This window comes from Molothrus aeneus, chromosome 3 (genome assembly GCF_037042795.1).
Source record: "Molothrus aeneus isolate 106 chromosome 3, BPBGC_Maene_1.0, whole genome shotgun sequence".
In the NCBI taxonomy this organism is placed as follows: domain Eukaryota; kingdom Metazoa; phylum Chordata; class Aves; order Passeriformes; family Icteridae; genus Molothrus; species Molothrus aeneus.
Window position 1 is genome coordinate 109,105,290 of NC_089648.1, and position 144,179 is coordinate 109,249,468.

Genomic DNA, 144,179 nt, shown 5'->3' on the forward strand with positions numbered 1-144,179 from the left:
TTCAGCCACGAGTTAGAGGTCTGATAGAGGGATCACTGCTTAAATCCCATCTCTTGCAGGAGGGGAAAACCCAAACTATACTGAAATAATGGTTCTTCTGGCCTTCAAATTTATGAGAGTGTAATAAAAAAACAGTAGTTTTAGCTAGCCAGGCAAACACAGTGTAAAGCTGTTAATATACTCATGATGAAAATATAAATTTATTCATTTGAATCTCGGTCTGAAGGAAAAGACAATGAACTAAGGACAAAGTGAGCACTGGCTGAGCATTAAAAATATGGCCCTGTAGTCCCTTTCTTCCTGGAATCTATCTCAGGATTTCTTAGAATTCTTTTTTGTATATCACTTTTGAATATTTTGAAATTCTAATTTTTTTATGTGATCAATCTCCTGTCAGTGAAGGATTGTTCCTACCCCACCTCTAAACTTCATTATGGACATTCCTGTGCAGAGTTGCTCTGTTCAGCCTCTCAGAGCCCAAGCACTGAGCAGGGCTCAAAGGCTTTCAGCTGCATCAGTGCTGGAATCCTGGCATTGCCAGAGAACAGGGAATGATAATAAATTGGGGTGAATTTTTGTATTCATTTTCCCATGATGAGCACCAGCCCTGATCCAAGGCAGATGGGGGCCAGGAGAGCAGACTGCTTCAGGCCATGGAATGGCCAGAACCACGACTGTCTCATTGCCAGGGCCCTGGCAAGACAGGACCTCTGCTGGGAACCAGGTCCTCACTGCATTTTGGGGACTGCCCCTGCTTGCCTTTGCTCAGTTTGCATCTGAGGACTTTTCCCATGTTCTGTCCCAGCTCCACATTTCCCTCCAGCTTTGGCCTGATCTCAGCTCTTGTCTTTTCTGCCTAAATTTATGAGAAGGCTTCACTGCTGATGGCATCCACAGAGGAATCAATACCTAGGTCATCTTACCACGGTGGGACAAATTTCTCCCACAAATCCAAACCCAGAGACATATTAAATGTTAATATGAAGCTTGACATACACACACAAAACCAAAATGAAATAGGTAATAAAAATACTAACTAAGCAATCAGAAGGACCTTCAGTGACTTGAAATGAGAAAAGAAATGGTATTAATTGAGCAATTTGCTTTATTTCTCTATTTTTCTTCCACATTTATAAACCTTTCCTGGTAGAATTGCTGTCTGTGTGAGCCAAAGAGGGCAGGAAAGAGCAAATAATGACAATCCTATATTTATGTGGTGCCCCTTTTGTTCACACTTTATTTTGTTAGACCTCTTCATTAAGAGGACAGGTGAATATGTAAAGAATATAATATTGGAGGAAAAAATAGTAAGAACACATTAAGAACATCAGAAGTAAGGACTCAAAACATGTATCTCTGAGATCAGTTTAGTCTGTTGTGGAGTATCCACAAAATAGTTAAGGTGGAGTGATGGGAATCTGTGTTTGTAGGTGTAGACTGGATTTGCTCGAAACAGCTGAGCAGTGTTGAAGTTCTTAGTCATTATTGTCAAACAGAGTGACTTTGTACCTTCATTTCATGATGGATAAACAGGAATGGGTTTTCTACTTCCTTGTAAGAAATTTTAAATTTCATTGGTTTATGGGTGCCCTCAGATTCTATCCACCTGGTTCAAAGGAAAGAATGAAGGAGACATAACATTGGTGTTCCCAAAAAAACTTCAGAGAGATTGAGAGATTTTCACACTGCACTGAGAACGGTGAGAAACTACAAACCAATATGAAATTGTTAAGTCAAATTGATTTCAGCCCCCAAATCCCTTTGAAAATCTCCACTGGCTCCCAATTCTGTGGGCTAGAATGCAATTTCAAACATATTTTCAACAATAATTAGCCTATCAAATTCAGTAATTTCATTTTTAATCATTTCAGTCATCCTTGTGTAATATTCTACAAATGACTGGAGAATCTATCTTCTCTACTTCTTTTTCTTTTTATCTCCTTCAGTCTCCCCTGTCCCCATTGACATTCATTCATGTCACATGGGATTCAACATTTAAACACTTCAAGCATCTGAGAAGGTCTATTTCTAAAAGCTAACAAAAGACCTCTGAAAGTCAGCAGAGGGTAACTGGAGCAGAGAAGGCCAACCCCACCACAATTCCAGTGAAAAAAAAACATCTCCAGTATTTGACCGCTCTTATCTTTTTGCATCTTGGGTGCTTTCAAGAGAGAAGCTTCTGTGTTTGATGCATTCCCAAAGTGTGGGTCTCACAACTCACTCTTTTTACCAAAGATGTGAGCTGGTGCTTGCTCAAATAAGACAAAATCATAAAATAATAGATTGACCTGATTTGGAAGGGACCCACAAGGATCAAGTCCAAATCCTGGCCCTGCACAGAACAACTCTGAGCATCCCACCATGTGCCTGAAATATTCCAGAAATTGTTCTAGAAATCTGTCAGGCTTTGTGCTGTGACCACTTCCTGGGGAGCTTGTTCCAGTCCCCAACCACCCTCTGGCTGAGGAATCTTTTTCCTAATATTCAACCTAAATGTCCCCTGATACAACTTCACGCCACTCCCCTGGGTCCTGCCACTGGGATCCAGAGGGGAGATCAGTGCCTGCCCCTCCTCTCCCCCTTGTGAGGAAGCTGTAGATCGTGAAAAAAAGGGAAGTTTTACAACACTCAAGCAGAAATACACTGAGGAACCCAAAGCAAACAGCAATAAGAGCTCCAGATCCCACTGAAATGATGGAGACTGAATCCTAACAAACTGTACAAACTACTTAGAGGTGGAGGCAATATCCTCTGTGCTGTTGTCATCCCCTTTCCCAGTTATCAGCAGCAGAACCGACGCTGTCTGCTGAATAACACATTTGTTTATACAGTAGATTGAGAATGTTTGTGTGCACAGCAAACTCCTTGGGGGTATGAACAATGTGTTTCTGAAGAGTTCCAGTGCCATTAGAATAATCAAGACTTGTAGTATGATAAACAGAGCCACAAACACAAAGCACTACACAGGCTCTCGAGCGCGGTGCTGCGTTCGGTGTCGAGTCCCCAGGACGATCTGTTCAAACAGCTTTTCCTGTGGTGCAGACACAGGTTGCTACACATGTTACAGAAGAACAGAGGGCGAGACATGGTCATGGTGCATTTTGGATGAGCCCTCATCAGCAGCGTGCTGGCATGCAGCAGAAATCTCCTTTTCATTTCAAAAGGCCCAAATCCTTTCATTTATGCAAACCGTGTGAAATCTATCAAAGTGGAAAGATGTCCATGTGGTTTATCAAGGAGGCCAGACCAAAGCCAAATTCTTATTTTTGTATTTTTATATTTTTCTCATATTCTGTATCAAGGATACTCTCCCCTCTCATCTAAATTACATCAGAGAGTCATAGAATATTCTAAGTTGGAAGAGACCCACAAGGATCATCAAAATCCAGCTCCTGGCCCTGCGCAGGACATCCCAACAATCCTACCACGTGCCTGAGAGCTTTGTCCAAACATTTCTTAATCTCTGTGAGGCTGTGACCACTCCTCTGGGGAGCCTGTTCAGTGCCCAAGCACTCTCTGGGTGAAGAAAATCTCCCTAATACCCACCCTCAGCCTCTCCTGACACAGCTCTATTGTGTCTATAGCACTTTAAACGTTTAATGTGGACCAGCATTTGGCCTGGAAATTACAGCATCACAAATGTTGTTTCTGTGGTCTTGTGACAGCTTTAATTTTGTGACACTCCTTTTGAGCACAAAGGGTGACAGCAAAGAAGGATGTGCACATCTCTGGTAGTGCTCAAATCCAGGCTGGACAGGGCTTGGAGAACCCTGGGATAGTGGGAGATGTCCTTGCTCATAGCAGAGTTTGGAACAAGATGAGCTTTAAGGGTCCTTCTGACTCAAACATTCTGTGAGCCTGTGATTCTGTGAAATAAGGTATAGCTCCAGGGGTGGCTAAATCTGATTTAATCCTGGTTTCCCTGTCTCATGGAAAGTAGAAAATGTATAGAAATACAAATGAAAAAATAAACTACTTTAAAGAGTGCATAGAATCTGAAGTTGGCTCATGAGTAAAAAGTGAGAAAAAATGGGACAAGGAAAGTTATATTGATGAGGAGTTAACAAAGTTCTGGTAAGAGAACAGAGACATAGAGAATCCATGCTTTGGTGATGACCACAAAGATAAGTGTTCACCAATTTGAGTCCTATTCCTTTAATAACACAAGGCAAATATTGCCTCCTACTTCACAAGTTATATCAAATGAAATTAATTGTTCCCATACTGTCATGAAGTAGTTGTTATGAGAACAATGAACTGAAGAAGTTCATTATGACATTGTCATTTCCATATTTTGAATATTTCAAATAGTAAGACCCCAAGTATGCAGCATAACCAAAATTTTCCTTTTACACATGCATTTCTTTGGTGCCAATAACTTGGCGAGCTGATTCATGCAGCCATAATGAGCTGGTCATGAAAGAAGAAAGGAAGATAAGGAGACATAAACTTAGTAAACACCTGCCTAAGGCTTTTGACTTCTTGACTTCAGTCTCCTTCTCACAGCACTGTGATGAGTGACAGAAGTCCTCTGAAGCCTGTTAATTTAGTTTTATTCCTTCTGTCCTGTTTTTCCACTTCACTTAATGCAGGTTCTTGCTCTGAAGGTTAAAGATCTCTCTTTAACTATATTGCATCTGTTCACTTGCAGAAACACCATGATCTCAGAATTCATGTGCAGCTAATGGAGATTTCTCAGTCTCCTGCTCCAGTCTCTCACTCTTTTCCTTTGCTCCTCTCCCATCCTTCCCATTGTCCATCCAGAAAACAAACAAAAGGCAGTGGTTAAAGAAATTTTATCAGGAAAGAATTCAGGTGAATGGGATAGTTGTTCTGCTGTCTTCAGGAAATGTATCTCTAAAAAAAAAAAATGAAAACTTCATCTAATCCACAATTCTTTCTCCAACACCTTCCATGAGTTAACATCTGGATAAAAGACACAAAATCCAGAGTAATTGTTCAGTTTGGTTTGGGATATTTTTTGTTTGGTTGGTTTTTTTTTTTGTTTGTTTGTTTGTTTGGTTTTGTTTTGTTTTGTTTTTGGTTGGTGGTGGTGGTGGTTTTACCTCCAAACCTATATTGCTCAAATTGCCTTTGATTTCTCTTCCACTTTTCTAATACTCAGCATACCTCATATCTACTGTCCTTCCTTGACATCATTTAGAATCATAGAATGATTTGGGTTGAAAAGGACTTTAAAGATAATTTATTCTTTATACTCCTTAGATCTGTAGCATATAACCTTTGTTATCCAAGCTCTTGCCATTAGTTCAGTTTCCTGAGCTTTCCCATTTCACATTTCAGGAAAGTGCTTCTGCCTTCTCTGTGGCTGAAATATTGTATGTTGTCTCTCCCAGACTTTTCATAATGTGTGTCTGCAAGAGTGGAGGCCAAAAATAAGAACAGGCAAAAAATAATCTTGCAAATTTGAAATGTTGTCCCACTGATCTCCTTCTTCCCCTGCTTCTACTTGGGCTTGTGTCAGCTTTGAGCCCACAACAGCTGGATGTGGAAACTGAGCAGAAAGCAGCCAGCTCCTGTCCCAGCTTTAACTACAGCTGGATGCCAATATAACTCTTTAGGATGCTCTGGCTGTCGTTAAACTGAATTAAACAAGTCCAGGTTACATTTCTGACTCAGTTGTAGGCACTGCTAAACTGCTAACACACTCCCTGCTGTGATTTTGACTTCTACTAATTCAGATGAATGAAATTGTTTCCTGCTCTTCAAATCTGCAGGCACATGCAACCAACAGTAACCACCTAATTTGACTTTCCCAAATATGTAGCCTGTGGGATTTCACCCAGAGGAATGCATCTTGTCAGAAGATGTTTCATTTGAATCTTTGCACTGCCTGAATGACACTGTTGTTCAAAATAATGGATAAAATAAGAGTTAATGTGAAGGCATGAGAGGTTTGGGATTTTTTCTGTATTACATATATCAGCAAGTTTTGTTCTGGACAAAATATATCGTCCTGTGTCTTAGATTCCACTTCTCTTAGAAAGATAGAAAATTCATCTGGTCTAAAGTACTCATATCCTTCCCATATTCCTGCTATTTATGTACAGAGTAGGAAACACATGTGAGCAAACTCCTGTAAGAAATAAACAACAAAAGAGAGAAAGAGTTTCAGTGTGGAGAATGGGGAAAAGGGGGAAAGTTTGACTCCCTGATGTTCACTTTGGTCAGTGGTAAAATGGCTGCACATTTCAATTAGACAGCTGCTGCACCAGTTCCTGTGCACAAAAGCTGTGGAGCCAAAGAAGTTTGTGCTGACCTAAATTCCCCCTGTGCTGTCACCAGCTCCCTGAATTATTGACACAAGATGGTTCTTTATGCTTTCCCTAACTTCTGCCTTTCCATCCCTCCACTACTGGTAGCATGACATTTGCTGCACAGATGTTTCTCCCAAGCCATTGCAAGGTTATTTTTCAAGTGACTTCTTCCAACAGATGTTCCCCAGTCCCCAGGTGTGTGTGTGCTGTCCCCTCCACTGAGCTGAAACTCAGCAATGCCCCTGACATATTGTGGTGCCTCTGCCCCTTGGAGCTGCCGGGTCCATGGCAAGGCACAGCACCGACAGCTCTGCTGCTGCCAGGCTGCTTGGTGACACTTCCCCTCAGCAACAGGCCTCCCTGCTCCCCTCCTGGCTGCTTACAAACCCACTACCTGGGCTGCACAAAGCAGCTTTCTGTGCTGCCTGAAACGAACTTGGATAATTGCTGCCAAGCGTGTGCCCAAAAAGAAGAATTAATTTCACCCATTATTCAGGCAGCCAGGTTCTATTTCCCTGTAGAACCAGAGAGGAAAGCCAGATGCAATAGCTAAAGGACATTTATAAACAATGTTTTGAATACAAGACCTTCTTCTTCCTGGTACCTGGGGAGTCGGGGTGATATAACCAGGTACTGTAGGAAAGCTGGATAAACCACTGAGCTCTTTCCCTCAGAGCCCATAATCCAAGCGCACCTTAGCAGATGACTAAATACAGGTATTTGTCCCTGTCTTCCTCTGCAATCCCTGTTTTCCTGTACAGTTCAGATGCTTTCCTAATGTTCATCTCTTGGCATTAATTTAACTTTTTTTTTTTTGAACATCGCAGGGGTGCACACTGGCTTGCAATGACAGCCCTGTTTGGTTCAGCTAATATCTGGGCTAGCTTTAGCCTCAGGCTATAGAACAACTCCTTGTGAGCCTTCTGTGAGATAAAATGATAAGTAGAATCTTTAATTGTTATTATTTTTAAATGGATACTATATCTTGAACTTGAAGAAACAGAAGTCTGTATTTAATTAGAGAGAGAAGAAAACCTGAAAGGAAATTACTTCCCTCCACCCCTTTCCATCATTTCTCCCATCTGAAATCAGTCTCTCATTCAGGTGGCCATGGGCAGAAAAAAGATGAGGCCAAATCCTAGGGAAAACCTCTCTGTAGATAGACAATCTTTGTTTGGGGGCCATATTAGGAACATATAGGAACAGGACTATAGTTAGTGCATGTTAATGGGTTTTTTTCAAGCTCTCTGTCTCAGATCAGATCGGCCCCTACACTTCATTTCTTCCCATCATGATGAAGGCACAGACCTCTCCTCATCCTTGGATCAACAAAATTCAGTGTTTTTGTTCCTCACTGCTGAGCCACAGCAGAGGAGAAAGGAACTTGTGTGTTAACTGCCAGGCAAGCCTGCAGAAGTGAGACCAAGACAAATCTCCTGCCAGACATTTTGGCTACATCTCTGCTCGTCAGCTAAGGAAGTGTCAGGATCAGCTCTCCATCCCTGAGGCCAGCTGGCACAATCCAGACATTTCCTTAGTATTAAACAACCTCCCCTCCAAAATAAAATAGCCAATTCCAACCTGCCTACCAGGGACAGTGCCTGGTGCATGCTGGCTCCTGAGCTGTGCCTGGGAATTGTCTGGGACAGCACAGGCTACCATGGATTGGTGACACGCCATGGACCATCTGGCTAGTCCCAAAATCTGTCAGATTCCAGAGTTTACCTCTGTGCCACGGTGTTTGTTTGTTTATTGGCACTAAGCCCATGCAGATATGCACAAATCCATGGCTGGACCTGATGATCTTAAGGATTTTTTTCCAGCCTTAAGGATTTTATGATTCCAAATACAGGCACACGAACACACATGTGTACATTCATCAGGAGGAAGCATGTGACATTTCCTAAGCAATTCCAGCCACAGACTCTCCCCCTTCCCACCAGCTTGTGGAAGTCACACTGCTTGAACATGGGTGAGCAGTTGCTTTTTACAGGCAAGATTTACATTGTTGACTACTTGATTTATCTTTTGATTTTTTTTTTTTTTTTTGTAATTCATAATATTGATGCCCACTCTTTTAAAAATCTGTTCTACATCTTTATGAATCCTTATATTTCCAGCTTTCCAGTACTTGAAGGAAACCTGCAGGAAGGATGGAGAGACTCTATTTACAAGATCCTGGTGTGACAGGACAAGGAGAATGTCTTCAAAAAGACAGAGCAGGCTTAAGTTGGATATTAGAAAGAAATTCTCTGTGATGGTGGTGAGGACCTGGCATGGGCTGCCCATGGAAGCTGTGGCTGCCCCATCCCTGGAAGTGTCCAAGGCCAGGTTGGATGAGACTTGGAGCAACCTGGGACAGTGGAAAGTGTTCCTGCCCATGGCAGGAACATTAGCCCCGGTTCCTCCAAGCCCAGGTTCCATCCAGCCTGGCCTTGAAGACTTCCAGGATGGCATCACTCTGGACTTGGATTAATTTAACATTTCCTGTATGTAGGGCCTGACTGGAAGAACTGAGCAGCCACAAAGATGCTGTGGGAAGTTGTGTTCACTGCATCAACCAGTGGCTTTATAAAGAATTATACTTCCTTTGGACATCCTCCATCAGTGTAAATAAAATCACATATATTTTTATGGCTACATAAGCACAGCTCTAGGTTCTGGCTAAACTCTAAACTGCCTTGCTCTTTAAAAGGCTTTGAAATCACAAAGTTTAACATTGCTTCAAGTGCTCAAGACCAAGAAGTGTCTGTCCTCCAACTCCGTACATACAAACAGAGAGACAAAGAGTAATTTTAAGACATTCAAGCTCTCACATACAAATGCATCCAAATATACATCAGTTTTAAAACATTTTTGAAGTGTCTTTATAAATGTAAATATATATCACAAGTATTTAAACACCAGGACTGAAATATTTCCTTAAGCAAACTGCCTCCAACTAAAGGGATGCTTAAGAGAATGATGGGAAAATAGGCAGCATTTGAAATGGAGGGTTTGAGTCCCTTGGTTTGTCACATTTGACTGGAAACAACATTAAAACACAGCCAGATGAAAAGATTCAGGTGTTCCAAGAAACTCTTGTGCTCACAGGAAAAGTAGGAGAAGAGAAGGGGATAGAAAAGATAGCTATTAGAAGCAAAATATGTTATCATTATTATTTTACCATTACTATTAATAATAAATGCTGCTACTTCCCACTGCTAATTTATAGCAATCATATACAAGTACAGAATTAAATCAGCACAGTTCTATTTTTAAGTCATTACACAAATATGTCTTTGGTGTCTTCACACTTCCCCTCCCCCAGGTGTTTTGGAAATAAATAGATAAATATTTCCCTATATTCTTAGATTTTTAAGGCCAGAAGGGACTGTTACAATCATCTTTCCTAAAGACATTATAATTTTATTCTTATTCCTAGCTCATAAATTTTCTGAGTTATACTGTACCTTTCAATCTGCAAATTGTTCTGATTTAAGCACTTCAAGCAATACACAGTCCACTCTATTCCTGGGTGAATTGATTTGATAGCTAGTTATGATCATTGATATGCATTTTGTTGTTGTTTACAGTCTGAAATTACCTAGACTCCACTCCAGGGATTTTGGGTAGCTTTTTCTGCTAAATCACAGAGCCCTCAGCCCTCTATAAATAAGTCCTGTCCATCTGCAAAATTTTTGGCCTTTTTTTCTACTTCCTAAAATCACATTAATTTTGTCACTGTGTTTAATCAGGCTTTTAATTTCACAGCTCTCTTTACAGCACTCCTTGAGCAATAAAGGAGTCAGCTTTGTCCAGAGAGATTGTGGAGTCCCTATCTCTGGAAATGTTTAAGGCCAGGTTGCACAGGGCTTGGAGCAACCTGGGATAGTAGAAGGTGTCCCTGCCCAGGGCAGGGGGTTGGAACTGGTGGTCTTTAAGGTCCCATCCAACCCAAATCATTCTGTGATTCAGTGTTCCAAAATACCTATAAATCCATGAAAACTCATCGGGCTGCCCATGGAAGTAGTGGAGCAGCCATCCCTGGAATTGTTTCAAAAGACTCCATGCATGTGGCATTTTCTGAATCTTTGTTCATCATACACAGATCACAGAAAGAAAATTCCTGAATAGTTTAAATAAAATTATTTTTGAATGCTTTTATAATGTGAGAAAGTCCCTTAATCATCAGTTCTTTCTCATGCTTCCCTTAAAGCATTGGGAAAAAAAGGGGCATATAGTAAACTTGAACTCAAAATGTAAATTTTTCATGGGGAAAATGTCTAGTTCTGTGGTTTTTTGAGACTGACTGAGAAGAATTTAGCTTTGGAAGGATCATTCACACCACATGAAGTAAAAACCATATATAAGGTTTTGCAGAATGACAACTGTGGATACAAATTTCTACATATCCATAAATTACAGATATGGGTATGAGTCGTGTGTGAAAACAGAAGGTATTCATTGCTGCAGAAGGCATTAATCCTTTCTAACTTTAGCAATTAAAATTTTAGGAATTTCACTTGAGTCAATCTTTTGGAGATGAGCTGAACACCCTCACAAGGTTGTTTGCCTACCCTAAAATAAATTTCTGAAAGGGATAAGGTAAAAAAGTCTCTGGAGAAACATTTCTTTTACCTTTTCAATAGCAGGATCCTAATTAGAGAGTCTAATTTAGCCTGAATGGCTGAACTAACAGAAATTATTCTCATATCTAGCTCTGCACATTCAGAGTTGACTCAAATCTTTGTATTTAACCTCACATCTGGCAGCAGAACAGGCTGAAGTCACCCACTCTATGGTATCAGTAGTATTAATAATAATTAGTATTATTGTGCATTACATAACAGCAACAATATTAATAGCTAAATATTAGGGATAGCATCGCTTGAAAAAAATCAGCTTAATACCAGAAAAACTACAAGAATTATTTTAAAGAAGGGAAACCCAGTTGAAAAGCAACTCAGTGCAGCTGAACAAAGAACACTTACAAGATTGAGGCTGGCCCCAGTGCAAATTATATGATAGCATCTTCTGATTACTGTGTGTCTGACACAGTTTTAGCCTAGGATACAATCTGTCATGCTGGATTGCCACTGTGTGTTCTACACCAGGGAAAAATATATATCAGTAAAATTTACCATCTGTGTCATTATGTGACTACATCAATTTCAATCTGAACATATTTTTTAGTTTTAATTCGCAGATATATATAATTTTTGTCACTAAAGCTGTTATTCGTATTAGCTTTCATTGTATAAATCATACAAATTCTTTAGTGGTCTTCAGACATCAGAAAAAAAATCTGAAACCTGTATTATTTGTAAACCTGGGGTCAGGGAGTGCAATAATTTAACCTTTATGACTTCTTTTGGTTTTAAAGTCCATCCTTACAATTAAAACTGACACCAAGAGGTCAAGGATCAGGGCACTTATGGTGAGTTAAAGCTTAGCTAATCACTCCCTCCTACTCTCCCTCTCATTATGTCACATTTTCTGATGGGTTTCCACGCCAGAAACACCATTTGATTAACCTTCCCCATGCTCTAACACCTACCTGAGAAGAGACAGGGGCTGCTGCACTACCAGGAATGTGGAAAAGTCAGTGGAGGTTTAATCTGATTAATCTCTGTGCTCTGCATGTGCACAGGTACCTCTGGTGACAGCTCAGCCAACACTAATGTGCAACAAAGGGATCTGGTATTCAGCAGGGTCCCACACCTTAGCTGGGGGGGATGCACCTGGGCAAGCAAGAGTTACAGGCAGCTGATAACAGCCCTGCTCTGATATTGTCACAAATTGCTGGCTCTGGAGAGAGCTTTTGGATGAAACTCATGCTGCATTAGGGTGGTTCAAAGGGACGGCTTTCAGCTACAAGCTCCTGCCAGGCATGAGCTCTGCACAGCACCTTGTCTCCACTCCTGGGAAAAGCAGAGTCCTGCTGGGAGGTGGTCTGGAGGTGTTAGCACAGTTTCTGTGGGAGGAAGATGTGGTGCAGGTCAGGAGTGATGTCCAACATGCCAGCATCATTCAGGGAAAAGCCCCTGCCCTGCTGGTTCCCAGGGAGGAACACAGATGTGGACACACTGGATGGAGAAGGCAATGCCACCCTGGAGTCCAGCTGGCCCTTTGTCCCACACCCTCAGGCTGCAGGAAGAGGCTAGAACATGTAAATAGGGCAGACCAGTCTCCTATAGACAGGAGCCAGGGGTGGGAAACCCTTGCCACAAGAGATGCCATGTCCCATGGGGTGACAAGGAATGCATTTTACCCTGATATGGACCTCTTAAGCCCAGACAATTTTCTCCTTAAAGCCAACCCTTAATGAAGATACATCTGAGCTGGTCTTCTTGGCCTTTGTGAAATCCCATGACAGCAATCCTACACAGCACAGGTTTTCTGAAGTCCTCTTCTTTCCTGAGGGCTAAGGACTCAACTCCACATTAAGTCTGCCACTTCCCTGACTTCACTGGTCTGCCTCTGATCTGTCTAAATGGATTGACTGGAAGTGCTGGCTCCATCTAAACACAGCATCCAGTTTTATTCCAGTCCATTGCAGACTTACCTGAAGAGCTCGGTAAAAGCATAGCAGACTAATTCAAATACCCAATTTCATTGTCCCAGATGTTTTACAGGTTTCAGCTTCCCAGATTCTGCTGAAGTTCATATTCCTGAGAGCTGAAAAGATTCCCTACATGGTTGTCTTCTACTGGCACCCATGAAGAGTTAAAATGAAGCCTACTTACCAAATCCAGAGAGTGTGAGATTCATTCATCTCACTTTTATAAATGGAAAAAATACATATATAAAGTAATTATGGTCTTTATATGTTGTCAACACCTGTCTGAATGGCATTGGACACCTGCTGACAGCCATAGGATGGGACAATGGAGACTTCATACTTCTGGACCAGGAACTGAAGGCCAGAAGAGGTATCACTTCTGGAGTCACCCATCTTCCTCCCTGGTTTATAGTCTAAGATTAATTACTTGGAGCAGTTGCCTAACTTTCCTTCTCTTTCCTTATATTTTACATATGAATCAGCTTTGAAATCAGCTCCTACAACCCAGAAGAAATTCCCTTTGGTCACTGTAGTGAAGGTAAAATGTTCTATTTGAGCTCCCTTTTCCATCCATTCTGAGGATCAGTGATCCAGGTAGCAGCTGTAAAAGGAGTTAAAAAATGATTTCTATTGGGGCACAGCTGTCTCTTTATGCTATTGCATAAGTACTTTCTAAAAGATGAAAGATGGAAAAAACAGGCACTGAAATCAGATACCTTTTCGCTTTCTGGATCTCAGTCCATGTTCCTCTCTGAGACTCAATTAAACTTATTGGGTGCTTTAATGACAAGTTAAATGCAAGTTCACCAGTGCCAGGACAGATTTTCTGCCTCTTACCCACATAATTTCTTAGGTTTTTTTAAACTCCAAAAGAAGATGATCACATACACATACCCAGTGAAAGAAAAGTTCCTTTATTGTGTTAATCCCCAAATGGAATCGTTTAGAAGAAGGCCAGTTGCATGTGCCAAAACCAGAAAAGGCACCAAACCCCCATTTTAACAGGAATAACCAAGATAATTTCCTCATGTTCACAAATTAGCACTGTTTTTACTTCCCAGGGTATATGTAGCTGTATATTCATTATCATATTATGATCCATTCATGTCTCCACAGCATAGCTGCATTGGGTAATTCCCAACCCCATCTGAGCAGCCTTTCCCATTGTTATGGTGCTACTTAAGAGCAGGCTGTCATGTTCTGCAAGACATTCCAAATCCTCCAGCCTAGAAAAGACATCAAGCTTCTTTCAGCTCTGTGCCCCTTCTTCTTTCTTAGCTTTAGTGAACCTCTCATGGTTTCTGGTCTCATGTCCTTTGGGACTTTCTTAATCTTTTCTCTAGCAGTTCTCCAGTTCCTGCCTCAGAGCCTTTTGTAATAACTTCCTACCTGAGAAGGAGTTTTGCTGTTGCTGTTGAACAAAAAATCCAACACACTAAAACATAAATGTGTGCTAGCAGCTTAATGTAAGCCATAGAATATCAATAATAAATTCATAAGATAATTTAGATTGGAAGTAACTTCTGGATACTGCATGGTGCAATCAATCCTCAACACAAGCCCAACTATGAGGCTGGTTTGGGTCACGCCCAGTTCTTGTGCCTGAGTTCTTTGCCCAGACTAACTCTGATGGATATCCACTCTGGGTTAGAAATGAAGGCATGTGAGGGATTTGCTCCATGACTGGAATTTATTGAAGAAGTTACAGATTTAGTGACACAGATCAACATTGAGACAGAAGGCAGCTCTTGCTGAGCAAAGAATTGCAACCGTTTTGAGGCTGCACATTAGTCTTACATATGAATTTGATTATATGTAAACTTCAAGACTGTTTTACTGTACAGTGAATTGAGACTGGAAAAAAAGTGGTGATGGTGGTGGGTAGAAGGTGCTGGCAGTGGGGTTCAGTACTTGTGAGACAACACATTTCAGCACCTGCACTCCCAGGCTTGGATCTCCAATAACCCAAGGGTTTTGATCTTCAGACCATGACAGGAGGTGTCTATTTTCACTCCTCTCCTGAAAAAAAGTGACTTGAAAGCATTGGTTTTATAGGGTTAAATGGGGCTTGTATTTTGCTGGCTTATTTTTTTGATTAACCTTTTAACCTGTACATTAATTGCAAGAGGTGAAAGGGAGGGAGATTTCACAAAACATGGGTTTGGACAGAAGCCCTGAACCAAACTAGAGTAGTAGTAACAACTCGGGAGTTTACAGACATCCAGAAATTATGGGCACATTGCACTTTTGGAAAATATATTAGGTGAGGGATAGCTTTATCCCTCAGGTGAGTGTTCAGCTTCTTTAGTGACCCATAACTCAGGAGTGTGGCAGGCATTAGCTCTTTACAAAACTTCTTTATCCTTCATGGCTGAGACAGAAGCCGTAACATGCCAAGTATCTTACTTATTCAGCAGTGATTTGAGTAATTTTATTTTAAACACTGACTTGATGTGGTCAGTATAATGGATGAAGGGAGGAAAAAAAAGGAAAAGTAGGCAGTTGAAGTGTATCTAATTTTTTATTAAATATATCACTCTTGCAATCTGAGTTGTACTGTAAGGGAAAATTACACACCATAAAACAGTACAGAGAATGGATCTGATGCATAATACAGGAGCCTGCCTGCAGAAGAAGCCATGTCACATAAAACTGTAAATATATCCATACAAATTCAGACACATTGGGAAAACAGAGGGATTTTTGCACCGTGTGTCTCGAATCAAGAAAAGGGAAATGCATTGGTATGTCTGTTTTACCTGCCCTCATCTCTGTTTGCCAATATCAGAGGCCATCGCCTTGTCTTTATTATCACAGTCACTGAAACATTAGAACAGAAATGAAGTGGCTTCTGTTGATACACAGGAACACCTGAAACTGCTCCTATTCCCAGAAAACAAGTTGGTTGGTTTTTAGCATCTAAGGCTCTTTTCCTGACCTTTCTTTCTTTTAGGCCAAGATGCCAGAAAAACAACAGTGCTTCAAAGAAACCCAGTAATAGTTTAAGTTCTGAGGGAAGGTAAGTAATTTTTTAGTTAGCACATCAAACAGTCTTAGGAAGATCTCTCTCTATGAAATATATAATAATGGATTATACATGTTATAATATATTTATGATATAATAATTCTCAGGGTTTTCTGAATTGGGTCTTTGAAGGGAAGCTTTGAATCAAAGCTTCTTAGAAAAACCTTAATATTATCAGTGAATAATGAAACTCTCATACTTTTATTTTTGGGATGGTGCACATACGTAAAGAAAATCTATAAACAGAAAATATATTACCATAATTATTTTTTTTCTACTTAGAAGACTCTTCAATTCAAAATATTATATAAATATTAACAAATTTAAAATTAATATAATTTGTCAGAAGTGAAATTGTAGTGTCTTTATTTAATTAAAACACTCTGTTTGTTCAACTCAATGTAAAAAACACATTTCCATTTTATTTTCTTGATATATTATTTTCCTCAGACATTTTCCTTTATACATATATCATCAAACTCCAAAAATCCACTGCTTGGCCAGCCCTAGTTTTGCAGCCAGCCCATTTTTCTGACTTTAAATTTTACATAGTTCTCCCGTTTTTCAATACTTTTCACTTATTGAATTATTTTAATTATTGAATTTTTGAATTCTGGTCAATTATTGAATTTAATTCTGAACACTTGAAGATCCTGTGACTGACATTACAGGATTGGGAAATATATTTGGTGTTTTAGGTACTTCAGTGGTCCTTATGCATGGGTGCATCGTAGTTTATCTATCAAATTAAGGCACAAAAGCTTGGCATCAGTAATTAGGATGAGGGTTTCAGCAATTACCAAGAAAAAAATCCTTTTTTTTCTTGTAAAACTTTTTAAAAGCATTTTTACCTCTAAATGTACTCTCAAGAGTTGTCTGTTTTGAGACAGAAAACAAACCGAAGCAAAGCAAAAACAACAAAACAAGCTTGTTTTGACAGTGGAAAACAACATTTTTTTGTTATTATTCAATGAGATGAATATTTTCCATAAACATTCTCGCTCTGAACAAAGAGACAATTTCCATTCAAAGCTGTTTAAAGGGAAATGTTCAGAGCAGTCTAAGCAGCCTTAGGTGACTGCCTTTCACTGATGGGTGAAGCAAATGCTTAAGAGATGTCACTTTCAGAAAGCTTTATAGGATCCTTGGGAATGGCAGTCACTTGCTAAATATTAGGGTCTAGTGTTTAATATTATTTTATCTTTGTTTTCTTCCTCTCCTTTTTATGAGTCAGAGCTGTAAAGAAGGAATGTGCACATAGATGTGAAATCTGCTGGATTGAGATCATGCTGGGACTGTGCAGAAATGGAATATCTCAATTTATCTTTTAAGAGATAAACACGAGCTGGATAGATCAGTTATGACACTGTCATATCAACAACATTCAAGGGGCAGCAGAAGATAGGGGATCTTTAATTTTAAGTGATTAATTTTAATGGCATGCAGGCTCACATTAATCTTCCTTGCACTGCCTGTCTTCCCTGGCCTTAATCCCACAAGCACTAAAGTTCATCTCTAGTTTACTCACAGAGGCAGGAGAGCTGGGGCTGGCTGCAGAGAGCACAGACCTCTGCTCAGGAAAGTTTAGCACCTGAAGAAAAGTCAATCAGTCTTATAATTTTCAAGAAAATAAATTTTTATTTTTTATTTTTTTTCCCCCCCTAACAAACTAAGGATCAAGAATTCCTGATTTGTGTGATCCACCCAGCAGTAATTTTCTATCCTGGCAGAACAAAATTTTCTGGGATATAGATTTTTCAGAATAATTCCCTGGTCATAATGTCAGTGTCTCATGGGTTCTACAATGGTATCACTAATTATAGAGGTAATTTTCTTGCAGTGAAATTAACTGTATAAAATTGTTAAAGAACAAGCCACAACAAGCCATATATAAAGTGTAAATACAGTGAAAGAGGCATGACATCAGACATTCTTCTCACCAGTATCTAGGTGGATGCATTTTGCTAAGCCCTATTAAAAGTCTAGTTTTCAAAACCTGAACTGAGAGAGTAAATGCACATTTTTTGCTCCTGCACTCTTCTTTAGCACCAGTTTCTGGAACTGGCTTGTTTTACCAATGAACTATTTTCTCTGTCAGCTTATATTAAGTCAAATTAGTTCTCATTTCAATAACTGACAAAGATCATCTTTGACAACATCAGTGACCTCACATGTCCTGACAAGGGCACATAGTCAAAGTCTTTAGAAAAGGAAGGAAAGTTTTATAAATTGTGTGCCAGAGGAATGTTAGTATTAGGAGAACACTTAGGTTCCTTGGATATGTGAAACCCTAAATGAGAGCTTTGTGTTTTTAGCTGTACTTCATATGTGGTTTGAAGATTAATAGATATATAGCTGAGTAGACAGACTGAAGAAACAGGAAGGCAGACAAAGATGAGATAAACAGGAAAATAATTAATAAATTCATTAACTGGTGTTGCAAATGTCCTGCATGTCAACAATTTTAACTAGTTTAAAATTTTTTTTCACCATTACTAACACAGAATTCAGGTGAAGTATTTTAATCAGAAAATCTGTTTGTCAGTTTAGGCAGTTCCAAAGTCAATCCCATCATATGATGGGATGAAACAGTCTGAAAGTTGTAAATGTATAGAGGTACTTTTCTCACTTGGAGAATTTATTATTATATAATAGAAATCCTTTAGGTTGAGCATCTCAGTTGCTTTATTGAAGCAAAATTATGGGGCTATTTTTGCAAGATGAAACCCACTCTGGTGCACATGCCCTTCTGGAGAGTTCCAAAGAAGTTTGTGCCACGTCTGTGGTACAAAAGCCTTTGTACAGGACCCATTCATGAGGGGTAAATGTCATTTCCAATAGAGTAAGTTGCTCCAGGAGGCAGAGGAATGCCTATCATTTCTGTTTCTCCTGACTAGACCTGACATTCATCTGGTGGTGTCAGGGATGGTTTAAGGATTGCTAAATGCATCTTCCGTCCTCCCATCATTCAAACAAACAGAATGCCTGATAATCCCTTAACCAAGAAGCTGCTTCATAGCAAATGTGATAAAGTCCTCAAAATAGGAGGATTTTAAGACAAAGGCTTTTCTTATCTCTCCATATAAATCCACATACTTGTCTTCTCTTTGGAAAGAATGTATATCTCCAAAATTTTTAACTGTCAACACCCAATTATTTATAGGTTTTGTGCTTCTCATATCCCATCTCATTGTTTCAGGATATTTGAAGGGATTGCTCCTTCCACTGCTAAGATATGGTAATCTCAGCCTGGAAGAATTGTGTTCCATAGAAGACCTAACACATTAACATTAACAGATTTGTCTAAAAAAAGATTATATTCCATCTAACAGAAGTTTCAGGACCTGGTATGCATCCATAAATGTTAAGAGTTATCTTCTCTTAGTTTTCTTTGCAATCTAGAAATGGAACAATTAAAGATTCCAAATATAACCCAAAAACATTTTACACACAGATTAAGGGTTAATTATTTTCAAATGAGAATTAAAAATATGGGTCTACTTGCACAAATGTATGGAAACTTTACAGAAGTGTTTTATTTTGCAGTGCATAATACAGAATGCAATGAAAATCCAGCATGGCTTCATGCTGGAGAACAGAGATTCACCTACTTGTGCTTAAGATCAGGTTTGCATGGGTTGAGGTAGTAGTGCCTTTCTAATTTAATCATGTCACTGATTCCTGACACCCCAGACTTCTAATCTTGTGTGTCTGATTTCTAGTTCACATATAATTGTCATATATCCAAGAATGCAGCTTGACAATTCCCTGCTCATGGAGCCTTGATCTTTAATGAGCTTGGATCTTAATACTAAGACATTAATATTCCAGAACTAATTGCAGAAATATTGTATATTCTGCTCAGTATTTAGCATAACTCCTACTGATGGAGATCTGATTGCTCACCACCTTTGAACAAGCATCCAAGACAAGTCTACAAACTTCCTTATCTCTGAGAGTGTTCAGGGCCAGGTTGCACAGGGCTTGGAGCAACCTGGGATAGTGGAAGGTGTCCCTGCCCATGGCAGGGGCTTGGAATAGGCTGATTTCAAGGTCCTTTCCAACCCAAACCATTTTTGTGATTCCATAGTTTACCACCTTACACACTTACCATTGAATATTGCAAGAAAAGTTCTGTAAAAAACCTCAGGGAAGAGTTCGCAATACACAAAGTTTCACATTCTTTTCAACTGGTGCCTTCAATTTGCTGTAAGTTTACCTAGTTTTTGTTATTTATTATTTATTTTCCCAAAGTGCATGTGGCACCCAGAAAAATGTTGACATGTAAATGATTAATTAGGCTAAATCACTTATCAGATTTTGATACATTTGGAGATTCATTTCCTTTCCCCAATTAACCCCTTAACCACCATTTCATTAAGTAAACAGGAGGGCTGTGTAAACCAGTGAATATTTATTAACAGAGTTGTGCCAATTAGTAAGGAATATATTTTTCCAAGGCAAGGGCTAAACAGCCCTCCAGTCTTCTTTTGTATATCCATGTTTCCATTTCATTTGGATGGTGGAAGTAGCAGGTGTTGAAGGCTAAGTGCTGTATCCAGTTTAAGGCTGTTCAAGTCTGCTGATTAAGTGATCATTTCAGATGAAATTTCTCCAAGGAAGGCAGGATTCCTTCATTTTGGTCAGTCTATAAACAGTATTTTTGGTAGTAATATCCTGGCTGAACTTTGTTCCATGGCACATCAACAACATCTATTTATCCCAAATGGGCACATTTTGAAATGATGATCTTCACAATAAAGGCATTTACACAAAATATTGCATAAAAGGGCTCAGTGCCTCTGACAAAGATCAAATAAAACTTGGTTGGTTGATCTGTCCATGCCTATAGGGTATTAGTGATTATAATATTGTGCTTTAATGGACTATGGACCCAATTTACATAACATTTACATGTCATCTACATACTCTTTATGGAATAAAAACCCAGTAGTTCAGATAGAAAAAATATCTAAGATGTACAGATGCACTCTTCAAGCTGATTTTTGTTGCTCTTCAGCTTGAAGCTGAGAGTTTTGACTTTACCTGTTCCCTCTGGAACCCAAAAGCAGAGCAGAAGGATCACTGCAGCCCCACTCCCAATACTCTCAGTGGGACAACGCCCATTAAGAGCCCATCAAACCCAACCAGCATCTCATTTGCAAAGAAATGACTGAATAAAGGTGTGAATGGATTAAAATGTTTCCTTTTTTGAGAAATTTCTACTTTTCTGTGTTTCCTACCTGGAGAATCTTTGGCATGGTTGAATATAGAGATTTTTAAGTGTCTTCACAATGGTCCTGTACTTCTGCTTTGCAGTTTGGGGAAAAGGAATGGGGATGACAGAATTGTGGCTCAACCACAATGCAGACTTTCTGTGTGGCACTGACAATCACAGAGACCATTTAGGCTTTTCTGTTCAAGAAAGAAATATCAAGAAACCCTTTATTAAATTCCTGGCAAGTCTTGCTTCATTTACAGCTTTGCAAGGAGTGACCAGATGTCCTAAAATGCTGAGATGCTGAGTAATGTCCCAGTGCTGCTGCTGTGGCCCTGGAGGCCTGAAACATGGGAGGAATCCACAGCAGTCACACAGAAGCTCCCCAAGGCTACTGAGTCTCCTCTGAGCTAAAAATAAAATGGGCACCTCAGGGCAATGTTTTATGTTTTAATCAACCTGTCTATCTATAATAGCTCTGATAATAACCAGAAAGGGGAAATGTCACGGCCAAAGCGATACCACGCTAACCAGGACAATTAAGTGGACCTTAATCCTGGGCCCAGGATGAAGGTCCACTTATTTATAAGCACAAAACCGAAATAATTTTAGAATTCAGACAGGAACTGAGAAATCTGGATCCTAGGCCTTCCTGATCTGTGTTTGGGACCAGTACATTTTAGGAAATACGTGAAGCATTGCAGTCCTCCTATTGGAAAAGGAACGAGAAGAAAGAAGAAAGAAGAAAGAAGAAAGAAGAAAGAAGAAAGAGGAAAGAATAAGGAAGAAAGAAGAAAGAAAAAGTTAAAAATAAAAAAAAGAATTTAGGACCAGTGGTGAGGACCTTCTAGTCATGGACAGGAAACAAAGGAAAAAAGGCAAAAGCAGATTTTTTCTTCTGATATTCCCATGACAAATTAAACAAAGGAAGTTTAGCCAACACCTTGGATTTGAACTCAAAGCCAACACTGCCTGAGATCCTTGGCCAGACAGACTCTTCATAGCATTAGTTGGCACTGTCCCCAAAATTTTGGTTTGTGTTCTTGGCTTTGCCATTTCTCACAAACAAACCTGGCAGAATCTGCTGACTCAAGGTCACTAAAAGAGACTGCTTCAATTCTTCTAAAACATCTAACCAAGGCCAGATTAGGGGATATGTGGAGAAACCTGTTCTACTGAAAGGTGTCCCTGCCCATGGCAGGGGGTTGGAACCGGATGAATTTTAAGGTTCCTTCCAACCCAAACCATTCAGTGATTCTGTAATAGGGTTGGTGTTGTACAGAAGGACCTACAGATCTGTGCACGAACAAGGCATGCAAATCTTTGCATGAACACAAATCCTTCCAAATGAAGCCTGCGGCAAGGGGCTGCATTATCTGCATTGTGTTATACAGTTTATCCACAGGGATAATGGCCAAAACAAAAATATCTGGTCAAATAAATAATAAGTCTGAAAGTCAGTGCATTAGAATTGTGACACTGAGTATTAAACTGTCAGTGGAAGCCCCAAATGGGCTGGGAGGTGCCATGCGGTAGAAGCTGTTTGAGCACAGCTAAAAGACAGTTCTAACAGGGAAGACGGATAATCTTGGATACAAAGATGACCTGAGACAGGGCATGGTCTAAGAGACCAAACATCTGTAATTCAGGATGTTTTGATAACCACTGAAAAAGAAGAGTGCAAGAAACTGAGCAGATGACTGTAAAAGTATGAAAACAAGGCAAAATAAGAGTTTCTTTGTTGAAGAGTGAGTTGAAAAACAAGTTTTCTGAAGAAAAGAACTGTGGAAATAATAGGTAGAAAAACAGGTGGAAAAGGAAAAAAAAAATAAGTGGAACAATTCTGTCATACAAAAAGAGATTAAGAGACAGTGGTGAAAATCCTAAGAAGAAATGGTGTGCAGCTGGTTGTGAGAGAACAGAAAAAGGGAAGTTTTTTGGACAGAAGGAGGAACAGAAGAGACAGATTGTGGTTCACAGAGTTCATGGTAGCTCCACAAAGCCATGTGTGGCCCTGGACTTTTGTTGGGGAAAATTACAAGACCTATCAAGTGGGTAGAGAGAACAAAAGACTGGGTCTTCTGCCAGGAAAAAGCACACCAGGGGTGAAATATAAACTGTGCAAGAACATACATTTATTTGTTTCCCTGTACTTCCTGGGCCCTTGATGGGGAAAAAGAGACATGTGGATTAATCAATGTGTCCTTTCTTGACTAGAGACATGTATGAGGTTGTAGGGAGGTACAGTTTTACCTCTTATCCCAGGCAACTCATGATAGCACAAGTGGAAATGGTCTAAATATGTGCCAGCAGAGGTCCAGATTGGATATCAGAAAAAATTTCCTCACTGGAAGAGTGGTCAAGCTTTTTGCCCAGGGAGGCATCACCATCTCTGGGAATGTCCAAAAAATGAGTAGAGTGATATGGTTTAGTGGGCACAGAGATAAATGGTCTTAAGGTTGAAACTGATGATCTTGAAGGCTGTTTCCCACCTTAGTGATTCTGTGTTCTCTGAAGAAAACACCTGATGTCTAACATGGGCTAATAAGTGTGCTCAGAGACCTGATCAGTGCTCATGGCTCTGATGATGCTTCCTCTGGTGACAAATGTTCGAGTTCTGTCCCATTTTTAACACTGATACTCTACTATTGCTATTACTGTCCACTGGGTGTATTTTGACAACCCAACACAAGTGCTGACTTTGAAAATCTGATTAACATATTCATTTCAATCATTTGCACACCAATAAACCTTTGTACTTTTTCAGAAGGAGAACATAAATTGTCCCCTGTATTGCAAGCAGCATATCTACAACAACGTTCACCAGCACAACCACCATACTTGTTCTGCTTTACAAACCAGACCCTTGATATAGATTTCAAAGAGCTTTCATGTAAAATCCTTCTTGACCTTGTTGCATTGTCAACAGAAAACAACCTTTATGTACAGTCTCTGGTGGCTTTCTTTTTGTTTCATATTTTTTTAAAACATCAATATGTAATGATACAAAAGGATTTCTGATAATATAATTTTTTGACTAGCAGCAAAATAGCAGCCACTTCGCACCACTGCATATTATTATTACGTGTGACGGTGGTCACAGGGGTTTGCAGGTGAAGAGAGAGACGAGAATGTTGACTCCATGATCAGAAGGCTTGATTTATTATTTTATGATATATATATATTACATTATAACTACACTAAAAGGAAAAGGAAGGAAAAGGTTCCTTCAAAAGGCTGCTAAGCTAAGAACAGAATAGAAAAGAATGATAACAAAGGCAGCTCTCTCAGACTCTGTCCAAGATAGCTCGGTCCTTGATTGGCCATTAATTATACACATCCAAGAAGGGCCAATCACAGGTGGACCTGCTGCATTCCACAGCAGCAGATAAGAATTGTTTATATTTGTTGCTGAAACTTCTCAGCTTCAGCAGGAAAATCCTAAAAAAAAAGATTTGCACAAAAAGATGTCTGCGACAATTATGTATTTATTATCTTGTCATATTTTTCTATATTTTTCCCTCTTTATGGAAAACGTTGTTTCTAATATCCTTTTAACTGGAAAACATTCTCAAGCCCTTTTTGCATTTGCTTGGCCTCCACTTATTTTTTCTGTTAGCAGGCAAAGAAGAGAGGAATAAAAAGGCTTCTAGTTGTTCCTAGAAAGAAAGTATGTGTGTTTTTTAGTCAGAGCAGGAATGGAAAAAAGTGTGCTCTTGGGCTCCAATCCATTCTACTGTGAGTTAAGGACATCATTTCACTCACTTTAGTTTGGATTAAGGCTGTGTGTTTGTATTTCTGTGATGACTGCAGCAGCACCGACCCATTCAGGTTGGGGTCTTTCAAGTGGAATGAAATGCATGATTCAAATCCCTTGCTCCACCAGAGCTATGTGTGTGGGTCTGTTGTGCACAGCAGCAACATGAAGAGTCTTTGAGCTGAGCTGAGCTGAGCTCAGTGGAATTGTGATAGTGTGGGTCTCTGCCCAGGTGATTTATCCCACCATGTATGATGCACATTTTCTCTATCTTGTGCTACCATTGCAGTTACTTTCTGTCTTCTCTTCCTTCAAATCAGGACAGATTCTTGCCATTCGAGCATTTACCTTCCCCAAGCACTTCAGTGGTGCAAGTTTGGTAATGACCCCGCTGTATTTGAAGCTATCTGCTCCCTTTGCCAAAAAAAGATACAAAGAAATCAGAAAAGGATGTTTAATCAGAAAAAGGATGTTTACGTGCATCAAATTCCTCATATAAGAATTGTTATTTATAACAGAACAGCTGTGTTAGGTGAGATTGAAGGTCCAGCCAACCCATAATTTCATAGAATCACTGAGGTTGGAAAAGACCTCCAATATCATCAAATACAACCTTTGTCCAAACTCCATCATGTTCACTAAACCATATAACAAAGTGCCAATTTTGAACACATCCAAGGATGGTGACTCTGCTACTTTCCTGAAGACCCCGTTCCAAAGTTCAGATAAGCCCTTTGTTCTTAAAAGGAGAAATTCTGGTGCAGTTCACGTCCCAAGGGAAGAACTCTCCTGGGAAATTTGTACCCTTGGTTTGAGCTGCTGTCCTTCTCCAGATGTTGCTGCGCCCAGAAGTGAAAAAAAATAGAGGCAGAATCAATACTTTCAGCATATTTCTCTCATAACTTGGGTGTTTTCCCTTTGCTTCTTAACTGTCTTCTTTCCAATCAAGTAGCTTAACTCATAGAGTGACTTGTTACCTTTTTCTTGGTGTGGACAGTTTGTTTCCTATAGTGCAGAGCAGGACTAAACTCAGTTTTCAAGCCTGCCTATACCAGTGGCTTCTATGTTTCCTTGAAAAAGTGGAGGAAAATGGTTCAGATTCCTTCAGGAATTGACAGACAGACCAGGAATTGAACCTACACCTTGGTATATCAGTTCCAAGGATTAAATTCTTCTGGTCACCCATTGAGCAGAAGAACTAGACCCACGAATGCAGCCCTTGCAAGGATGTGGAGAGTGAACAGTGATTTTGACTAAAAATGCACAATTTTGATCAAAAAGCTATGATTTGGCTTAGTCCAGAATGTCAGTGCAACTGTTTTTATTCCTTTCCTTTTTTTTATTTTTCCTTTACCCACAAAGGGAACAAACAATGCCCAGACCAAGATCCACCATTATAAGCATCTGCTGGAGGTCTGCAGCCTTTTCTTTTGTGCTTTAAATGCTATTAAACATTTCCTTTTATGTGTTCCACATCTTCTAAAGCAACTCACTCTTAAAACAATAAAATTTGGAGGGGAGGGGACAACTGACCCCAAAGAACGAACCATTCTGTGTAGAAAGGGCCACAGTCCTGTTAATTCAAATGACATTTTGACAGTAGCATGCTGTCAGCCCAATGGTTTGACCTATACAACAACCTCTAATTATTACTAATTAAAGAATTAATTATTCATGGCAGCACGCGCTATTAGCATAGCAGAGATGTGTTGGAATATGAGTTATGCGCGGTTTATGAATCTTCAGAAAATAGATTCTTTAATAAATTAATAAAGGGGCTCTGGGGTTTCATTAAAAGGTGGCTGGAGGGGTTGCAAGCCAGTTTCCAAGGAGACCACAGGTGGTTTGCTTGGATTTTTTTTTTAGTTAAACTTGTTTGGACCAGATGATTTCCCTTCCCCCCTCCCCCTCTCCCTCTGTCCTCACTGCTCTTTCCTCAGGCAGCGAGGAGAACATTTTAATGAAACCCCTGTTGTCCTCATATCGCTTTGATCCCCGTGTGGTCTCCAACCTCCATGTTGCCCAGTTGGAGGATAGTGCAGTTGTTTAGGTTTTTTTTCCTTTTTTTACCTATTCTGTTTTTTTTTTTTTCTTTTTTTGATTGAAAGCTCCAACCAGCTCCACCATGAATAAACAACAGAAGTTATAAAAGCACACGGGTAAAGGAGAATAGAACAAACAAAGGAGAAAATAAAGGAAATTGCATAAATTCAAATGAAACCATCAGGATGGGAGCAGAGTTAATTACCTTGTTTTCTATCTGAAGAGCAGACTTGGTGATTGTTCTTGTTACTATTTTTATATCCATGTTTGTTTCTAACATGGTATTTCTTATTCTTTGGGCTGGTTTATAGATGTTATTGTTACTATAAAAACAGGAGACAGAACATTTTTCTCTTATTTTAATTCTTTTTGTTTTCATTCTGTCATGACCAATGTTTCCCAACATTTATTTCACTCTAATAACGCAGAGGATGATATTACTACCTCCCGCTACTGCTAACTAAACAATGATATAAATAGCAATAACAATGCTTCCAAGCTTTTTCTCCAACTTCCAGATCACATTAAAATTCCATCCTTGATTAAGAAAAGCCTCAACAAAATAGCAGCTACATTAAAAGGACAAAATTAAATGATTCTGCCTCATTTTATGAAAGCTTGTCTTCCATCCATTGAAGGGCATAACCACCAAATGGAGTAGTCCTTGTTGCTACACAGATCCCATCACAATTACCAGTACTGCTGTCAGGGGCCAGGCAAGTCCATCAGCTTGATGGCTCAGGGCTTCACGAAGATGATCATGAGGGACCATTCATTTCCTCTGCTGCTGCTCCCCAAAACGTTTGGAAAAGGACATTCTATTGGAAGTGATCCATCCCATCTAGCTAAGACATTGCTGTTAGGAAAAGAGGAGTTACCTCCACAAGCTATAGGAAAAATTTGGTGTTGCATGCACAACTTTTCAATAAGGTGCAAGATGAGTCTCACACCTTGTACTTACAAGTTCTTGCATGAGGCCCATCACTTCTCATTCAGTTGAAACACAGCTTCAGAGAGACACTGCTATTTCTTAGTTTCAGATAGCACTTGAAGATTAATTTATTCGTACTCTTGGCAAATTGTTCCACAATCTGTTGTAGAGGTTATGTGTTCTTGTATTAATTCCTGCTGTATTTAGGAAGCAATTCTCACTCTGTGAGGGTGGTGTGGCCCTGGTACAGGCTTCTCAGAGAAGCTGTGGCTGCCCCTGGATCCCTGGAAGTGTCCAAGGTTGGAACAGCCTGGTCTGGTGGAATGTATCATGGTTTAGGAATGATATTCTCTGATTTAGTGTTCCCACTTAAATCACTCCAAGCCATGTGTTGCTTACTCACTTCCCTCTCCCCTTACACTGGAGAGGGCTGGAGAGAATTGGAGACACAGAAGGTGAAGAGAGTGGGTTGAGGTGAGAACAATTTACTGGGAACAGCAGTGAGGTAAGCAAATGAACAGCAACAACCACAATATGTGATGACAGAGGGTACAAGAAAGGAAATGTTACTGCTCAACCCTGAGGAACCCCCAAAACCAGAAAATACCCGACCTCTCCCACACTACCCCAGCCTGGAAGGAAACCTGGGTCCCATTCCCAGAAAATGATGAGAGGAGGTATATAATCACCTCCAAGTCCTGGCTATCACCTTCTCCTTCCTGCCTACTGCAAAAATTAACCCTTTCCTGGCCAGAACCAGGATAAAGGTGTCCCTGCCCAAGGCAGAGGGCTGGAACTAAATGGTCTTTAAGGTGCCTTCCTACCCAAACCATTCCATGATTCTGTGATTTTTAGGGGCAATGACCACTTATTACTGCATCTGCATGCACTGTATAAGCAATAAAGTTTCAATCTCAGGGGAAGCTGTGGCTGCTCTGAAAAATGAGCTATATTTTTCTCTTGTCTTTTTGGCCCTTTTCACTTACTTTATTGCAGCACTCAGAGACTCTAATAAGGAACTGAGGTTCCACTTTGCTATGTGTGGTATGCACATATAAATGGGATCACATTACAACCTTGCAGCAGTTGGATAAATTTGATCTCTTTGTGTCTGTTTGGCAAACTGACAGTCAAAACCCATTCCTGTTGAAGACAGATCTTTCAAACAGTGTGGATGATCCCAAGCAATTAACCTAATAGGTCATAAAATACCAATTCCAAGACCCTAGAATTCCGAATAAAACATTGTGTTTGGAACAGACCAGTTTTTTTAATACCAAGTTCCCACAGAAATGTATCATGTGTCATGCTACATATTTTGGAATAACTCAAGTCTAGCAAAGAGTTCTGTGGTCAAATTTGCCAGTCAAAATGTATTCAGGTTATGTGATCAATATCCCAGTAATAATACCAATACCAATTATACCAATTGCTCAGCAATAGTACCAGTAACCAAAGTCAGCTGGGATATCCCAGTTTACTCAAATAAAAGCAAAATTGTGCATCTGGTGCCCACTTCCCAGATAAGCATATGAAGCTTTAGAGAAAGGAAGTGCATCTTATTTTGCCCTGAGAAAAAAAATGAAAAACTTTTGGTTTAAAATGAAAACACATGCTGAAATTTCCATGTTAAAATATGCAGGATAATTCTTGTTTTCCTATATGGATTAAGTCCCTGTCCTGAACAAGATATCTGTCTGGGATTCTTTATAATAATTTTGCTCTTGGCAAGTTTAGAAATAAGATCAGGACATAATTCAGAATTGAGTTCCTAATCCAAATTGGGATTTAAAATATAAAAAGGAAAAGTCTCAGTTTAACCTAGACATGGGTGATGCTGCTACACTGATCACCTAAAGTTTTAATGAAGTCTAAAGCAAATTGACTAAGAAGATCCTCAGAAAACCTAGCCAATTTTATTTAAATACCTTAAAAATAATTTATATGCTTAACTTCAGGCATAAAGGTTTGAAAACCTAATTGGCTCAGCCAATACTACACAGAAAATTAGCATTACACTTTTCTGTCTATTGCAGTTAACAGGATCCAGCACAGACTGAGATATTTTTCCAAAGTCTGGTATAGGTTGTAATTGTTGGCTTGGTCTCTGCCAAGGTTTTGGACAAATCTGCCTGGCAGTCATCAAAAAAATGACCAGGAACAGGCTGACACACAAAAACCCGGGATGCTGCATGCTCAAAAGAGATCCCTGCAACACCTTTACCTTGAGTAAAAAGAAAGACAAAGACATAATTGAAACAAAAATATTTGACTGGACAGGATGGTTTGAAGATATCCCTTGCTCATTTTTCTTAGAACAATTCTAGTTTTTTTACATTACTCAGATATTTAAATTTTTCATAATTTTGCAAATGTTTTTCATAGTAAATCATCTACAGGAAATATTTCCTTTAGAAAAGGACTGAGAAAAAAAGAGTTTAATGATATAAAACAACACACACACAATTCTGCATTTCTCATTTAATATGCACACCACAAATCTGTAGACAGGGGACACAGACATAAGAATATGTGCAGGCATGCTCAGATTTGATAATTTAAGGAACAATATTAACATTTTCATTTACTTTTTATATTTTGTTTTGGTCCTTCACATGACCAAAAAAGTATTTTCAGTTTCCTCTGAGCCACTTAGTAATATTTATTTCCTTCACTCTGTTCCTCACCTGTCTTTGAAATACATTTACCACCTGCCAGTGGAACACTTTCAACACCAGTGACTGAAAAATGTCTCTGGGTTTTTCAGGACAATATTTGGAAATTTCACAGTGATCCATACTCCTTCAATATATTTTCCTCTTTCCTCCAGATTTATGTGCTGGGATTATTTATTTATGGTTTCATCAGATATTTTCAATCAGACTTCTTTAACGGAGGAAGGAATTTCACTTGCTTCCTCATGCCTCTTGTGCTTTGCTTATCAGTTTGTGCTTACAGATTTATATACTAGAAGCCTTTTTTCTGTATATTATGAACAATTTTTTCCTTAAAATAGTTCTTTTTATTTGTCCTTTTTTACCCTGTTTATATATATTTTTTAATGTTATTGCAGCCTAACAAAAACACTATTTTTATTTCCTGGAGAATTTCAATATTCTTAATTTTGTGTTCACTAGCCTCAAAATATATGAATTTTTAATAGAATTTTTCTCTGTCCAGCTCATCTGCCCAAAAGCAAAGGTCTGGAGTGATCTACAAGCCCAGCTGTGGGGCAAATAGGGATCAGATATGGCTCAGCTTTAACTGAAAAACAATTGTCCAAACAGTTCTATCAGGGCTATTATGGTGCTGCTCATTTAACAATGATCTGGACTGGAACATGAAATCAGGAGAAATAAATGGATACCAAAACACTGAAGTTAATTACTAACACAAATGGATGTTTACTAATATATATTGTAGAAGCAGTTTTCACTCTAGGAAAATATTATCAGACCCTATGGGCATCCATTCCCTACTTTTTTTTTTTTTTCTTTAATGAGCTCAGGAAAGATTAAAGCCCTAATTAAACACATATTTTATTTCTGTATTTAGGGTTTTGTTTTGTTTTTTAAACTACATCCTTTTAATGTAAAACCGACATTCTGGCATTGCTCATATGCCCAGAAGAATTAGATAATCAACAGCAGTTTATAATAAGAGTGAGCCAGAACAGAGCATGAAGTTCAATAAAAAGGGGATATTTTTCTTCACAAGGTTTGGAGTGATCAGATTTTCTTCTGGGTTTGGAGTTTTATTCTGCAAGTCAGGTTGAGAATTGCAAATGTATTACACTTAGAAACCATTTATTTTAACTGAAGTGAAAGTTGGGAGCCAATTGGTGACAGACACAATTTTAAAAGTATATATTAAAGAAATCAAAATTTAATTAAAATGAAATTAAATCTGAGCAGGATAGCGACTCCACATATAGACAACTACATCCAATGTAATCACTGAGCTGTGATTCAGCTCTCCTAAGTCCAGACATGTGTGATGTTTGTTCCCATGTGAGCATTTTGGATCCCAGTTTTGGTCTAAGAGTGCGTTAACTCAGTCAATAGGATGGGAAGAATGTCACAAGGAATCCTGAAGGATGACTCCACATCCACACAGCTGAACTGCCCTCCAAAATCTGCCTCAGTGCCACTGACAAAAGTGGGGCAGTGTGGAAACACCTGTGAGTGATTAAAAATGTGATGCTTGAAACCAACATCCTCAAAGTAGAGCTGATGCTTTAAAGAAGTTAAAAGGAGATGAGGTAAATGGCTGAGATTTAAAAATCCATTTTTGTGGCCGATAGAGTTAGCTGAAGTTGATCCTACTCTTCCTGTCCCAGACACCACCATATCCTATTGGCATGTGGGTGGAATAGGCAATGTTAGAAATTCCTAACATACCAGTAAAATGATGGGTAAATGTTTTTGGACTATGGATAAGGAGTAGAAAAGCTGCCTGTAGATAAGCAACAGGAAAGTCTAAGAACTTCTTAAATGAAATAATTATTCTGTTACTCAAACCATGCTGTTCAGTTTGGTGATGGATGAGGAAAGAGAGGACTTCAAGGAGACCTCCCAGTATATCAAGAGAATATTCAATACAGCTATAAAAGGAGTTTTTCCTAGGGCAAGCTCTTCCAGGACAAGGGGGAATGGCCTTAAGCTGAAGGAGGGTAGATTTAGATGGGATATTAGGAAGAAATTATTTCCTGTGAGGGTGGTAAGGCTCTGGCACAGGCTGCCCAGAGAAGCTGTGGCTGCCCCTGGATCCCTGGAAGTGTCCAAGACGAGGCTGGATGGGGCTTGGAGCAACCTGGGCTAGGGGGAGGTGTCCCTGCCCATAGCAAGAAGTTGAAATGAGATGAGCTATAAGGTCCCTTCCAACCCAAATGATTCCATGATTCTCAGATTTGGTGGGGTGAGATTCTGGAGACGCCTGACCTTACCAAAAACCTGTGGACCATGCTCATGGTAATACTGCCCAACAGCAGCAGTGGATGAAAAATGAAGAACAGCATGGACTCTTCTGAATGTGAGAGCCTACGTAAGATCTGGCATAATAATGTGCCTGGAGGTGAATTACTGCTGTTTATTATGCACATTATTCCTGGTGTTGTGTCAAGAAGTGCTCCTTTTTGCTCCTTGTTATATGTAAGAGCCACAAAGTAACCAAAATATCGCCAAAGAAAAATTTCTCCATTATCTTATTTCACATTGTGTAAGCTTTTTTTCCTTTCAAAAAACCCAACAAACTCTTTCTATAAATGAATGCAAAGCACAGTAAATATTTGAAAGAATGTCAATGCATGGAAATTATCTGCCTTACAATTCACATGTCGTAGCTGGAAGAAAATTCTCAGAATTTCTGTAAGGAATTTTCAGATAGGTGGTAAGGTCATACCTTTTCACAACCACAACTTTTTATAGAAAGAATTCATAATTTATCCATTTGCACAAACATGCAGGAGAGATCCTTGATTTTATCAAATAATTTTTCAGTGCATTCCCACTTACTAGTGTGCTACCCAGGCAATGTCATAGGCAAGACATGAAAAGTACTTTTATTAAAGTCAAACACTTTATTGGAGGATCCAAATATTAAAAGTAATCAGCAATATTTTTCCTGGCTCTGCAAATGGCTCAAACTAATGTTAGTGGAAACATCTCTGTCACTGAACCACCAGACCAGATATATCACTCAGATGTATCACTGTCCAGGTACTAAACTTTTATGTAAAGCACTAAAACCACAGGGGATGCAGATCAAGAGATATAAATTATGAATAATTTTATCACCCTGTACAGATAATTAAATATAAATAGCTCTGATGACTCCAGTGCTGTACATAGATGGCTCATACCAGATGGGCATCCAGAGTCTTCTTACACCTGAGAAAAACAATCTGAGTCAGCTCTCGCTAACTTGACTGTGAGACCTCAGGTCTAATCCAGCAGGTTTAAATCTAGATTAGCTCTGTGTAAAATGGGATCCAAATTAGCTGTGCCTGAGGGATTAACTTCATGTTCCAGTTGAGTTTGATTTGCCCACAATGCCTCTGTTTCTTAAAATGTTAATGGAAATGGAAAGAACAGATTCTTGCTGCAACCACTAATGAAAACCACTGTGGAGAGAAGTGCCAAGGCTGAGGGATAAAGCTTCTGGGATGTACCATGGAAGTTATTATTAATCTACTTAATATTTGTGATTTATTCCTATTGCTACAGGTTCTGTGATGTTTCAGTTTTCCTTTGTGCTGCATTTCCTTAGCATGAACATCCTTCTCCAGAACAGAAGTTATTTAAATCACATGGATTTCACTTAGTGTCCTACATAGGTGCAACACTGAATGGAAACTCACCTGGAAGCTGACATTTTAGCTATCACTGCACTGAGGATAATATTCATAACTGAGGATTATCTGCCCATACATTTGTTTTTCTATCCATATGATGTTTTTTTCCTAACCAGGGAAATTTTCCTCAACAACAGCATGTACTGCTCAGTGATGGTCAAAAGTCCAAAAGATCTTGACTGACTGTAAGATAAATAAATTTTAAGTCAAGTTCTTAATATTTTTCCCTTTAAATAGAACGTGCAGTAGATTAGCCATCAGCTTTCTATAAGATCCTGCAGGGGAGGTGCAGAGAGCTTAAGCTGAACATTTAAACCACCTAAAAGAGAGAGCTGAACAGAGGTGGGGGTTGGTCTCTTCTCCCAGGCTGTCAGAATGATGTATGACATCAAATACTTAGATTGGTTTTGGAATTTAAGTTATGGTTACACATAGTAATCGTTATAAGGATGTTATTTTATCTATCTCTGTGTTCTTGATAGAACTAAGTTTTGTGTTATTTCTTTTACCTTCTTTTTCATGATCAACATTCATTCAATCAAGTGCTCTTCTAATAAAGGGAAGGGGTTGATAAGTGATGAGGTATTTTATAACTAGAGTTGCTTGAATTCTCTAATTCATGCAAAACTTCCCATTTCCATTGAGGGAGTTGTATTAGATCCTCAAACTTGACCTTTCTCTGCTTTACATTTTGCCTTCCTTCTGTTACTCTCACACTAATCCTGGTGGCTGATCCCCTCTTTTGTCACACTGTCATAGGTTTATGGAATCATCAGACATGCCCAAAACTCTCTTCTCTCCCACCTCCCAATAATCTTAAACATTGATAGGATTTCACACAAGCTTTTCCAATAGATGTCTTCAAATGGTGCTGAATTTCAGACATGCTGTGAAGGCTTTTTCCTGCCTTTCAGGGTGGAACACACTCAATCCGTCCTATTTTTTACGATGTGCTGTTGTCCCTTTCAGACCCTGCTGGAGGATCTCAATGCATGGCACAGCTCCTCTGAATGAGCCTGTTGTCTGAGGGGGAGAGACAATGGGCCTTATTTAATGAGATTAGTTACAATAGGAAAAACAGCTAAAAGGAAAAAAAAAAAAAGAAAAAAAAAAGAAGCAGCAGTTATAGCAATTGGAGTGACTGTTAAACCATTCTTTTATGCAAGCTTGGCACCAGCCATACCTTTTCCTGGAAATTTGCCAACATCCTTCACAGTTTAGACTCAGTCGTTGATTTTTTTTGTTACAATTTCCGCTCGACTTTACAGTTGCATGGCCCATGGTGTAATTCATTTCCGCTGTGAAAATGCTCCAGTATATTAACACTTCTGCCTGCTTGTAACTTGATCAAAGCCCACGTATCTGCTTTAATTTACCCTTAACGGTGGCTTTTTTCCTTTTTTTTTTAGGTAACGTAGATTTATTTCAAGCTGTGTCACCACTGAGAATGGGAACCTTGTTTTCAGCAGAGAACCAACAGCAGATCCACTTAGGGAATATGTTCAGATACGGAGGAACAACTGTAAATGCAGCTGTCCCATGAAAATATCTTGGTGTTCTTGTCAAGGACATGGACACCTTTCAGGAGGTGATTTCTGTACTGCTACCTCTAAGCAGCTGTCTGTGTCACTGGATGGGGAAAGCAATATTTATATATAACTTGATAATTGACATTGGCAGTGGTTACAACTAATTTATTTCCTTTTCCTCAGTTTTCTTGGAAAAAACAGGCTGCAGCCTTTAGGGCACTGTGAGAAGCCCAGTAGTCAAGTGCCTCTTCTTCGAAACAGGACATGGATAGACTCAGAACTACAGGGAAAAATTAGTGGGATCACTTGGATGGTGAGAGACACAAATTTCAGCTAATAAAAAAATTAGGCAAATAAAGAATCTTCCCAGAATACGAAAATTCTGAAATTTAGCAGTTCCAAGTTGAAGGCTGCCAGCATACAACTACTCCTTAAGAAAATTTTTTTGAAGATCTGATAGCATAGAATCACAGTTTCAGAGAAAGACTTGGGTTGGAAGATATATTATCAGTGTATTCTCTCCTTCCACCCCCTCTGCCATGGGCAGGGCCATCTTCCACTAGACCGCATTGCTCCAAGATCCATTCAATCTGGCCTTGAGCACTTACAGGGATCCATTCAATCTGGCCTTGAGCACTTACAGGGTACCCAGAGAAGCCACAGCTTCTTTGGGTACCCTGTGCCAGGGCCTCAACACCCTCAGAGCCAGCAATTCCTTCCCAATATCCCATCTATCCCAGCCCTCTGGCAGTGGAAAGCCATTCCCTTGTCCTGTCCCTCCATCCCTTGTCCCAAGCCCCTGTCCAGCTCTCCTGGAGCCCTTTTAGGCACTGGAAAGGTCACTAAGGTGTCCCTTTGGCCTTCTCCTTTCCAGGCTGGACACCCCCAGCTCTCAGCCTGTCTCCAGGACAGAGGGGCTCCAGCACTCAGAGCATCTTTATGTTCTCCTCTGCACTGGCTCCAACAGCATGTTGTAGTTTGGTTTCCAAAAAAAAAACCAAAAACAAACAACCTGAATTATTTCTCAGACCAGGTGATCACCTAAAGTTTAAAACCTAAAACGACAACAAAGTCAAACTTGTATTTCTACATCACATAATTTTTTTAATGGACTCGGCAGTTTCTTTTTCCTTCCTCTGATCTGCACTCTGGCAGCAAAAATCTACCCACAGGAATCAGCCCCAGCTCCCATTGACAGAGGTATCCAGCAGCAAGAGTTGGCTGCAGCTCTCTACCACCACATCAAAAGCCCCCTGCTGAACTGCTCATAAGGTTTTCCCTTGTCTCCATGTACTTTACAGTCTTCCAGTCCCAGGCTGCCCAGCCCTGAGACCAAGGAGCTGGGAAAAGCAGACAAGGATCTACAGTCTTGCAGGAGACGTGAGGGGCTGAATCATGCTGAGTTCAGACTAAACCACTAGATAATTGCACTGTCTTATTACTGAGCAGTATCCAAAAACTTACAGTTTGGCCAAATCTATGAAGGTTTCACATGAACAACATCCCTGATCTTGTTTTAAGTGATTCCTCAAGCAGGACTAATAATATCTTCATGATTCTTTCTTCTTGTTCTTTTGAATAGTAAGGTCTTGTAGTATAAACATTTCAAAAGATTAAAAAAAAAATCAGACTCACTACCCTTCAAGAGGAAAAAGGCTAAAACAAAAATAAAAAGCAAGCACTTGGATGTAAACTCTGGACAAATAATTTTCTAGCCAAATAGCTCAACTTTGGCACAATTACAAATAAATAATTATAGATTTTTATATTAGGATGCAATCTAATATGATTCCCATCTGCACCTATCCTAAAAAATGAAAAATAAGTCTCTGATTCTTATTTACTCACATTAAACACTACATCATTTTCAAGGATTGGTTGGAGAAGACAGCCAGAATTAGGGCTTAATTCTCATAGGTGGTGAATCTGCCCCTGAATAGACAGATTATCTCAAGGTACATCCTTGGGTTGATTAAGGTGGGTTATTGACTGTGGTTTATTAGAGTCACAGAATCATAGAGTGCTTTAGGTTGGAAGGCACCTCAAAGCTCATTTTGTTCCACCTCCCTGCCATGGGCAGGGACACCTTCCACTATCCCAGGTTGCTCCAAGCCCTGTCCAACCTGGCCTTGGACACCTCCAGGGATGGGGCAGCCACAGCTGATCTGGGCAACTTGTGCCAGGTCCTCACAACCCTCTGAGTAAAGAATTTCCTCCTAAAATCCTGTATAAACCCACCCTCAGTCTGTAGCCATTCCCCTCTGGCCCATTACTCCATGCCCCTGAAAACAGACAGTCTTCACCTTTCCTGTCAGCTCCTTCAGGTACTGGAAGGGCACAGTCAGGTCACCCTGAAGCCTTCTCTTCTCCCAGCCAAAGAATCCCAATTCTCTCAGCCTTTCCTCATAGCAGAGGAGATCCATCCTTCTGATAATCTTAGTGGTCGTGTCAGGTCTGTGTCCTTCTGTGCTGGGACCCCAGGGCTGGAGGCAGCTCTGCAGGTGGGGTCTCACCTGCTCAGGGCAGAGGGGAAGAATTCCCCTCTCCCCTGCTGCGCACGGTGGGGATCAGCCCAGGGCATGTTTGTTTCTGGGTCCCAGAGCACACAGATGGAACATGGCCAGCTCTCACCCACCAGCACCTCCAAACATCCCAAATACCCCAAGTCTTCCTTGGCAGTCCAGCTCTTGATCTGTTCATTCCCCAGCCTGCAGAGGACTTACCCTGATATTGCCTGGTGCATTTATAAAGTTGCATCTTGGGGAATTAGTAGGTGACACCCACAAACTGCTCATATGAATGACAACTGTATGGCTGCAAAGAAGGAGGGACACTGGGAGAAAATAAAAATCCGTATTTCTGTGCAGTCACCACGTAAATATGAATTGGAGCGTTAATATGATGGTACCATAAGGACATTAATTCAGCATAGTAAACTTGTTCCATTGCATTGTTATTTTTATTTTATATCCCCCTTTACTGTTTTATTGCATTTTTTTTTGTTGGCAGCATTAGAAAGCACCCACAGAGGGGCAGTTTGCATTACAGGCCGCGCCACTCTGGTCCTTGATGCAAATAAAGGACATGAACACACAAAGAGGAAAGTTTAATCAGCGCATCATCATGAGAAATGTGCATTTCTCAGCCTGCCCCTGAAATCTCACTCAGCTCCAGGGGTAGCAATTTTGGTTAGCTCCAGGGAAACAGGGAGACAGTTATTTTTCCCACTGCTATTCAGCATCTGCCCGCGGTCAGGCAAAAGGGAAGAGTTTGAATTTACGCTTCCGGTTCGTTTGAACAGAAATAATGAAACTGTCAACGAGTTATGAAAAAGGGGGAAATCTGTGCAGGGCTATTTGTGCTCATCAAACCTCATCTCTTTATTCAATCAGTGAAAGAAGAACTGATGGGAAAAGAAGGTGGTTAGAAACACTTGGAGAGAATATGAAGATATAGGAAGTATTTGAGGGTGGGGAGGCCCTGGCACAGGGTGTCCAGAGAAGCTGTGGCTGCCTCTGGGACCCTGGAAGTGTCCAAGGCCAGGCTGGATGGGGCTTGGAGCAACCTGGGAGAGGGGAAGATGTCCCTGCCCATGGCAGGGTATGAAATGAGATCACCTTTAAGGTCCCTTCCAACTCAAACCATCCTATCATCCTGGCCTCAGATATTTCCAGGGATGGGGCAGCCACAAATTTTCTGGGCCTCACCACCCTCAGAGGAAAGAATTTATTCCTCATCTATAATCCAACCCTGTGGTCTGTGGGTTTGAAGCCATTCTCCCATGTCTTGTCGCTTCATGACCTTGTTCAAAGTCCCTCTCCAGTTCTCTTGGAGCCCCTTTAGGCACTGGAAGGGGTTCTAAGTTCTCCCTGAAAACTTCTCCAGGCTGAATATCCCCAACTCTTTTTTTTCAATCAGATATGACTAAAACACTCAGTGTTTGTTTTGTTTTTTTTTTTCCCAGAACTAAACCCTCACATTTAAATTCCAAAGCCCTACTCCTCAGCTTTACCTATACAGTTAACTGCTTAAATTAATTCCTTAGGAAAGTATCATGTTTTCTGGGTTTCTTGAAAAAAAGCACATTTTCAAATTTATGTTTTTTAGAGACTGCAAAATAAAATAAAACAAGATATTGAAAAAAAAAAAAACAAAAACCCAACAAAACCCTACCCTCAACCCAAATGAAACCAAAATCTTCACATTGTGAAATTAGATAGTGTGAGTCACTGCACTTTTGTCCAGTACATCTGTCTCAGTTCTAAAGAGCTAAAGTACTGAGTTTTCCATTTTCATGAAGAATGAAAACCATTTTGCAGCTAAGGCAGGACAGTGGCTGTCATGTCAGCTGCCAGTGCTGTAAGCCTGTGCCTGAAAACCCATTATGGAAATCAGTCCCAATAAATTATTTGCTTTGACTTTTCCCATCTCATACAAAGTAACTGTTCATTGTCCAACTAATAAAAGAGAGAGAGATTTAGAAAGCCCTTAATAACCAGTAATTAGCTTTCTATTTCCTGTTATAAAAATTGAATGCAGGAAAGAACTGAGTCATTCCTACCATTTTCAAGGAAGGAATTGTCATTTCTCTTATAGATCCTCCCACAAAGTTGTAATTAATTTTAGCATCCAGATTCTAAATGATGGCCAGGATTGTCATCATCATGGAAGCCAAGAGGATGTAGGAAATGGGAGGAGGAAATAGAAATGCTTCTTGGTTTTGCTTGAGACTATGAATTCTACAGACCAAAAAGCCAGTGAACCAAACAACTTAAAAAACTCTAAAAAAAAACAACAACAACAAAAAAAAACTCAAAAAAAAAGAAAAAAAAGCAGGGGGGAATAGAAAAAAGAAAAATTAAGGAAAAGAAGAAAAATCTTAGAAAAGGTGGAAGCAAGATAGTTCCTCCAAGAGGCAGCTATCCACCCTCAACTTTGGCAGGCAAGGAAATCATTAATAGCAACAACAAGGGAGCATTCATTGTTCTACAGCCATGTAGCTTAGTAGCTCTGTGCTGCATGGAGAGAGAGACTGATGCTGAAAAAAACCACCACAAAACACTTCTAATATTTCCTTCCTCCATAGTAGAAACCATCTGAAATTAATGAGTCTTATTAATGTAAATTGCACCACGCTGTCAGACATAAATATCCCAATACCAAAGGGGCCCATTACCGTTAACATCAGAAATGATCAACAAATAAAACTGTTAATGCCACAATATTTACTGGACAAATTGACTACACTCCAAGATAGGCTTATGATCGTGTCTTGCTGTTCGATTTCATTTCCCTGCAAGATGCACTAATGCATGTTGTTATGTGCAGCTGTGGCCGCTTTCCATAAAAAATATCTGTTTTCTATTGAGAGGTGTAGAGCTTGACTTAATCACTGCTATTTTCTCCCCCTCGTGAAAATGGAACGTTTTGGTCTCTTCAAAACTGATAGGGGAAAATCGGGGATTTTTATTAGAAAGGATAGGAACAAGATTGAAGTTCGGTTCTCAAGAGGAAAAAAAAAAAAAAGAAGCAAAACAAAACCACCAGACTAATGACTTAAGTCAATCACAAACAGATGTTCTCCTAGAGAGCTAATAAATTTTTTTTCCTGATTTTTTTCCATCAGAAATGCAAAACACAGCAGCCTTTGAGTAAAATATCAGTTTTTTCTGCTGACATTTTCTCAAATTTGAATTTTTAAAAGACACCAGATTTTTATCAAGAAAGGTCCAGTCTCTCACCAGTAAAAAATAAAACCAGAATGATTTTTTCAAATATAACATGAATATGAAAAAACTCACATAAATATATTTAAAATTCTATGAAAAAAAAATAAAGACATCAATTTTAGACTTTTTTAGGGTTTGCATAACTTTTCCTCTGGTTTCCAAACAACTGAATTTCAACTTTTAAGATATCCTTCAAAAGTTCAAGATGTAGTTCTACCTAATCAGAATGTCACTGTAGAGTGAGTCTGATTGGAAAAAAAATCAGAAAAAAATTTCTATATTTCTCTAGGAGAACCAGCCCTGATCTACCCTAAATTTGGCTTTAAACACCTAATTCCCATTAACTTTCCTAGGGTTTTGGTAGTTCTAGCCTCCTTTTACGAACCTCAGGTCTGTGAATGTGATTAGTTCCTTAATTTTATCATTAAAACACCAGGCTTACATTCCAAGCAACTCGTCTGGTCTCCCTTAATGGTTGATAGAGGAGGATGTGCACATCCAGAAGGAAATTTGTCCCATCTGGAGAGACACATCTAAGAGATGTGGGACAATTTTTTTTCTGAAGAAGTCTGTCTCTCCTTCCACTGTAGCAGCTGTGGAGTTAATGCCACATGCCTAAATTTTAGATTCAATGAAATCAATCTTTAATAAAATGTAAATAATGAAACATTAGTATGGACCCTAAATTTTTGGCATTCTAACTATTAAAAAAAATAATAAATCCAGCCAAAACAACCCTAAGATCCATACCTGTAGAGCAGCCTAGCAGAATGTCTGCATTCTGCTGGTCTTTAAGTCAATAAGTAATTTTTATCCACCATAAATTCAAGAACCTCAGTTTTCCATAGAAGGTATCTGAATATAGAGTAAACAGATAACACAGAGCTACACTGGATTTTCTACAGCTTCATATGTTGCATATTTCAACAGAGCCAGGGATAATTCTGGGAGTCAGAGCACCTGGCAGAGCAGTGTTTATATCCACACACACAGTCACCACCACCCTCAAATCCAAATTGCTGATGGGCAATGCTCCAGTGCTGTTGCCCAAACCATTTGTCTGGGTTTTTCTATAAAAATACAGCTAAACACAATCCAGTGGCTGTGCTAAGGATTTAATGGGAGGAGATACACTGTGCCACTGACCTGCTGCTGCAGGTTTGCTAATTCAAACACAGCCTCAGAGTCTAAAAAGCTGCATCAAACGACTCATCTGTAGCAGCACAATCAAGGAAGCCTTGACACAGTTATTAACACAGTGATCCACAGCCAGGGGTGAAAGGATTGTTTGACAGAGCCTTGCTGGTGGAACAGAGTGTTCCCAAGCATCATCCTACCCATGTTTGATTGCACGCTACAAATATTGCCTTTCCCAGCCTATGGGCCTTACTGCAATTCATACTAATAACAATCATTGTATTTTTTTCTTCTCTTTTATCCACCTCATTTTAAACAACTTAGTCTCTCCACTTGTGTGCCTGCTGCATGGTGTAATTACTGAAGGTCACAGCAAAAGCCTGGAGCAGAAGGAAGAGATAACTCAACTGGTGGGGCCCCCAATTGACATCAGTTGACCTAATTTTCTTGAAGTCAATGAAGCTGGCAACAGTTGAGGGTTTAGCTCATTTTTCCTAATTGTTTCTGCTTTAATCACAACTGCCTCCTTCCTTAAGGACCATCACAGCTGGAAGCTCAGAAAAAAAAAATAACAATAACCTCATCAAACAATGATTGTAATAAAGCAGTTGGTACCTGTTCTGCTGGCTTATAGGAAAGGTTTATGCATACAATGAGTTGACTCGAGCTGGTGGGCCTGAGTAGTAGCCAGGTGTGAAATGCTATGTGCTGTCCTGGACTTAGCCAGTGTAGGAATACAGCACCTTTCTCCAGATCATACTGCCAGACAAACTTGACAGCCTGGAAGAATATCAGTGCATGGGGCAGATAATTTAGGAATGGAAGTTCATGAAAATATGGTTATTGAGGCAAAAAATGTAAGCTCTTTCATAAAGCAGCTAGCAAAAAATCATGAATCACAAGTCAATTCAGACTTTAGAAACCACAGAAGATAGGACAGTTTAGGTGGACGGGATCTTAAAATTAATTTCATTCCATCCTCTGCTGTGGGCAGGGACACCTTCCACTAGACCAGTTTGCTCCAAGCCCTGTCCAGCCTGGCCTTGGACACTTCCAAGGATGGGAATAAATAACAAACACAGGTTGTACCTGTGGCTTATTAATTATTTTAAAACGTACATTCCTGGAAGATGGGAATATATATGCAAAGAATAAACAGAATTTAACCTTTTTCATGTTTTGCTGTCTTCACCTGAGGATCAATTGCAGATCATTCACAATATGAGAGTGCTGTCAATGAACATTCAGCTCCAACATATCTCAATGTAATCATTCTCAGTAAACCCCCTTTTACACTCAGATCACTGTCTATGCTTTCTGGCTGACTTTCATATCTTCTGTTGAACAAGATCTCTCTTGGTTTTGTGGGGTTATTTTTTGCTTTATATTCTTTTCTTTTTTTTTTTTTCCTCCAGAAATACTGATATTCTCCCCATCTTTATTTTTGTTAGATCCTCTTTCCTAGTAAGATCTTAGATATGGAATGTGATGTATATGAACATAAATTTAAATGCATGTATGCATAGTTATATACATATATATGCTGTGCTTAATCCTTTGCAATTAAGCTTGGTGATAATTGTTTTTGTGCATTAGTCATAATCACTTTTTAAGCAGCAAAGCCTATTATTGCTGTAGTGTGCATTTCAGATGCCCTGCAGATTTGAGTCATTTTGGGTAATGCAGCTGTGTGTGGTAAAAAGATTTTACAATGCCTATAAAATTTTGCCTCATGACATGTTCAGCAAGTGAATCTGTGGCATTGTGAAAGAGTTTCAGTGCTTTTATTAAATACTGGGTACCATCACATTATGAATTGTTTAAACAAGACCCATCCTAAGAGTTAGAAAGTGTGGAGTTTGGGGTGAGTGTTCATGAGGAGCAAATGGTTTCTGTTGGGTGAGTTCACTTTGCCTTTTTTCTGGGTTTTGGATGTGTCAAGTTGGCTCATCTTTCCTTAATTGCTGCTGAGTACAAAATCCCCCTCCTTAGAGGCAAACACTCTTGTTCCTGTTGCTGAAATACCTTCTGGTTAAAACAGCAAATGAAAATCATGGTCCACACACACTTAATGTCTCTAAGGAAAAGAAGAAGTTCAATTACCTGAGTGCATTGTTTGGGACAATTTCCTCCATGCCTCTGAAATGCCATGATGCAAAGCACCAAGCTGTGAGTGTGCAGCACCTCCCTGGAACAGTTTGGGTTGGAAGGGACCTCAAAGACCAATGAGTTCTGACCTTCCTTCCATGGCCAGGGACTCCTCCCACCAGATCAGATTCCTCCAAGCCCTGTCCAACGTGGCCTTGAACACTTCCAGAGATGGGGCAGCCACAACTTCTCTGGACAGCTTGTGCCAGGGCCTCACCACCCTCACAAGGAAAATTTTCTTCCTAATATCTCATCTAAATATTTCTTCTTACATTTGGACGTCAAATTATCCTTGCCCTATCAAAGTAACGTTTCTTCTGTTCTCTCCCTATTTGCAACTCGCAGTCAAGACAGGAGTATGAGAAAAAGGCAAAATTTTCCTAGCCAGAGTTTCAAATAATTTAGAAGTTATTGAAATGGGGTGATTGTGTGGTTCTTATTAAGCCCCCCAACCCTTGGTGGAGACAAGAGGTGGCTGACACAAACACACTGCGATCATTATCAGGTCTCACAAGGACTGTGCCTTTAGAGATCATTCAACATCATGTCCTAAATAAACCCACAGACACAATTATTGAAAATAAATGGATTGCAATCACTTAATTAGTTTCAGTTGAGCTGGGATAGAGACACTTTCTACAGTGAACTTTCACCTTCACCAACCATTTCCACTTTCTTCTTCAGATCACATTCCCTTTGAATATCCTTCTCCACCCCTCATCCCCGAGCAGAAGGATTCTCTTTTCTGAAAAAACACTCTCTTCCATTTTATCCCTGCAAGCATTTGGGAGGGCATAGATCACAGTATCAGAAAACTCTTAATTTTGGTCTTTCCTTAGTTAATCATGCCTTGCTGACTACTGCAAAAGAGTGAAAACTGATCCAACATGTCCTCGTCCTCCCAAATTAGGACCAAATTTCCCTAAAAGAAGCAACCAATTTTCAAAAGAGACACATCTTGAAATAAGTTTCCTTTAAATATTTGATTAAAAGTAGGCAAGTTTCCTTTGGAAAACTCCATTTTTATTTTTCCATTTGCCTTGGCTATTCTCAGTCATTTTCTCCTCCATGGCGTACCTGAAAAGTGTAGAGGAATCTCCCTGAACAGTCTACCTTCATCTGCAGTATTCTGCATGGCAATTTAATATTTCCAAGAAGAAAGAAGAAATCTTGCAAAAAAATCATCAGGGTTTGGCTTTTTTTTTTTTTTATAAAAAATAATTTTTAATTTTCCTGCCTGATTTCATAAATATTTGCTCAGCTTGAGGTCCTTTCCTCTCATCCTGTCCCTGTTCCCTGGGAGCAGAGCCCGACCCCCCTGGCTGTCCCCTCCTGTCAGGGAGCTGTGCAGAGCCACAAGGGCCCCCCTGAGCCCCCTTTTCTCCAGGCTGAGCCCCTTTCCCAGCTCCCTCAGCCATTCCTGGTGCTCCAGCCCCTTCCCCAGCTCTGTTCCCTTCCCAAGATGTTCCCAGGCCCTGAATTGGACACAGGACTCAAGGTGTGGCCTCACCAGTGCCAGCACAGAAGGACAATCCATGCCCTGCACCTGCTGGCCACACTGTTTTTTCCACATGCAGACAATGCAGCTCACAAGTGCATTAAAATCAAGGCACCAGACTTTTCCATCCTTGCCAATGACAAGAATAGACTCTTGAATAATTTCAAATAATTTTTCATAACATTCACAGGTAAAAAGAGGGTTAAAAATACTTCCCCCCCCCCTTCTGATAGTTCAAGCTTTGCTTAATCTACACTTTCCAGTGAAACAGATCACATTAAAAAGTTTCCATTCACCAGCCATTTTTACTTTATCCTATTGTAGATCCCCTGGAGTTTTATGAAATATGACATCCACTGACTACAAGCTCTGCTTTTTCCTGCTCTCAACATATCATTTGCCTTTTCTGGCTCTGTGCTGGTACAGATGCTGCCATCTCTGAAATCCAAACAGGATTAATTGCAGAACTAACATCCAGATCTCATGGACCCATCCATTCTTCATCCCATGCCTCTTTTCTGCTGCCCCTGAAGGTGGTGACACAAACTGAGGACAATTCCCATTCCTGACCCCGATCCTGGGACACCAGGACAAGTTTTAAGGCTCCACCAGCCAGCAGTGCTGCTCAGCAAAGTTTGCAGACCACTGCTTTGCCAGGGAATTAAAAGAAAAAAACACCATGTGCACTGCTGTCAACACCTTGGCAATATCAGCCTTCCCTCAATTACTTTTGCTTACAAATTAGTCCTAATTTTGTTCTTTAAAGCTAGTTAAGAACAAGTGCTGGTAGGATTGATGGGGAACTAACTGCATGATTAAGTAATTACATTTTTAAAGCTTGCCTTACACTACTACTAATGATTTGTCACACGGTTGCAGAAACTCAAGATAATGAATGGGAAATGTTTACAGGTAGTCTGTTTCTTCCAAGTCTTTTATCATATTGTGGCTGCTGCCTTATCTGTTTATGATTCCCAAAGAAAGAAAATCTATCACATAATCTCAACATTTCTGAACAACTTGTTAGACCTTTGATCACATGTACTATTTATTATGTGATTTGTTCCATAATCAGAATTAATTGGTGTTAGAAAAGACTAAATTGGTTTTGGATAAAATCATTTTCTGTCAGAAAATGGGGGGTTTCACTAAATTCTAACATACGGTTGATGCACAGTAATTCAACAAAATCTAGCACATTGAGAATAATTTGACACTGTTTCAATAGTTTCAAATTTAATAATTTTGTCTGTTTTGCTTCAATATGTCATTCACCTGAAAAAAAAAAGACATTTCAGGCTGTGTATATATAGAATTTTAATAAGGTTGTATTAATTTTCCAAAAGAAAATGCTTCAGCAATTCCATCTTCCAAGACATTTCTGAATTTTTGGCTTTTTTTCCTCCTCAACTGGAGCAAATGAAAATAAAGACAGTGCTTATAAACAAGTATTTCAGGCTTTGATCAGCTGTAACCATGATCTGATTTGATAGCCAGCTGAATTAATTTGATGAAATGTTGACTATTATTTACAATGTAGGGGCATTTGAAGGCTTCAAATGCAATTTTTCCACATCTGAACGAGGCATGGCACAATTCCTGATGGGCTGGTCCAGAGCCCTGAGATGTCAGTGAAAATACTCCTACAGATTTCTGTAGACTTGGAATTTGACTCAGAAAGAAAAGGGATCTCTCCATGGATCAAGCAGCTGAGATCCAGGGAAAAAAGGTGAAGGAAAAGAAAGGGACTCACCCAAGGTCAGACAAAAATATTCTGATTACCCCCATCCATAGAATCCCAGAATGGTTTGGATTGGAAGGGACCTTAAAGCTCATCTCATTCCACCTTCTGCCATAAGCAGGGACACCTTCCACTAGACCAGGTTGCTCCAAGACCCATCCAACCTTCCCCTGAAAGTTGTTTGGATTTTGGGGATTTTTGTCTGGTTGGTTGGTTGGTTGCTTTTTAAACCACACCAAATCACTAAGACAACAACAGAATAAGAAATTTACCATTTGGGGCTCTCTCCAGTCTATATTTTACTCATCATCTGTAATTTGTCCAGGGCAATGTCTTCTTGCTCAGAGAAAAATAAGAATATGGGTTTGAATCTATTTTGGGGCACTTTGGTCACAGAGGAAGGAAGGATTTTAGAATCCACTTTTCTCTCAGGCTTGGAGGAATGTTTTTGGTGTGTTCTACCTGGAACCATGGGAGAGGTGAGAGCCTTTTTATTTTCAAGGGCTGCCCTCAAACCTCGCTGCCTTCATGCCAATTCTGACATCCAACCTGGCACAGGCAGAGGCAGCAGGGAGGTCGTGACTCATCTCCTGTCTCTTGAACTTCGGGGTCTTTAGAGTTTGTCCAACATCAGCACTCCCAGTCAGGCTGAGTAATCCATGAAAAGATGAGAAGGTTCATGTTTTTATTGTAATCTCAACATGTTTAAACCATTTCTACTCTATAGTGAGGCTATTTCCATGAGACACAGACTAGAGATGCCTGCTCTAGATGAGATTTTATTGCACTTAGAAAAGTACAAGGAAGAGATTGTTCCTGGCCCAGAGAGTTGAAGAGCTATCCAAAATCATGGCAGGAGGAGGGACAAAGCATTTTTAAAGCAGTAAGTCTGCAAAACAACAATGTGACTCAAACTTCAGATATCTCAGGGAATGGTTTTAATTTTTTTTACTGAGAAAATACTAAAAATATTCACTTCTTGCTGTGAAAAGGTAACTGATTTCATCCTTGTAGAAGTAGCAGTAATTAGCTGATAGCAGTGGTTGCAGCAGTTCTTTGTTGGTGTTGCCAGTAGACTAAATAAAGTATCAGTCTTAAAATAGCTTATGTAAACCTACCATTCTAGCCAGAAGAAGGAATGTCAAAAAAAAAAATCCAACAAAAAAATTATGCTAACAATATTGTGAGAAGACATAAAAACTACTTTGGATGTTGAGCTGAAATGGATGTGCACGTGGATTTTTTGCCTTTTTTTTTTTTTCCCTTGTATGTTTTAAAATTTTTTTCTCTTCCTAGCAGTTACTCTTCCAAACACAAAGGACAACTAAACTGACATCAAGTAAAGTTAGTATGCTCCTGTCATTTCTCTGGACATCATCTGTGACAGTTGTGCTCGCGGTGATTCAGTCCCTCACACGTCACTGTTTTCATGTCAGCTCTCCGTTTCACGTCGCAGAAATCCCTTCTGTCAGCTCCCATTCAGTTTGATAGGTCATGCTTACACCTGCAAGCTGGGGCAGTGCCTCCCTGACAGGATCTGTCACAGCACAGCAGTCACCACGCTCAGCCAAACAGCAACTTCGCTCAGCGGCAAGTTTGTTATGATGACTTTTAGGATTTGAGGTTTTTATTTTTTTTTTCTTTTTAATTCTTTATCTTTTTCCCCTTTTCCTTCTCCCTCATCTCTACCAGTGACACACACTGGGAACTACAGGAGAAATGACAACTTTCATCAGTGGGAGAAAGCAGAGACTTTCCTGGCAAATTCAGGCCAAGGGGATGGTTTGCTTTTCCCGCCTTCTCTGCACCAAGCCCATTACAGGATGTCACAACAGCTAAAATATTCCTTGGATGTGCAAACCTCACAAATCATTTAAATACATCTCCCTGTATTCCTAAGCTGTGCAGCTCGAGGAACCATTAAAATTAGAGATGGCAAAAACCTCTGAGGTCAGTGCTCTGTCCACTGCTGACAACTCAGGATTGCTCTCTCTGTGCACCCATGGGAATGTCCTCCAGTCCTCTGTCCACTCACATTTAACTGCATGTAGGATGCCACTGGATTTTCAATCACTCCTATAGATCTCACTCTTGGAAAATCTCCATCATTATTCAATTCCCATTTTCTGTTTTATCCTGCAACAGGTCTTGGTAGGTTCTTGGACCAGTGGAAGCTGCACAAATTAGAGGAGGAGGAAGAGGTATGAGATCCAGGACTTGGCCTTTTCACTTTTTCCTATACAGAGTAATCTTATTAAAACAAAAAATGTGTCTCTTGGTACATCACACACTGTGATTAGCACATAGGTAATAATTGCTGCCCCTTTATGGGGTTATATCCTGTTTATTTTACCAGAAATAAATATACATTTCAGCTTCTAGCTGTCAAAACACAACCCTCAGCATGATCATAGAGGTCTCAATAAACTCAGTTGGTTGGACATTTCTTGTACAAATTATGATCTTAGTTTGTGGGGTGGAAGAGTTCCTGCCTTTTGTGCCCAATGTACTGACAGGTATCTCCAGAAAACTGAATTCCTAGAAACAATGGTGGAACTTTATTCCCACCATACTAGAAAAAATCGCTCTGTATAAAGGGATCACATGATATCATGAAGACAATACGACTGTGATATCACAAATTTCATGTATAGCATGAAGGCAACCATAGAATATGTGAGTATTCAAGATTTCAGAGGGATTCAACATAATTCTCCCCATTATGTCTTCAGAATTTTATAGATAATTTGACTGTACAGGCAAAGTACATTATTATATTTGAAAGGGGATATTACTTCTTATCTACCACAAACATCCAAAGTATGTTTGGATGAATACATGAATACAAGAATACATGGTATGAAATCACACCCACCATAACTTTGCACTGAATTTTGGAAGAGGATATCCAGGAAAATTGTGGAGTCACTTTTCCTGGAAGTGCTCAAAAGATGTGTAAATGTGGAGCTGAGGGACATGGTTTCATGGTGGACCTGGCAATGCTGGGTTAATGGTTGGACTCGATGGCCTTAGAGGTCTTTTCCAACCTTAATGATTTTGTGATTCCATGATTTTAGTTACATTACTTGCTGTCTGTGCTCTCAGGTGAGATAAGGTACAAAAAAAGGAAATACATCCAGGACTGCTTTCTTTGTACAGCTAGCATTAATATTCAACAAATGCTCAACTTAAATGAAATAACAGTGTTTAAATACCACAAATAAATTTGAGCTGTGAGATGGGTTTTCCTGTAGAAAAGCAGAATTTTTTCTTTTGTTTTCTTCCAGGACAAATTCAGGTGATCTAAAATTGGGCAAAAGAGATGTTGAGATTAAAAAGGAGATGGAAACAGGTTGAAGATTTGGAGCTGCAGCTGAACAGTGAGAAACATGGGGATTGTCTCCAGAAGATGTTTAAAGACTGTGGTGTTTCTGAGGTAGAGGTTGTGCTTTAAGGCTCAGTAGCCAATTAAAAGTGGGAAATACTTGATTTCACAAAATAAAGGGACTATCAAGACAGTAGGCTATATGAGGCAGAGAAAACTGGTTTTGTACTGAGGACAGTTTCTGGATAACTTGAGGTGAACTTTCATTTCCAGTGCTGTAAATAGCTCTTCCATTAGGTTTGAGCAAATCACCAGAAATATGGTCACATCACACGGAGTAGAACATCCAGATGAATACTGAGAAGATACCAGAATAGTCTGTTTCTAGTACCAGTGACTGTGTGGACTTGGTACTTAAAATAACAGGATTTAGATGTTGTATGCATTGGAATTATTTACATTTTTTTTTCAATTTGTCATGGAGCCACATGCTGTTGTGTGACTGCTGCATTTCTAGAGCCAAGGTTAAGAAACCTGCACAACCATCACTGCTTCAGAGCAATGTGAATTTCTCCTCATTCCATACAGACCTGTAGCACAGCACCCTGATCCAGCCAAGCACACCTAAAAATAAAAGGATTTAGATTCTCTATGCATCAGACCATTTTGTTTTGTTTTGGTTTGGTTTGGTTTGGTTTGGTTTGTTTTTTTTTGTTTTTGTCATGGGCGGGTGTCTGTTCCTGCCCTGGCAGAGGTCACCCATGGGTCACAGTCCTCACCTCACAGAGCTGCACCTCCTCTTTCACAGGGCATCTTCCTCCAGATGTGTTTCCAGTAATGTCACCTTCACACGTCTCCTTCATTTCTCTCCATATTTCTCCAAGAACCTTCCCTCATCTATCTCTAGCCATCTCCCCACGCCTCTTTTGAGGCTATGAGCATCCAGATCTAGTTGAAGATATCCCTGCTTATTCCAGGGGGTTTGGGCTAGATGACCTTTAACAGCCCTTTTCCACAAAAAAAAAGCATTCTATGATTCTATGATCTTATAATTATATGTATTAATTTTGTTCCTTCTTTCTGTTAATTTTTGGATTGTGAATTTTTAGGGGCAAAGATTTTCCAATGTAGAGATAACCGAGAGAGTTGGTGTGAAGTCTGAAAACTCCTTTGCCCTGCCTGCCTATTAACAGTCAAACCTTGTCATTGCATCCTCCTGCCCCAATTGCAAAGGCTTCAGGCTCAAATCCCTGTTTTCTACAAATGTGTGTGTTTGGAATTCTTCTTCCAGTGGCTTCTTGTGAACTGGTCTCTTGTGAACACTCTTCAGCCTCCCACAGCATCCTCAGCACAAAAATTAGCAATGCAAACCTGAATGAAAATATCTTTCCAATTTTATTCAACAATCTAAAAGACAAAACTTAGGCAAAAAAAAAAAAAACCAAAAAAACAAAACCCCAAAAAACAGGGGAAATCAAATGTGGAAGATAAGGTAATATTAAAAACTTGTGCTGAGTTTAATGTCTGTTAACTAGTCATGATGAAGATGTAGCTTCTCTGTACATCTCAACATTTTTGGCAGACTGAAGCCACATTTCATAGGGAAATCCCAGTACTGAAGTGCTATAAAAATACAGACACACAGAGCAGAGAAACACCTCAAGAAGTGATACGCAATGAGGGGAAAATAGCATTTTCCTTTCACTGGGAATGTTAGCTTCCAGAAAAGAAATAATTCTCTTGGCCTTTACCAAGTGATTTTTCAATTTCAGTGTATAATTTCTTTATTTACCATTACACTGATTATCCATACTTAGACTAATGATCAAATAGCTCTCAAGTCCAAGATATTTGGCTAAGGCAGCCCTCAGGATTTTTCTTTTCCTTTTCAGTTCTTTTTTTTCCCCCTTTTATTCCAAATTTTTAGGGTGATTATAGGGTGTGTAAGATCGTTAAAGGATTGGCAGCAAGCACAAAACTCAAATCTTTTATCCAGAGGCTAGAGGAAATGCAAGTTGCCAACATGCAATTCCTTCATTGTCCCACCAGTGTCCTGAATTAATGGAGGAACCATGCTCTCACTCCACTGAGGGGAGAATTCAGGCTTCTCTGATTCCCAGAGATTCAGTTTAGGATGAGAGTAATTAATCATATATTTAGCTCAAAATATTTGATTAATATTTATCAACCTTAATGCTAGAAAAGGAAAAACGCTGCAGTAAGAAGTAGCTCTGGTATGTTTTTTTATTATTCCTTATATCCAGGATTAACTTGAAAGAAAGTTACTACATAATCATCTGAGAAGCTGCTGAACTTTAAATCAGAAGACAAATTGGAATCCTACTTTCTGATACAGGGTATGTTGGGACAGAACCACCCAGAAATTTAGGTTTCTTATTCCTTTCCTCTTAAGACCATGTTCAAATTCACAGTTTGTGAGAAAAAGGAGCCAGAATTACAGATATTAAATTTACTAACAGAGTTTAAATAATTACAGTTTGAGCAGCTGAAAAGCAAGTTTCCTGGAGCAACCATGGGAGTGGATCCCACCACCCCTGTCTGGAGACCAGAGAGTGATTTAGTCTCTGTATCTGCTGGCTACTAGCTGATATATCCAGATTATTAATAGGTTTTATTTTTACCACTTTTACAAGGTTACAGATCATTTTTGATTGCATTTTTTTTACTTTATTTAAATCAAATAAATAAGGAAAAAGCCAAAATTTAACTGAATGAGGAGCACGCACACACAGCTTTGGTGTAACAGCAGAATTATTGCTCTCTCCTCACAACATTTTGAGGTCTTCCTTCTCTCATTAATACAACCAGAAATTACTCTGAAAGTCTGAGAAAAATCACACCTTAAACTGGGGAAATCTTGGATTTGAGTTTTCATTCTTCTGTGGATTTTACCTGCTGTTTATAATCTTGGAATTATTCCCCCCACTTTAGCACTCCAGCCACCTGGACTTATCCTTAACTGCTCTCCTGAAGCACTTTAAGTCATATTCCCAAAAAGAGAAGCCTGGATGTGTCTGTAAGCAGACCAATTGCTTCTTGCAATATGTAGAGTTTTGTATTTGTGACTGAAGAATCTGAAATTTAAAACTCCTAAAAAATTTGGGACAGAAAGGTAATCAGTATCTTTAATGTCAAGGGGAAAATCTTTGTTCTGTTGCCCACAGGATGAGCCAGGCTGTCTCACCTGAAATAATCTATATTTGAGAGCTGACTGTGGCCCAGTTCTGCACTTTTCCCTGGCAAAGGTCCATGCAGGTGTCACAGGAAATCCCACCTGCAAAGAGAGCACAGGACATACCTGATATCCAGCCAGAGAAACCAGGCACAAGTTACCAAAGGCACTTTTGTCCACTTATCTTTTTTAAAAAAAGTGCAACTTCCTTCTCTTTCATCTTTGAGTTTTCCTGGTTTGATCAATTAAGAATCTTTCAACTCACTATTTTTTTTTTCCCTCCTCATTGTACACTGGTTTTCCAGGATCATGAGAGAAGGGTCACACTGTGGGTAGTTCTGATTTATCCATTTTCTTTTTATAACACCTTTTATGTCTTCCCCATTTTCAGGTTGAGTAGGTGCTGAAGGAGAAGTTTGGACAAAAAACAAAGTGAAAAATTATCTAAAAATTTTTTCTTTTGGTGAACAGGTAAAGACAGAATTTGAACTTCTCTAAAGAAATCTAAAGACCATATTAAACTCAGTGTCAAGAATTACCAGCAACAGCCAGTTCTGTAATCTGTAGCCATAAAGAAATTTAAACCGATGGACTAAATTTTAAGTCTCTGTTTTTTGAGGATTTCAGGCTACACATCTTTTATGAATTTCATCTGAACTTTCATTAACTGCAGTACAAGGCACCAAATGGAGAAACATTTAAATTGTAGAATCACAGGATTATTCATGTTGGAAAAGATCTGAAAACACCAACTCTGATCATCAACCCGGCACCACCATATTCAATTTTCTAAAACCACTAAACAATTTTCCCAAATGTTTTTGAACACTTCCATGGATGGTGACTCCACCACTTCCCTGGCCAACATTGTTTCTGCTGAAGCTCCCTCTGGAGAGGAAAAGGGTTTTGCAAGGAAATGGGGAAAAAAGCAAAAAAAGTGGGGGTTTTGGTTGTTGTTTTTAATGAAAACCAAATATTCCAGAGTCATCCCTACACTCCAGGCCCTCCTGCATCACCCATCTCAGCAGAGATGTTGGTCTTTTTTGTCTAAATGACTAAGGATGGCTCATGTGCCGTGTGTCGCCTGCAAACAGCCCTTCCTCCAACCCAACCCTGAGCAATTTGTCTCAGATGTCTATTCAAACACAGAAAAAATCAGCTCCTCAGATCTCAGCTGATGCCCTAAACTGTTGAGGAATTGGTGTCTCCTGCTCTGGCTCACACCAGCGTTGTTTTCCTTCTGTTGTTGGATGCATGTAGGGTTTTTAAAGCATCCCATGTACTTTCTGGGACACCGTTCCAACACCAGCGGTTTTCCTGGCAGCCCCCAAGCCCTGTGCCTTCCTCCCCTGACCAACTTGGCCCCGCTGGCTTTTGGTGCCATGGTGTCAACTGGTGCATGGATGTGGAGGGAGGCAGGTGGTGCCAGTGCTGACACAGGGGAGCACCTTCCTGGAAGGCTCCTGCTGCTTCAAATCCCAGCAGTGCCTGAAACCCACCCCCTCCAGCAAGGGTCTGATTCCACTTGTGAGCAGGAACCATGCCATTCTAACAGATGGGCTCCGGTGCAAACAGCCAAGACAACATGTATATTCATAAAAAAAAGACCCTGAAAAAATTAAAAAAAAAAAAAAGGGTACTGAGGGCATGAATGCCAGCCAAAAACATCAACATCTCTCCATGTCTTCTCTTGAGCGTACAAATCCATGGTTAAGGGGATGTGTGGGCGCTGAGCTGAATTCATTAAAAAAAATTAAAGCAAAATGCCTGGCCACGTAGAAAGAGATTTCAGAGCATTAGGAAATGGGCACTGTGCCCTGAGAGAGAGGAAAACGGAAAGAGAAAAGCAATATTCAGGAATAAGCTGAGCCAGAACAACACATGGGGTCTGTCTGGTAGTTCCCAGAGCCTGAGACTTGTCTGGGTGCTCAGTTCATGAATTTGGTTTGGGCACAGGGAGGAGGGGGAAGTACAGCCCTGTCTCTTGGGCTTTATTTTTTTTCCCATTCAATCTATTTCTCCTTTAGTTGGCCAAAATTAAAGCAAGGAAAAAAACAAAACACTCAAACTCAAGAATTTTAGGCTGATCTAACATTTAGGGCTCACACCGTTCTGTCCTTCAGGTGGATTTTGGTCAGGAAACTGTGAGGTCACAAGTGAGAAGATCAAGGAGAACAGATGAGATTGAATGGAGAACATTTTAAAAAGGGATTGTGGACACAGGTGAGGAACCCACCTTACCTGGAAGACCAGCTGGGAAGCTTTTCCTGACACCAAATTACCACAACAGGCTAGCATAAGCCAGGTCTAAGTATGAGAAAGCCAGGAAGGTGCTGAGCCTACCATCATGGAAAATATTTTATTTAGGGTACACACATTGAAAACCAGCTTCATTAAGGCTGCTGAGATGAAAAGAGGATCTGATCAAGTGGAAGCATGAATTTCTCTTGCACATCCCATCCTTGCTGGCAACAGAAGCAGCAAACCAACCTACTTGTCTCCTTTCCTTACCAGCAACACACAGAATATCAAACTTTGGAAAAGACCTCTAACACCACAGAGAGGAGACATTAAACTCAGCTTTACTCAGCCCTTTATCCCCACAACAGGGTCAAACCTCTCAGAAGGGTGGTACACCCCTCATAACCAGCAGAGAGAGATTTAATGTCTGTTTTGGAGCTTGGAACTGCACCCAGATTTTCTACTTCCTTGAAGATTTTGCTGTTCCTGAAACAATAGGATGGTGTGGGATAGGTCTGTGCTTTTGAAACTTTTCCAGCTCATACAAAACAGTTAAAGAAAGGCCTGCAAGCCAGCTCTCTCACTGGACTGTGCTAATGTAAGAGCTAGGGCTTCATATTCCTTAAGTTAATTCATATTTCATTGCCTTATGAAAAGCTGAATTAATTCAGCTTTACCATGAAATGTGAGTGAAGTCTTCATTTAGAGGCATCATGGGCCTACTCAGAAAGTAGTAGGACCTGAACCTTTTCCTATATCACTGTGTGGTTTTCAAAGGAAACAAGGAGTCAGCAAGGAAGTTAGAGGAACATGAGGTAATGTTCTGGGCTCAGGAGAGTGCTAAAGACAGAAATATTTGCTAAGATCTCAAATTCATATAGACTGAAATAAAAGAGCATTAGAACCAACATTCTCCTGGAAATGCTCCTGAAACACACCAAGATCTCTAAAAATCTCAGCCTGAACAACTTGCATGGCCCAGGGAAGAGGTGGAATGAGATGTTCTTTAAGATCCTTAAAACCCAAACTGTTCCCTGATTCTGTGATGTTATTCCAAAGCAATCCAGGAATTTTGGCAACATTTCCAAAACCTGGTGTCAGAGAGTAAGTACCTGTGCACCCAGAGCTGATCAGTCAGGAGATACTTTGATGCAGGGAACAGTAGCAGATGAGGCAGATGATGGAAAAAAAGGTAGAAAAGGGACTGGAAAATGTAGGGAAAAAATGTAGGAAAGTGAGAAGTAAAGGCTTCAGGGAGGAAAGCATCCATGACCTAGAGGGAGCTTTAGAGAGAGATGGAGAGGGACTTTCCACAAGGGTATGGAGTGACAGGACAGGGGGAATGGCCTTAACCTGTAGGAGACTACATTTAGATTAAATCTTAAGAAGAAATTGTTCCCTGTGAGGGTGGAGAGGCCCTGGCACAGGGTGTCCAGAGAAGCTGTGGCTGCCCCTGGATACCTGGAAGTGTCCAAGACCAGGCTGGACAGGGCTTAGAGCAAGCTGGGATAGTGGAAGGTGTCCCTGTCTGTAGCAGGGGTTTGGAAGCAGATGATTTTTAAGGTTCCTTCCAACACAAAATATTCTGTGACTCTTGGTAGTGGGCTTTTCTCAGTGCTCTGCATAGGTTCTGAGCTTCCGAAGCTCCTCTCTGTTCAGCAAAAATCTGTTGACTTCTCCAAGTCTTTGATCTTTAACCTGTGTGCAGATACACCAGTGTTCTTAGTTCTTTTCTTCCAATGAGCTCAAAATCCACTATTGTTCATGGTGCCAGAAGTTAATGCTCCCTCCCTGCTGTGCAGCAGTTATTATTATTATTATTATTACTATTATTACTATTATTATTATTATTATCATCATCATCATCATCATCATTATTCCCACTGTTACCTCGCTTCTCCTAACAAATAACAATAATAACAAAAATAATGATAATAAGAAAAAAAAATCAAAATACGGATTCTGCCCTTTCTAATTACAAATCACCACCTGTGGTAAAATTATTGAAAAACAGATGAGCATTTCATTGCAGCAATAGCCTTAAAACAAGCAGCAGTTCCAACTGCCAGTGTGATGTATAGACACGGCGCAGGGCAGATGAGGGATTAATTAGGTCTGTCCCTGCACATTGCCAGGGGAGCACTTCTGTAGAGGTGATTGAAAACTAGAAAGAGTGGCATTAGTCTTCATTGTTGGTTAAAGGCAACAAAAATAAAGATGCAATTGAGTTGACAAAGCTTCCAGGTATGTGGCTGAGTCATTTGGAGGTGTCAAAATGATCAAACCATAATTAATTAGCTAAAGTGCTATATTTAATTCCTCAAATTTAATGAAGATTTCTGCAGCCAAAAACAACCAGCAGCACCATTTGTTTGTGAAGGGAAGGAGGGGAGTGCACAAAGTGGATGACGCCAAAATTTAATGGTGCCTTTATAATCAAGCCCATGTTCTTAATCTTACTGTCATTTTCTGTACAGACATAGAAACACTGTGCTGTTGTATGCATTCATATTAGAACTGCAATTAGGAAACCAGAAGTGACAGAGAAACCAAATATTTATTATTTCCAAGCAACAAAACAGAAAACAAACAAAAAATTAATTTTTTGGGTTTTTTTTTTTTAGTATTGGCCTCCAGGATTGACACTGTAAAGACACACAAGACCTCAGTGGCAGGTAGTCTAAGTCTGTATCTCAGGAATTTAATGCAGCTTGCTCCAAAGGAAAGAAACTTGAGTTTTATGAGTAAAGAGAACTGCAAGAGCAAAATGTGAGTTTTGCTCCCCGTTCTGCCACAGCTGTGGACAGCCAAAACCTTGGATTTAGGCTGAGGGAAGATCTGCCTGAAACACTCAGGCAGCTCTCTCTGAGTATACACCTGCTCTGGACTGAAGAAGGTTTCTTTCTCTTTAGCTTTATCACTTGCCACTACAACCTCTAATACAAACTGCTCCTATCAGGTACTTAGACCTACAGAGACACCCCAAGATATTCTATATCATAGTTCCCATGAAAACAGTCACGAGGAGCTCTGGAACAGACATTCCGCTATCCCATGCTCATTCAAACACACATACACAGAGGCTGATGCCTCTATGTGCTGCTCAAACTGAAAGTCCCCTTTCCAGGGTACTCATTGCAGGATTTATGTAGGAATGGCTGTTCTCTGGTGACAAGAGGGCCAGAACACCTGGTCTTATCGAGACAGATTGAGAAGGTTGAGGGTCTTGAGTCTGGAGTAGAGATGCTTCAGAGAGACCTTAGAGCCTCTTCCATCACCTAAACGGGTTCCAAGAGAGCTGGAGAGGGGCTTGGGACAAGGGTTTGGAATGACAGGACTCCTCTGTGGCTGGGATAAACTGTGTGGCACAATCTGCACATTACTGTGGTGTTCAACAACACATTCTTGCTGCTGGCATCCCCAACCTGGTAGAGACCAGAAGGGTGGAAAGATTCCTTCTCCCACAAAGGAATTGCAGGATTAGCTGACAGCCAAGGCCTTAGCAGGAAGGCCAGTTAATGTATTGTTTCATCTACAACATAAAATGTAAGCAATGTTTCCCTCTTACCCAGCAGCTGTTACCTCTACCATAAGCTGTTAAAAATCCCTCATTATTCCATGCAGCCAGGCCAGGCCCATTTCCTGTGCAGTTGTCATCTCCTTAATATATTATGACATTACAGACTTTATTAGTATATTTGCAGTGCCTTTTTATTTTTTATTAGCTAATGGGCTGTTTGCTTACACCATATTTGCTTAGTCTTTCAGAGCTCAGCCAATAAAATGGCCAAACGTGATCCCATCTGGAAGCCATTAAAGATCAATAGAGATGGAATTTGAAGAAGAAAGAATGGTGGAGGCAAAAAAAAAAAAAAAGAAAAAAGAAAAATCTACTATCAAAACAATTGTGAATAAAAACCTGTCAGCTTCTGTTCTCAAATCCGGATGTGCTAAAGCTCATCACAATCTCAACGTGACAAAAAGCACCATGGTCTTGTTAACATCAGGAACAACTAATCTAGTTTAAAGGAATCATAAATATGATTAAAGCTCATGGTTTCCTTGATTCTTTGGGAAAATGAAAACCTTTCTAGCACACGGTGCTTTCTTCTGAAGAGCTGGGCTCTTTGTGGGGAAACAGCTCTGAGGAGAAGCTGCTTCTGGGACAGAAATCCAAGTTATGGTGACACATCTCTCTGCCACTTTGATGGTAAAATCAAAACACCTGCAGGTGTCAACATGACAAGATTGTGCCCAAAACGAGGAAATGTCATTGTGAAATGCACATTATGGCAGCCAGATATGTAAAGTGGTATCTGACTCCAAAGAATATTAACTCTATATCTTCAGTACTTAAATATTTTGGCAAATACACAGGTCTAAGAAGGTTTTGAAGAGCTCCTGCAGTAGATGAAGTGCTTGGCTCCAATGAGGCAGTCACCCAGAGAAAGGAAGAGAGGATCTGAGGTTTTGCAGGAGCAAAGGGGATTGTGAACACCATTCTTCCACGGGCTCATCCCTGACCAGAGCAAAAATCAGCCCTGAGCGTGGCACCCAGTGAGGGAGATGTGCTCAGGGCTGGCATTTGCCTGTGGCATGGGCACTGAGTGTTTCAGCCATTCAAGAAGGATATGTTTGTTCTGGCCATGTCTCAATCTCTGGTGCCTGGGGACTTGGAACAGTGAAATCAGAGGTGCCACCCTCACCTGGGCTGTGCGTGCTCCCCTCTGCCTCCAGACGCCTCCAGCAGATCCATGTCTGCTTTAATCACTTTGCAGCCACAGAGAGGAGCAGACATTTCCCGGGCTTGACCCACCTGATCTGCTTTAGAAACGTGCCTGGGGATGAGGCAAACTGCATCCCAGAAGGACCTTTTCCCCTCCTGCCTCTCTGGAGGCATTTGGGATGATTCAGTCAGATGCAAATCCCTGTTCTGGTGACAGGAGCCACCCAGCCAGCACCCGTGTGGGCAATGGCTGCAGCTATGCCAGAAACTAAACACTGCCAGATCCTGAGCTAATGGCCACCACCTACCTCTGATCACATGATTTATTTCCCCTAATCTCTAAACAAGAGTGGCTGCTTCCAGAATATCTGCTAAAATGTTCTTCAGCCAGAGAGCAGGTGCCTAAATCTGTCCCTAGCTTGGAGATCTTTGAGTCTGTGTGGGAGAAAAGAAATCTGCCCAGAGTTTAGGACTCACCCTGCTGCAGAAATGTTTGTTCCAGGGAGTTTTCTCTCAGTGAGGACTGCAGAGAGGCTTGGAGTGATTCATTTCAGCCTTGAGAAGAGGAAGGTCTGGGAGAACCTTTTCTGTGTATACAGCTGCATAATATGGGAGAATAAATTATAAAAATCATGGAATTTCAGAATGGTTTGGGTTGGAAGGGATCTCAAAGAAGAAACCTGAAATTTTATACTTAAAATTGGTATTTAAAGGAAAGAGAGATCTAAATAACCACTCTGGACAACTCTTCAAGTTTTTAGCTAGTTGAAGAAAACCCTTCTTTGCACTGGGTACAGATGCTGTCTTAGGGTTAAGACATTTTGAAGTGAATTGGACACAGAGAGTGTAGAGTGCATTTAAAATCTTTATATTAATAAAATTCAAAGTTTGGAGTTGATCTTCTTCTTTGTCTTCTCCCACGCTAATAGTTCTATGATTCTATTCTATGATTTGCCCAGGAAGACACAGGATTCAAAGGGTCATGACAAGGCAGGATTGTATTTAAAAATGCGAAAAAGTGCAGGAGATTAATGTGTCAGTGCTGAGGTACAAAAGCATTGGCCACTTCAGTCAGGAAAAGCAGATAACCATTAGATTTCACAGGAAATTCTTTGGTAGCTGAGGTCACCAAACTGTCCAGATAAAAGGAAGCATCTGGGAACATTTGGGATTTGGCAGCACCAGGAGAAGCAACATGCAGTTTAAAAATACTGCCCCTCAATGGGAGAAAACATATTTCTATTAAGGGACCAGAATTGCTCTACGCCTGTTGGAATTTTTGCTTGTGCACAGGAATTTAGCTCCAGGTTCATGTCTGTCACTAAAATTGACAACTGCCTATGGCTCTCTACAATTGAAACGTAGATCTTAAATTTCACATCATTATCCAAATAAAATATATCTGCCAAGGGGGACTGGTATTACACAGTTAGAGAACTGTGATACCAGTTGTCTGATTAACATATTGAGAGGAATATAAGAATTTCTCACCTATTTTCCAGAGGGAGACTAACTAGGGAGCTTGTGGTAAAGAGACTAATTGAACATCCTCCCTCTGCTCACTACAGAGATGCCCAGAAATATGTGTGCTCTGTGTAAGCAGGTTTTCCCTCTGCATATTACATTTGCTTTTTAGGACAGTAAGGAACAAAATTATTAATTTTTTTTTTACCTCTTTTACTAAAAAAAGAGTTAGCCAAATTTTCATGTTGAAAAGTATAGACTTTCCACAGAAAGGTTTCTCATGACTGCATAAAAGAGCAAAGAGATTAAACAGAGAAGTTGCTTTCCGAATGAAGAAGTTCTTTTTCAGGAGATATCAATAAAGCAGAGATCAGAGAAAACCTGTCCAAGATTCATTCGGACAATGATTTATTAATAGCTGAGACGGATGTGAATTTACACATTACAGGCAGAGTCCGGTTCAGAGCTGGATCCACATTTTGTGTGTGACTGAGGTCAGGATTTTGGATCAGTTCATCAAAGCAGCTGACCAGGGAGGGGATGCTTCAGAACCAAACCTGCCTCTGAAGTCCTTCCAGGGCTTGTGTCTAATATGCTCGTGACATATCAGAGAGAGCCACTTTCATCTCTTCTCTTTTGCCAGGACTTAAGAAATAGAAAACTGGGTCTGAGGACTCTGAAACAGAGGAGAGTGTTGCTGTGAGTCAGCTGAGCCACAGTAGGAGATTCTGTGCACATTCTTAGCCCATGACATATTTGAACTAATGAGAATCATGTTACCTTCTAGAGAAATAAGTTAAAGCTGGCACAAATTACCTGCAGAAATGCCACAGATGAAAAATATGCTCACAGACCATTGACACACATAGGCTGATGTATCATCCCTTGTATCTCACCCTGGAGCCAAATGATCCATTCCAGGTTTATTCCACCTTGGACACTAAATTGAATTTGACCCATACCAGGCCTGTGCAGGTATAGCTCTTCTACTTTAAGCCTTCTAAAAAGTACAGGCTGCCACAAAAAGACTGCAGCCAGTAGGTCAAAAAAAGGGATTGTTTCCCACTCTTCCTCACTCTTTGGCTCTCGTGAATAGTCTGAATAATCTGTGTCCAGTCATCTGAATAGTCTGCCCAATTCTGTGCTTCTTTGTGGAAGAGAGAGATTGAAAACTGGAGAAAGTCCAAGAACTACTGCTAACACAGTTACAGAACTGGAACATGCAGAGATGTTTGAAAAAATGTGGAGGGAAATGGGTTTATCTTGAGAACAGAAAACTAAATGGGATTCTGGTTGTTGCTTTCGACTACCCAACGTGGAGCTTTTTGGAAATTATTGGGGTTTTGGTTTTTTTTTTTTCCCTTGGAGGTGTTAGGATTCTCCTCCTTGCTGTTTTTGAAGATAGGAGTGACATTTGCTTTCTAATAGCCCTCAGGAACCTTCCAGAGCTGCTGCCACCTTTCAAAGAAAACTCAAATTGTCCTTGCAACGACCTTGTCCAGATACCTCAGCACTCACAGGTGCATCCCATCAGCTCCTATGGACATGCATCTGTTCGGTCTGTTTAAATGTTCCCAAACCTGATCCTCCTCCACTGAAGGTGAGTCTTCCTTGCTTTGGAATTTCCCCTGCTCTTGGGGCCCTGAGATTCATGAAAGGCAGTCTGATTAGTAAAAACAGATGGAGAAGGCATAGAGTACTTAATCTTTTTTAGTGTCCTTTGTCACCAACCCCAACCTCATTCAAAAGCAAACCAAAATTCCCTGTGGGATTCCTTTTGCCCCATATGTGCTTGCAGAAGTTTTTCCTGCTGCACTTCACCTGTGAAATTCGTCTCCAGGTGGATTTTTGCTTTACTACCCTTGTCCCTGCACTTGGACATTGTCACTTGTCTTGGATCACCCCACCCTGCTTCTAGCTCTTGCATGTTTCCTTCTGAGGTTTTCTGAGCCTTCATTTTGAGGTTTTTTGGGAGCTCCTTGTTCATCCATGCAGACCTTCTGCCACCTTAGAGGTGGAATATTTTCAGTTGGAAGGGACCTGTAATGATCATCTAGTTCACCTGGGAATCAGGGATGATCAAAAGCTCAAACCTGTTGTTAAGGGCATTGTCCAAATGCCACTTAAACCCTGACTCACTGGGATATCAGCAACTTCTGGAAGCCTCTTCCATGTTTGATCACCCTCTAGGTAAAGAAATGCTTCCAAATGCCCAGTCTAGAACTACCCTGGTGCAACTTTCAACCATTCCCAGGTGTCCTACCTCTGGATAGCTGTGAGAAGACCTCACACAAAAGAAAATATAGCTGGATGAGAATGTCCAAAATTGTTCTGAGTCAGGCAGACTCAGTAATCCTTGGGCAAGAAACACAGGAATAAAGTGGACAGTCAATGAATAAGTCTTGCTTTGGTGTACTCATTGCTCAGACTGATCTCAGTCCACCACAGCTCATTTACAGTCTGTATCAGAGAGGGATGCTCTAAATTGGATGCGGCTCAGAGAAAAGTCTAACAGTGTGATAATTAAGAGCCTCATTTTGTCTAACAGTCTGCAAAGAAGATTGCAGGAAGGTTTTAATTTAAAATCTGTGCCTTTTAAATAAAATATAAGGTTTTAAGTAAACCTTTATTGTAACAGAGAAATACACTAGAGAAGTCTGGTGGGAAGATGCTGAAGTTAGACAAGGGAAAAATAAGAAGAGGGCTCCAATGCTTATAATGGCCAAGACATGACAAAAACATCAAAAGGGTGCCATGAATGCCTCCATTTTTGGTGTTTTCATATAAAGAAAGACTGGCTCACCAAGGGATATGATTTAGCCAGAAATGGATAATTAGCTCAAAACAGATGTTAATAGGTAAAACTTTATCACCTGTTTTACACAGAAAATTAGATTCAACAATCAAATGTGGGTGCTTTTTTTCCCCTGGCTATAAAAATATGTGATTGCTTCCAGAGTCAGAACATTGCTCATATAAGGGGATTTCATGTAGTTTGCAGAGGAAAAACATTGGAAAATAAGTAGGCACATGAAAACCTGCCATTAGAGAAGCCCCAATAATGAGCTACTCGTGTCCTGCAGGAAGCTGTAGTTTCCCTGGGAAAAGGAATATCTCAATATATATCAAACAGAGCCTATCACCATGTTTTCTGAGACCTTGCAAATGAATACTGTTCCTGATTTCTAGTGGTGCCATAAGCCCTAGAAAGGCCCTTTTGCTCTTCTGACTTGGTTGCCTTGCCCAGAGAGGCACACCATCAAAACTCACAAGAGGATGTGAACATTGTGCAGTTTTGTGAGAAAAAAAAAAAAAGTGTCTAATAGTGAGATCCATTCTGCACAGTAATGCTAGAAAATGCTGCTTTGTGGTTTCTGTTGGTCATTTGGGTCTCATTTTTTAAATTCCTTATTAGAATAAGAAAAGAAGCACTGGGAAAGGAAAAGAAAAAGGCAAAGAGAAAATGTCCGGTTATGCTGAGCCCCTTTTCATGATAATTCAGTCTCTCAGAAAGAGTGATTTCCCATCAGAGGCACAGCAAATCCTGAGTCACTACAAGATCTTGATTCACTGCCATTGATCTTCTGCACCAGAAGGACACAACTGTGGTTGGACACTCACAGTGTCAAAATGCTTAACAGATTATTCTGATGTATGTAATCTCTTCAACAGCTTCTTCGTCTTTCAACGCTTCATTCTGTAGGGAAGAATCAGGAGTTTTTCCCCATCTGTTGTGCAAGTGAAATGATTTCAACCTGCAAATTATTTCAGACTTGGTGGAAGAACAGAGACTGTGATCTGCTGTTAATGTGCCAGTATTTGACATTTCCTCCTTGTCCCATGATACTTTATAGTGTATTACTATATTTTTATTATTATTTTTTAAATGATGGAATGTCATCTTGATTATGTTTGCAAACAGAAATAAAGTTATACAAGTTTATGCATCAAAACATTCATAGTGTTTAGCACGTAACAAACAATTTTAGCAGTTGGAGTTGGAACTAGGTGATCTTAAAGGTCCCTTCCAACCCAAACCAATCTGTGATTCTATGATACAAGTGTCCATATCTTATAAACAAAGAAGAGACATCCTCAAAAATGTGAATTCTGTGCCACAAAATGCCCAGGGCAAGAGCAGGCCAAAACCAAAATATAAAGTTTGAGCCAAATTTTATCTATTTTACAATATCTCTAATGGAGGGCTGAATCTTCCACGTATGAGTGAAACACCAGAGATTCTCACTGTACATAAAGGATTAACATAGACTGCAACTCTACCTCGTGGGAAAATAAAAAACTAAAATTTATTTGTTTGGGTTTTATTTTTCAATATCTTGCAACTTTGTGTGATAGAATCTTGAGCATGTGCAGGAATGCAGCAGAATGCTAATAATAAATTAAATAATGTATCTAAAATATGTATCTCCTGACAAATGAAAGAAAATTAAAATATTCTGATCTGAAGCTAAAATGGAAACTCAAAACCACCAGAATCAGTCAGAATTTATCAGTACAGAAAAAAAAAAGAAGCTCCTAGATGCTGCTATTATGGCTCATTCCAGGAAAATAGGCAGCAACTCACTGTCCTTTCTGAGGACCCATTCATTATTATTTACAGATTCAATGGCATTAGGGCATGTACAGGTGAAAATTATCCATACTCTGAAGTCCTACCCTTTTTAGCCTTGGTGATTATTTCTCTGAGAGGTTTTCAGCCTGGTCTTGGAAAGATCAGTGAGGCTGGACAAAAACTCCTCAGGAATTACATGAGCAGTTGCAGCACTCATTCTACAAATGATTCACAGGAAGAAATCTATTTTGCAAATACTGAATGTCTTCTCTTTATTCTTTGGGGTTTTTCTGGGTTTTTTGGGGTTTTTTTTGGTTTTTATTGGTTTTGAGAAATCAGAAGCAGTATGTGAATGACACTTTGCCCTGTTTCCCTTCTGCAAGCCAGTATTCTGGAAGTTGGCTCCCATTTAAATGCCAGGGGAAAAGCATCCTACAACTCAGGACAGTGCACTATATTGCCTTGTACTTTAAAAAAGAAAATTAATTGGTTGTTAGGAGCCAAACTGTTTATCCCAGCTAGAGGATACTTTCTCTTAGAATTTTTTCCTCTAAGCCAGGTCCTCAGCTGGTATAAATCTGAGAAGTCTGTTCAAATTAATAAAGTTACACAGATTTACATGATTCAACTGCTTGATTTCAGCTAAATTGCTCCTGTCAGAAGGCAATTTTTGGTCTGAGGTTATAAATCCTTGACCCACACTGAGACAAGTGGAGAAGAATCAAAAGCAATGATTCTTCTCTTTCTTTTTTTTCACTTCATGTGCAAGGAAGGAAAAGAAAAAACAATAAAATGAGATCCACAATTAAATGTATATAGTTCACAAGGAGGTTTACAAAAAGAGATGGATAGAAAGAGAAACAGAGCACATATTGAAACCGTGTGCCCTATTTGCTGAATGTAGCCTTTGTGAATCCTGATGGATCAGAAAAGAACTGGAAGCTGCAGTGCTCTGTTTATCCAAAAATAAAATATTGCATAGGTCAAGCAAGCACAATGCAATTCCTCCTCCCTTTCACTGGATCTCAGCCTTGACCTAAAAAGCCAACTCTCTAATGTGCTGAAAGCCTTTCAAGTTTCCACTGTAGGAAGGGACTGACAGCTTTCCTGAGCTATGCCAGGAATAAGATAGATGTACAAAAATTAATCAAGATCCAATTTAGCAAGAGCTTGAGCGCACGTGTAACTCCCTTTTCCCTCCAAACTAGGCACTCACTTATACAAATTACTAAATTAGTGTGAATTGGAAAAAAAATAAATCCCAAACTGAGAGAAATCTTGCGGGAGAAGATTCCCAGTTACATTATGCAGAAATATACCCAAAATTAATTTGAATCAGTTTTATCCTCTCCTGTATTTTTAAAACATCTATAAAAATTGGTAAAAATACTCCTCCAGCAGTGGGGGGAAAAATTAAAATGAAGTTTAAAGCCTCTGACAATCATCAGGGTCCTCACTTTTATCAAAAATGATGTATGTGTATATGTATATTTAGTCAAAGATCAGCCAATGCTGGAGCCAAACTGGGCCATTTTTAACTCATAACAAATTTTGAAGTTATTTATAACCTTCTGATGGCAAGAAAAAAGTCACAATTCTCAGGAAACTTTGCTGAGACCATCTCACTCTCTTCTCTTAGATATGTTTACAGTTATCTTGCCAGAACACATGGTTATTCATTCATTCTTGTCTGATCAAACTCAGTTTCAATCTGACCTTCAGAATGACAGGCTGATACATCCCTTTCACTGGAGACTGTGAAATCCCTGATCTCTCAGAAAACTGGCAAGCAGAGAGGATTCACCTACCAACAGGGGAATCTCAAAAGTTTCAGAACTTCCTTCAGGTAAATCTCAAAAAAAAAAACCTGAATAATCTAAAAATTAGGTACAAACACAGCAATGAGTTCAGTAGTGCCAACACATCTATCACTATATCGACTAACTGTACGAAGAGGGAGACAGCTGAACCCCATCCCAAATATCCAAGTGGTTCTCTTGGATTTGAAAATTGATCCATTGTGTTTCCAGTGAGCTGGAATCACCATCCCTGTAGGGATTTAAAGGATTGGTACTTGTGGCACTTGAGGACATGGTTTAGTGGTGGCCTTGGCAGAGCTGGCTAAACACTTGGGCTAAGTGTAAAACTTTTTTCTAACCTGAACATTTTTTCTAACCTCACAATTCTGTATAACCCCATAAAAGGCCCTGAGTCTATAACCCCATAAAAGGCCCTGAGGTCCTTCCTGGTTTGTTGCACTTGTGTATCTGTTTTTCTGATTTTGACAGCAAATGAGCTTGAAATACATAAAGTACATAAAAAATAACAAAGACTTATTTGTTGAATCTGTCTTGAAATGTATTTTATTTAGGTATATTGGAAAAAAAGGTACTGTTGAAGTATTTTCTATAATTCCTTTGTTTTTCTTTAAAAAGACCATACATTTGTTTCAGTTCTTTTTCCACTAAGCAAATCTTGGATATCCTCACACAGACTGAAAAAAACCCAAAATCCTAAGACTAAAATTTTAACTTAGGAAAAAAAGGCTTATAATGTCTTGATATTTTTAATTTATTTTTCATGCAATTTCCCTTTTTCTCTTTGGTAATACAGGTACAGTATAGAACACATTCTACAGCTCTGGGATGCATTTTTACCTTCTTCACCTGCTGGTGTTTTGCAACAGAACATTGCAGTGTAGAATCAGAGAGTCAAAGAATGGTTTAGATTGGGAGGGACCTTCTGCCATGTGCAGGATTATCTTACACTAGAGCAGTGCCTGAATTCCTCATATTGATGTTCTGGGGAAGGATTTAGGAGTGGTGTTCCCACCTGTAGTGGTCCTCTCTCCTTTTCTCCTCTCCATTCCTCACCTGGCATTTTCTCTCTAACAGGATGTGGTGACAGCAGTATTGGTAAGTAAAGACCTGCAGAATGTGAGCCCTTTGAAAAACTGAGGAATAGCAGTTACAAAATCCAGTGCTGGTTTGTTTTTTTTTTTTTTTATGGGAAAATGTTCACATTATTTTGATTTTTCCTGTGATTCTACTAAAGTCAAGGTCATCTGTTTACAACAGAGAAAAAACAGGCAACAAAAATAGAGAAATAGTGTTAAGAGCAAATCCTTGCCAGGCATAACTCCTTGTGCAGTCACTGAAATCATACCTGGGTCCATCTTGTTAAATGCTGATCCCTAAATCCAGAGACCCTCACTGAGACACAAAGCTCCTCCACTGGAAAGCAAACAGGGACAGAAAATTAATGCAGGATGATGGTATCAGAGGGGCCACGAGTTTCCCAAGACTGATGCTGCTTTTTCTATAAAAATTTGGAAAACTTGCTCAGTGATTTTAATGAGTGAAAGACTTTGAGGGTATTGGTGTTGGGAGTGGGGAACGCTGGGCTCAGGATGCAAAGACAACATTTCCAAAGCCTCTGTTGAGCAGTGAAGCCCCAAAGAGGCCCCTGGTGTGGCCTTGGACACACCAGGGATCAAACATCTTCCTGAGGCATGGCTGGACCTTATGGTCTTTAGAGGTCTTTTCCAATATTAGTGATTCTGTGATTCTGAAGGACACATTTCTGTAATAATTACAAAATCAAAAACAAAGACAAAATTAGGGAAACTTTAAAATAAAAGAACATAAACTCAGTTTATTTTCTCTCCAGAACATCCCAGTGATAAATTTTCTATTTCTTTGGTCAGGATCTTTTAAAAACCATTAACAAATCCAGTGGCCAAATCACATATTTAAATGCTCAAATTAATTACCCTAAAATATCAGATTAACATCTCTATGGGTGCCTGATCTTCATCAGATAAGATTTTTCCTCCTTGAGCTCCTGAATATGGAACTTGCACCCTGCAGCCATGGAGAGCAGCCTAGAGACAGCTCTGCAGCGGGGGAAAATGCACCATCCTTTGTTCCACAAACACTTAAAATGGGAATAATGCACCTTTTGTTTTATCTTTTTCATTTTTGTAACGGACCTAGACAGAAATTCTGAAGCGAAAAGGTAAAGCAAACAAAACTCTGTACAGGAATATAAAGGATGTGTAAGTGGGGGGAAAAAAGGGTTAAAACTTCATAGGGACGAAATGATAAATTCTAAAATCTCTCTAAAATCTTCAATCACCCCAGAAATCAAAACTCAGGGGTGTGCATCCGTGCACAAAGGCTGGAAACTCTTTGGATCCGCTGCTGCTCCTGATCACAGGAGTTTCTCTCCTCTGACCGCGCAGGATGGGGCCCTTTCATTATCTTCCAGCCAGCCGATAATTAGCAAGTTTCGTAACAATCCTGTCAGATGAGCAGCCTGGGGAAAGGGAAAGGAATCTATTATGTGGCCAGAGCCTTCTGTCTGCCCGATCTTTTAAGCAGATTGGAGCGGCGCGGCCGCGGCGCTCCAGCGCCCCAGGTGAAGGCGGCGCGGGGCTCCTGGGGGTTATCGAACCTGCCAGGGCTCGGGGCACAGCAAAGCCTTCCGCAGGGAAAGGTCCTCCCAAGTATCTCCAGGATTATCCCCCCTGCACCCGCACATCATCTGGCTTTAAAACTTCAGCCCCTCTGGCGAAGCGCAGGCTCCGAGCGCCGCTCCATCCCCTCCTTATCCTTCAGTCCCGGCTTTTCCCCGCTCGCCCCCTCCCCGCTCCTCCCCATCCCTCCTTATCCTTCAGTCCCGGCTTTTCCCCGCTCGCCCCCTCCCCATCCCTCCTTATCCTTCGGTCCCGGTTTTTCCCCGCTCCCGAGCAGCCACGGGCTGCGGCCGGCACCGCTGCCAAGCACCGGGCTGGATTAGCTGGGAGCCAATAGCTGGGGGTCAGGATTAAGAGGCCAGCATGCATTTTAATACAAGCTGCCTATAATTAATGGCATTATTAATAGCTTGACTGAAAAATTCATTAAAAAATCCATTAAAAATAAATACCCTTTTACAAAAGGCATCGCCTTGGGTAAGAAAAACAGAAAAAAAGATAAAGGAAAATTGATTGGTGGTTTTCAGTTTGCAGAAAGACAGACCATAGTTCAACCTGATTAAAATTGAACATTTTAGATTAAGCACCCTTGCCAAAATATTCTCTGTAGTTACCCAATATGAAAATATTATGAGATGTCACATTTTACATTTTTTATATGTGAAGGTTTCAGCATGAGGCACATCTACCACGTGCACACGCACTCAGATGTGCCCGTGCACATGTCCCTGTGCTCATACTTAGAGGTAACTTCTTTCCTGAGATATTTTTTCTCCCTCAGGAGCATCAGGACTCCTCCTGCAACAGAGGGTAACTGTAAGAGATAAACTCTGAGACTCCCCTGCAGAGAGAGTTTTCAAATGCTGCAGAGTTCCCTGCCAGCACATATCTTCACCTCTCCCTTTCCAGACCTAATTGTTGCATCTAAGGAAAAGGAAAAAAAAAAAAAAGGAAAGAAAAAAAAGTGTGTTCTGTTGTTGCAGGTGTGTGTTTCTCTTCAGATTTCACTTCCCAATGCTCATCATTTTAAGTATGCAGAATAGGGAATTAAAAAAGCAGCTAAAACTGATTGTCATATATGCTAAGGCCTCTTAATGCCTCTCTAGTAGTGCAAAAGGCCAATAAGAGTGAAAAAAATTATATTTAATGCAATTTTTTACTCCTTTTTACATTGCCTGAGTGGTGTAGAGTAGACTCATGCTTGGGACTTTGAACTTTTGTGTCCAAATCTTTGTTCTCCAGAATGAATCTCACAAAGATATGGGTGAGACTACAAAATAACAGCAATCCTGCACTGCTTTTCTTAACTCCAGCACTAAAACTGGAAAGCCTGTCAAGTCAGACACTGGTTTATAACCCATAGTTGAAGACCATGCTTGGACACCAACATGGCCCATTTCTAAAGCACCAGTTTCTATCTTATAACCTGCAGGTTATGTCACAGAGCTACTGAATGGTTTGGGTTGGAAGGGACCTTAAAGCTCATCCCTGCCATGGCCAGGGACACCTTCCACTATCTCCGGTTTTTCCAAGCCCCATCCAACCTGGCCTTGGACACTTCCAGGGATGGGGCATTTACTGTGTTTAAGAAGAAGGAAAATGTTTGAAGGATTATACGAGATTTAGTGTCTAAACAGTGATTGACAGCCACTAAAAGCAGATGCAGGAATGAAAAGGGAGCTCTGACAGAACAATCTCCTAATCCCCAAGAATCACAGCTTTGTTTAAAGCAGCCAAATCATCAACATAGAGCAGGATCCCCTTTCCCTCCCCCTAAACAGGAGCTGGTTAAGGATGTAAAACCCAATCATTGCTTCATCTGCCAACTTGGTTGCTGCTTCCAGCATCCAAGCTCTGCAGCTGGCACAACCTCTGCCAGCCCATAACACAAAAAGTTCACTTTCCATCACTGTTACGCCGCAGACGCGGAGGGTGACTCATGTGAGAGCGTCTCGCTTGCTGTTAGCCTCCATTGGAAATCCAGAGTGGAGTATCAGTGAACTCCCTCACACTTCAGCCCAGGAAAGCAGAAATCTCTCTCCTTGGCTCTGTGCTCCCTCTTGGCTCCTCCCGCTGCCAGCTGTTAGGTTTAATGGCCATCAAACTGTTTGTGCCTCCGAATTAAAAATCTCCTGGAGGCGATGTCAGATCCCGCCTTTCCTCCTGAGGAACGCAGCCATCCCCTGCTCCCATGGCCCTTGTGCTGTCTAATGAATATGGGAAAGTTCTTTTTGAGGCTGCAGCAGTGGGGTTTTCCTGCCCTTAACTACGTGTGACAAGCGGGAAAAATTTCACTCCACGACTAGACTTTCCTAAAAGATATTCTAACAGATAAATGCTGTAAGATCTCATAACTGGGCTGGTGTTTATTGGTTCTTTGATCAATGCTGTTATTTCACAATGTTACAGAAGAGCATGGAGTGGGGGCTGCCAAAAATGTGCCTCCCTTCAATTATATTAACAATTAATTTAATTAATTTTTAATATTAGGTGTTGATACATTGGTGAAGCCTCTCAGAACTGGGTGTTCAGGAACTATGGATACTATGGACACCATGAACTCACCCCTAAGATGAAATAGTCACAAATTGGACTACATCCCAAGTTTTTGTATCTGCATAATTTACAGATTTATAATCACAAGACTATTTCAAAAATTATTTATTAAAAAAATCTACTGAAATCTAAAAAATTCATAGGAAGAAATCTATTTGAATTTTTTTTTTAAGCTAAAAAATATCCATAATTTTAAAACCCATCAACATTAAAGTTTTCATTTTCATTTTTCACTTCATACCTTCTAGTGAAGTAAAATAGTTTCTCTGTTAGTTTTTTTTAACCTAAATATTGGAAAATTATGTATAATTTAGAATTTTCATCCTTGTTTTAAGCACAAAAATCTTCACCTACTCATCATCATATTCTATCATATTTTGTTTCCTTTAACATCCTGGTCTCGGGTCATTTGGAATGTGAATTTAACCTGAGGACAAAATTTTCCTCTGCAATAAATCATGCCAAAAACTTGTTCATTCCCCGTAAAAGGTGACCAAGTTGATTTTGGTTTGATAACACAATCCAAGCAAATTATTTCTGCTTTCAGTGAGGTGCAACCACCTCTAGTGGCAGAAATCAGTCACCTGCTAAAAGGCTGTGGCAAAGCCACACAGTTTTAGGGGGAAAAAAAGAAATTATGGAAAAAGGGTATTAGGAAGGAAATCTTCCCTGTGAGGGTGGAGAGGGTCTGCACAGGCTGCCAGAGAAGTGTGGCTGCTCCTGGATTCCTGGAAATGTCCAAGACCAGGCTGGGCAGGGCTTGGAGCAACCTGGGATAGTGGAAGGGAGTTGTGGTTGGAATGAGATGATTTTTAAGGTCCTTCCCAGCACAAATCATTCTGTGATTCTATAAGAGAGATAATTTAAAGCTAGTTCTCTATACTGATATCAGTGAAAATTTGGTAGTTTTTCTTCTATCATAAAAAGAGGTACTGGGCATTTTCTAAACTGAAAGGTTGCAGAGGTGAACATCTGCCTCAAAACCACCCATCAAAAATCATCAACTCCTGGTCCATTACCAGCATATGGAGAAGAGTGTTTCCACTGAGACCTGATTATGCTGATCTGAGCTCCTCTGTCATCCCAGCACCTCTGTGCTTCCAGGATCCAGTCACATTTAGACTGGTATTTAGCTCAGGTATCTCTGAATGATGTTTCAGATCTTGGTTTCCCCCATAACTCTTTCATTCATCCTGGTTTCCTTATTTTATCAAACATTAGTGTTTGATAAACACTTCCTTATTTATCAAACATTAGGAGTGATATTCATTTGACTGAAGGTAGGTCATTGCAATTTAAATTTCAGTGCCAAGATCCACAGCAAATCCTCTCCCCAATCAAAATTGGAAAAAAAAAATACTCCAAGATTGTGTATTTAGTACATAGCTAAAATTTGAAGATAAATTACCTTTTGAAAGTGGCTGTTCCTATAGATTAAATATAGTAAGATTTCCGATGGATTAGCTCTGATCAGCTATATGAAATGTCACATCTCAAAGTGGAATGAAATTAATTGAACTTCATCTAAAAGAAATTTAAAAATCTGTACTATAAAAATTAATCTTCAGTGTGATTTATGGCAGACTGCATGGTGAAAATATATTACATATACTACCTTGATAGAAATTTTATAAACTATAACAAATTACTTAAAGAAATTAAATGTCATTAAGATTTACCTTGTGTTTTCTTTGAATTTAGGGCTGTGTGATTTGATATTAGGAGGGTAACACAGGTGCCTAAATCCAGGCCAGTAATTCTGGTAGTGGTCCAGTAGAGCATCTGCAACATCCACACAGGAACAAAAGCTTTGATGAGAGAGACCTGAGCCTAAAAACCAGGTGCAACACCTTGGCACAAAGGTGTTGATGCATCTAAATATCCTATTTCAGTTAGAAGTTGAATTAAAAAACCCTTATTTTAACTCTCTGAAAGGAGTGAGATGCAGATGATGAGAATGAGTGGGCAGAACTCCAGGTGAGGGTAACAGTGGTATCAGCCTATCCCAGGCTGTGGGTGTCTTAAAGATGATCATCTCACAGAAGGTACTGCTAAAATTAACCTTTTTGGCAATGAGAGGCTTCACCTACACAACCTGATGTGAAGCATTTGCTTGGTTGCTGTTAGAGCCCGAGGGCACAGTGAAATAAGGAGTGTGTACCCATGAAAAGCGTTAGGTACCGGAAGAGATTAGCACTGATAATATGGAAAAGAAATAAAACGCAAGATTTAAGAAGGGATTTGAAGAGTTTTCAGGAGGCCTCATGCGTCCTGGTTAGTATTTACTGCAGCACTCTGATCATGAGGGTCAGGAAACTCTTCTCAGGTCTGTGTCCATAATCAGGTCTTGAAATTGTGGCTCGAAATAAAATGGAGAAATGTAATCGCCTTTGTTTATCACAAATAAATGATTTGATAAGGATCTGTGAGATCATACCCAGGGAAATGGGCCACATTTCATTTGCACAAGGAAGAAAAGCAAAATAAAAATTATACCTGTGGAGATTCTTACCTACAAAGACTGTACAAGGTGGGGTTTAGCAAAATGAAGCCAATGGGTGGAGCACCTGCCTGGCTGAATTTTGGCTTTTTTCACACCTTTACATTTCTTTGGCAGCTTATTCCTGGTTAGCCCCTCTCCAAAATAGTTCCCTCCAAAAAAGGTGATGCTCATTTCCCTCTCTGATGCTCCAGAGGGGAAGCACAAGTGGCAGAAGGAATGGGGAAAAGGGACCTGGGTGTCAGGAGAAGGTGTCAAGCTGTGGGGGCTCACCTGCTCTTTGCAGCCCTAGAGCAGCCCTTGACTCTTTGACAAAATATCTTCATCCCATGATGATACAGACAGCACAGCCCAGAAAAAGGGACGTTGCTTGGTCTTTATACACCAAAAATCACTGAAAGAAATTCTCCAACCTGTATATAAGACAGGCTGGTGAAGGACCTGCCATAAGCCTTGTCTCATCTGACTAACATTTCATAAAATCCATTATTCCATCTCTTGTTCTCTCTGATCAACATCCACTGCACATGAACTAAATTGAGGAGTTCTAGCCTGAGTATTAGGAAAAATTTCTTCCCTGGAAGGGTGGTCAGGCATGGCAACAGGCTGCCCAGGAGAGTGGTGGAGTCACCATCTGTGGAAATGTTCAAAAATGTTGATGTGTTTAGGAACATGGATTAGTGGTTGACCTGACAGGTGCTGTGGTGATGGTTGGACACAAAGATTTTAGAGGTCTTTTCCAGCTGCCACGATTCTGTGATCCTGAAAATCACCACAAAAAAAGCACCAGAATAGACTCCAGCCTGGCTGCTCTTTGAGTGATTTTTCTCAGGACTGGGTATTATCCCCTAAATAAATTCTTTCATTTTTTAAAGAAGAAACTAATCTTGTCCCTGACAGCAAAATTTCCTTTTAATAATTTCTTCTTGCTAGTTAATGTTTGAAAACTAAAAATACCTTTCCTTTCCTTTCCTTTCCTTTCCTTTCCTTTCCTTTCCTTTCCTTTCCTTTCCTTTCCTTTCCTTTCCTTTCCTTTCCTTTCCTTTCCTTTCCTTTCCTTTCCTTTCCTTTCCTTTCCTTTCCTTTCCTTTCCTTTCCTTTCCTTTCCTTTCCTTTCCTTTCCTTTTTCTTTTTCTTTCTCCAAGTGCACATCAACTCCTTCTTCTGGAGGACTCCAAACCTGGAGATTTAATCAGTAGGGTGGGGACTCTTACGTTACCCACTGGCTAAATAAGCCACTTTCAGTTTGTGCACACAGATTTGATACCTTTCCAGCATCAGATAGCATCTCAAAAAGATTTCTTTTATCTTTATCCTTGTTCAAACAAGATGTCTGGGTGGTAATATTTCCGTTCTCTCTCAGGCCACAGAGTCCTAACAATAACACACTTCACATGGGTTAATCAAACTGAGATAATAGTGTCATAACTGAGCCAAAATTCTGGAAATCTCATATAGCAGCAAGAGAAACACCAATTCATTGAAGCTTTCCTGTGCCAATGCAATGAACACAACTGGAATTTTACTATTGAGAGTATCTAAACAACAATGCAGAGACTACAGGCAGGTTTTTCTTTCAGAGAAGTGGTTCTCAATTATTCTTAAGATAATGAGCTTTATTTTCTCCAAGTGAGCTGCTATTCCCATTTACTAACAACATGGATAACTTGATTAACCTAAACTTTTAAATTCTGAAAGTTTAAAACTCTCTTGAATTTGGAACTATTGACCATTATGGCTCCCCATTTAAATGCTATTTCACCCCTTCAGCTTCACTTGCTATCCCAGTGCATCCCAAGAAAGTTTCCTTCAGTTCCTAATTACTCACTGTTCAAGCCTTGACAATTACACTCAGAATATTTGCATACTGTTATTATGCTTCTGTTAACCATCTATGAGCAAAGCTTTATTTATTCTACCCTTGTACTGTTCCTAATATTACCACAATTCCCAGCTTTGATCTCCTTGTTCTTGGAATAATTCTTGCGTCTTGTCAGCACCTTTTTATTTTGATGATGTTGACAATAAAATATTTTTCTAGGTGAATTTGCTAGAGGTCTTCCCTTCCTGAACTGGGATATAACATGCTCCTCTATGCAAAATTTAGGATTGTAGCAAAGACTCTTATCATACTCAGGTTTCCAGCCCAGTACCTCTCAGGATTGCCTAACAGAGATCATCTGCACTGGGCAATTTAAGTGAGACAAGGTTGCTCAGGGCTAGGACTAAATCCCTGACTCCTGAGCCCCTCATCACCCAGCTGGTGGTCCTACCTGCATAGGTAGGGGCTCTGTGACTTATGAAAAAGTGAAGTTTTTTTCCTTTCAATAGTTAGAGGGAGCTCACAAAAAATATGAAGAGGAACTTCTGACAAGAGCATGGCATGGTAGGAGGAGATGTAGTGGCTTTAAACTAAAAAAAAAAAAAAAAAAAAAAAAGAAAAAAAAAGAAAAAAAAAAGGAGATTTATTTGAGGTATTTTTTTTTTCCTTGGGAGTGTGGTTAGGTCCTGGCACAGGTTGCCCAGAGAAGCTGTGGCTTCCTCATCCTTGGAAGTGTCCAAGGCCAGGTTGAATGGAGTTTGGAGCAAACTGGGATCATGGAAGATGTCTCTGCCCATGGCAGAAGGTTGGAACTAGACAAGCTTTCAAATCCCTTCCAACAAAACAGGTCCATGATTCAATGATTACAAAAAAGGAATGCAAAGAGAAAGAAGGGCAAGGCTCCTTAAGGAGGAAACAATTAATTTATGCTGGTGGTGGCTGGAAATGCCCTTTGTGTTAAGATTTTAACTAAAAATTAAGATATGAAAGTCATATCAATGCCTTATTCTTCTACTCCACAATATTGGTCACCTTTTCTCTTTACAGTCAGGTTTGGATAGTTGAGGAAACCCATATGGCTGCAGTACATTCATGGCACGTCTAATTAAAACAATAGAAATTGTACTAAAAGCAAATTATTTCCACAAGTAACAACATTTTTATTTTTTGATGCATATTTTTCTCAGCTGTCTGCCCAAGCACTTTGTAGTCTGCTCTGTTCAGGCCTCCATCAGCAGCTGAGAGACATTAGTGTAGCTGCATGTGTGCTACTCTGTATGCAAAAGATATCTATGAGTATTAACTAAATTTGCAAGAGGAATTAGGATCAGTAATAAATGCTTTAGCAAAGAGGCTTTTGGGAATAAAAAATATATCTTCAGGCAAAATTCTCATAAACTAGACATCATCTTTGATTTACAGTTTATAGTATTTTCTTGCCTGCGTCCAATATTCCCAGCTTCAGTGCTCCTGTTCTGTTTGGTGTGATTGACTGTGTAGGGTGGGAGGGCAGCTCTGGAGGATGAAAAGTTAAGTCAATGCAGTCATGAACCTAGGGAAATAAAGAACATAATCTTCAGTTTGTACTAACCCAGCCAGGCTGAAACCCACTGGATTCCCTCACTGGTCCTATTACACAAATATTCTGCCAATGATAACCAATTCAGCGGCAGAACACAGCTTTTGGTTGAAAGAGCAAAATATGTCCATGTGTGCAGGGAGGAGGCAAAGATGAATGTTTCTGGGATGCTTCCTTGCCATTCCACACAAAACCAGCTGTCAGTCTCAGGCTCCCTGGGAGCTTCACCTCAGCAGCAATTTTGAGAGCTGGCCTGAAGTTGTTGTCCACCTCTGCTTCTGTAGATTCCTAGTGCATCAGGCCAGAAGGGGCCATTAGAATTCTCTTGCCTGATCTCCTGTGCAATAAGTGGATTATTGTGATCTCCTCTGTCCTTAAAGTCTTTAGTCATTGTGGCATACCTTAGATTTTGAAGAATTATCCCTAAGAGGATTTTTTCCTCTTTCTCTTTTTTTTTTCCCTTTTAATTTTAAATGACCCTATTAATGGAGCTTCCACCAGTGACAGGTTGTTTAAAAGTCACTTTAGGACTATTTTTTCCCTTTCTGGTAGTCAGCTTCTACGTTCCTTTAATTAATTTAATTGCATTGCTCATGGCAATGTCCACACCCTAAATAATTCTTCACCTTCTTTGGCATTTAAACCTTTCAAATGACTGTAGGCAATTTTTCTATATATTTTTAGTCATTTCCTAGCCAAGCTACACAGGTATTAGTTTTTCAGATCTGTCCTCATAAGACAGCCCTCCCCAACCTCTCCAGTGATGTCTCAGCCTTGTTCTTCACTACCACACAGGCAGAGCTCTGAGTTCTCTTCCTGAGTTAACCCATCCAGCCCAAACAAGGTGTGGGCAAAGTTCCCAACTTGACAAGTCCATCAAAGCTGCCACTGACTTCACTCACTGTTGGAGCAGGACTCAAAATTTGTGTGGTTCTTTTTGGTGAGTGATACAAGGAAATGAGTTAGAAGCTTTGTAATGTTATCTCTGAAAACATTTTCTTTTCTATGTCCTGACACAACCTTGTGGCTAGTTTTCAGATCACTTTTATTTCAAGTTATTTTGCCCTTTTTTTTGCCTGAGTCTCACTTGCCGCACAATCTTTTTGCATTAATTGGTAGGGTTTTGGTTTTGTTTTTTTTTTTTCATTCAGAGTGTTTTACCTTGGGTTTTTCAGGTTGAACTTTATTTCACATATCTTGCCAGTGTACTCCCTGTGTGCCCCTCTGTATTATTCCTCTTTCCCCTAAGGTGACCTCTCCATCCCTGGTATGTTCTCACTAAGATGAAGTTTTATTGTGCCCCTCAGTTTCTAACTGAGTGTCCTCATTTCACAGAGGTATCAACTCATTATATTTTGCAAATGCAATTATAACAAGCTATTTACAATAACTTTCCTTCAAAGCAATAATGACAACTTTCAACTTTTATTTTGCTGTGTGGTATAAGCAAAGAGGATCTCACTAAGACAGCTGTACCATTCTCCACATTATTCAAAGGAATTCTAGTTTTCTTTAACTTCTTGCTGAGGGTTTTCATTACATTTTTGGACCGTACAATAGACTTATTAGTCAAGCCAGTGCAAATTATTGTGCTGAATTAGATTTTGAGTCTAATACTTGGCAATTACCTATTCTACAGTAATGCATAAAATATTGTTGGGGTCATATCAGTATCTATCTGTACCTTACTATCCATTCACAGTATATGCACTAATTTATTATATATATTTTAATATGTTCAAATAAAATATATTATTTACATCTTAGGAAATATAAATATGTGTGTGCAATGTGTTTTGGTACATACATACCTTAGTAAGACACTAAGCATGCCTGTAAAACACTCAGTATCCAAGAGAAAGTGTCTGAAAAGCTTCAGTTTAGTCACTCAATGTGAAAAGAAGAGTAAAATTCAAATGGCAAAATCAAAACCAGTGAGAAGATGCATGATTAGATCATGGAGTTTACCTCCAAGAGAACTTTTCAACATAAAACCTCAGCTAACTTAGAAAAGTGCAGATAGTTACTGAATAAGATGCTGAGTATTAAAATGTAAAATATTGATTGTGAATAGAGTAGAAAATTCCGTCAGTTGGGGCTTAAGTACTATTTCTGTGAAAATGAGGATACAGGAGGGACTTGTGATTGCCATGGCCATCTTGTCATGGGGGATCCAATTTAACTGCCTGAGAGTGCATAGACACTGTCATCCTCAATTCCCTGGAGCATCCAAGGCATTCTTATGGGCCTGACAGATAGATACAGGATCAATACAAACCTTATGATTCTTCAGAGTGGCACAGCCCTGCAACTGTAAGATGGTATTTGATGTACAAGAATATGCACCCAGGTGTAACCTCAGCTTCTGCACCATCCCAAGGGGAGATGGCACTGGATGGCCCCAGATGGCTGCTCAGGGAAGCTGTGGCTGCCCTGGATGTGTTCAAGGCCAGGTTGGGCAGGGTTTGGAGCAAGCTGGGATGATGGAAGTGTCCCTGCCCATGGCAGGGGTTTGGAATGAGATCATCTTTAAGGTTCTTTCCACCCCAAGCCCTTCTGTGATTCTAAGATATCCCCTCTCTGTTCCTTTAACTTAGTTTCATGAGACAGATTTCCTTAGGAAACAAAACTTCTCTACCAACGTGTGTTATAATTCAAACTTTATGTGGGTGCCCACCTGTCAGTCTGCATTTCCTAACTATACCTGTAAAGAAATCTATAAAATCCATCTTGACAGTGGCTGCTCACTGCTTTTTTTTTGGTGATATGGAGGAGCTGTTGCACAAGATTAGCCAATTCATCCAAAATCAGGAAGGAAGCCTGAGCTAGAGCATGAAAGAGCTTACAGGTCAAAACTGATTTTCTCCTCCTGTGTGGACAGAGAGAAATTAAGTTAGAGGAAAAAAACCCCAAAAAAACAACAAACTATTGCAAGGCAGTAAAATTAAGCTGAAATCAAACTTTAACCCTTGATGCTTTTGAGTACAGATCACTGCCAAGGACTATTTGCCAGGGCTGCGTTTCTCTGTTTTAATGAACTTAGGGTGAGATTTAAGAGTATTGCAGGATGAAAAGCAGTCCAACACCCCAATATATTTATGAAAGCAAATAAAGCTTCCAAAAAAAATTTGGTGATGCCTGTATTTTGGCACACTCCAGGCAATTGTCCAGTGCTGAGACCAGCTGTCATGGGAAATCCTGCACCAAACTCTTTAATCTTCTGAACCTCTGAAACCATGGATGACCATAACAAGAATTCTCACGGGAAGGATCCATGACCAGTTCCACCTCCTGAGCCGGGCCCAAGCATTTTGGGGGATAGTTCTAGATGGCCAGAGACACTCTAAAGACTAAACATTAGACAAAACTGAGTTCTAGTGCCTGACAACGTTACCAAGTGTTAAATTCACCTGTGTAGCTTCTGGGTCAGCTCAGATACTTGCTTGGTTATTGAAAAACAATCTTATTGCTAACATAAATTTTAATTATGTATTTTCTAAATGGAATTATAATGATTAAAAATTCTCATTTTTTAACAAATAAGAAATAAATAAATAGAAAGAGAGAAATAGAGAGAAAATAATGTTGAAATTGAAGTGTCAAAACGTGCTATTTTAACATTACTGGATTAAAATATTTATTTCCCTGTTCTATGCAATTTTTCATGTTAAAGTAATATTTATTTTATATAAAATGCAAATTTTGGATTTAAAAACTCCATCATACACACACAAACCCAAACACAAAAAATAGAACTACATAACAAAACCAAATACCCAGACGTTACTTAAAGTGGTTGGGAAATCAAGTAAAAATATGTAAAATAGGATTTTCAGAAGAACCTACATGATTTGGGAGCAGAAGTCTCATGTAAAGACAATTGGTTTTGTCTATCAAAGCATCATGCCTAAAATTATTCAACAGACCAGTGACATATCAGGAGGACCTTTGATATGAGTGCATATTTAGTTTCATAATTTCTTTATCATTTGTCTGACCTACTGTGTCCTAATGTTCCTCTCCACCAGCTTGGTCCTTATTCAGGGAAATTCCAGTTTATTTAATGTCTCTACATAACTTAGTTGCTATCCACTGCAAACACATCACAGGCCACAGACTCCACACACCTGACCTGGCATTTACTGCAGCCCACAGATCCTTAGTGCAATCCATAAAGGACATTTGGCATTGCTCTGCCTTGCCAAATCCACCTCAGGGTTAAGCTTCATATGTTCTCTTTTGCATCAGTTCCTTTAAAGATGGTGCTTTCTTTAATGAGCTGTCAGAGCTGAGCATTTCTCTGCAGTTAAATGGTACCAAGCTTCCCCTGGATTTATTCATGCTCATAATTTGGGAGCACAGCACTGTACCCAGCTTCAAGATGGGAGTCAGTGGCAGGTGAGGTGCATGGAGAGCTGGGAGTGTCAGAGCCATCAGGTCATCCTGAATGTGGCCATTTAAAAAAAAATCCTCCACAGAAAAGTGAGGATTTGTCACACCAGGCTGAACTGATGACCCCTCAAGCATCCCTGGCAACATTCAGTTCCTGATTTTTAGGTAAAAAGAAAGGAAAAATACAAAGGTGTCTCACACGTTAAGTTCCCAATTTAAGTCAATTGGGAATTGAGTTCCCAATTTAAGTCAATGTTTCTTTCATCCTTATCCCAGGATGGGGGGGGAAAAGAGAATTTTTCTTTTATTCTTCTATTGTTATTTTCATTGTCTCACCGAGGGTGAGACACAATTTTCATAGAATTATCATAGAACCACAGGTAGGTTTGGGGTGGAAGGGACCTTAATGCTCATCCAATTCCAACCCCCTGCCATGGGCAGGGACACCTTCCACTATCCCAGGTTGCTCCAAGCCCTGTTCAACCTGGCCTTGGGCACTTCCAAGGATGAGACACCCAAAAAACAAGCTTTTAATTGTCCATTGGAACGTTTTCTTTTCAAAAAGAAAAGGTACATTAAAAAAAAAAAAGAACCCCTGACAGTTGTTTTTCAATATGCAATAAAATTTTATAAAATATTCTGATAATACCTTCCATGAGGATTTAAATAGGATTGCTCCGACAAGTCAGCATTTTAAGGAGAAGGTGGCTTTTGATATCAAGGTTTGTTTATATTTCAGGAAAAAGCGAACCAGCTCTAATCATACTTTATCTGCTTCTCCTTTTTAAGCTGCTGTCTTTTGGGTAGAGAGATCATTTTTACAAAGAGTTTTTACAGCAGACCCACTAGGCATTATTAGAATCAAACTGATGATATTCCTCCTTAGGGCTAAAGAAATGGAGATAAGAGAAATAAATACAATATTCAAGGTAATTTTTAATAAAACTGAAAAAGAAAAATGTCTGCGCTTTCTTCAAATTTAGATGATTCTCTTGATCCTGAAAATAAATGCAACAATTTGCCAACCAAACTAATTTTCCAAAGCAGTCAGGGTAGAACCAGTAATTTTATAATAGGATGAGTTTGCAGGTTTAACCACAAAGAAATAGCCATTTCCTTTTCCTGCAGAAGTTGATATGAAAAGAGGGTAGATAGCATGAATAATTATGATGGCTTGAAGAATATGTTTTGAAGCTGCTTCAGAGTGAAGATTAGCTTTTTTGAGTAGATGGACATTTTCACAGTAAGTGTTCAGGGAAGGGGCTTGAATGATGCAAAGCATTTTTATTTTATTTTATTTTTATTTTATTATATTTTGTAATAGATTTTTTTTTCTTTTTGCCCAACAGGGCACTACATACATATACAAGTATGCCCATGTATCTATCAAACTCAAAACCAGTAATAATTCAGTCTGCTCAATTGCTTTAATCCAAGGACATAGTGAAGTTCCTGATCTGTCTGGTTATTATCCAAGATGCAGGACAAATCTTCAGAAGGCTAAATAAATCCATAAGTCTTTGACCCCTCTGAAACTTACTGAGAAAAAATAGAAATTCTAATGGTTCCAGGAATAGCTATGGATTAGTGTGTTGAACTGTTTCATTTTAACAGATCTAAATTATTTCTTCTTTTCAGTATTTACTTTTAATATAAATGTCTTTAAAAGTCAAAACTGAAAATTTCTATTGACCAAAAAAAACCCTTTAAAAAATTTAGTGAAGTCCAAGTGTGCTGTTTTTGTACTTCTTGACATCCCTACTGTCCTCTCATTTTTCTTTAATATTAAACTAGCTAATTTTTTTTCCTGAGAAAACCTGTGGATTCAACAAACAGCCAACCCCTTCCAAAGATTTTGTTGAAAACTTTCAACCTCTTTCTGTTTATTCACTGCCCTGCTACACTAATGGCTTGCTGCCCTGTTATCCTGATCCTGACACAGGGGCAGTTTTTCCCAGAATAGACACAAAGCCCATGGGAACCTGCACATGTTTGAGCTCCTGCAGCCTTTTAATCTGCAAGTGGCACCATTAACCCCAATAAAAGCATTCACAGGCATGTGCCACAGTGCCCACTGCTCCTGCCCTTTGTTCCCAGTGCTCATCCTGCGAACTGAAAAGGAAAACTTGGCTAATAACCTGACTTAAATGGGAGCCAGCATCAAATGTGACCCCTTTCTCCCTCAAGTTTGGGATGTACGTGTCAGGTGAGGGGCCTGAGCTCACAGCTTCATTTCTAAATGAGCTGTGAGAGGGAGAGCTGCCTCCCAAGGGCACTGAACCTGCTCCCTTCTGTCCCTGTGTCCTCCACAGCTGTAGAGAACAACTTGGATCATGGAACCATGGAATGGTTTGGGTTTGAAGGGGCCCTAAAGATCATCCAGTTCCAACCCCCTGCCATGGATGGGGACACCTTCCACTATTCCAGGTTGTTCCCATCCAGCCTGGCCTTGGACACTTCCAGGGATGGGACAGCCGCAGCTTCTCTGGGCAACCTTGGCCAGGGCCTCTCCACCCTCACAGTGAAAAAATTCTTCTTAACATCTAGGAATATTTGATATATTTAACTTCTGTCTAGCTAATGCTGGAAGGATTAATACCACATTAATACCACATTTTTTTATTCTGGTTTGAATCTGAACTCAGGCTTGGAGTTCTTCCAGTGACACCCACAGGCTTTGCCTTGCATCTATCTACCCCAGCCACCATTAAAACAAAAGATCAACACTTAAACCCTTTCTTTATTTCCCACTGTCACTTTAGATGCAGCTTTCCCCTTCCAAGAAGAGGAAATGCCAAAAGTGTCACAGTAAATGCAATTACCAGCGTCTGCTTAATGTTCGGGGCTCGAGCCCTTTTGTTTGTTTGTTTTCCTCTTTCAGCTCTCACATTTACTTCTCCAGAGAAAGCCTGACATATTTAAAAAACCATGAGTGAGACGATCCCACAGAAAGAGCTGCTGCCCCAATAAAGCAGAAGTTAAGTGACACCAAAGTCCCCTTGTCTGGCAGGCACATGCACACCCAGAGTCCCATCTGCCGGGTCCCGATAACTCATTTGCAGGGGGCACGACGAATGGCTGGGCTCGGAGCAGGCGGAATCAGCTGCAGCACACGTGCCTCTTGCTCTCTAATTCTTTATTGTTATTCCCTGAACTCTGGTGGCCCCAAGCAGCAGGAGACAGGGACACATGTAACAGCTCTCACCCTCTGGCCCAGATACCAACCCCCTTTTCTTTCTTTTTTTTTTTTTTTTTTTTTGTGTGTGTGTTAGGCTACAAACACTTCCCAGGACTCTCATTCACCGTGGCAGAGCTGTTCCGAGAATTCGGCTGACACTCACATGGAGCTCGTTTTCTGTTCCTTTCAGCAATGCCACTGCTCAGGAGGGGGAAACACTCACACCCAGGCTTTCAGTGAATAAACCTTTAGCAAAACTCCACCAGGAAAAAAAGAAAAAAAAAAAAAAGGGAAAAGTCCAGCAAATCCATCATTGTATCAGCATTGTATCAGAGCAGCAGCAATCGGGAGCCAAGCAGGAATTTTTTCCCAAGTAACAAGGATGTACTGCCCACACTTGGCTTATCTGGGCAGTGATTTACATACATAACTCTCCGTGAAGAAGAGGTATCCGCTCTCTTTGACCTCAGTAAATCAAAAGCAGACAGGTCACAACTTTAACTTATTTCTTCGGATACCAATCCACCGACACACAGAACTGTATGAAGCACATGCATAATACATAACCCAGCTCTGGTGCCGGCCATCTGACTTCTTTTAACCCCCCTGGTTTTTGTATTTTAATGGTGCTGAATTTAGACCTGTCATTTCAGGTTCTTTTTGTGTCTGTTGAATGTATTTGGCCAGAGTTTGTTCTCTGCCTTTCCAATGAGGTCAGTAAGTAACTCAGTGTTTACACAGATGTTTCACAGAATAGAATCCATTGTTAATATGTAAATTGCATACGAGTGCCTGCCACTGAGTGTATATATTTATAGCTGGATAGTTGCAGGTAAATAGAGATATATGGATCTGCATATATAGAGAGAGATATATAGGTATAGATATAGATATATAATATGCATATAAAGACACAGAAATTCCCAGAATTATGTATAAGATTTGAATTACTATATAGGTACTACATATAAGATATTAGGAATTACATAGGTATATACCGACCCTATAGATATACAGAGATATATATACACATATATACATATATTGGAAGACATCCTTATCACATGTGGCTACTATTATTTACTGTCTATCATCATATGGTGATAAGATATTGCTTCTGTTCAAATAGGTGTAAATATCTTTCAGCAGCTCCAGGCTTCTGATTTAGCAGGGAAGAGAGATGGCTCTGGTGTCAGCATTAGGAGTCTGCTTTCTTGTCTGCCTGAAGACAGGTGCAGCCCTGCACCAAGCAAATTTCATTGCTTCTTCAAATTATTTTTAAATAATAAGAACTATTGTGGTTATTATTGTTATTGTTATTATTATTATTATCATCATCATCAGAACAGGCTTTCTGAAACAAGAGTGCCTTGAAAATGAAGGAGTAGTGATGAGACTGACTATATCATGTCTTGACTTTGCAATTTGATGGTTTTGAAAAGCCTGAAAGAAAAAAAAAAGCTTTTTCTTAACACAAATTTTTCAGGCTTTGCCCCTTTACAGAATGATAGAAAGTCCTGAACTGGAAGGAACCCACAAGGATGACTGAGTTCCACTCCTGGCCCTGCACAGGACAACCCCAACAATACCATGTGGCTGAAAGAGTTGTGCAAATACTCCTGGAGTTCTGGCAGCTTTGAGGCTGTGACTATTCCCTGGGGAGCCTGTTCAGTTTTGGGATGACCCTGGAATCTCCAGTCTCAAATTGCAGATATTTCAGAGAAATTGTATTCAAAGTATGAGCGAGGTAGAGTCACCACACATCCCTGTGAAATGTAATTACCCCTAAACTTAGTGGAATAAGAGGTTAAAATTAAACACATTGTCCTCATATTTTTGCACAGGAATGTTAATCATAGAATCAAAGAATGGTTTGGGTTGGAAGGGACCCTGAAGATCATCTAGCTCCAACCCACTGCCATGGGCAGGGATGCTTCTGAATAGAGATACATCAGGGCTGTGTCTGTGCTTGTAGGTAAGTGTGGATCTCATTTTACCTTTCATGTCCTCCTACAAACTGCTTTTACAGCTTTCCCCTTCACTCTGCTTCACTCCTCTTCCTCAAAAGACCCCACATCTTGTCTATAAAGCCCCTGGCCCTTTCAATCCCACAGGGACCTGCATCAAGAAAGTCCTTGAAGGTACATCCCACCCCATATTCCCAAGAGAAGTTCACCGCCAGCAAACCAGTCACCAATTAAATCTTCAGCCAATATCTCAGCTGGGTTTTTATAAAGATGTGTTAAAGTGTTTCCTCCTACAAACATCACAGAAAAGCTCTGTTCTTTCTACCCTGCTAACTCAGAAGTGCAGAGGGAAGGAAAGTTTTGACACTGGGGATGACATTTTCAGCACAGAGGCCTTTGCTCCAGCCCTTGCTCCCAGCATTGTTTCTCTGTTATATGAAATAACCATTTAATGCAAAATAAAGAATCCTTTGAACAGGGGCAGGAGCCCACACCCACCTCATGTGATAAACCCATGAGTCACATTGCTTCTTGCTCTTGCTCTGGCCATCCCAGGGAACAATTCACCCTTCCCTGCACAGAAGCAGTTTGAAATTCCCAGCTTTCATCACTGCCACGAAGCTGTAGCAAGCCCAGTGCGGGTGGATGATGCTGAATTGATCTCAGAGCTCAAACTGCTGCTTGCCTGGGTGCAGTGCACGTGGCCTCCTGACCTAATTCTGCTTGTGATTTGCAGGCAGGATGTGCTTCTCGCTCCTCGCCCAGACCCTGCCTGCCTGGAGGAAGACTGATTTCCCTAAGCTGAATCTAACCAGGATAAAAAAAACTGCGTGGGAGAGACAAATGTAACCTCTCCCAGGAAAGGATGGATCTTCTGGCATCTCTGGATGTTGTTTATTATACAGGCCATGGAATTAAGCATCCTCAAAGCCAGAAATTAAAGCTTGTTCAGGTGAAAATAGTAAATGAGGGTTTAAAGGCAAGGGGGGAGTATCTTTAATATTTAAAGACCAGACACAAGGTAGAGTAAATGAGAAAACTGTTTGCAGGGAGGGGGAACAAGCAGATGGGAAATAGCCTGTATCAATACACTACCAATGGGAGTAAGGGCAATCATGATTATTTAAGCTTTTCAAGGGCAAAATAAATAACCCAATCAATTTTTTGTTAATGAAAAATTGGTAAAATGTGACTGCTACTTACACAGAGCTAAGAAGGGAGTATAACCCCACATATTTGACATGACCACAAGAGTTCCCACCATTTCTTCATCCTTAGTTAAATTTCAGTTTTGATTTTTGTCTCAAGGGATAATAGAGGAGAATGAAAAGGATGTAAACAGAGCTAACAAATACTACTAAAAAAAAAAATCTGGTGTATAAATAAGGGAGGTAAATCAGACACATATATTTCTTTTATCTTTGAAGAGTCAAAATGAGACTTTCTAATGGGTTTTAAATGCAAAACTGTTTCATTAACAAAAGAAGGCATTTTACATGTAATTAATCCATCACATTTGGTATCACTTTCCACTACTGTAGCAAAATATCTCTGCATATGTAGGGCTAATTTATGGATGACCTATCCCTGGAAGTGTCCAGGACCAGGATGGATGGGTCTTGGAGCAACCTGGACGGATGAAAGGTGTTCCTGCCCATGGAATGAGATGAGCTTCAAGGTCCCTTCCAATCCAACTCATTCTGTAATTCTGTGTTTCAATTATAAACTTCACTCCCATAAACACTGCTTATGTCAAACTGCACTTGAAGCAATTCCAATAATTCATAATCAGTTTCATTCACCAGTCATTAGATTATTTGAATGATTTCTTACTATTTTCCTGGATTTCATAATTCTTTTTTGTCTCTTTTTTTCCTTTTTTTTCCCCCATGAACCCAAAGTATTAAAGTTACACACATCTTCTTTGGCTTCAGCTTGCATGTTTTATTTAAAGAAATGTCACTTATGTGTTGTTCAGGATGAAATAATGCTGTGTGATGGTGTTCAAACCAGACCTTCTGTGGCATCTCCTTCATTAAAGGCCTTTACAAACAGGTTAGAGGATGAGCTCTGAGAAACAACACAGGTAGAGCTGATCCTGCCCTGGGGCTGGGCCATGGAAGAGGTGACCACTTGAGGTCCCTTCCAGCCTTAGGAGTCTATGTTTCATTATTCTGATCCAGCAAATTGCTGTGCCCCATTAAAATGACATAACACACATTGCTGGAGGTCCCAAGAGAGCTCATTAGAGTGAGGTGAGATTTCGGTTTAACCCTCTTTTTATTTCAGTGTAGAAACCAACCAAAAAATAACATGCAACCAACAATTCAGAACCGCAGACATAAACTAATATCCCATACCTGTTGTAGGAGATCCATCTTAAAATCATCCACTTTGCAATCTTCTTCTGGAACGTTTTACACTGATTCCAGTTAGAATCTGGTCACTGGAGTAGGTGATGCTGTGTGAGTTTCTAATTGAGATAAGGGTTTTCCTTCTATATTCCTTATTTCTGTGAGATCCAATTCTGAAAACCTCTATGTGTTCATAGCCTGAACTACCTGCTAAACTTCAAGTGGGCCAAGCCAGATTATCAGACTCTGAGTATTTACTATTCCTAGAGTGTCTCTAACGAAGTATTTGGAGGGGTGATCTTTGAGAATCCACTGAGAAGTGGGGAGAGATGGGGTTGCCATGGGGGTAGAAGATTAAGTGGAGGGACTTTATGAGTCCACCAGAAATGGTGCAGACTGGGGAAGCTGCCATTAGTGAAGTTCTACTATAATTGCACCCTTAGAAGGCAAAAATTGAGAGGTTTTATTATATTCACTGAGTGGTTTTAGTACTGGCCAGAGGTAGAAATGAGCCTTTACTGTAAGAGCTGACTGAATTTAGTTTGGAGTTTAGAGATGATCATATTTTATTAACTTTATTTTTTTTTTTCCTAGACACTGATAAAAACTATAGAGAGCAGATCTCAGCACTCCTTTGTACAGCTAGTAATGAGATAAAGGCACACAGATTAAGGAATTCTCAAAAATAGAGAAAACAATCCAGACTGCCTGGACATGCACTGAGGCTCATTGCTGCAGGCACTCACTGCTAAAAGGTTATAGGGGACAAAATCTGAATTGATCATTCCTGAATTTGTCAGTTTGCAGCCAAATTCAAAGGGAAAGAGCAGTGACTCTGTGATTGGGAAAGTTAAACTGTTCATTAATACTTTGGGTGGGTTATGAAAAATTCAGGCATTGGAACAGGCTGCCCAGAGTAGAGTCACCATCTCTGAAAGTGTTCAAAAAAGTGTGGATGTGGCATTTGGGGACATGGGTTAGAGGTCACTTCGGCAGTGCTGGGTGAGTGGTTGAATTGATAATTTTAGAGACCTTTTCCAACCTTAAAAATTCCATGATTCTAAATATTCAAAAGCTTCTGCCTAATTCAAACCACCACACATATGCATACATACATGTAATATTTGTTTTATTTCTCAATTATTTGTTGTTTTATTTCTCAAATCAAGCTCAGTTCAACTCACTGTTACTAGGTGTAGATGATGCTAAATGGAATAACTTTCCTGTCCATGATCCTAAACTTCTAACCAGCAGCCTCAGGCATGGCTAACCAGTAAGGAGATAGCTATTTCCCTTCTCCTTCTTTTATAAACTTAAACAAATAAAAGTCTGAATTACAGAATCCAGAGTGGCTTTCCCCTCACCTCCAGACTTCAATTTTCCTTTCCCTCCCATATTTTATTTTTTCCCATTGCTCTTTAATTTAAATGTGGTATTATAGGTGGACTTGCATTTCTTCTATTGGTGGTATCCTGCACCTTTGGGAATCAAGGACTCCTTGTGGAAGAACTGTGGAGGTAAATCAGGATTTCGCTTCCTTCTAGTAGGTTTACTTTCACTGTACAAGGACTGCAAGTCCACCAGATATTCCAGGAGCCCATCAGAAGGTGCCAAAAATTCAATCCTAGAGCTCTTCTGGCCATGACCCTTTGACATCACAGGATCATTCTTGGGTAGGAAGCTTCAGCACACCCTGGCTTCCCACCCCTTCCTGGGATTTCTGTTCTCTGTTCTGTAAAATCAGTCACCTCTTTGTTCAGCAACAGATGGGACCCTATACCCAGTTTCAATCCCTGTAGCAGATTAGATGACACATGGAGATTAAAAGTGAAAAATTATTCAGGCTGAAGTGGCTAAAACTTGACATTTCCAGCTAAATTCCCAAATGACTCAGAAGAACCAAGATCTCCTAGGCAAGATGGAGATCTCAGACCCAAGAACCAAAAATCATTATTCTTTCTGGGACAGAGGAAAGACTCAGCTCATTTTCATTGTGCTTTCATTGCTTGTCCCACTGCCTGAGATACGGCTACAAACCCAGATCACAGCTGCCAGAGCCCTCTGAGAAGCTTTGACTTCATCCTTTGATTAAAATATTAAAAAAATATTAAAATGTTTCTTCCCTTGTGAACAATGTACCTGGTACTTAGTGGGAAGGGAAGGGAAGGGAAGGGAAGGGAAGGGAAGGGAAGGGAAGGGAAGGGAAGGGAAGGGAAGGGAAGGGAAGGGAAGGGAAGGGAAGGGAAGGGAAGGGAAGGGAAGGGAAGGGAAGGGAAGGGAAGGGAAGGGAAGGGAAGGGAAGGGAAGGGAAGGGAAGGGAAGGGTGATATGTTGGGAAAAACTTGGATAAAAGGTATTTGATAGATTATGAATATCTCCATCACAAATATCTCCTATTATCTTCTACCAATTTTAATACACTGAAGAGGACAACTGTAACTGACAAGCAATCCCAAGTGATCCCAGAAGACTTGAAATCTTCAGATATATTAATAATCCTGCATGAAGCTCATTTCTTTCAGCATTGACTGCAAGAACAGGCCCCAAATTAAGGAAATTGTAAAGACAAAATGAGAAATGGAGAAGTTGAAGAACTTAAGCCAGAACAGAAGGATATTACATTTAGGTAATATCTGAAATGAAATAAGGTATTTGAGAAGAAAGAGAGGTTCTATCACAGGTAGAGAAACTAAGGGAAGGAAAAAGTCAAAGTGAGTATAGGGAGAAACTAGACAGGGAAAAACCAGAAAGCTTTTCTCTGTTTCTAAATCCACTTTATTTTATTTGGCAGAAGGACTTCTGTTTTCCATTGGTGTAAAGGTATGCAATGAAAGCTGGGAGATTCATTCCACCTCATTACAAGCACAATTAGGCACCTCTCTCATATTACCTCATATTTTATATAGTCATGGGCCATTCTTGGCAGAGTTTATGCCATTCAGACCATGCAATTAGAAATATGTCATTTAAATAATGGAGAGTCAAACTTACCTTCTAAGTATCTCCCATCATTTTGGAATAAGAATTCATGAGAATTCTAATTTCTCTTTGTAATATTATCCAGAACCTATTTTTGTTTTCTTATCAAAGCTATTTAAAACCATGAACTTCCTTGTATGATAATTTACTTCATAACACTTCTATTTCTCCTTTAAGGTTTTTATTATTAATGAGAATGCATTTTTTATAGCACAGAATGCTGATACCTTTACTTATAAAGACAGTAGGAAAGTGTCATTTGATCATCTAATGACCTCTGGTGGATGAATCTAATTGACTCACAAACACATAATGTTTCACACTGGCTTTAACTTGTATTGATTGCATTACTGCAGGGCTGTGCAGCTTCTCCAGGCTGCAGAAATATCCAGCCTTTAAAAATAATCCCATCCCAACCCAGGAAGAAATGTTACAAGTCTCAAGTGTGTCATGAGCTAAAACCATAAAAAAAAAATCTAATATTACTCATTGGGTCTAACTTCGTCCAATTTTCTTCTTGTGATCATGTGAGGAATGGCCCTAACTGAAAAATCAGGTTGAGATTAGATATGAGGAAGAAAATCTTCCCTGTGAGGGTGGGGAGGCCTTGGCACAGATTTCCCAGAGGAGCTGTGGCTGCCCCATTCCTGGAAGAATCCAAGGCCAGGCTGGACAGAGTTTGAAGCAACCAGGGATGGTGGGAGGTGTCCATGCCCATGGCAGTGGGTTGGAACTGGATGGGCTTAAACTCCCTTCAAACCCAAGCCGTTCCATGATTTTATGATCTTAAAGGCTCCTTCTTTTGCGCATTTTACAGCAGACTTTGCAGATGCTCCTCTTTTCCTCCCATGCACACCTCTGGCTGTATTTTTACACCACACACTATATATCTGATGGCAAATACATCCATTGATGTGTACTAGTTGCACTATGGGACAATAAGGAAATATGGGGGAGATATCCTTGCAAAATTACACTATGGAATGTACAAGTACCTATCACGACTGAGCAGGAGACAAAGTAATGAAAAGGAACATACAGGAAGTAGAAATTCTTTCCAGTTACACTTTGTTTGCTAAACATTTGAGGAGGCTCTAGAAGCTTTTTGATCTCAGGTATTGTTAAGTATTCCTTAAATTCAGAGATATTAAAAACAAAGCAGAAAAAAGAAAAAAACTGTGGACCTACTTTGCATTTATAGCAAGATTCCCTTATTTCATTCAGTCTGTCTGAGACTTCCTTTAAAGGGCTATAAAAATATATCACCTACTTTAATGTGGGTTTATTTTTCGCTGCTAAAACATATGAAGTGAGACTACACCCAGCTCCTCCGCTAGTTCTGTTTTATTAATCTTTCCTCCCTTCTATGTTTCCACCAAGTAGGTGGTGTTACCTGAACATGAGTTGTGCTCACAGAGGGAGTTGTGAGAGTGCAAATCCTTGGTTTGTTTGCTGCTGGTGGTGTGCCCTAGAGGGGTGACAGCACAGATGGACCTGAGCAGCTTCTAGTACCTTCTAGAGAGGTCCTTCACATACTGCAGAGACCTTTTTGTCAATAATTCCATATCCAAACCCCCTGCAGATTAACCTGAAGGGTGCCCGTTCTCCCAGCTCCACCATTAAAGGTCTTGGATGCAATTTCCACCTCTCTTGAACCCCCAGAGTAAAGCCTGAGATGTCAGACTGAGCAGTAAATTTACTCTCCCTGTGCTGCACTCTCCCCTTGTAGCCTGTGTTTGCTGTAGCCATTCTACAAAATGAGATTCATCCCAGCTCTTTCTGTCTCCAAACAGAGGGACATCCTGCATGGAGCAAATCCTTCCCTCATCTAAATGACTTCTCTCCCCCTCGCCTCTGTTCCTTGTTTTTATTCCCGCACGCAACCCTGGCACCAGCAAAAGACTCTCTTGGACAGAAAACAAAATCCTTTAACAATTCCACCAATGCAGAAGCCTCACTGGGGAGGAAATGGGAAACCTCTTCCCCTTCACTCTTGCTACCAGCAGCTGAATCAATGGAGGTCATTATATTCCTTGCCCAAGATGTCAAGGGGTCAGGAAAGAGCAGCTTTGTTGAGGAGTTGCTCCAGCCTGATATTATGGATTTGAACAATGAAAACAGAGCTGGATTGTGAGAACCCATGTGAGATTATTTAAGGCAAGATAAAGTCATTTTGATCATTGCTATTGCAAGTGGGCTTTGGATCAAGAAGGGCACCCCTTTAGTCAGAGCTCTGGAGGGGATTAGTGCTGAGCAGGGCAGGAGGAGGGAGCAGGACATGCTAAGACAGAGCTGCCACAGCTCTGGGTGATGAAAATTCACCTCCAGGGCTGGACATGGATTACCAGGTGATCCCATCTGGTTTCTCCAAACAGTGTTCTCACATAAAAGTTTGACATTAATGGGACTGAGTGACTTAAAATGGAGTTTTTAAAAACCCCAGGAAACTTCTGGGGAAGTTGTCCTGGGGAAACAGTGACCCCTTCAGCCAGGGCAGTCACTCTGAGGACATTAGGAGAGGAAGCTGTGGTTCCTCTTGTTCCTTTAACTCCTTGCCTTGGACTCCAAGGCTGAAGCATCAGCTACTCCTGCAGCACAGGACCTGCTGCTCACAGAGAGTCACCTCTGTCCTGGCACCACTCCTGGACAAATAAACCACTTGGACTGAGTTGTCAAGGATTGGGTTGTCAATATTGATTCAGTTTTTCTCTCTCTCCTTCCTTCCTTCCTTCCTTCCTTCCTTCCTTCCTTCCTTCCTTCCTTCCTTCCTTCCTTCCTTCCTTCCTTCCTTCCTTCCTTCCTTCCTTCCTTCCTTCCTTCCTTCCTTCCTTCCTTCCTTCCTTCCTTCCTTCCTTCCTTCCTTCCTTCCTTCCTTCCTTCCTTCCTTCCTTCCTTCCTTCCTTCCTTCCTTCCTTCCTTCCTTCCTTCCTTCCTTCCTTCCTTCCTTCCTTCCTTCCTTCCTTCCTCCCTCCCTCCCTCCCTTCCTTCCTCCCTCCATCCCTCCCTCCATCCCTTGTTTATCATCTTCTTTTAATTCTATCTTTGGTTAAAGTTCAAACCAACTGAAATTCCAAGCCAGAAAAAAAAAGATTTCTTATGAAACTGATATATTTTTCCACCCTCTTTCTTTTTAGAAACCTCAGAGTTGGACATGTAGTACATTTTTGGGTCTCAAAAATTGCAGCTAGAAAGGTAAGCATGTTGGAAACAATCTTCCCAAGACTAGCTCCAGTTTGAGTCATAGGCATTTTACAATAATAATAATAAAAATGAAAAACATTTCCTCAATAATTACAGGCTTCCTCCCATTTGGATTACTTTAACTTGCCTCCAAAGTTGGTGGAAGTTACATGATCTTATGAGAATACATTTGGGCATACCAGTGCTTGAATTTTTCTCTTCATCTGGAAAACAGGTGAATTTGCTCTCATAAGTCTCTTCTGTGGAGGATGCAGAGGAAGGCATGCCTGGATTCATCTTCTATTTCTCTCAGTACCAAACAACAGCAAAACTTGTTGGTGCCTCTTTCTTATCTCTTCATTTACCATCCTTTGAGTTTTTAGGTTTCCCTTTAATGTGTCCCACTAAAATCTGGGGTTGATGACACCCAAACCCAGGACAGCAGGATGGCTGCACCGTCCTCCTTGGACACAGAGCAGCAGCTTGTCCCAAGCAGATTTTGGGAGTGTGACCACAACCTGTGGCAGATGCCAGGCAAAGCGTGGACTGGCACTCTTGCTTTCAGTTCCTGCCATTTAGCTGAAAAATGGGAATTTATTTAGCCATGGCAGATCAGATTCTGTGTCAAATCCCTGTCTCAAGATCAGCCTGAATTGTTTTACGAGAGCAGAGGCATTTTCTACATTGCTTAGAGAAAGTTGTTCTGTTTTTATTAAAGTGTTAAACTCAGGGGGAAAGCAACAAATTATGATAATCTTTGTTTGATGGTTGCTGGTATCTTTCCATTATTCAGTTTTCTAAAAGGGGGCTTGTACAGTGGTTACAAGTACTTAAAATTCTTGGGGAGCTCTGGACAGATTTGTTTTTTTCTCCAAGATATTCAAGCACCCAAGCCCAGAAGTTAGGCACTGAGGTACTTCTGAAAATCTCATTAGAACTCTGATTTGTATCTTTAGGCATCTCATTGCCTTTAAAAATGTTGTCCCTGGTGCCAGTGAGAATTGGACCTTTGCATATCAGGCTCTGGTGCACAAAATGTGCAAAAGTTAAAGGGATTTTTACTGAAGGAATAAAACCCATAAATGTTGAAAGATATCAGCTGTCAACTTAATCTCAAATCTCTAAAATACCCCAAACACAGTCACTGGTTTTCTGTTTCTTTGTTTCACTTTCCAAAATTCCTATAATTATATGCAAGTACCTCTTAGGGTGGGAATTGGTTCTCCTAGACAAATAATCTGATTTTTTTTTTTTATTTAACTGTACAAAATATGCAATTGAAAAAAAAGTGAACAGTTGGAGTGTGGAGAAAAATGAGGCTACATCTGTAGGATTTTGTTCTTCTTTTAGTATCAAATCACCAAACCCATTACATTATTTATCCTACAGGCTTGTGCTGCAAACATTGAATACAATTCATACCCTAGGAAAAGAAATGTGTGCTTTTTAATTGTCCCTGATTTGAGCAACAATTAATTTCATTAGTCTCTCATTTTATTTTATTTTTTTAACTTAATATGGGAAATCAAACCAGTTTATTTTAAAGCACAGCTATGAGCCACTGATTTTTTAAAATCCTAAAAACTGTGAATTGCACTATACATATGCCTATGCATATGCATATACCTACCCACACATAAACCAAAAATGTATAATTTATATCAAAAACGTGCATGTGCACACACAAACAGGAAAATATTTTCTTTTTTCTCCCTGTAGAATCCAAACCTCAAAAACTAGGAGTTTGTATGAATCAAGGGCTTCCAAAAAATAAATCCCGGTGAAGTCATTCTTCTGTCATGTGTTTAAAATATCTGGGGTTTGTCATAGGCTATATTTCAAACTACTGAGTCGTAAAATTAATCTTTTTCTTACAGTGATTTTTATTTGTTTTGGTCCTTTATTTCACCTACTGATAAACTCTGAGCACACTGTAGGTGAAAGGATAAATTTCAGTGCACACTTGTGGGGTGTAGAGGGGAGACCCTTAAGCAGATCACACTTTTCATTCACATTAACTCCAAGTTTTCTACAGGGGAAAAAACACTGCTTTGTACAATGGTATTATGCCATGTGGCATATTCTGAACCCTTAAATCCGTATTTAGGAACAAACAGTCAAGCTAGGAAAAAAACTCTTTAATTTTTTGATAGGTCTGTGTGTGTTATTGGTATGTAAAGCTGCTGGGCTGTTACATTGTGGTTACATCTCCTTCATGTTACATACAAGTTACATTCAATCTGCATGTATTTTGGAAAAAGTGCATGTATTCCCAGGCAGGGACAGTGAAATCAACATCACTGGTGGTGACTGGGATTGATGACAACCAAATTATTTAGTTGATCTCAGCCACTTCAAGGTTTGATCCTGCACAAAGCACCTTGGTCCTTCCTGTCAGCAGTGCTTAAGTGCTGTATCAAAATCTGATTACTTCAGCTTTTCCCTTGGTGTTGGACCACTTCAGAATTTCCCTTCCTAGCCAAAGATTCTCCTCCTTTGAGATCCCCTGTAGCCAAAATATTAAATAGCAGCAGTGCCTGTCAGAGCCAAACAATTCCTGCTGGGTTTGCAGCAAGTCAGAAAAAAAACAGGTGGAGTATTTTGGATGTTTTAGCCTGATTCCATCTCACTCAGATAATCCAACCCTCTCAGGATGTTTATTTTGTCCTCTCACAAAAGTGCATTTGTCCAGGATTTTAGGTGACATAAAAACTCTTGGAAGGGTAAAAATAGGTTGTGCAGAGATGTCAGCTTTGTCCTTTGTCCTTTCAAAGGGTTAAATCCTAGAAAAAAAAAAAAAATAGGGGAAAAAAAAAAAAGAGAGGGAGAGGAAGAGAAAAAAAAATAAAAGGTTAGTGTTTTCTGTCCATTAAAGAGAGTATTCTGCTCTGAAACCGAATTGGTCATGCATTCTTCCCGCGTTTCCTGGCAGGGAGGAGAGTGACTGCAGCACCTGCCCGCGCTCCGCGCTCCGGCCCTCCCGCCCGCTGGATCTGTCACTTATTACCCCACTGGCCTGCAGGACCAAAGCAGCTTTGAGACGCCGATTTCCCTTAGTTAGCTCCATATGAGATTCCTCCTGGAGCATAGCTGGAAGTTGTTGGTCTTTTTTTAATTTTTTTTTTTTAATTTTTTTTTCCTAGGACGAAACTGCTCGTGCTGAGCAGAGGGTTTGGATACCAGACAATTTGGATAGGGGTGAATGGACAATGCTCTGTTTCATTTTTTTCCCCCCTCACATCTCCAGCAAATACCATCAACATTTGTAAAAAGAAATTTTTTTGCTTTTGCTGGAGAGCAACTTTCACACTTAAAAAAAATTTCTCCTCACTAATTTCTGTCTAATGTTTTGGATTATTCTGTTTTTCATGTTTCTTCCTCTTATTTACCTCCAGTCTTTATGCCTTAGCTCAGTCTTTGCATCTGCACTGAGAAATGTTGACCCAATTGATCCAATTTCTCATGCTGGAAAAGAAAATTCCACTAAAACTGATATATCTCTGATTTGCTCCCAAATTTAGGGTGGAAGACCAAATGGTTAATGCCAAAAATTTCTGAAAAAAATTCCACTTTTCACCAACTAAATGACAAGAATTTAAAAAAAAAAACAAACAAATTATTTTCTACAAAATAGATGTACAAAGATCTTCCACCTCTAAATGAAAGTGCTTATTTTCCTGTGCATTTCCTTACTGAAACTTTGTGACCTGAGAAAGATTTTTTAAAAGAGCAGGTCCTAAAGGAATTTCTAAAAAGGGATCTTTTATTTATAGTCCCTGAAGATTGCTTTGCTTTATTTTGGTGTGATGCAGAATAACTTTCTTGGGACCAAAGAATTTCCCCAGTGAATGGTCCAGGGCCTGAACTCTCCCAGAGCCCAAGAGCAGAAAGATGAAAAGTTTTGGTTGGCAGTAGGGTCCCATTTTTCCCATGTCACGACTCACTTTAGGAGAGTTTTCGGGGAAGCAGGTGGTGAGATCTGCAGCTGACGTGGATTAGGTGATGTGGCTGCAGTCGATCACAAAACTACACTGGCCTGAATATTTTTCACTTCCTACTCCTGCTTAAGTCACTCTCATCCTTCCTCCACCCTGGACTATGCTCATGGCAATAGGAGGAGACAAATCTATCTCTTGGCAGAGACAGGTGAGGTTATGAATTTTAAGAACCACTTGTGGAAAAGAAAAATACATGTCATTCCCTCTGAAGGATGACAACTCCATTGATCCACAGGCATATGAAACTAAAAGGAAAGGATAGTCTTTATGTTAGCATCGATGGCTCATTTTTATTTTTCTTTTTCTTAAAAAAAAGATAAATAAAGGACATTTTTAAGTGTAGAAAATATGACTAATTCCCTTAAGTATATCAGAAATTAAGCTTGCTTTTTCTTCATGGCTGAAAGTAGTAGTTATGGAAAGTGCTGTAAAGTAAGACTATCTCGAGGGAAATAAATTTGTATTTCTAGAAAAAGAGATATGAAAAGACATATTTATCCCATTCTTATGATGTGTGTGACTCATCAGGGCTAAAAAAATTCTTTGGACACTGTTGGCTGAAAAGGGCTGGCGGAATATTGTGTGGTGTTGGTGGGGTGTCCTCACTAGGAGAGGACTGAAGGTTTTCAACTGCTTGTTTGCCAGGAGAAATGGAGGAGCAGAAAGCTGGCTGCAGGTGGATCCCATTATCCCTGGAATAACACATGTCAACAAGCAGCAATTCTGGGAATTTTAAAATATCCACTCAGTCTCTAGCTGCATTTCTCCATCCTGCCCTGAATTTGTGTCCTGTGCTTTTATCTCCTGGACAGTGTAAGAAACTAAGCAGAGAGATTTTCTCTATATCTGGTTGCCACATCCTCTTTCATCACAATATTCCCAAGACTTTTTCAGGCTCATATTGAGTGAAACAAAATAAAAAAGTTAAAACATGAATTTAAATTTTCCTCTTAACAGATGAGTCAAGAAGAACACATAATTGCATTGTCCTCTGGAATATCCATCTTCAGGGATGACCTATTGCCTTTTATCTGTATTTTCTTGGCTGTTTTTTTCCTAATGAGCGAGTGAGTGCACACACCCCACCAACCCCACCAATGCTATTGAATTTTTCTGTGCTTGAGGGGCACGTTCTCTGATGAGATCCAGTTGTGTCCATTTTGGTGCTGCCAAGCCCTTGGCAATCTGTTTAGATTAATGAAAGGTGCTCCTTGTAACCAAATCCCCTTTCCTGGGGGTAACCCATTCTCCACCTCCAGAACCATCCCCAGGAACACGCCAGGCTGAAGGATAGACGGTTCTTAAATAACTTCATCCTTGCTGCTCAGATTGATATCTATGAACAGATGTTAATTATAAGGAAAGCAATAGTTGAAATGCAGATGGTATAGAAAATGTCTGTGCACGTTCAATCTGTGTTGCTTTTTATAACACCAAACACTGTTCCCATTGAAATGCTGGGTCTGTAGGAAAACATTGCAAGGTTTTAAACAGAACACCCCTACCCCCTTGTGGCATAATGGCATTTCTGGAATGGAAACAAACCTGCATGAAAATTGCTTCCCCTGGTCCTCTAAAGCACCTTAATCAGGTGAGGGAGCAACTCTGGAGAGCTGCTCCCTTCCCTGTTTGCACTGAGCTCTGCAGATCTCAGCCCAACTATTAATTCAGTGTCCTACAGTGGGAACTGAAACCTTTGCTAAACAAATCAAAATAGACCAAAGTTAAAGGCTGGTATTTTTTTGGCTTATGTTTCCTCATTTATTTTCCTTTCTGTTGGGCTTTAAATGCCAGTCCTGGCTGCTGAACCAGCTCAGCTTTTGCCCACTGTTTTGCAGGGTGTTGTGGTGCATCATGTTTCCAGGGCATGGCATGTGGCGGAAGGTTGGTTCAGGATGAATTCAGATGGCTGATATTTTCCCACACAGCAAGGTCACAGTGAGCAGTAAAAGTCATCCCAAACAGATTTCAGCACAGATGCCCAAACTGGCCAGATTAGGCCACTCCTTCCCTATGCAATGGCAGAGTCACTTTATCTGCCTGGAAATTAACCATCCCTATTATTCTATAATGGTTACATTACTAGGATAAACATTGTGGAGTAGAGATTCTATTGAACATGAATATGTATCTCAAAGTCTGATCAGAAATTTTCTTTCTCTTGGCTATAGATATTGAATGAAGAAACTCATGGAGGGAATGCTTTTTGTAATTTAAAACCAGTTAGAGACATTTTTATTTTGTCCACAACAAAGAGTTGAGCATGTTCATTGTCAAGGCAGAGCTTTCAACAGTGAAAACTAATTTATGACACCTTCATGCTTTGTTTCTGAGTTTAAAGAGGTCAATTTTGACTTTCTGAGCAGTGTAAAACCATATTTCTTCAGCTACAAGGGAACCCATGAATGGGTCCTTTGAACTTTTGGACAAGATCACCCAAAACCTTCTAACTGAACATTCAAATGCTTTTGTACAACATTTCCTTAACAAAGATTTTGTGGTATTTGTTTATAATGATTTTTCTTTTCTTATTTTCTAAAATTTTATTTAAGCATCGCATTATGCATGTGGTACTAATGAGGATCCAGGAGTAATCTCAGACGGCAATCAGACATTGGTCTTTACAGACTTTGAGTTTGGTGTCTTCCAAAAGCTTCCTGTCCAAAGCATCATGAGAGCTCAGACCTATGTTATACAAGAATCAGTTATTTGGCTTTTCCACTTGCAAATAAAAGATTTAGGGCATCATTTTTATATGGGCTACACTAAAGGCTCAGAAACCAGAAGGCAAATAAAATGGACCTGGAACCTACTCCAGTATTAAGGATTGTGAAATCTGCTCCTCATTTAGGATTTAAAATGACCTCATGCTTTTTGAGGCCTGACTCCTCAGAATGCTTGAACTTTCAGATATTGCACTTTACTTGCCTTCCTGAAGGCCTTCTTTCAAGAAAGATGAGCTTTTGTTTTGTATTAGGGTATTTTTTCCCTTTCTTTATAAATTACCCAAAGAACATCCCATTCTTCTTTCTAAAAAACTTTCTGAGAATTGAATTAGAGAAAAACTGAAATTTTTTTGCTTATGTTGGCACTGGTGTTTAGACAGGTAAATGTTTTCTTTTTTTCTTCCCCATGTGCATCCAAAAACTGATCACAGATAGTGATCTGGTGATTAAGCGTATTTGTGGTTTAGTTCAGAAGGGAATTACTGAAAAACAAGCAAACTGTGTATTTAACTTAGGGTCACACCTCCAAGCTGTTTTGCCCACATTGTCTTACAGGCTCTGTGCTGGTTTATGGCACAGCTCATTGCCCTCCAAAGCTGGAATCACCCTGACATCTGCTGTACCTGTGGAAGGACTTACTGGGTGGCTTCAGGTACACAAGTCCCTACAAAAAAAATCCCTTTAAAGAGTACACATTAACCCACAAGCCCTGTTTGTTAAGATGCCTGGCCTTGCCCCTCTGACCCCTGAGATTTTTCAGCTTGTCACTCTTCTCAAAACATGTTTCACTCCATTCAGGGACTCCCTCTGTCTGGTGTCCACTGCTCAGCATCTGAGCTACCAAAAGAGGTGCCACAGCCGCGTGCTTGGAGCTGAGATGGACAACCTTATTTCCTAATAAAACAAGTGAATGGTTAAAAGGATCAACCTAGAGTCATGTTTTGCTATTCTTTAAATCCTTATGAAGCAGCAGCATGACAGACAAACCAACTCTTTATTTTCAGAAAGAGAAAAGGGTTAATTTCATGCAGTAATTTATTTGGGTCTGGTTAACATGTTCCTGTTTCAAGCATTGCTCTGCAGTATTACACAGCTGCTCCAGAGGTGACTGAATTGCACTGATGGATGACTTGATATTTTAACATATTGGGTTAAATAGCTTCCCATTTCTTTTAGCATGAAATATGAGAAGGTAAAGTGGCAGATTTTTCTCTGCTGCTTTATTCAGTAAACTGGTTCAGCAGCAAGGATGTAGGTAAATCAAATATTTCTAACATTGTTTGAGAACATGTCTCCCATTGATTTCAAAAACATCTCTAGGGATAGTTTCTTAAATTAAACTTAACAATAGCATGCATCAGTTAAGATCTATTAGATCCAGGAGATGATAACACTTATTAAAATGATGAGTTTCATGCTTGCACTGTTTATAAAGTTTAAACATAATTTTTCCAATTAACCTGCCCTCCTTCTTAGCAGCACTGAAGCATTTAATAATGAAGATAATGAATGAGAAGTTCCTTTGAAGTAGTCACAGGAATGTTCCTATTAGTTATTCTGACATGTAAATAGCACCTCCTGTTCTTCTTCACTCTCTGTGTGACCCTAGCTGGGGCTCCTGGAGTGGTGAAAAAGCCATGAGAAGAGACACAAAAAGATTTCAGACAGTGCTCCTGCCTCTTTGTTTGCTGGGAAGGCTCTACCAAGCAACAGAACAAGAGGAAATTGCCTCAAATTGCACCAGAAGATGTTTCAATTGAATATTAAGAACTTTTTTTTTTTCACCAAAAGGATGGTCAGGCATTGGAAAGCACTGCCTAGGGCAGTGGTGGAGTCACTGTCCCTGGAGGGATTTAAAAGCCACGAGGACATGGTTTAGTGGTGGCCATGGCAGGTTTGAGAGAACAGTTGGATTGGATGATCTTAGGGGTTTTTCCAATCTAAATAACTCTATGATGACAGGGTGTGGAGGCAGGGACAGGGAAGTGGGACATGGTGAGGGTCTGACGCAGGTGTGGAGAAACCAGCAAGATATGGAAAGGGAATAGTTCATGAAAGACAAGGAAGAAGAAACTATAGAGATAGCAGCAATGAAGTTTCCTTTGGGAAAGATGGAATTCCTCATTCTGGCTGACCTCAGTTTCTTCTCTCTCCTTCTCTAAAAGGCCCAGGTTAGGCAACAGCTGGATAACACACACAGAGAAGGCAGATTTTACTATGGTTCAGTGTATCACAGCTACCTCTTTGCAGAATCAAAGCTGTATCTTCAAGCAAAGCAATATCAAAAAAGTTTCTCATCTAATTCAGACATGGTGCTAAGGATGGCAATGAACACAGATTAATTTCAAGGGGAACCAAGACTGCAGGGCCTAAAATCAAGTCCTTCTTCAGCTGGACTAGATCATCATTGTAGATCACTTCTTCTCTCTTTTCTCTTCTCTTCTCTTCTCTTCTCTTCTCTTCTCTTCTCTTCTCTTCTCTTCTCTTCTCTTCTCTTCTCTTCTCTTCTCTTCTCTTCTCTTCTTCTCTTCTCTTCTCTTTTCTCTGTGATTACACTATTAAAACTATTGTGTTTTTTTCTTTACAAATAAATACATAGGTACTTTCCTTTTTAAAATATATATCAGTAAAGGGAAAAATAGGCAGGATGGATGTGTCCAGAGAAGGCAAAGAAGGAGGGGCTGAGCAAAGCAGAAGAAAGTGAAGGAGCAGCAATAGAACCACATTGAAAATAAGAAGAAAATTGAGGGTTTAGGAAGGTTGGGTTGTCCAGCAAGATATTTAACATGTTTTAAGAAGGACAAGGCTTTGTTATTTGCCTGCACTCAGAAATGTGCCTCACACAGATAATTCATATACACTCAAGTTAAAAGATTGCAGATTGGAAGAGATGGGAAAAAAAGGCCATCGTAGCTAACAAGAAGAAGGAAACTGACACATGGAAAGAGGCAAGAAGGGCAGGACTGCATTAGTTTTGCAGAAAGGGCTTTGAATGAGTAACATCACAGAAGAGAGAAGAGAATAAGAAGGCCTAATGGGAGAAAAGCTGCTTAAACAAATAGACAAAGCTGGCAAGGGAACAACTGCTTACAAGCAAGCAAACAATCACTTTAGGCTGAAAATTAGGTTCCCAACCACCAAGGAAATGGAGGTCTGGAACAACATTTTAGTAAGACCACTAGGACACAGCTAAAATCTGGCTGAAGATGTGACCTGATAAAGATATGAAGGCACCATATGATCTGCTCGCCCGTGTTACAGAGCAAGCAAGATTCTGATCCCAGCAACCCATTCCAGCTCTGTGTTCCTTTTATTTACACTTCTTCTGTCCTGACAGACAAAACAGCAGCTTGTGAATACATATAATTTTACCAAAAGGAACCGAATTCATCAGTCAAAGGAACTAAATGCATGAGTCAAAACTGCCCTGAGGTGGTTTTAACTTGAGCAACTAACTTTTGAAGGGCCCAGCTCTTCTCTTGTGGTTGTGGAATTCTTGCTGACATCCTTAGGAGGCCCATGTGTGGACAGATTGCTGAATATGAAGTGGAAATTGGCAGAATGGATCAGAGAGGAGAATATAGCCCTCAGCGAATTGCTTTGCATCTTGCTGACCTTGGCAAATGTACAGGTATTTTTCCCAAGTAAGATAAGATGTTTTTTAACCATCTTCTCCAGCAAATAAGGCACAAAGATGGGAAGATGTCTTCAGAGACTTCCTAACTCCTCATTGTTTGCACATATTTGTAGAACATTTTCATTTAAGACAAAACAGAGAGCAAAATAAAAATAGATTCTTGACTCTGGGTGGCTTTGGGTAAGACATTCTGTGATTTAAATACTAGAAAGGATAAGCAGGGCCAGTTCTCTGCTAGCCCTGCTGGTCATCAGTTGGGAAGAAGTGGTGGTGAATGCTATAGTAGCTTCTTTGGGCTACGTTTAATAAGCTTTTGGAGGTCTATAACACACTCAAGATAGCTCAGCTACCCTTGGAGGTATAAAAATTAGAAGGATGGCTTCTGTTGCAGTGTCAGAAACAAAAAAGTTTAATAAAAGGCAAAATAACAAACAGAGAAAAACCGAGCCAGGTGCTAGAAGTTCTTGTTTTTAGTAAAACACCTTACAAAAGCGATTAGTTTCTTTGTTCACTTCTTTTTCTAGTAAATTGCCTAAGCAGGACTTTTTGGCTTCTGTCCAATTGGCTATCCTTAAGTTTGAAGTCCCCTAAGCCTTTGAGGTGATTTTTCACCTTAATTGAGGAGAGAAACTGCTGACCTTCTTTCCTTTCTGAGAGGACGAAAGATAATTTTGTCACTCCGTCAACAAGAGGCACACTCCTATAGGTGAACATGGCCAGAGATGAAAGTTGGGACAGCAGTGATTCAGTAAGGCTGCAGGATCTGGAGGAAGGCTGGAGAAGGTGGTCCCAGAGGCAGAACAGTGGATTTCTGGACAACAAACTATGTCAGTAAAAAGTGCTGTACAGACTCTCCTGCAAGGTAGAGAAGAGGGAGCTGCTGTGGGGAGCTGCCATATTTTAAAGAAAATTCACCAAAGAGCTCTGGAATAAATGTTCTATGTGTGCAGGAAGAGTAAGAAATTCACCAGGACTGCTTGGCTAATCAAGGAATTTTTTGATGAGCTAAAATGCTAGAAGGGAGCACACACAAAGCAAAAATAAGGAAGAGAAACAAAGGAGGAGCATCAAAGCTTTTTTTTTTGTGCTCTTAGGGATGAAAGGAAAAGACCAAAGCCCAGCTGGCACTAAGACAGAGAAGAAAAGCAGCAGAGAGGAGGGAATCCACGGGTGTGCCAGTGGCAGAGGGAAGTTCAGGGGAAATGCAAGTCCACTGCTGGATGCAGGAGAAAATCTGATTTATTATCAGCAGAGAGGAAAAGGCTGAAGTGCAAAAGGCCTTCTCAGGATCAGTTTTCAGAAGCCCAGACAGTTCCAGACCTTTGGGTGTTTTGACACAGCTTGGCAGGGAGAGGTGCAGTCTGGAGTGAGGAAGGAGCAGACAAGGCACTACTCAGGGGGGCTCAATTAAATCCATGTGATGAGGTAGAATACACCTGAAGATACTAAAAGTGTCAGCTGATGTGGCTGGGTGAGGTCTCTGTCTATCATTTATGAACAATTATGGCTACTAATTGGAGGTGCTGGTGACTGGAAAAGACTGACTGGAAAAGATTTTTCCAATCATCAAGAAAGACACTAAGGAGGAACCAAAGAGCTGTGAGCCAGTCAGGGCAGTCTGCAGGTGAATATGAGCTCTTCTCCCTGGTGTCCAGTGATGGGAGGCCTGGGAATTATTCATTGCTGCACCAGGGGAGGTTTAGACTGGACACTGGCAAACACATCTTTTCCAAGAGAGAGGTCAAACTCTGGAACAGGCCTCCTGAAGAGGTGGTTGATGCCCCAAGCCTGTCAACATTTGGACAAGGGTATTAACAACATGTTTTAATTTCTGGTCAGCCCTGATACTGTCAGGATGGATGAGCTGAATTATTATTGCAAATTCCTTCCAAGTTTAATATTCTACCTATTCTATTCTACTCTATTCTAGTCTCTTTTATTCATCTGCTGAAGTAACTTCTGGGACATCAAGTCCAGTTTGGGGGTCCCGTTCCAATTCTACACAGAGAAATTAAATAATAATGGCTTTAGAGAAAATTATGAACAAGGAGACTTTGCAGAGGCAGCTCATATTTAGAATGATAAAAAGGAGTCTAAGAGCAATCTAAAACCAGCCTATACTGACTTGACAAGTAGCTACAAACAAAAAAGACTAAAACATTCCTCCATCATCTATAGATACAACAGTCAAGAAAATGGATTGCAGATTGGAAGGTTCAGACTGGATGTCAGGAAAAGGTTTTCATTCTGAGGTATTTCAGCACTGGAAATCGGGCTGGTAGACCTCACAGAAGTTCCACCCTCAGAAGATTTTAAGACTTGTTGGACAAAACTCTGGCTGGACATGGTCTAGTGGTTGTGATAGCTGGTCCAGGTGGACCTCCAGACAAACCTTCTACCTTCTTCTCTGTGATTCTGGGAATCCTCTGTCCCACAGTTTCCATGTCTCTAAGATGGTAATAAAGGCTTTGACCTCATTTAGAAAACAGCTAAATAGATACTGAAAAAACAAGTGGAAGACCTTAATATTAAACTCAACAACTACATGTATCAATATAGCTAAATTCAATGCCACCTTTCAATTCAATATATACTTAATTTTTTTTCAAATATAAACCATATTTTCAATGAGAATGTTTCAGGATGACTCAGACTTTGAGGATGCAGAACGTGGTATTTTGGCAATTTCAACAATTTCAATCCCAGGAAATTTTAAATAGGAATTTTTTCCCAAAATTTCAAAACGAGAGCACTGTAAAGAGGTCAATCCTAGGTTTCCTTTCCAGTCAGTAAGGAAAGAGATTCTACCAGAGTGTGATTCATCTGACCTATTTTCGGCACCTACTCTAAGCTGAGATTAATCACTTCTAGTGCCAATTGCTTTGCAATGACTCTAAAAGGAGTCAAGGGTGACCAGCTCCTGTGGTGAAGCCTGCAGTCAAATGCACATATCTTGCCCAAATAGAAGCATTCTAACTCAATAATAATATGTATTTTCAGTTAGCATTCAGCAAAATAGTGCTGAGTTTTATGGGATATAATTCCTGATGTTTGCATTGAAATATTTTGAATTCTGGACATTGTGATGTTCCAAAAGTGTTAAAGCATGAAACCACCAAGATTTGGAAATGTCTAAGGTAATCACCACTCACACTGAATGCTACCAACTGAAGGAAAACAGGAATTTAGGACAGCCATTTTCAACTTAGATGAGCAAAGAATTGGTTTCCAGAGGTCTCTTCCAATGTAGAGTATCCATTATTTTGCGATTCTGTGATTAACCTCTCTGAATTTGGTCTACTTTGTTTGGTTTTGCTTTTACTAGTCATTTAAGCCTCCACAGTATTTCAATGCAATGACTCCTTCTATGTGATTAGGTTTCATGCAAAGCAAACAAAAACCTGAAAAAAGAAGTGAAACATTCTCTTTCTTTTAAATCTTCTCTCTGATTAATTAATTGGACATTTTCTCTCTCTGCTCACTACCACACTCTGTCAAAAATGAGGAGGGTTACACCAAATATATCAGTATTGCTGGCACTGACTGTTACCAGGAGAGTTAATTTGGAATAGTTTTTTTAACCAAAAAATAAAATATGTTTTTTAAATTTTTTGTTGCATTGTATTCACAAAAAAAAAGATGAAATCTCAAGAAACACAAGAACAATAATAACAATAAAGTAAGAAAAAATAATTCCCCAAAACTGATTTGAATGATTTGAATCAACCAGAAATAGTTTATTTAAATTTCATATTTTTTACAGGATACACCATGGTTTTAATGGATATTTCCAAATGAAACGTGGAACTTTGCTTTAAAGGCTTTAGAAACAGGAGGAGCTGGCAATAAGAAACAGAATCAACATTTTTTGGAAATGAAAACTTTGTCAAAAGAAAAATATTCTTGTAGTAAGGAATTTGCACTGTATAATGAGGGGAAAAAAAAAGTGTCCAAAAATTGACAGTCAGCAGTAGTTGTCAGGTATAAAAAAATCCAGCACATCATTAATAACTTGCTCCCTTCCAAAACCTTTTTCCATTTTAGATTAGTTCTGTTATGCAGAAAATATGTTATAAAATATCTTTAAAAATATATATATATAATAATTTTCTTTTGCAATCAGAAGTGGAGGAAACAAATCCCTAATGAATCTCTGATTACACCGAGCAGCATCTTCAGGAGCAGCAGAGAGCGGCTGAGCAGGGAGCTGTGCCGCAGCCAGCTACCGAGAAACCAAATTAACGCTAATTATACTGGGGCTTGCTGCGGAGCGAGCAGTGTGACTTCACCCGGGGAAGGAGGCAGTGCTTTCACTAGGTGGCACAGTTCTGACACATTTACACATCATTACCCAGCGCTAATGTCACCTCGCAGGGCGCGGGGCCGCGGGAGCCAGGGGCTCTCCGAGCATCACTCAGCGATGTGTGATCTGTGAGTGGAAACTGCTTCCCGGCTCCCGACGGGCACCAGATCCAAGCTGAGCTCTGTCAGCCGGCCTTGAAATTAACAGCAAGGAGTTGAGTGTTTGGTAGAAAAGGGGCTTAAATCTCAGCGCAGCTGGGAGATGGAGGGGGGAAAGGGAAAAGCGCTCGCTGGCTTCGCGCGTCCGCAATCGTCATTGTAAAATCGTGGGATGGTTTGGGTTTGGAAGGGAGCTTAAAGATCATCTCGTTCCAACCCTCTGCCATAGGCAGGGACATCTTCTACTAGAGCAGGTTGCTCCAAGCTGCATCCACCCTGATTTGGACACTTGTAATGGTCAGCTTGGGTGAGGTGGCTGTTAGAATCAAAGAGTTGTTTAGGTTGGAAAAGATCTTTAAGGTCAGTGAGGGAAACCATCCCCCAACACTGCCAAGGCTGTCACTAACCCATGTCCTCATGTGCCACATCTACACAGCTTTTAAATCCCTCCAGCAATATTGACTCCACCACTGACCTGGCAGCCTCATCCAGTGCTTGACAATACTTCCAGTGGAGGAATTATTCCTAATGTTCAATCATTCGTGGCACAACTTGAGGCAATTTTCTCCTGTTCTGATGCTTGCTTCTTGGGAGAAGATTGCCATGATACCCATGCTTGACAGGAGAAACGTCAGAGGGTAAAGCAGGGACATAAAAAGTAGTTTTGGACTAGTCAGGAAGTAAAAGTTTGGAACAGAACCCTAGAATATCATAGAATATGAATATCATAGAACCATAGAATATCATAGAATATCATAGAACCATAGAATCATATCACAGAATCACAGAATCCCTGCAGCTGTCGGATCATGAAAACTTAGAAACATCAGTTTCTTTAGGGAGCAATAACCAGGCAAAGGATGCACCTGTTCCATCCACCTCTGATTCTCAAACTCATTTGTCAAAGTTAACTTTTACATCTCAATCATCTCATTAAAACTAGTCAGATGTGAGCTCCTGCTACCAACTGCATTTGGCCTGATCTGTCAATCTGCTGGTCAGTCTTTATGTAAAGGGATGGTATTTTAACATTTTATCAAAGGCTGATGAATGATTAATAGCAGGAATAAGTGTGCTTTGGATGTAAGGCTTCTGAATTATAAATGGTTATAAGTGCAGTAATAGAGGATATTAGAGAGGGTGGTGTGCCCAATATTTACCCACTGGGCATAGCAAAAATGGGCTAATCATTATTAAAGATGACCTATTAATCTGCAATGACTCTTAACAAAAGATTTTTACCTTCAACATAAAAGTATTTCCATGTAAATTTGTAGAATTTCTAGAAACCTCTTACAAAACAAAGTTCTGACAGTTGTGGACAGCAATTTTTATTTCCAGCAGCAAGAAAACCATTGTAGAGCTTTGGCTTTCAGTCAAGACTGCCAGCAACAACAGAAATGTTTATTTTTTTTCAAGCTGTGTTATATTAAATAACTTTTCAGGAGATGACCAGTAGGTTTTAAGGGGCTGGTGTCTCCAAGCTGCAAACTTACATTTAAAGTTCCTCACTAACTAATGCTTTGCCCAGGGCTGTTATCCAATTAACAGGAATTTATGGGGAAGTTTTTCTATGCAATGACTCTACTTGAGGCCATTACATGGTATCCTACAACCTCTAGACCTAAGGGTATGAATGGATAAAACTTTAGGTTTTGATTCCAAATGTATATCACCACAAGTGGCCAGTTCAGGGTTTTGTATTCCCCATACATGCAGCAGAGATGGTCAGATGCCTCCAAAAGGCAATCCAGAAGGAACATGTGCTGGTGCCAGAGAAGTTAACAGCAGGTTAAGTTGTGTTCTGCTCTAAAGGCCAGTTCAAGAATGTGTGTTAGAAATCACCAATCTTTGTACTCAATGTAGAAACATTAATGAGCAAAACTTGGGTTGGGATTTTGGTAAGGAGAACCCTCTGGACAACCTGAGATTAATATCACTGCAATCACATTTCCTGTGAATGTATTGCAATCTGCAAACCCTGGAATATTTTCTCTAGAGAATAAAATTCACTTACCCTATTGAAACTGGGCCAAAGTATGGCCAAAACACAGATTTTGGATTGTGGATGAAATTCATCTGCCTACAGCTGAGGTTGTCACAGACAGAATTCTGCATATCATCTGTGGAGAGGCATAACACTTCTGGCGTGAGGCCATCTGCAGAAAAAGGGGTCACCTGCAGAAGAAGGGGTCATCTGAAGATGAAAGACCTGAGAAGTAGCCATTTGTTTATAAAGGTAGTCATAGGTTTATAAAGGACAATGAGCTCAAAAGCAGAAGTCTTCTATAAAGGTAGACATTTATAGAGAAACACAGAGAGATATGATAATGCTCATTCATGTTCCCTTAGATAGTCCCAAGAAAGCAAATAATTGGTGGGGCAGAACTAAAAGATAGTCCCCACCAGCTGAATGCTCAAACTGTGCTCTCATGTGTGGGTTGGGGCTGCCAGCCACAATTCACTCAGGTGGCCTCAATAACCTCCACAGGTTCATATCTCCAGTGCTGCTAATTCAGTTGGACATTGAATGGGGAATATCCGGGTGGTTTTTTTAGCTCTGGGAGATGCATAACCACTTGATCAAATCAGAAACTGAGCTTGGAAAGAGAAATCTCCAAATTAATCCCCATCCTAAATCTCAGAAAGATTTTTTAATGAGAATTCATTATTAAGATTTAAATGTGTGCTTTATGTACACGACACTTGCTATTAACTACATGTGTATGTGTTTGCTCACATATGTGCAGGTATGTATATTAAATGCTTAAAATGAATTTATATATTTATATATATATTTGAGGTCAGAACATCTTTTTGAGCAATGCTGATGCAGCTCCAAACACAACAGGGTTCCAGGTCATTAGTGCCTACATGTGATCACAGCAAAAACATTAAATACCAGCAGTGGCTGAGTTTTCAAAGAGCTGAACAGTGCTCAGATCACAAGCTGCTTTTATTTAAACATTCAAAGTAATTTTTATTTTTGTCTTTTATACTCGCACAAGGATTTGTTTTAATTCATCTCTCTCTTGTAGCAGCCTGCCTCTTCACGTTCTTCCCTACCTGTCTTCAAGTTGTTGTGTTTTGGTTTTTTTCTCCTCTCTTAATCAAAATTAGAAAGAGATTGTGTGTGCCTGTTAAAAAAAGAGGGGCTTGGCTAAAAATAGTTCCCCAAGACAGGATATATTACAGCAAACTGCTTTTGCCTCTGGATGTTAGTGGAGTTTCCTTTGTTGTCTTCTTTGATTGTTTCATTTATATGGCAGGTTAGACAACAGCAGACTCCTATTATTGCCTTTTCTCAGCGGTGAATTTTCTTTTATTTATTTATTTTTAAGGCTCGGAGCCCCTGAGGACAGTCACTCCCTAACCACAGCTGGTGACAGGAGGAGGGTTTTGTGTGCGTTCGATACTTAGAGCTGAGAGCTGACTGGTGAGCAGATTAACAGCAAGGCTATTAAGTGGGATACAGTCTCCATTTTTAAATTGCCTAGCCCTTTAATAAAAGAAGGAGAGAGAGGGAAAGGGAGACAGAGAGAAGTCTTAATAGTATAACATCTTCTGTATGCTCACAATCCATTTCGCCAGATGCTAAATTACTTTCTTTCCCTTCCCCCCTCCGTGCATCCACCCCACTTTCCCCGCGTCTGGTGTCTGATGCTGTGTCTCATTGCTGGGAAAGGAGTCCTGGAATCCAATTGCAGAGGTGCTCTGGTAAAAGGGAAGATTAGTGACCCAGGATTCTGCAGGAGAGTGTCTACGTGACTCCAAATTTCTCAGTCCCTGGGCTGTTCTAGAATTATTTTTATTTCCAGGAAGCTTTGCACCATTAGCTGCTTTCTGGCCTCCCAATACTCTTCTGGCTGATGCTGTCAGAGCAGGAAGTGAGGATGAGCAGGTCTCTAAGACAGAGGGAAGAATTTGAGACCAAACCTTCTCAGGGCAGTCAAATGGATTACTCAGGAATATATAGAGGAAGCTGGCTCCCAGGACTTAAGTTAGAATAATTGTCAATTAACATTTGTTTCCAATTAATCACAGAATCACAGAATACCAGAATGAAAAGGACCTCAAGGAACATTTGGTCCTACCTTTCTTATCCCTCATCTTTTCTATGTGAATCCTTGTAAAAAGAGAGCCTCCACCTCCTTTGTAATGCCTTTTAAACACAGGAACATGGTGATAAGTTCCTCCCAAAGCCATCTTTCCTCCAGGCTGAACAAATCCATCTCTCTCAGCCTTTCCTCATAGAGAAAAATTCCCAGTTCTTTCTTAGTGTCACTTCCATGGACCCTCTGCAGCCTGAGCACATTGTTCTCCTTGGTGGGGACCAGAGCTAAACACAGTATTTTAGGTTTGGCCTGAAAAGCACTGAGAATAGCAGGATAATGACTTCTTTATCTCTACTGGTGATGTCCCTGTTGATACAGCCCAGCACCCTCTTGGCTTTCTGTGCTGCAACAACACATTGTTCACCCCTTGGAGCTTGCTGTCCACCAGGACTCCCAGGTCTCTTTCCACAAAACTGTTCCCTAGACAAGTGGATCCCAGCCTGTGCTGTACTCCTGGATTATGTTTTCCCAAGTGCAAGACCCTACACTTGTTGAACTTCAATAGGCTCTTGTTAGCCTACACTTCCAGCCTATCCAGGTCTTCCTGCAGGGCAGCTCTTCCTTCCCAAGTGTCCATTTCCCCACTCAGTTTGGTATCATCAGGAAACCTCTGGGTACCCTCAATCCCATCATCCAGATCATTTGTGGAGACATGAAACAGTGCAGGGAGCAATACTGTACCCTAGAGGACTCCACCTGTGACGGGCTGTCAGCTGGATGGATTTAAGGTGCCTTCTAACCCAAGCCATTCTGTGATTCCATGATTCTGTAATCTCCACAACTTCTCAAAGCTTATGGAGAGTGGTCTCCCCAGAATATCAGCCTGCTCTCCAAACACCCTCAGGTGAATATTGTCAGGGCCCATCTATTTGTAAGGGCTTAGCTCCTCTAATAAGTGCTGACATAGTCACTGGCACCAATCCTGAGCATTTATTTAACCAGCTACAGAGCAGAGACATCAAAAGAAATGTAGAAAATACTCCAAAATTGCAACTTGGTGTCTGCCCTTCCACAAAGTAAGGTCCCTCACTGTCTCAGATTTCTTTCTCATCTTTTCTTACATGTTGTGTAAGATTTTCAGTGATGGATATTCTACAGCCTTCCCAGACACTCCTTTCCAATGTTTCATAGCCATTACATTCAAAAAGGATTTCACACCATTTTTGGGGGGAAAGAGAGGGGTCAGTTCTTAACCCAGGTCTTGAAAAAACTTAGAGCACATTTTCTTTCCAATAGGAAATGAATAAATCTTTTTTTTTTTAATTACTGAGCTGTTAATATTTTTTTTTACATAAAATCTCTGTTTTTGAAAGAAGCACATGGATTTTTCTTAGTGTGTCTCCATTTCAGAATGTTTCCACACTGAAAATTTGAATGAAAAGTACATTTATTTTGCTTTCCTCATCTCTGTTATTTTAATGAGTGTTGGGAAATGGAAAAAGAGACTCCTATACTTATTTATGTACCAACATTTGCCCACAGAAAGAAATCCTGATCATATAGCCAGGATTTCTGAAGTGGAAATTTCAAAGAGGCGTGTTCCAACAGAAACCATTCCTCCTTTTCTGCTGGCTTTACTACAAAACTGTGTGCAGCCACACCCTGGCCCTGCAAGTACTGACACATACGCCTGGTTTCAAAAAGGATGGAGATCATGTATCTTGAAAGAGGTGACTCTCAGGCACACAATAAAGCACATTCAAAAGTCTGAACAGGATCAAAAACTCGAGCAGTTATATCCTGGCATCCCTTAGGACCAAATTTGATCATCTTCACTTCCATTTACTAAGTGCTTTGCTCAGCAAGAAATATTACAGGTATTCCAGTCAAGTCTAGTCTCATCACAGTGCATTTGAAAGCCTTCCAGTATTCTGTAGTGCATATGAATAACATCAATCAATTTTTGTTCTCTCAAACCTCCTTTGCTGGAAGAAGCGTGAGCTCAGGGTGTGTTTTGTTTTGTAATCTTTCAAAATGACTTGCACGTGCACATGCAGACACTTGCAGGTTTGTGCTGCAGAACTTAAAGCAGAGCCCCACACTGCTGATTTCAGTGAGGAAAAAAAGTGAGGTTTAGGGTGACCTTGGGTATCTTTGGGAGTTTAATCCAGATTTTGAGGACTGCACCCCTAAAGCTCAGCTTCCATTGGATTAAATATAATATTTAATAAAGGAAAAAAGGAAAGCCTTTATGTAATAGCAGTGCCTGTGATAATGTAAAAAAAAAAAACCAAACTGTCTTTGGGTTCATGGCTGTACTGTAGCTGCTGGACCATCATTTTGCTCAAAGAAGGAAAAAATAAGCAGCCTCTTGTAAGATTTTGTAAATCATCACTACAATATCCAAAATTTTCCTTTGAGGTATTATCACAAATGAGCTGATTTAGGGATACTTTGATGACCTTAATTGCAATATTTCCTATCTTGGGTGTCTCATTTCTCAGCCTGTGTGATTTCTTATGTCTCTTTGCTTTTTCTTGTGTCAAGATGGGCTGGCATTCAGTTCTGATGTGATTGTACCTATGGGTCTCTTTAGAAGAGAAAGGAAAAGAGCAAAGCAGTATTTAATTTTTAAAAAGAAGCCTCTTTTCTCCTGCATCTGAGCCAACATATGAGGCAGGAAGAATCAAAATGTCTCTACTCAGCTGCTGCTACTGGCAGTAGTGACCAATATGAAGCATTCCTTCCCAATATCCCATCTACCCCTGCCCTCTGGCAGTGGGAAGCCATTCCCTGTGTCCTGTCCCTCCATCCTTTGTCCCAAGTCCCTCTACATCTCTCCTGGAGCCCCTTTAGGCCCTGGAAGGGGCTCTGAGCTCTCCCTGGATCCTTCTCTTCTCCAGGGGAACCCCCCCAGCTCTCCCAGCCTGGCTCCAGAGCAGAGGGGCTCCAGCTCTCAGAGCATTTTCCAAATAGCCTGAGGTCTGAGAAGAGGAAAAACCCCTGTGTGTCACAAGCTGCAGCAGAAAACAGCATGGCCACAAGCAGCCCACTAGAACCTGGGACAGCCCTGGGAGAGTGACTAAATGAAACAATGTGAAATATGAAAGGGGCAGGAGACCCTCTTCTCCTTGTAGGTGCAAAGTCCTTCTAACAGAGAAGGAAAGACTGACTCAGGCTTCTGAGGAAATTTCTAGGGAATGGTGGGATTTTTCCCAGTCGATGCTGGATTATGACCCCTCAGCACCACCCTTAATTCCATGCCTAAAGTTACAATCTGGACTAAAACAGCGCTACAAGTTTGCATCTTTAAAGAGCTGTGTACTGTTCGTGAAAATTCAATCAACATCGCAGCTCTGAAAAACTAAGGGAGAGAGGAAAAGGAGTGTCCTAACAAAATCACTTCTCTGAGAGCTCAGTAGAAGCTGATGGAGCCCAGCCTGCTTTAAATGACAAAAGTTGGGGGAGCTATGAACCAGAAACACACTCCTGGTACTGCCAGCCAGGTTCAAGCCTCTTCCCCCTTCCTCATCACAGAGCCTTTGTCCTCTTGCCAGAAGCCTGCCCGCAGGCAACACCCAGCTTTCTAATAAAGCAGCTCCTTTGTCAATGACAGCAATGATTATCTCCTACAGCTGCCCGTGGTGTAGCATTTTGTAACACAATTTGGCCGCCTTTGGCCCGGGTTAGTTCTATTTAACGTACTGCAGGGGGTTCACTGTTTGATCTCTAATTGATATAATTGACTGGGAATAATCAGGGCAGCTTTATAGATTTTTATTGATAGCTAATTTTCCTTCATCCATTGTTTAATTTGATAAGACTATAACCTAATTTATTGCCACTCTGATAGGGATCCATTACCCTTTTGACAAATGCTTCTGGGGCCCACTTGTCAGCAACTGATTTGAAAGAGCTGTTAAGCCTACAGAGCCCATCATTAGTTAATGGCAGTTTAGAAAGCTAATGGCATTATAAATTAAGATCAATAAGTACATGGAAATTACAGTTGTTCAGCAAGACACCACTGTATTATTAAACAAACATAATCCTGTACCTTTGGTTAACGCACACACAGGGAGCTTCCAAGTGAGTTTCAGAGCCGAATAAAGCCAGGTGATTAGCAAAGGAAGAGCCCTTCTCTGGTGCTGGAATTGCCAGATTAATTCCTAAAGGATCTTTGCAAGAAAAGAAAAAGCCAGCACTGTTTTATTTTGCTGTATAAGCAACCCGAGGCTTCAAAACACCCTTGCACAAAACAATACCCCTCTCACTTCCTCAGGTTTTGATCTGCTCCAACAACACTTTCAAATGCATAATACAAAATCAGCAAAGGAGAGACTCCTGGATTTATCCCAGGGATAAAGAAAAGCAAACACAGCATCTCTTGATACTTTTACATAGCTTCCTCTTAATACCTCAGCAGGCTTGATTGGCATTGAGTGGTGTTTGATCACTTTGGGCCAAAGCAGGATGAGGATGTTGAGATTTTTCCCAGCAAGGCACCATGCTCTAATTAATACAGCAAAGAACGGGATGTCAAAAAGCCTGGAGTCAGTTTTGGCTTCACCATTTTCTATGTGCAGGACGTTGAACAAGTGACTTAATCTCCTATCCCATTTTGCACTCTCCCAAATGCCCAGATTGAATATTTGGAATTGAGGAGCAAGGCTGCTCCTTCTGGGTGTCCAAACTGAGTGTTTGGGGTTTAGGACCAAGGCTTCTCCTTCTGGGCTCAGTACAGATCAACTTCAGCCTCACACATGTTTTTAGGCCTTGACATCACTCAGTGCTCTCATGGACTCTGGCTACAGACAGAAATGGATAACTGGTGTTGTTACATACCTAAACATCTCTCCTGCCCTCTGAGAGAGCCTGATGTTTTCAACACAGGGATACCTGATCCTGTCTTGGAGCAGATCCTCCCTGGAATCCAGTCCTGGGTGACTCTAATTTTTATCACAGTGCATTCAGCTTACTTGGCACAAGCTTTGCTTTGCTTAATGTGCACAATGTAAACTGTAGAAAGATCTAAGAGAATCCAATGTCCATTCCTTTGAAATGGGAATTCTCTGTTAAATGGGTGGGACAGACAGCTGAGGGTGGCTTGCAGCTTCTGCCATCCATTTTAATCTACAGCTAAAGGTTTGGCAGGGCTCTCAGGTACCTGAGGTGAGGTGGGATGAGCGTGATCACATTTGTGGTGTGTCCATCAACTCAGCTATAACATCTCCACATGGTGAATTGGGGATGGACCAGCAGCTATCCCAGCATTTGAGTCAGCGAGAGCCAAAGTTTTCCGACAGATGGGGAAAGCATGTCAGTGCTGCTCAGCCCAGTCCAGGATTTGCCTGGATTCCACTCTGAACCCAAGGCTAGTTTGGAGACCTCTCTGATGATTAGTTGGCTGGTGAGATGTCCCTGATGCCAGCCAGTCTTTGATTCACCAACAGTGGATTGGTCTGGTGAGCTCCTATTTGAATTCATGTCCTACTTTGCTGCTAACTGGATGCTTGAAGTCTTTTATAAGCCTGAAATATCTTTTAATGCTATTTCAATTCTTATGAAAATCTGAAGGCCTGGCTGGAACGAGCCCCTGATTTGCTTCAGAGTAGGTGAGGACAGAATAATGTCCCTTGCTGCACCACAACCCTTGCCCTGATCACTGCCCCCACTTTTGTCATCCCAACCCCATTCAGCCTTGACAAGTAGGTAAATCTCAGTGATCTGAATAAAAACTCCTAATATATTGAGGTCCTTCTGACTGTATAATTTCATTTTTTAGAAGACTGAGATAAGACGAAGTCCTAAACTTGTCAACAACTCATCCATATTGACAGCAAATTTGGCTGATTTACAGATAGTCAGTTTATTGGGCAGAAAGACTATTGGGAATTTTGGTTGTTTCCTTAATGAAATAATGGCCTTTCAGTCAGAAGTTATTTACAATGGCTTCACTCCTCACAATAGGAATGAAATATTATGATTTTGTTTGTCCTGAGATTACTTTGCAAAAGTCAATGTTGTGTTATGCCAAAGTGTTGACACAGAATTAAAATTTATTTCCTAAAGTGAGATTCAGCTGACATTACTCAGGAATCTCAAAATTCAGAGACAGCATTAGACAACTTTTCGAGTCAGAAGGAAAACATGGGCAATGTCCCTGTTGGTTTATAGTTCTGGGCACACAGGATTGGATGTGTACATTGAATTAATTCAGGCTGAAGTCCTAACACTGAATGTTGTAGCCATTTCAAGGGTATTTCACTTAGGTCTGGTTTATTCCCATTCCCGTTTATAAGTAGAAAATATCAGGAACACTCCTATAGATTAGCTTCTGGTTTCAAAATAACCTGTTTGTGCATGCAGAGGATAAATGAACCAATGAATTTTAGTGAACTGAAGTACATTAAGTGGAGATAATCAAGACAGTCACAGCAAAATCCACCTTCCTATATATATATATATATATATATATATATATATATATAGTTATTTATATAGTTATATATAGTTTTATATATGTATGTATATATATAGTTATATATTCTGATACATATTATTATTTTAGGCACTCCCAGATAGTAATCTGCTTCAAAATTTCTCTCCTCAAAAGTTTTATTTCTTCCCACTAGCTACAGAAAAAACTCAATTAACTATATCAGGCTTAAGCAATTATTTGACACCTGTATTATAGCAGATAAATATCTATATTTATCTGGTAGAAATGGTGAAAACAAATCCTCTTCAGGGTTTTCTTCAGCCAAAGACTGTTAAAACACATGTAGTGAAATATAGATGTGCCCTTGATGATAAGCATGCAAGGCAGAGATGGAATGGGTAAGAAAAGGAGAAAATTAAATAACTCCATCACTCAAAGCGAATGAAAACATAACAAATGTGGGACTTCAGAACTGGCAGCTGCTCTTGAAACACTTTCTTCCCTCTTCAATGCTATAAATTGGTACATATATTATAAATATATATATTGAAAATATATTAATTTAGAAAAATAAATAACCAAATGGTAATTTGATACAGATACAAGGAATCTAAAAAGTTTAAACACGGTGACCTAGTCACTGGTCTTGAAAGTTGTTCAGTGTAAAACTGGAATTTTGATAGGTGGATTTGCACCAGGTGGATCTCATGAGCACCATCAGATGTTTTCACTGCTGACTCTTGGAAACTTAGAATTATTAATGCTGGAAAAGACCTCTAGGATTATCAAGTCCAACCATTAACCCAGCACTGCCAAATCCACGACTAAACAATGACCCAAGTGCCAGATCTACATGTGCAGCTAATGCAGAGCCATGCCCTTACTGTGACCTTCCAGGAACTCACAGGGGTTTATAAGAAAGCAGAGGAGAAACTTTTAGGAAGGTATGTTGTGCAAGGACAAGGGGTCATTGTTTTAAGCTAAAAGAGAGTTGATTTAGTCTAGATACAAAGAAAAATACAATGAGGGTGCTGAAACATTGGCACAGGTTGCCCAGAGAAGTGGTGGATGCCCCATCCCTGGAAACATTAGTCAGGTTAGAAGGAGCTCTAGGTAACCTGGCCTAGTGGAAGGTGTCCCTGCTGATGCCAGGGGGTTGGACTAGATGACCCTTAAATGTCCCTTCCAACCCAAACCATTTAACGATTTCATAGCGCTTGCTTCTCCCAATCAGTGTCACAGCAGTAAAATGCAATGCCAGGAAACCTCCATCCTCCGATGCTTCTCCTGGACCCAAGGCAATAAACTGGCCCCAAGACAGTAAAAATATGACTGTCAATTTATCCCCTAATGAAACAGTGCCAAGGCAAGAGCCACAGGGTGAAGTAGGGGATGGTGGTGGAGGGAGGAACTAAACTGTCTGCTCACTTGAAATAAAGCAGGCGAGATTACAAGACTCATGTACAATTTTCCATGGTCCCTAAAGTCTCTTGCAAAAAGGTAGAAATGAACTAATTTATTAGTAAAATCACATCAGGGGCAGTAATTTCATGTTAGTGAATTTACATGTAATAACATTAGATTTCCAGCCCTCCATATCAGCACACTGTGGCCCTCTTGGATGATGAATGAGCTGCCTAAAGAAAGATGATAGTTTGATTGTTTTCACAGTGAACGGATCAGCATTTTAATTTCTTGCCTCTGTGTTTATTGCTTATTTGGCCCCTTGCTCAGCTTGTAAAAACTTGGCTAAATGGAAATGAATAAATGTAATTACTGCGGGTGACAGTGGTAATCTGTGTGGGTTTTTCATATTGCCTTTGCCAACGTTAATCTAATCACTAGACAATATGTGTCACTGCACAAATACACTGACAGAAAGCAGAGTCCTCTGTCAGTGCCAGGGATATGGAGGCTAGAAGGAGTCTCTGCTGGTGGGGGTCTGTTGCTGGGGCAAGGCTTTAATACTCTGATCTATAGATAATGCATATCATCACTTTTATATACCCTACATCCTGCTCAGGAGGAACAGCAGCAGTAGAAACCAGTTCTGAAACTGAAAGCAATCTTTTCCCAAGTATTTTTGCTATTTGGATCTCTCCAAGTGTCTTGACAGTATCTCTGTGTGTTATGGTCACATCTCAGGTGGTATTTGCCTCCTTCTTCTTTGTCCAGAAGCTCTGCTGTGTATAAGTCTGTCTTATCCTAGGTATGGATGGCATAGGCTTTGGAAAGCCAAGACTCAAGGATTGGGAGAGTACTTTTTTCACAATAAGAGGAAAAAAAATGTGCATGAGAATAACAGTTCTGTTGCCTAAGGCTTTGTTGGGCAGTAGCCTGAGGAAAAACATCTGTTACCTGACAGAGTGCAAGGATGTGAATTTATGGGGATATCATCTTCCTATTATTATTAGGCAACAAGAACTCATGGGGATTAACTTATTCTCCAGATATTGCACAAGAAGGGAGATTCAGCTCTAGGTCCAAACATCTACTTTTAAATACATATACACCTGCACAGGTGTATAGATATGATCTGTGTGTTGAAGCTTCCTTTTAGTCAAAGGAAGTCACAATGGAATTCCACAAATGGATTTCAACTGCCCTTGTAGTTACTTACATAATGCCATTTTAAATATCTGAGATATCATCATGGGCCCCTAAGACACAACACAGGACTTGAGGGACACCTGTACCCTTCTCAGGAGACAGCTGGAAGTCTGTAAGAACAACCTGAACCAACATTTGGGCAACAGAGAACAGAGGGTTATCCAGTTTCCCAGAGTTTATTTTGGGATAGGCTGAACTGCTCTCTCAACTCCATATTGGTCTTATTGGACTACAGTGAGTCAGTAAGTTTGTAATTGTCACTTTATAAGGCCATTTGTGCTGTCTCAGACCACTCCAGCCGGCATCCAGCAGATTGTCCCAAAGAGTGAGTGAAAGTGAGAAAACTCCTGGGTTGACGTAAAGACAGTCAAAAGCAAAGATTTTGCTCGCAAGCAAAGCAAAACAAGGAATTCATTCACACTTCCCATCAACAGGGAGTTGCTCAGCCATTTCCAGGAAAGCTGGGCTCCATCACCTGTAGCTGTTACTTGGAAGGACAAACACCATAATTCTGAACATCCCCCACCCTCCCTCCTTCTTCACCCAGACTTTATTGATGAGCATGGCACCAATCTGGTCTGAAATGCTGGGTCAGTTGGGCTCAGCTGTCCCAGCTGTGTTCCTTCCCAAATTCTTTTGCACACCTTGACTATTTACTGGTGGGGCAGTGTGAGGAACAGCATTGAACCCTGTTGAAAGTGCTGCTCAGCAGCAACCAAACCATCCCTGCAGTATCAGCACTGCTTAGGTCACAAATCCAAAACACAGCCCATTCCAGATTCCATGTGGATCATTTATGACTGGTTTTAGCACTGTGTGTGTCCAGCAGAGTGGACTGATGGAAGCTGGCTTGCATGGGAAGCAGGAAGACCCAAACCTGTTCATGGGTGCCAACTAAAAGATTTATGTGGGTTGAACAGGAATTAAATTGTGTTAGTCATGTGGACCACAACCTCAAAACATCAGGAAACATCAGGAAGTTTCATGCTGTATATAATTCCTCTCTGTCCCATCATCATAGACACTGATGATGCCCTCAGTGTTGTTCAAAAATTGTATGAAAACCTGGCTTACACCCAGGGAAATTACAGTCAGAATAGTCATGAAAAGAAATAGAGAATGCTGGCACTTACTGCAATTGTAATTCCAAACCCAAGGGTGATTTGGTGAAGCAGTTCTGCAAGTTAATGATACATGATCTTAATAACTTTATCTCTTGCTTAACTCGAGTTGGATAACATAACATAACACCCTGTAAAAATTCATTCATAGGAACAGGATCTGTGATTGGTTCTTTACTTAATGTGAAAGAACAGGGAGCCAAAATTAATGTAACAGATCTTGGACATTCTACATATCTACAACTGGCTCTTCCATGTCCTATTTCCCAAACTACCACATGTACACAAAACACATGCAAGACAAGGCTCCAGTTTGAATTTACAGAAGTCACAAAGGCCACACCTGTACTAGTAAATAAAACTTTTCAGTGTCCAGAGCAGGACACTCTCTGCTCTGGATCCATTTGGCATTGTCTGGATGGGACTCTGTGATTAAATTCCCTTAGATCTCCAGAGTAATGTGATCACACCCAAACTGCCCACTGGGAATCATTGTATCTCAGAATGGCTTTGGTTACTTAAGGACCATCTGGTTCCAACCCACCTGCCACGGGTAGGGAAATGGTCCACAGCTGATGCTAGCTCCTAAAATATATCCAGAAACTGACTAAGAAGGGCTCCATTCCCTTGTCTAAGCTATGCTGGCAGCAGTTCCAGCTCCACCATGGTGGTGACCACTGCAGATGCACTGAGATAGGTGCATGAAATGATTTCTTTACTACCTGATAAGAGGAATCAGCAGCAATTCTGGGATCTGAACTTTGGCTGTCTAGGAATAGTTTTAACCATGAGATTACCACCTTGTACCAAAGTTCAGCCAGGAATGGCTTTTGCCTTTACCTCTTCTTTACCACCTCTGACATCTGCAGCTGTGCATTTCTTAACCACCCTTTTTAAATACAGCCACTTAACACCTTTAAGCTGAAAGAGGATTGAATTTCATTGGCTATGGGGGGGAAAATTCTTCCCTGTGAGGGTGGTGAGGCCCTGGCACAGGTTGCCCAGAGAAGTTGTTGGCATCCAATCCCTGGAAGTGTTGAAGGCCAGGTTGGATGTGATTTGGAGCAACCTGGGATAATGGAAGATGCCCGTGTCCATGGCAGGGAGTTGGAATGGATCCCTAAGGTCCTTTTCTACCCAAACCATCCTTATACACTTCTCTTGCTATCTTTTTCTGCTTTCTGTAGGTCAGCGCTGCCTGGGTGAAGCTCCAGGTACCTCAGCATCTTCAGTGCCACCACTGTGGATGTTTCTGAGAACGTTCCTCAGGTTTCCCAGTTCATTTCCTCACCTCCCAGTGCTTTGAGGCTGACAGCCATTGTTGGCAGAGCCAGAGGTTCACATCTTTGTCAGATTTACAGCTCTGCTCAGAATCCCTCCACACAACACCTAAAGGTTATGCTGCCACTTAATCTCTTCCTCTACTATTTCACTACAGCTCTTATCCTCACTTGGGTTTGTTTGACTTACTTGGATTCTTTTGTACTTTCTTCTAGCTGTTCTATCCACAGTTTATGCAACAATTTAACTAAATCAGTTTAGAAACCAATTTAGTTAAATCAGTGAAAACCCCTTGGGTAGAACCAGATGGAGAATACCTTTAATTGATTTAATGTGAGTCAGAATTTTTTAGTTGATTTGTCCTATTTTCTTTTTGACATGAATCAGCAATATCCCACCATCAACATGAACTTGGTCTCTCACATGTATGAAGTGGGGAATTTGTCCATGAGAAAACAGATCTGTTTATATTCCCAAGGTATTTGAATATAAGTTTTCTCTTTTGCCACCTTCTCTGATTAAAATAGTCTATATTTTTTAAAATACAATGATTCATAAAAAAGAGGTGAGAGGAGCAAGAGGCTCTGGAGAATTGCAATGGCATAGAAAGCCAACACTGCAAATACTGTGCATGCCACAAGTGACTTGGAAGCTGTAACTATTCTTCCAATAAAAAAAGTTTGAAAATTTATTCCATTTCACACTGTCACCATTCCTAAATCCTTCCATTAACCAGGCTGTGAGGAAAGCCTAAGACTAAATACACAACAGGGCTGCAAGGACCTTCCTGCAAGTTTCTCCTGAGCAGAGGCTGAGAGAAGATGGAGTGGGAGAGGAATCCACTTCACTGTCCCTGTCCCATCTGTGGACAGAGATCCTTGTATCCCATGTTCTATCTGTCATGGACACTAAATTATTCTGTATGAGGAGTCAATAATTCCAAAATAATTGAATGTGGGAATTTAAATTGAAGTCATCTGCACATCAATCTAAAGGAGCCTAAACTTTGTTGTTTCACCCAATGTTAAACTGAATGAAACAAAACTGAATTAAAGCTACTTTAATTCTGAATGAGAGAGTCCACACGGTGTTTTAATTTAGTTGAACTAATCCACTTCTAAAATTAATTCAGATTAATTTTCCTCAGTATCCCTGAGCAGATCTGCAAAGCTGCCTGAGGGAGTTTGGAGCAATTTCCCTGTACATGGAAATTGAACAAAATAGGCTTCAGTCCAATGGCAACTCCACAATAGTGCCTTGTTTCAGCACTGTTGTTCCAGAATTAAATAAAGAATCATTCCAGATTATCTGTTGTGCTCTACACCCTCATCCTGCCTTCCCTCACAATAATTTCCTTAATCCCAACTACATGCAAATTGAACCATGAGGTATCCAAATCCCCCATTAAATTCTTCTCTACAAAATTAAATGACAACATGGCAGAGCAATTTAGGTTCAAGTAATTTTTATGGGAAAAATTCCTTCCAAAATGCAAATAAACATGCCTTCACCCTGCTCAGGAGGGCTTTGAATTTCAGTGGATCTGGGGCTAATTGGAACCCCGAAACCAGCCAAAGTGAAACTCCTCAGTGTAGCTTACTTTGAGCTAAATGTAATGAGACAAGTATGTGTTAAAAACAAAGAAACAAAAAGGAAATCAAACTGACTTTTAAGAGTTGTAATACTCTGGTTTTTATTAGTACAAGAGAGAGTTTGCATATATTCACCAAAGCAGTACATTGACAGGAACATTTTCTTTGTATATAAAATTGCAATTAAGTCCATGTTTTTATTTCAATTTAATTTCTTCCTGATTTCTTCCTGATTTCTTATGATTTCTTAAATATTTCTTCTTTTTTTATGTTTTAGAAAAAAACTAACAGGAAAATTGCTTTTTTGTATCTCATTTTTATAGCAAAAAAAAAAAATCTTAGCTTTATTTTTCTCTGGAAATTTTCTTTTTGAGACAACAAAGCCATTTAAACTTTTGGGGATAAACTTAGAGTACAGCCCATAAGAATCCTAAAGCATGTGAAAAACAATGTTCAGCACTTTGTACTAACATGGTGCTGCAACTTGTGAACTCCTGATAGAATTCTCACTTTGAGGCAGCCAGTTTTTGAAAATCAATAATCAGGCAGCAGAAGGACTTGCAGGCACAAAACAGAGCTTTTTTTTCCAACACTGGGAAACAGATTTTACTGCTGAACTTCTTCACTAAAAGCAGTGACTTTAGGTCATAGTCATCAATGATTCAGGTGAAAGTATTTATCATGTTTTCTTCACTTTTTCTTTCTCTTTACATTGTTATTTTTCCTTGGTCATTGTATAAAATGGACATATTTAAAATAGGAAGGTTTCAGATGCCTCTTGCAATCTGGATGAGAAAAAGCTGCATGTTCCGCTTGGATCGTCTGGTGGGACAGTTGTGAGAGAGACAGTACAGAAGGGAGCTTGTTACAGCAAATAAACTGATATTAGAATGTAACTTATTCTAATCTAGTCATTATCTCTTTCTGAGACAGAGCTGTTAGAGCAGTGGGTGGAAAAATGTCTATTTTTGTTAAATGTCCTGTTGGTGGCAGCAGTTACAGTGCATTTAATCCAGCAGCAAAAATAAAAACCTGTTCTGGCCAGGTAACATGAGAGTTTGCAGGCAGAAAGGTGAACTCAGGTGACAATCTCAAAAAACTGGTGACTTTGTTCTGGCTTCAGCAGTTTAGTTTACACTAAAAAACAGGGAAAGGAAGAGGGGAAAAAATCAAAACTAAAAGCTGTCCCAGAAACACTGCAAGGCAAAATTTTGGGTAAGAGCAAGAGCTGGCAAAGCTGGGCAAATAAAAGATAATTTGAGAGCTTGGTCTGGGGAAAGCGATGGACAGTGATGATTCAGAGGGAAAAAGGGCAGGAGGCAGGGGTGGAAACAAGCATCACTGAGTTTAATGATTAAGGATTAAATCCCATCTTTTTACCTACCTTTTAATAAGAGGAAAAAAACTCCCAGGATAAGCAAAAATTTTTCCTCTTTCCCATTTTTCTTGAGAAATCAGATTTTAGAAGCAGAATTTTTCAGACTTTGCTGCTGATTTAAGATGTTTCTGGGTTTAGATCCCCAACTGGGGTCACTTTCAAGAGTGGCTGCCTTTTTCAGGATTTCTTGTGGACACCCACGTTGGAATTGCAGCATCTTTAAATCAGATGGGCGTACAGTTAATGAAGCTGAAGGATCCTAAAAATAATGTTGAGATTGAGAGAAATAATTTGCAGTATCTGTAGTGATAGGACAATGGACAGAGATTTAAAACTGAAAAACAGTGGGTTTAGATTGGAGATAAAAAATAAATTATACGATGAGGGTGAAGAGTCACTGGCACAGGTTTCCTAGAGCATTTGTTGCTGCTTCATCCCTGGAAGTGTTCAAGGCCATGTTGGATGAGGCTTGGAGCAGCCTGGGATGGTGAAAGGTCCCTGTCCATGGCAGGGAGTTGGATCTACATGATCTTTAAAGTTCCTTCCAACCCAACCCATTCTGTTATTTTATGGTCTATAATTTCAGTCACTGCATGTCCTTCCTAATTTTGAGTCAGGCACCTCACCATTGATGGTGCTTTTGATTGACTGGCTCCCTTAATTTCAAAATGGGTTGAGTAGTCCAATTACAATTTTTCCTTCATCAGCACCTCCTCTCAGAGGCCTGGGATTTTCCAGTCCAAAGAGGACACTGGAGAGTGCAAGGATAAAGAAGGTGTTTGGAGGAACAAAAAGATAATCTTGTACTAGAGGCACAGTTATGAGGTAGTCTACACCTCAAAATCCATTTTATGGATTAGGAGCAGATCCTGGTGATTTATTAGACTGCTGACACAACTTCCTGTGGATTAGATTTCTAATGCCAGTTTCTGCCTTGTAGGGGGAATTTGTGCACTGGGGACAGTACTGAAGTTCTGGAAAGGAGAGTGGAAAGATTTTGTACCTGCAAGGTGCAAATCCTTTGGACGGCCAACACTCAGCTGTGTAATCTGACTTTTCTTAAGCAAACATTCAGGAGTGCAAAGTTTTCAACATTTTCAGGGAACCCCCAAGCTCCCCTTTGCCCAGCAAAGCTGGATTGTCTCCCTTACAGGCAGCAGCAAAGTTCCTTGGAAGAAAATGAGAAGAAAACAAAACAGACAAACCTCCAAGTCCCCAAGGGAATGAACAGAAATAAACACAGCCAATGTGGAAATCAGTGTTGATTCCTGCCATCAGATTCTCACTCTGTTTGACCTCGGGAGCAGCACTGACATGTACCAGAGGGCAGGGAGTAGGAAAAAAATAGGTGGGACACGTGACATGTGCAGTGGGGACATCTGATGTGTTTTAAAAAGCTCTGTGAAACTGTGGATATAAACCACCTCCTAATAGTTATACTAAACTATTATTTAGATAAGGAATAGGAGTGGAATATCTTCCAGTGTGTAAGGCCTTTAGTAAACCAGGAACTTAAGGGAGCATCCCCATTTTTTCATTCAGTGATTTTAACTACCCACTGTTAAATTTGCAGACATCTAGGGCCCCAGATTATACATAATTTTCCAGTTTTGATAGAACTAACAAATTAAGGCTCAGATTAATGTAATGACATTTTATCTGCCTTAAACTCAGCCATTTGATCTCAGCTAACTACCAAAGAGGACAGAGGTGTCTCCAAAAGGCAAATTGTGTCATCTGTCATCTGTCCCGCAAGACAAAGATTTGAGACTAGAAGCAACTGCAGTTGTCTTTACTTGGCGGCTACCTGGTTGCAGGGTCTTATTTTTCCTCCCCCTCCCCAGCTAATTCAGTTTGTAAAGTCTTATTAATACATGATATCATCCCTTACATAATCCAGGTTGCTCTCTCCTCCTTCTCTAATTCCATGCTGCATCTCCCAGATTTGATGTGATGGAACTGCCACTTGCACATTTTGCTTTTCCAGGAGAGGAGCTTGCAGTACATTCAGAGATGCAGATATCCCTTGTAACCACTGTTCAAAGAGAGGAAAGCACATGTTAATTTTGAAAGGTGTCATGTCTGTATTTGCAAAGCAAAATACTTCAGATTTGAAGTTTGGGTTAAAAAAAATTGGTGTTTTCAACGGTCAGGAAAAAAATATCTGTCAATCTTGACCAAGACACATATGAAAGTTCCAAATGTCAAAGTGTGGGTCAAGGCACAGAGACATTCTTGTGTCTTAAACAAGCAGCTAAATGGATGAACTGAGGAGAGGAGCATCATCTGTCCCATTAGCCGTCAGCTGCTGATCGCCCCAGGCCAAGGCAACATATTGGGGGACTTTTGTTATATTTTCTTTTTCACTTGGCTAGTTCTGTTTGAGTCAGTGGTTCAGACTAATTACTAGAAAATAAATAATAAAATATGTAAGAGCCTCAGCAGGAGTGAATATCTCTGCATACAGAAAGAACCAGTTCAGGTCTCAACAAACTCGCCACAGAGACAGGAAATGTAGCAATAAAGTGAACAAGAACAATGAAAATGTAATTAACTTTGTTCTGTTTTTTACTCACTTGATCAATGTCTGGACAGAGTTACCACCTTCAGTCTCAAAGAAAACAAGTGGTGTTTTTGTTGCCTTGGGCTCCATTTCTTGTTTTTTCCACAAGTGGCAGAGCAGTGCAGTGAGGGTAGAACTGAAGATATTCAGACATAAATGAGTGATGACATTAAACCTGGCTCACTTTAGTTTGTGCTAAAAATTAGGATGTCAGACCAAATTTCTTCTCCAGCACCTCTTTATGGTCAATGGAAAGAAACAGACACTTTCTCAGAGCAATTTTTCTAACCCATTTTTGACACAGATTTTAAAAAGGATCGTGTCCTGTCCAAGAACTTTCACTTCTCATTATTGATTTTAGAAGATCTCTAGAAGTGTGTAATGAATAAACAATAGAGCAAACTCAGGAAAATGCTGATGACTGAAATTTCTAGAAAAGTTAGCAATGATATAGAAAGTGTCAGAATTGAGAACTTAGGGAAATTTTCACTGGGACATATTCATCATTTGATATCTGGAAAATCAGCCTATATATATTTATAGGAGAGAATGGAACTTATCTAGGCCAAAATATAAATAAAAAGTTTGGTAAATAATGCATAAACTAATGCTACTTTCTTTTGACTTTATGATGATGGTTACCTTCAGTTCCTGTTAAAGTTGTTGTGATTTCCTTTTCTGATGGACATTCAATATTGCTTAAATAATGCAAATAACTCTTTGATTGTCTCTGTGCTACAGCTCTCTCATCAGATTCTCATGCCTTGGCCCACTTAAACTGATTTCTAAACATGGAATAGGTAACTTATATTGCCAGAGACTTTGCTTCTAGAGATTCAATTATAAATTGAATAGCTGTGATGGCTGATGGCTCATTACCTGCCTGATTCAAGACATAAATCCTATAAAAGCAAAGCTGTTTCCAAAGCTCTGGATCTCTCACAAACATAGATGGAACCAGGGATTTGAGTCTACCATCATCAGCAGAACTAAGAATAGTTAAGAAGGTGTTGATTTGGGTGTTTTGGCCAAGTGCCACCTGATTATGAGCCTCTGTTTCACACCAAGCTGCTCACCAGCAAGCAGCTGATGTCATTTTCAGCAGAGAAAATTGAATGAAGGAAGGTTAGCAGACATCTGAGGGAATTAATCAGATCATTGGAATTAATTTGGCATTAAATGGCATTGTACCATCACAATTAAAGTTTCCTTTCCAGAACAGGCTTGTGAGGACATCAACATTTTTTAATTTAATCACAGAATTGCAGAATCATTTAGGTTGGAAACAACCTCCAAGGTCATTGAGTCCAGCCTGTGACCAATCCCCACCTTGTCACAGAGCCAGGAGCACTGAGTGCCACCTCCAGTCATTCTTTGGACAGCTCCAGGGATAATGACTCCACCACTGTCCATGGGCAGCCTTTTGCAATCCCTAATGACTCTTTCCGTGAAAAAATTCTCCCTGATGTCCAAACTGAGCCTCCCCTGGTGCAGCTTGAGGCTGTTTCCTCTTCTCCTGTCTATTGTTCCCTGGAAGAAAAGTCCGACCCCCACTTTGTTGCAGCTTCCTTTCATGACTCTGTTTAGCATCCAAACATTATTGTGAACAAGCAAAATACTTTTATTTACTTCATTCATATTCAGAACAACATTCAGGAGACCAGTAGGCTAATTTATTTCTTTTCCCCATGGTACTTATCCAATTAAAATTGTATTTTTTAAAATTTTCTTTTTCCAGCACTACTGTTTAAGTGAAAAGTTTTTAAACACTCCTGCAGATCTTAACTAATTTCAGCACATGGAAATGTGCGGACTAAAGAAAAAACAAATTGAGTTTTTAGTCTTGGAAAAAATATACATATGGCCTTATGCAGTATATATTTGTGGTCAAGAAAGCTCAAAAGACGGGAAAATAACTCTAGGATGGACACCTTATTAATGTCCCAAAACTAAGAATGTTTGGTCAGTCTTATTTAAATCAGAATTGGATTCTTACTCAATGGTAATTAATAGAGTGATATTAAAGCTTCTAAAAATGTTTACAGAAGTTTCATAATACTTCAACAAATTTATATTTTCAGTGATCTTTTAAAGTCATTTTCATCTTGTTTCTTAACCTTATTTGATGGTCCCAAATGATATTAGATCATATTTGGAGGACTAGAGACTAGTAAGTCTTGCTCTTACTTGAAGCTACCTAATAACAGAGAGCAGAAGTTTATTATGTGGTATTTTCATTAAAATAAATCTTTCTGTGAAAATTTAAAATCTTCTTTTAGCTGTGTACTTATTTTTCATTGGAATTAGGGAAGAGCACATGTAAAAATGGCCACTGTGGGTGAGACACAGATAGACAGAAGCACAGAAATATGAACTATAACATTTAGATAATTTTTTGTAAATGGGTGGTATTGTGGTATTGTTTTTAACATCTTTTTAATCATCTCACTTGGGGTCTAATTTTCAGTCAAATCCTTCAAATCTGGATTTATATACATGAGAATTCAATGCAATGAAGATAAAGATGATCGTAAAAGTTACAAGCCTTGGTAGTTGAGCAGAATTTGATTACCTAAAGCCACAACTCATCAAAGACTTTTAAACTGATAGAGGGTAGATTTAGGTTAGATGTTTTTCCCTGTGAGGGTGGTGGGGCGCTGGCACAGGTTCCCCAGAGAAGCTGTGGCTGCCCCTGGATCCCTGGAAGTGTCCAAGACCAGATTGGATGGGGCTTGGAGAAACCTGGGATGGTGGAAGGTGTTTCTGCCCATGACAGGAGATTGGAATGAGATTTAAGGTTCCTTCCAACCCAAACAATTCTATGATTCTGTGGAAAAAAAAAAAAAAAAAAGAAAAAAAGACCCCAACCAAACCAAAATTATCAAATTGCAAAGCTTTTGATCCATATTTCCATCCATGTTTGATACCAGAGACTATCAAGTGGAGACAGAGAAGGACCAAGAGACAATGAGAGTTTTGACGGCTAAAGCTCTATTTCTACTAATAAACTAAACTTGACTTGTACCATATATAGTCACCAGCAATCCCAGCCACAGTCACTGTCAAAAGTGCTGTCAGGGAGCAATTTAGTCCAGGCCAGTGGTACACCACTCTCTGGAAAAGCCTATCCCTTCCGATGGATTATGGAGGGAGCCCAGGACTACTCTGCATCTAAACAGGAGCTGCAGCCAAACTCCATGAATGAGGACCATGATGTGCCAGCAAGCTGCAGTCTTTGAGGGCTTAGTCCTGCCACTGTCATCAGAATCAATTATATTACTGAATAAATCAATTAAATGCTGTCTAACCCCAACAGAAAGAGAGAAAAAGGTCCTTTGTGGGAAGGAGACTGGAATGAAGGTTTTTTCCATAGGAAAATCATGGCTGGACTCCAAGCTGTTTTATAAGTCTGATTTGTTTTTCCTCACATGTTCCTCTGGTACATTCATCTGCTTATTTGTTTAACGAATGTGGTGCTGGTGAGAGATGCTGGATTGATGCCTTGGGGAGAACAAAGCCCTTTATTTGTCCCCAGGCGTGCTAGAGCAGTACTCCACACCCACATGGCTTCCTTCTGACCTGAAAGGACCACCTTTAAGGGGCAAAAAGTAGTTTAGTTTCCCGGGCCTTTTGAAACTTGCCCTTTCCTCTGGATCTACCAGCAAGGAACGTAGGGTCATTGGAGCTTATTTTTACAGACAAGGGCACACTGTCAAGGGGTTCAGTTCACATCCAAAGCTTGCTTGTAAATTTTGTTGGCCTTGAAACCTCACAATAGCAGGATTTTAATTTTTTTTAAAGGCAACTGCTGGCTAGGCTGGCAGTACTTTTTTGTCAGAGTCTTCTCTGACCCTATTTCAATTGGGGAAATTATAAAGGCCATGAAAATATTAATGATAATGATAATAATAATTATAATAATAAAGAAATTATTGCAAGAAGGTTAAAACTCACTCCACAGTTGTCTAGACCTCATTTCCCCATACAAACCTCAGTAAAAAAAAAAAAATATTTGATGCCACACTTTGCTCTTAGCCAGGCTCCTTCTCCTTTATCTCTCAGCTCAGTTTATTGTCTTGAAGGTTGTTTGCTAAAGTTAGCACCCATCTCTGGCTGTTCTCCTTCACTTGTGACATTGAAAACCTCATGTAATATTTCAGACCATCAACAAATCATTTTTCAGGCAAATATTTATAATTGACAACACCCCAGTGCTCCCTACCAAGGCCTTGAAAAAGCTTCTGCAGGAGAGAGGGGGAAGGATGGAGAAAGAGAACAAAAGAAAGAGAGAAAGGAAGATAAACTTCCCAAACCATCTTTGACAAATTTTGGGAAAACATTATTTTTTAAAATTTTCTTTATCATTGGCTAAAGACTGTTGAAGCATGGAATGTTGTCAGTCTGAAGTACCTATAGGTGAAATCTTTTCTGAACATGGGTTCCAGTCTCTGCTTTGTAATTTGGCTCAGTAAAGGGTTTTTATCCTGAGATTTGGAGAGTCCCCATTTCATCCAAAGGACAAATTCCCAACAGTCGGAAGCAGGAACAGAGTCCTAAACATTTTGTTTCTTGAGTGAAAACCACCTAAGCTCCACCAATGCGGATTCCCCTCCTCTGGCATCTCTTCTTCAAAGGAGGGGAGGCTGCTTTGAAAACAATGTCCCGAATCTCCTGCTGGTTATGAGATAAACACACTCACTATGGGACTTTTTCAGTACTTTGGGTTGCTGAGGAACTCCTGATTATAAGCATGTGCTGGTTCCTACTCTCTCTGTATGAACAGGTCTGAGGACTTGGAAATCCAGAGCTCCATGGGTGAATCTGCTCTAAGTGGTACCTGCACTATCTCGTCATAAAAACTGCAAAATCAGAGCTGCTGTGCCTTCCCCTCTTAATGTATTTCTTTACTGAGTGTGTCAGGAAGCATCTTCCATTTTAATATTTGATAAATAAAAAGAGATAGGAGTGCTGCAAAATACTTGATACCACTCATTAAGAAATCTAGGGCATGCTCCTCAAATTATCACTCTGTGCCCTCCCTTCATGTTTTCTCTTTCCACCTCACCCCCCAAAAAACAAGCAGGAAATTTTCCACAGGAAATTGCTGTTATTTCTGTTATCATTATTGTTATTTCTTCCCCCTCCTTCCTTCCAATCAGGAGTGAAAAGCCAAAGGATGGCAAAGACTGATTTCCCTGGAAATCCAACATTTTGGGTGTTCTGACATTGATGTTGCATTCTTAATACCAACACATCCAAATGTGTTATCACTAAAACTTCATGGCTACAATTTTATTTATTTATTTATTAGCAGCACCAGCACCCCTCTGCTCGGCAGAGCTTCCTGCCTTTCTGATTTCAGCAGCGCCTGACCCCATTTCAGTCAATTTTCCATATCCTGCCTGTCTCGTATCCGCCGAGGGAACACACTGATGCTGTGTTTATGTTAATTTTATGCTCTCTGAGTTGTGTCTGTTATTCAAAGCAGTTGAAGCAGTTATTGCCAGTAATCTTATTTCTGCACGAGCCCTGGGGGCAGAGCAAGCCTCGGAGCCGGTCCTGCAGACCGTGTCAGAGCCATCACAGCCTGCTGGTAAATGGCAGCTCTTTCCTGCAGAATCTGATATCAGTTACTTGGCAAACACAGTAATAAAATGAAACAAATCAGATTTTCAAGTAAATAAACCAGACTTCAATTGCAGCAACAATGGTCAAGACAACAGGATTTTAATAAGTGATGCTATACAGGGGAAAATATTGGAGTGCTGCAGCCCTGCTTCTTCCTGCAATCCCCCTGATCCAGCCCAAAATTATCTGTCTGAACCTTTGCAGAATGAAAGCAAACAAAAAAGAATACTACCAGGGTGGAGTCTGCTTTCCCCATTGGTAAAAAGGGAACTCACTGATGGCATGTGTAGAAATTCCCCTGCCAAGGTGCTCTGAGCTGTTGTGTTGGGCAACAGAAGCAGAATGTGAATTTTTATTCCTGATTTTCTGCTCCATAATATCCATGGGTCATTGCATGAGACCAAGGGAAAGGTGTTGACCTTTTGTTTGGAAAAGCCAAGAGTAATTCATGGCTTTGCCACTATTTTATTGGGCATGAGTAGTTTAAGGATGCATTTTGCAGGGTCCATCACATTTTCAATAAGGCTTTACAGCAAATAAACTCACCCCCTTCCTTGGTGCCTTCCTATAAGAGAGACAGCTAGCAGATAGAAAAGGTGTTTTATTCTAAAACAGCAGTTAGACAAAAACTTGAAATTCTGCATTTTCAGATAGCCTTGCCTTGGAAAGTATTTAAAATTTTGTCAGAAAGCCAATAGCTGGGGAAAAAAAAATTGAATTCTGGCCAATATTCAGTTGCCAAAAATGGAAGCCATTTTTCTCATAAGAACATTTCCTATAGAAAGCTCCAATTTAAGAAACATTTTTCAACAAGAAGACATTTCAAATGGAACATTTTCATGTTTTTCTACTGCCATCAACAGCACTCAGCTTTTATTGTGCAGCTTAAGGCCATGTTTGCAGCATACTGTGCTCTTTAGAAACTTGCCCAGTTTCATTGAGTCCTCTATAACAGCAGGAGCTCTCATATATAAATTTATATATCCATATATACATAAATGAAACACAAAATTCTGGATTTAATGTCTCCATACTGTAGTTTCTCATTTGCCAAAACTGATTAATAATGCTTCTATTTCATTACTCAAATAATTTTTCAACTTTTCTGAAAATGCCTGTCTTCTCTACACTACCTGAATAGCAGAAGTTTTAATCTGATATCACTTTCTCCTCATATTTTGTAAATCTGATGCAAGCATTTGAAACTTTACTTTTTTTCTTTGAAATCACACAAAACAGAAGGAAACATTCCAATCACCCCCACCTTCCTCCTGGAGTAATCTTGCTGATATGTCTGATAGTAAATTAAATATTCCCTGACTGATCACTATCCTTAAAGCGAATTCATGATGTTTATCCATATCCATTATAAGAGTTCTTAGTCCCCTCTTTGTGGGGACTCAAAAAAACGCATGTTTGAAAATTTTCCTGGTCCAAGAACTACGAGCTTTAAAAGTCAGGGAAATTTCCTCTACCTAATTGAATAGCACAGACATAGCCTATGCTTTTTGGCCTTCCCCCGTCCATAATTTTTGAGGATAATCTTTCTGTTTTCAGCTATGTTTGGATCAATTTCTTATGGAGGTAATAGGCTTTGCACATCCAAAGAAGAACAATTGAGCTGGGGAAGGGGCTGGAGCACCAGGAGGGGCTGAGGGAGCTGGGAAAGGGGCTCAGCCTGCAGAAAAGGAGGCTCAGGGGGGCCCTTGTGGCTCTGCACAACTCCCTGACAGGAGGGGACAGCCAGGGGGGGTCGGGCTCTGCTCCCAGGGAACAGGGACAGGATGAGAGGAAATGGCCTCAAGTTGTCTCAGGGGAGAATTAGATTGGATTTGGGGAAAAAATACTTATATATATGTGTGGTTTATATGTATGCATGCATAAATCTGGACTAAAATTAATTGATAGTCTTCATCAATGCTATTTCTTCTAAAGTAAATAAAACCTATCATGACATTGATAAGAGCAGAATTGGGCCACTTCAACTTTTTACATCAATCTTTGACATCAATCTTTGACATCATTCTTAAAGGAGGTGATGTCTGAAAACATGGTCCTGCCTCCCATATTACTTTTGTATTTTGGCAATTCATATAATTCATAATGAAATTTAGAAAAAAAAAGCTTTCTGAATCTTCCTGCAGTTTTTCCATTAACAACATTTACATGTGTAAAAAAATATAAATACAAATACAGCTTGGGCATGTAAAGCTTTGACAACATTTTCAAGTATCCATTGGCAGGAAATTACTTTTTAATATTAATGGCAAATTGCTAGATTTATGATCTCCAAAAAACCTGAGCTTTTTGTTTCTTTACATATTTGTTTTGATTCTTTGGAAGCATTTTAGGCTCAGAAAATGGGTATTTATTGTGTGTCCTTCTTCTCACAATTCAAGTTAAGGGGTCCTGTTGTGCAGTACTGAAGATGGTGGTCACTGCTCACCTGACAGGCAATTCCAGTACAGGCAGTTTGGACATTTGGCACCCAAACTAAGGGACAGATCTTTAAAATTCAAAGAATCCTGGGTCGGTTTGGGTTGGAAGGGACCTTAAAGGGCATCAAGTTGCAACCCACATGCCATGGGTATGGTCATTTTCCACTAGATCCTTTAAGCATGGAAAGTTGCTCCAAGAAGTGGGATAGAGGATCCCCATGAACTTAACTGAGCTGAAGCCAACAGCTGTCAGGAGAGCCTTAAACCACCAGGATATTCAGGATTTATCTTTTCTTGTTGAGACAAGGTTTAGCTTTTTGACTAACGAAGCTGCACCAGAACAGAACCTTTTCTGGAACAGAAAAGGAAGGGCCAATTTGTACGTACAAGTTTGACATCCCTAAATTTCTTCTGTAACTAAGGGAAAGAAACCAAGGTGCCACTTGATCTCCATTGTAAAATATGTGTCTAATCTTGGTGGAATAAGCAAACCCTTGCAGATGTCCTCTACAGCATCCTCATGCTTCAACCCCTACCTGGGATCTGAAAGAATGCAGTCACTCGTGTGCCTGACACTGATACTAATCCACATCTCCTTTTTCCTTCTGAGACAAAAAGTGAATCTCACCATTTCAAAGATAAATAGGCTAATTTTCCTATTACTTCTCAGTTACTTGTTGCATCAAAGATATCACCTTGTTTTTAACAGATAGTTTAAATTGCATATATTTTCCCTTTTTTCAGTAAGGTCCTTTTATTGTATTATGTATTTCCATGGAAGAAAGGAAGCTTTTGAGTAATAGAATCACAGAATATCCTGTGTTGGAAGGGACCCACAAGGGTCATCGGGTCCAGCTCCTGGCCCTGCACAGACAGCCCAACAATCCCACCCCATCCCTGAGAGCATTGTCCATGTGACAGGCCAGCCAGCTTCACTGTTTTCAAAAATTAGCCTCTCCAGAGCATTGTTTCCCCATCCCAGAGATATTTAGGGCAGTTGTCTTCCAAGAACTTTCTCTTCTATCCATTGTTGATGTCCCATTATACCTTAAGTTTTCACAATTGGAATAAACAGGTGAATTGCACCACCAATGCAACCATTGTTACAGTCAAACAAAGGGGAAAAAAATTCCCAAGCCTGAAATTTTAACTCATCCTTTCATATGGAATCTGGACTAATATTCCTGGACTACTCCAAAGAACCTCAATTATTTCAATTGCATGGACATCAGCAGTAGTATTGTTAATTTCCTTTTGAATGAAATCAGACCAGGGCTTGGAAGAACCTGGTCGGGTGGAAACTGTCTCTGCCCATGGCAGGGAACTGGAACTAGAAGATCTGTAAAGTCCCTTCCAATCCAAACCATTCTATGTTTGCATGGTTCTAACATGGAAGTCTTAAAAATCAGCTGTTCACCTTTAGATCCAAATAGCTGCATTTCTTTCTCAGCAACAAGAAAATGGAAAATGAAAAAGATAAACCACCCTGCTAATGTTAAAAGATGATAATAAGTTAAAAAGAGAGAGAGATTTTCTCTTTTATTGAATCCCATAAAAATGCATCATTTTGCTCAGTTTCTTCCTCTCCAAAGGGTTTGTTATTTGCCATGGACTGAACATTACTAGTCAGAGGATTATTAAATATTGTTTCCTTCCTGTTTCCTCTTAATTTGGTTGGAGGTGCAATGTTCCAAGTGAATTGGAGCATTAAATTCCTAAAAAGAAAGCAAATCCCTTACTTCCCTCTGATGAGGCAGGGTGCACACACGTGCACACACAAATACACACATGCACATGTGCACACAGACACGCT